At 36.9% G+C, this 144,179-nt stretch overlaps 2 protein-coding genes and 2 pseudogenes across 2 annotated transcripts in view; 1 reads left to right on the top strand and 3 right to left on the bottom strand.

The window, feature by feature from the left end:
* LOC127218210 (odorant-binding protein) overlaps nucleotides 1–1,538 on the bottom strand; it is a 4,334-nt gene extending 2,796 nt beyond the window's left edge. Inside the window, exons 1-3 of the mRNA XM_051179239.1 lie at nucleotides 1,476–1,538; nucleotides 943–1,082; nucleotides 1–28 (exon numbers count right to left, since the gene is read on the bottom strand). The exon at nucleotides 1–28 is cut by the window's left edge and continues 43 nt beyond it. Of these exons, the coding sequence (XP_051035196.1) occupies nucleotides 1–28; nucleotides 943–1,082; nucleotides 1,476–1,538 (231 nt within the window). The remainder of the gene's footprint in view (nucleotides 29–942; nucleotides 1,083–1,475) is intronic.
* A 38,859-nt stretch (nucleotides 1,539–40,397) lies between these two features.
* Nucleotides 40,398–47,019, bottom strand: LOC127218209 (odorant-binding protein). Its single transcript, XM_051179237.1, has 6 exons — nucleotides 46,957–47,019; nucleotides 46,424–46,563; nucleotides 45,439–45,509; nucleotides 43,825–43,935; nucleotides 43,031–43,132; nucleotides 40,398–40,507 (listed from the first exon to the last, which is right to left on the bottom strand). The coding sequence occupies exons 1-6, from the start codon at nucleotides 47,017–47,019 to the stop codon at nucleotides 40,398–40,400; spliced, it is 597 nt and encodes a 198-aa protein (XP_051035194.1).
* A 23,327-nt stretch (nucleotides 47,020–70,346) lies between these two features.
* On the top strand, nucleotides 70,347–133,198 carry LOC127218208 (inhibitor of Bruton tyrosine kinase-like; annotated as a pseudogene).
* Nucleotides 133,199–133,882: 684 nt separating this feature from the next.
* On the bottom strand, nucleotides 133,883–134,265 carry LOC127218203 (60S ribosomal protein L36a-like; annotated as a pseudogene).
* Nucleotides 134,266–144,179: the final 9,914 nt, after the last annotated feature.

The raw sequence follows: 144,179 nt of genomic DNA, 5'->3' as shown, positions 1-144,179 counted from the left end.
TTTGGTCTTTGAGCATTGGTTATTTGCACTAAAAATCAAACAGAGAAACCATGGTTTATTCTTTGTAACCCTTGGATTCATATTAAAAACTTTCAAGTGTTAAAATGAATAGGGTCTATGAAGAGTGTGCAGAGCCTGAACCAAAATATACATGCTTACCTCACTTTTCCTAATCCCTGTTTAGAAAATATCATCATGTTATTAATCATAGAGACAATTTTCTTTATTTGCACACATTTTGCCTAATCTAATGCAATGAACGTTCTCATGTATCTCTTATCCAAACGTCACTATTGGATGAGTATGATTTCAAATATTCTAATTCTCTTGTGCTAGACCATTAATAATATATAGATAGTATTTTATGCATTTCCTCTATGTAATTTATTGGTAACCTAACATTTACAATCGTGTCTAAAAGATAGAAATAGTTCTAAGCATTTTTATTTCTTGTAGTGTCTTGCAGTCTTTCATTGAACATAGTCATCCAAATGTCAGACAGAGAAACTTTGAATCCAGAGCTTCAGAGAAAGGGACTCCAACATTATGTTTACCTGATCTGTTTGTGAAAGAATATTTCATGACATCTTTGACTGAATACCAGAAAGTGCATACTCTTGACCCAAATGCTCACTCATTCCTGCTGACTTACTAGAAATCGGAACCTTAGAGTCTCCTGCAACTAATATTAGACCACAAATTCAACCACAGTCTTCTAACTACAAGGATATATAAGAAAATGCTCATGATATTGGAGACATTGTCTAACATCTATGTGGTGTCCAGAGTTGCTCCACCAAGAAATAAAATTAATATATTGCTAAAGAGAAGGCCTTCAATTTCATGACCAGAAACAGAACATGCCCATGTAAACTAAACAACATGAAGGCTGAAGAGTGCATACACAATCTACTCAATTTACAAGGTTGAAACTTTGCTTACTTGACATAAAATGTGACTTCCATTTCACTACAGTCCTCATTACAATAAAGTTCACGAACATAAATTCTCAGAGGTCCTTCTTCCTTTATCTTGTCATCATTGTCAGCAGCAATGGCAATGGTGTCCCATTCTCCTTGAAGCTGAGAAAAGCAACAAAGACAAATAAAGGAAGTCAAAAATCAAGCTATTTGTATATATTCACATCTCTGATCCCAGTCCTTGGAAATACATAAACCAGCTGGAAATATAAATCAATAATATGTTGTATATTAGTTCAGCATTATGTTCCTAGGGATGTAGAATAACTCAACAGGGTAATATGATGAACTTGAGACTTGCAGAACTGCCCATGCTTTGACCTCTTATATTCTACAAATACCGCCCCCTTTTTCCTTATTGTAAATGTTTCATCGACAGATATCTGCGTGAAAGTCTGAAAGTTAATTTCTGGAATATGGAGTTGCATGGGCTAACATCCACAGAAATATGCTATTGAGGAACCTCAGACATATGGACAGACCAACTGAATTTACCTCAGCATAATCATTAGCATGAGCCACACCAAATGCCAAAGCCAGCAGCAGAAAGTTTACCATGGTGGTGCCTGCCTTTATACTCTTCTGCAGAAGCTCAAAAAGTTAATGGTTGGGAAGCAACTGAACTGACAGCCTTTTTATACAGCTTGTCATAGGGAGTTCCATGGAATCAACCAATGGTTATGCTACACACTAAGCTACATCTGTCTCATATTTCCTCTTTGGCTCTGCTGAATGATGCTTGTCCTCATATCATTAAACTAATGTGATCAGCCTTAAGGTCAGGTTGTTGGGGGTAAAATTGAACTTTCCTGTCATAAAGAAAGGGCTACGTTGTTAGATCATTTACATAATGTTTTTTTTTTTTTGTCTCCAGAACTATATTGGTGGGTTAAGGTCACAGTGCATATGCATATGTCCTATATGAAATATTAAGCAATAAGATGAACATTTTAAAATACTTTCCAAATCTAAACATAACACTGTGCTGTTAAAAGAACTTAATACTGTGTCTGAGGCAATATTAACCAGAGTAACCACATTCTTAGGGGATGAGGTGTTAAAACTTTACAGGGATTTCAATAAAGATATTGATATGTCTTTTGCCACTTTTAAGTTTTTTTTCATGGTCTACCAGAGTTCCCAAAAGTTTAACTGTACATATAGTAGGAAAAATGCTACAATCACTTGTGACAGATGCAGGTAGCATTAATTAAAAGGATCCAAAACAAGTGTAAAAATTTACAAAAGTTATAATTTTCAGAAAAACTGTTCAATTTTGAGAAGGGACTCTACATTTAAGCTCAAGCTGAAAATATTGCTTTGTGTTCCTAAATTGGGGAGCCCCCCCAGCCAATTCACTTCTACACACATCAAAACCAAGGCCTGGTCTGTGCTGAGCCATAGGTTCCTGTCATGTATTTTTAGAGACAACCAAGAATAATATCAGGAGTCTGGAGTACTGTTTATCCTCTGTGACTTCCTCTCTAACACATGGAATAAACTGCAATTTGGACTTTGGCAATTAGGGTTGACAACCCATAGTTTTCTAACTACACCATTAAAGGCATTAGTTGGCCTTCATAGTATTATCTTTCAATTACACCCTATTATTATCTCTATTTTTTTTTTATTTTTGGAATTACAATATATTTTCATCATTTTTCCACTTTCCTTTTCCCCTTCTCAACCTTTCAATGTGCTCACCCCTACATTTCTTTCAATTGTTTGGACTGATTTTCACTAAATCTTGATACATGCATGTGAGTTTCAAGGTCTCAATTGAGTCCTAAACTTTTGTCTGCAGATTTGGTGTTAGAAATAACAAGAGATATAAAAAGCCATATTTGTCATCTGAGGGCCTCATTATTGCACTTAGTAGGATATTTTAACATGCCTGCCATTTACCTGCAAATGTCATGATTACATTTTTTTCTTTGCCTTGAAATATTATTACATTGTGTGTATATACATACCACTGTTTCCTTATCTATTAGACAGATGTACAACATATTGGTTGTTACCATTTTCTACCCGCTGTGAATGGAGTAGCATTGAACATGAATTAAAGTGTCTGTGAAATAAAATATCAAGTCATATAGGCATATTCCAAAGAGCTGTATAACTGAGTCACAATGCACACATTTAGTTTTAGAAAACTAAGAATCCCAGTTTATGCACCCTCTCCACAAATGCTAGGGGTCTTAGCTGGCGTCATTGTGTGGCTTCTTGGAAATTTCCCTAGCATCAGATTTCTCGCTAGAACTCTAATGTCTTGCTATATGGAGATTTCCCTTTCTCTGCTGTTCTACTCCAACCCTTCCTTCCTTGTATTCAGATCAGTGACTACCCCAACCATTATCATAGAACCTTCATCCTGTAACTGGTTGAAGCAGATGTAAACATCAGGCTCAGCTAAGGGAATCCAGTCAGAGAGGGGGAGGAGTGATTACATGAGCCAGGGGGAGTAAAAATCATGATGAGGGATACCCACAGAGACTGTTAACCTGAATTTGAGTAATTACAGGAGCTCATGGATCTAGATCAAGATCTGGGTCAGACTGAACTGCATATGGGTAACAGTTTTGAAGACTGGTCTGCTGGTGTGCCTCCTGGCACAGGGACCATGATATATCCCTAGTGAATTCTCTGTATTTTTTGAAACCCATTCCATATGGTGGGATGGTTTATTCAACCTTGAGCTGGGGAAGAAATGGTTGGGGTGGTTGTTCCTGCCTAAACTAAATGTGCCAGGTTTTATTGACACAGCATGAGGCCTCAACCTATCTGAGGAATGGATTTTGGTGAATTGGGAGGCAAGTGGTAAGGAGTAGAGGGAGGAAGAGCACTGTTTATTATGGAACATGAATAAAAAATAAAATACATTACAAAATAACTATTTTCCACAATGTTTTCCAGAATTACTATACATGTCTGTGATTCAAAATAAATAAAATAAAATAAAATAAAAATTAAACATGCCTCTGGGCCCATTGTTCAAACTTTCAGTCACTCTCCCTCTCTCTCTCTCTCTCTCTCTCTCTCTCTCTCTCTCTATCTCTCTCTCTCTCTCTCTCTGTGTGTGTGTTTTTGTGTTTGAATGTGTGTGTGTGTGTGTTTGTATCTGTGCTTTCAGGTTGCTGTGTGTGAGAGGTATTGTGGATATCACATCTTGCATGTCTGCTTATACTGGGTAAAAATTAGCAATTTCCTTTCTGCTGGAATTGATAGAAGGGGACATAGCTCATGGAATTGCAATATTCATTTCTGGACTAGGGACCACTCACAGGTTAGGGTAAGGAAGAACTTTAGACAGCCTTATTCTTTACTTATCAGGCCATTAGAGCCCAATCAGGGCATAACAATAGCTCTGATTAAACTCATAGTGTCACAAATAAAAGTAAAATAAATTATACAGTGACAGGCACTTGTTGGGTAGATGGGGAGGAATTGACAAGATTGAGATAAATCAGAAAGCATAATCAGAATATTTTATATATTTGGACATCAAACAAAATTTTAAAGCATACTACCTGAGATATACATGACAAACCAATTTTTTGAAAAAGAAGTTCTTGTGAAGTACAGAATGAAACATGATGTAATGAGACATTCTGTACATTCAGGTCATAGACCTGGACCCCTAAGCCCCATATAGTCTTTCTTCCATGAAATCCTTCTACCCTGTCCCAAGATCCAATCTTCTGTTTAGTGACATTCATGGAATATGTTTGTTCTCAAAACTCTAGAATGTAGAAAAATAACATAGGAAGGGACACTAGTTATCATTATTTCTTCACATTCTTTTGTTTTCTGTTACCAGTCAGTAAGAACAAGTAGACAATCCAATTTATAATCCAATTAGAGACTGATGATATACTTCTTTGTTTGTCGACCTTTTCAAAGCCCGTGGATGCTTCACTGACTTCTCTTGTGCATGAACTCAACTGCTGTGTTTCTTGGCATAATATCCCGGATCAATATGTAAAGAGGTGCTGACCTGAATGATTTATTTCTCTACCCTTTTTCCAATACTTAGTCCTTGGGCACAGATACATTGTAACACATTTGTTATGGTTTCCAATAGAAGTTGTGTTTTATATTTTCAGAAGGAACAAATTGACTTGAACATGATTGCTCCATTTTGTTATTTTCTATAGTCCACTCTGCAGATCATTGCACATTTATATCAACACTTGTCATTTTTTATTAATGATATTAGCGATTCTGTGGTACATTCTGAATATATGTGTTGTTATAAATCAATGTTTTGAAATGTCTTCTCAGAATATACACTCTCTATCAACTATTTCTTCTGCATATCTAAAAGGCCCAAATGTCCAAGTGTTAAAAAAGGAAGTTCATCACTGTCCTTCTACCTTTCTCCTCTACTTCATAAGCCAATGCAAAAATTCAATGTTCATTTTCCTAAAACATTTTTCACCTAACATATCCAAGATTTTAAAGCTACGGGTGATCAGTTCTCCTAAATCTTTTCTAGTCTTGCCCCTTAAATATAGGGACCTCATGTTTACCTGGATGTAGCTCTATGTACTGTGGAAGACAGCTAAGGAGTTTCTGATTGCACCTATTCATTTTTTCCCTAAACAACAAATATGTTTTAAGGAGTGACTTTTTTTACTTGAATGTTAATTTATCAAAATCCTACTGGAAAGAATACCTGCCAGGAATGTGGTCTTGACTGTTTTAAGAAAACAGCTTGTTTTTACTATTGCAAAGTTAATAACCATATTCGGAACCTTCTACATAATGGGAGAGATGTGCTTTTTATCTAAGACACGCTATGTTATAAACATCACCAGAATGAAGCCACCATGATGATACAGAAAATCAATACTCTTCCCTTTTCGGTTGAATGACATGTTACTTCACAACCCATATCAAGCACTGCCTTTGGCATAGGATTGCTGTATCATCAAATTCATTTTTCAACATCCCTTCAGGTTTGTGTGAAATCAGAAGAGATTTATTTTATCATTATCTCCTCCAATCCTCTGTCCTCTTCTCTATAACAGGAAGATGCCTTGGACATTCCCACTCTCATTGCTGCAGTACAAGCATAAGCATTCTCTGTTTACTATTTCACCACTATGTCTCACACTCACACATAACTAAAGGTTAATAAGGGTTTCCTCCCCACCTCTCTGTAAATCCTAAAAGAAAACTGTCATTCATACATGTTTTCTCTAAATAAATTCTTATGTGGAATGTCCAAGTTCTTAAGCTTTAACATCATCAGTTCATCTGAAGTTTATTCAGCTTCCTTTCTTAAATACTTAAATCCATGTTTCAACTGGACATAGTGTCAGTAGTGGAGAAAACAACTGAAATTTTTAATTGCTGTTATTCATTCCACCCACCCAAATATGTTGAGGATTAATACTATTTTTCTTTTGGGATTATCAAGACCCTCCTAGATATCCATTCACAACTATCTCCTTCACATTTTCACTATACAGTGTTTTTCTAAGTTTCCAAATTAATATCTATATTTTGACCCCGTTGTGTTAAAAAAGAGAGAAGAACTCTTCTTAAAATCACTAAAGTTCAAAGTACAAAGTGAATCAACCATGAGAGTCTGACAAGTAAATATACTTAACTGTCAGTTGAGTGACTAATAACCTTAGAGTCCCCAACCTCAACATTTCCCTCCGGCTTTCACTTCCTCTTCAGTCCTAGGCAATTTGCCTCATCTCTTCATGTTCAGGTCAAATCAGGGCAGTTTTTAAATACGTACTTCTTCCTTCATCGTAATCTTCTCTCTGGCTTTAACATGCCAGTAAATTCCCTGTGTCACTGCTTGAGAGCAAGAACATGTACAAGTTTCACTAAGGGTTTGTTTTTCTGAAAGGCTATATAAAACACTAAACAAATTCATTCATTCTAATTCCCTCGGTTCTATCTATGCTCACAAAACAATCACACTAGTTCATCAAATTTTCACAATTTTGAATGTAACGATTAAAACAGATGTCCTAACTAAGAACAGCAAAAGGAGGAGGCTGTAGGATGGTTCAGGAGGGAAGGTAGGGAGTAAAAGAAGTTATTATAATATAATACCTTAAAATTAAAGATATCACAATTATAAATTTATGTCTATTATAAATATAATCTATCTGCTTCTTTAGAAAAGTATGAAATCTATTGTTTTCATTTCTTTCACATTCCCTTCTGTTTATTTTGTATTGATTTTATGAGTGACAATCTTTAAGAACCTATTTTGATCATATATTCAGGATTCAACATAGAGTAGTAACTATGAATCCCATGGTCACAGAGAAAAAATAAACGCACCCAGTATACTTGCTCATGAAACCCTTATCTAAGGACCTTTTTTATTATGAAAGTCTTCTCTCACTCTGATGACTGACATTATCGTAATGTTTGACTACACGGAGAAAACTCCAGGCTATACCTTTCATGGTTATTACAACTTTATATACAGGAAGCTTTTTATCCCATATTTTGCATGTTTTGTTCTTAGCTTCATATATCCAACACTGAAAGCTATGTTCTTCTCCATACTTTCTGATGTTTCTTCTTGTCTTTGTATTTTTGTTTACAGAAGATCAATTTGGTAGTCACTGCAATCATGAGCCAAAGCTTTGATTAAGGAGGCTGTTGGGATTCACTCAATTGAAACTATGTATGTTATGAAATATCTTAAATAATCTTCCACGACGATTAATGAAAAATTAAATAGTCTGCAACAAAGAGGGAAATACAAGTTAATATTGAGATGATTAAAATGAAACATAGTTAAGTTATATATTGTTGTGACTTGAAGGGTATGAAGTTAAGTGCTTTGTTATATTAGAAAGAAAATACCAACTCAAATGTCAAATATTTCACTGTGCTCTTTACCTATCATGTGTTGTTGTCATAATTTTTATTGTTCTCAGTTGTCATTAATTACATAACTTCAGATCCTTTCCTCCCTCCAGTCCCTCAATCCTAGCCTCCACCAAATACCTTATATGTAACCATCAAATCAACTTTATATACTTTACATTGATTATTAGTAATTATATATGTGTGTACAGATGTACCCACATGCACAACTTGATGAGCACCACATTGTGGTTGATTATATACAGTGTTGGCTTACTATTCTGCATTTAACAATCAGTCCCAGTACCAATCTTCCACGGGAAGTGCTAATTCACCTTATCACTGCATTCATTGGTTTCTATGGTCATAGTCTAAAGCTGATATTCTACATATTGTTCCCCTTACATGATAACATATTCATTGATATTGTCGTTTTACCACTTGTTATTTCGATCATTTATAGGAGAGAACGTTTTCCCAACCTGACATTCTGGCTTTAAAATTTTTCCATAACCTCTTCAGAGATGTTCCTTGAACTGTAGACACTGAAGCTGAGATGTAGATTTATGCAATAGAACCTGACACTCATGATCTGTTATTCTCTGCCTTCTGTCCAGGCACAGATTTCTGTGATAGTTTCCATTTGATATAAAGAGAAGATTTTACTTCATGAAGATGTAAGATGTAGAATATAGGAAGAAACTGTGCTGGTCTACCAAACTTGCTGTAGTAGATGCTTTTCTAAAATCCATGAACACACTAACCCTAGGCACCTGAGAAGGTTTCCAGTACCAGGAATTATTTCCCTCCTGTTGAGTATAGCTTGAGCCCTATCAGAAAAGAGTTGGTTGTCCCCAACACTTGAGTGTACCTTCTTGTCCCTTTTAATTTAAATTTTGCCATGCCGATAATTGCCATTTTCATAGTTGTTTCATCTCATTAGGACTGTTTATTTCCCTTTCTTGGCTTCCTAAATAGTATCAGAACGAGAGAAGTGAAATCATAGTACAGAAACTTAGAATCACAGATACACTTAGAATTATCTGGGCTCTGTGTCCTACACATGCAGTAACTGCAGCCAGAGGGTCTCACCCTCAACATCTGAGAGGGAGCCAGTCTCGGAATTGAGAATTCATAGAGTTTTGGCATTCACATTGACACCTAACATATCATTCCAAAGATTTTTGTCATTCGTGTTACTACCTAAATGTTAGTTCTTGTGGGTATTTTAGCAGAGCAAGTGTCTGAACTTCATTCCTATTAATGCCTACTCACATGCATATGCATATGCATATGCATCTGCCTACGTTCATATGCATTGTGTAAGATTTTAGGTAAACATAAAATATAACTACAAGATAGAACTTTAATTTAAATATCATCCCTTGAGGTTTTGTTTAATGTCTTTGTTCTTATTTCACTCCCCCACACCTGTTCCCCCATTGTATTAAATTATCTCTTTCTTCCACATTTGGAAACTCAGCCCTATGATTTTTTTCATCTTTATACAATGTTTATCATGCATTAACTTCCCACTCCTCAGGTCTCCCTGCACTTTCCTGATGTCTTTGTTTCCTCAGTAATATCCATTCACATCTGTAGATTGGCAGCTAGGAATTCCAGATGAGAAAGAAAACGTGATGATTTGGTTGTCTTGTTCTGTGTTACCTCACGCAATATGATCTTGCTTGCTTCATTTCATTTACCTGAAAAGTTCAAGATTACATGTTTTTCATACCTGAATCATATTCCTTAGTAAATGTTTAACACGTTTTCATTAGACATTCCTCAATTGAAGAGTATTAAGGTGGAATCTGTAGCTATTATGAATGGAGCAACAGTAAACATTATCTAGAAAGTGTTCTTGGACTAGAAAATCAATTCTTTGGGGCATGTGACAAGCAGTGATATAGTTGTTTCTTGTTTCTTGTGGTAGGTTTACTGTTAGCTGATTGAGAAGTATCCACACTGGCTTGCAGGGTTTTACACTTTAGCAAACTAAATAAAAGTGAATGGAAATAGCCTTTTCACTTCATCCCCTACCTCTTTCCTACACGTTGTCTTTCAGATCTTTCTTCCTCTGCTTGGGGTAAGAAGTAGACTAAGCAGTGAGTACTTTGTCTTGCATTTCCCAAATGACTAGTGCAGACAGACATGGTTATGAGATGTTTCTGAACAGGTTTTGTCTTTCTTTCATTTTAAAACATATTCTCTTCAGGAAACAGGACCATTTTGAATGGAGGATTTATTTTTGACTATGTATTTTGAGTCCTTCATATATTATGAATATTAATCCTGTCAGCTATAGAGCTGGCAAAATTTTCCTCTCATTCTCTGGGCTTCATCTTCACTCTCTTTATTGTTTCTTTAACTGTACGTTTTTTTTTCTTTTGTAAAGTCCTCCTAATATTTTCTCATCTTAATTCACATCTTACTCAGTTGCCTACACTGAGCATGTACTAGACTTTGTCACATACATTGAGAATTCTTGACTAGTTCATCACTTTTGTGATTTTACCCTTCCATTCTGAACTACGGACCATTGAATAATATTTCTGTAAGGATAGTCATTGTCTTCATTAGTGTACCCCTCGTTAACAACACAAAGTCTCACAGTTTTCCAAAGATAATATAGTCACACGCATATGATAAATACACAAATAGACGATGAAAATTTTTAATTGAAAAAAATTGTAGATCTCTAAAGGGGCCTCTTGGTTGGGTAGTTTTCATGATCTTGGCATAATGACATCAGAAGTATGAGATAAGAGTAAACAGAATAAGAATTTTGTGTGTGTGTATGTGTGTGTGTGTGTGTGTGTGTGTGTGTGTGTGAGAGAGAGAGAGAGAGAGAGAGAGAGAGAGAGAGAGATTGGGGATATTTTTTCTGTGTGCATGTCTGTATATTTATGCATGTGTGTCTGTGTTTGAAACTTTCAATGAACAACTTTATTTAATCAATCTATATTACTAGAGCTTTGTAGGACAGACCACCTATTTTAGAGAGTAAGAAAATAACAGTAGAGTCCTGAAAAAAAAGTATGCAACATTAAGACATTCTATGCTTTCAGATTCAAGGTAATAGTGCATGACTCACAGTCTTTGAAATCCTCCCTGCAAAAAGAACATGTGCAAAAATTTGAGAAACCCATTATATTTGTTTGCATCTAAACTTTTGGAATTATTAGTGGGAGGCTGATTAATTTCAATATTTTATCATGTAGGATGGTGGGTTTTTTTTTTTTTTTTTTTTTTTTTTTTTTTTTTTTTTTTTCTCTGATCAGGTTTGAAATGTTGTTTTTCATCTACCAGTGAGTAATATGAGAGACTCAAATGCCAAGTTACTTATAGATTATTAGTTGATGTATGTATTTATGTTTCTTGAACTTTTTCAAATTAAAAGGAAGAATCACTCACTACTTGTTCTCATCAACTGTGTGATTGTATTTCTTGGTTTGTTACTCAGTCTTAGTACTGTCTTAAGAGAGCATCTTTAATACATTAATGCGGTAACTCGTCCATTGTGATCATATCTTATAAAGCTTCTCTAGATTTCTTCTTTTTTAATATTTTACTTTATTTTTGCATATCAGTCCTCACACTCTTTTCAAGCTCTCTGCTCCTTCTTCGATCCCACCTCCCATCCACTTCTCACAGAGGGTAATGCCTTCTCTAAGATGTCAACTAATTCTGTTTCATCCCCTTGTTGAGGCAGGACCATGGTGATCCCCGCCATGTCTAGGCTGAGTAAGGTGTCTCTCCTAGAAAATGGACTGCACAAAGTCAATCCATGTATAATTCTTAGATCTTGGACACACTATCAGTGGCTTCATATATTTTTTAAGCCACAACAGCATAACCTATATTCAGGGATCCTAGTTCAGTCTTATGACAGTTCCCCCAGTTGACTTGTGCAGTTAGTGGTCTCTTACTAGCTCAGGTCAGCTGACTCTGTGCGTTTCCCCATCGTGGACCTAACTCCTTTGTTCATACAGATTATTTCTCCTTCCTCACTTTGATAGTACTCTGAGCAGTTTGTGCAATGGTTAGTTATATTTCTCTGCATCTGCTTCCTTCTCTTTCAAGAAGAGGAATCTGGATTCTGTGGACTTGTAGATTATAGCCTGGTTATCCTTTGTTTTATGTCTGATATTTACTTATGAGTACATACTATACTTGTCTTTCTAGATATGGGTTACCACATTCTGGATGGCTTTTTCTAGTTCTATCCATTTGCCTTTAAATTTAAAGATGTCATTGATTCTTGGTGCTGAGTATTACGCTATTGTATAATTGTACCTTATTTCTCCATTCTCGGTTGAGGGGCAACTGGGATGTTTCCAAGTTCTGGCTATTATGAATAATACTGCTATGAAGAGAGTGGACTAAAGAGCCTTGCTGTAATTTTGTGCCTCTTTTGCATATATGCCCAACAGTGGTACTGAAGGATAAGGATGTTAAGGTAAATTGACTCTTATTTTCCTGACAAATGGCCATGCTGATTTCCATAGCAGTTGTACAAGTTTGCATTCCACCAGCAAGGGAAGATAATTCATCTTACTCCACATCCTCTCTAGCATAAGCTTGTAACACTGTGTTTTTTTTTTTTTTTAATCTTAGCCATTCTTACTAAGAAGGTATCTTATTTGTATTTTTCTTTGATTTTCTTTTGTGTGTGTGTGTTACAGCAATCATTTATTTTTTTAAGTTGAATGTTTTTATTATTTATTTTTTATTTTACATGTCGATCCCAGTTCCCTCTCCCTCCCTGCCTTCTTCCCTCTTATTCTCTCTGCCCTCTCACCTGCACCCAGACCACCCTCCCATCCCCCCACTCCAATTCGACATGTAGGTCAATTCTATCCAGGTGGGGTCATGTAAATCTGTCAAGTCATTTGATGTAGGGACTAGGACTTCTCTCCTTTCTCTATGTTAAGGCCGCATCCCTCCATGGGGTTTGTGTCCACAAAGTCCTTTTGCGCACAAGGAATACATCCTGGTCCCACTGTCTGAGGTCTCTTAGACTGCTAAGTCCTTCTATCTGAGACCCGTATTCAGGGGGGGGGGACATTGGTCAGTCCCATTCTTGATTCCCAGCTATCAGCCTGGGGCTCAGTTAGCTCCTCGTTGTTCAGGTAAGCTGGTTCTATGTGTCTCTGCAACCTGGTCTCCCCCTCTCCCTCTGCATCTGGATTCTAGTTTGACTCAGTGTTTAGTTATGGGTGTTTGCTTATTTAACTCCCCCACTACTGTTCCCCTATTTTATTAAATGACCTCTTTCTTCCAAATTTGGAAACTCAGCCCTATGATTTTTTTCATCTTTATACAATGTTTATCATGCATTAACTTCCCATTCCTCAGGTCCCCCCTGCACTTTCCTGATGTCTTTGTTTACTCACTAGTATCCATTCACATCTGTAGATTTGCAGCTAAGAGTTCCAGATGAGAATGAAAACATGATGTTTTGGGCGTCTTGGTCTGTGGTACCTAACTCAATATGATCTTGCTTGCTTCATTTCATTTACCTGAAAACTTCAATATTACATTTTTATTCATAACTGAATCACATTCCTTAGTAAATGTTTAACTCATTTTCATTATCTATTCCTCAGTTGAAGAGTACTAAGTACTTTCAAGAAGAGGAATTTTGCTTCTGTGGGCTTGTAGATTATAGCCTGGTTATCCTTTGTTTTACGTCTGATATTTACTTATGAGTACATACTATACTTGTCTTTCTAGATATGGGTTACCTCACTCAGGAAGGCTTTTTCTAGTTCTACCCATTTCCTTGCAAATTTAAAGATGTCTTTTTTTCTTAATGCTGAGTAGTATGCTATTGTGTAAATGTACCACATTTTCTTTCTCCATTCTTCAGTTGAGGAGCAACTGGGTTGTTGCCAAGTTCTGGCTATTATGAATATTACTGCTATCAAGAGAGTGGACCAAATGGCCTTGTGATATTATTGTGTCTCTTTGGCATATATAGCCAACAGTGGTATTAAAGGATGTTGAGGTAAATTGACTCTTATTTTCCTGACAAATGGCCATGCTGATTTCCATAGCAGTTGTACAAGTTTGCATTCCACCAGCAAGGGAAGATTATTCATCTTACTCCACATCCACTCTAGCATAAGCTGTTATCACTGTTTTTCATCTTAGCCATTCTGACTAGGGTAAGAAGCTATCTTTGATTTGTATTTCCATAATGAGTGAAGATGTTGAACATTTGCTTAAGTATCTTTTGACCATTTGAGATTATCCTGTTTAGAATTCTCTGCTTCCCTCTTTATCCCATTTTTCAATTTGAATTATTTGATCATTTGGTTTATAGTTTCTTGAATTCTTTTATACATTGGAGATCAGCTCTCTGTCAGATGTGGGGTTGGTGAAGAACTTTTCCCTTTGTGTAGGCTTCTGTTTTGTCTTGTTGACCATGTCTTTTGTTTACATAAGCTTCTCAATGTCAGGACTTCCCATTTATTCATTTTTGCTCCTATTGCCTGTGTTACTGCTGTCATATTTAGGAAATGGTAGCCTATATCACTGTGTTTAAGGGTATTTCCAAATTTCTCACCTATGATGTTCCGTGTTGGTGTGTATATATATATATATATATATATATATATATATATATATATATATATTGAGTTCTTTGATCTGTTTGAACTTGAATTTTGTGCATGGCAAATGGTATGCATTTATTTGCACTCTGCGTGTCAACATCTAGTTATACTTGCACCATTTGTTGAAGAAGCTTTCTTTATTCCATTTTATATTTTTAGTTTCTTTGTCAAAAATCAGGTATTCATACGTGTGTGTGTTATAATCAGGATCTTCTATTTTATTCTTTTGGTCAACCCGTTTGTTTTTTGCCAATACCATGCTCTTTTCTTTACCGTAGTTCTATAACAGAGTTTGAAATCAGGGTTGGTGATGCCTCCAGATGTTCCTTTATGGTACATGCTTGTTTTGGCTAACCTTGGATTTTTGTTTTTCCATATATAATTTACTACCCTATTTTTAGTATTTGTGATGAATTTTGCTAGGATTTTTATGGGTAATACATTGAATCTGTAGTTTGCTTTTGGTAGGATTATCATTTTTACCATTGAAATGCTACCTATCAATGATCATGTGAGATCTTACCATTTTCTGATTTCCTCTTCAATTCATTCTTCAAAGTTTCTCTTATTTATTTCTCATCCCAAATGTCATTTGTATATAGGTGCAGTACGGATTTTCTTTTTGCATTAATCTTGTATCCTTCTAAATTACTGGAGGAGTTTATCAGCTGTGTTTCCCAGGAAACATTTCTGAGTGCAGCTCAGAAAATAGTGAAAGTTTGATTTCTTCCTTACCAATTTTTATCTGCTTGGTCTCCTTTAGATATTATATTTTAAAACATACTCTCTTCAGCCATAAGGACCATTTTGAATGAATATTTACTTACTATGTATTTTGAGTCCTAAAGCTGGCCAAGATTTCCTCTCATTTTCTGGGCTTTCATTCACTCTCTTTATTGTTTCTTTAACTGCACCATTTTACTTATTTACTTTTTCTCCACATAATTTCTCATTTTAATTCACATCTTACTTGTCTGGCTACCCTGAGTCTGTACTAGATTTTCCCATACACTGGGGGTTTTGATGAATTGCTCACTTCAGTTATTTTACGATTCCATTCTGAAATATGTATGGGCCATTGAATGGTATTTCTGTATGGTGAGATATTGCCTTCACTTGGATACTTACTGGTGAACACCACAGTGTCCAACAGTTTTCCAAAGATATCTATAGTCACATGAATAGAGTGAATTTACAGAACAGAAATAAAAAATTAAATTGAAAGAAAAGAATGTTTGGATCTCCAAAGGGGGCTGTAGTGAGATATTCACCTTGTCCGCACCTGTAGCATAGACCAAGCCCATTGGGGTGGAGACAGGGCCAGATGTGACCTGGGGTAAATAAATCTGAGGAGGGGGCTCAGAGAGCTCTCTTGCTTGCAGCACGCGGTCAGGAGTACATCCGGAGGCATCCTTGGGACCAGGAACCTGCTGATATTCATCTGTCTATGTTGTGAGTTTTTCACCCTGAATAAACACCTATTCAGCCTATTTGTTTCTTCTGATCCTTATTAAACATAAATAGGGGGCCTCTTGTTTGGGTTAGTTTTCATGATCTTTGGAATAATGATATAAGAAGTGAGAGAGAAGAATAAACAGAATAAGAATAGTGACAAGAATAGTGTTGTGTATGTGTCTTTGTGAATGCCTCTGTGTGCATGTCTCTGTGTGTTTGTGCATGTGTGTCTATGTTTGAAACTTGCAAAGAACAATTTTCTTTAATCATTATGTGTTACTTGGACTTTGTAGGACAGACCACCTATTTTAGGAAATAAGAAAAAAAATGGTGGATGTCATGAATAAAGCATATAACATTGAGGCATTCTATTCTTTCAGTGTCGAGGAAATGATATATTATTCATACAGAGTTCATGAAATTCTTCACCCTGCCTAAAGATCATTCCCTTGTTTGTAACACTCTTGATATTGGTGTGTGTCTAATATTTCAGAATTCTTAGTGGAAGATTGATTAATTTCCATAATTGAACATGCAGAATAATTTTCAGCATTTTGTTTCTGATTATCTTTGAAAGGCTGGTTTCTATCTACCAGTTAGTAAAATGAGGAACTCAAATGCCATGTTACCACTGTCAGAAAAATTTATGGAAGAAAAATTGTTGATAGATGCATTTTATGTATTTTGACCTTTATAAAAGGAAAAAAAAGGAGAATCACTATTTACTTGCTCACTAGAAATGTGCAGGTGTTTTTTTGTTATTTATGTATTTATTAGTTTACATATCAATCTCAGTTCCCCTTCCTTCTCTTTCTCTCCACACCTGCCTCCCACCCTTTCCTCTCACTCCCCGACCCCCATCAACATCTCATAAGTGGCAAGGACTCCTTAGGAGAGTCAACAAAATCTCATAGGAAGTTGTGGTATGACCAAACTCCATTGTACTGTGTCAAGGCTGAACAAGTTTCCACTCTAAGGATTTGCTTCTAAAAAGCTAGTTTATGCACCTTGAATTAGACCTGGTCCCACTGCCAATTAATCCAGCTGCATAGCTGTCACCCATATTTAAAGTGTCTAGTTTGCTTCCATGAAGTTCCCCATAGTGCTCCAATAAACTTGGGTCAGCTCTCTCTGTGGTTTTCTCTATCATGCAGTTGACCTCCCTTATTTTTATGATTTCTTCCTCCCTCTCTTCAACAGAACCACAGGAGTGCAGCTCAGTCATTGGCTGAGAGTCACTACATCTGCTTCCATCAGTTACTGGATATAGGTTCTATCTTTGAATATTAGGGTAGTCACTAATCTGATTAAAGTGGAAGAACCATTCAGACACACTCTCCACTATTACTAGGAGTATTAGCAGGAGTTGCCCTTGTGAATTCCAGAGAAATTCTCTAACACCAAGTTTCTCCCTAACCGACTAATGACCCCCTCTATCAAGATATATCTTTCATTACTGTCCTCCTCTATCCCTTTTCCAAACTGATCTTCATGATCTCTCTTGTTCCCATCCCCATTTCCTTCCCTTAAATCTCCCCTCCCAGTTTACCCAGGACTCCTTAACTGTTTTCCCTTTCTGGGTCTTCCATATGTGCCCCTTTTATCATCCCCCTCTTTACCTAACTTCTCTGGGGTTGTGGATTCTATCCTGGTGATCCTTTGCGATACATACATTATCCACTTATGAGTGAATACATACTGTGTTTGTCTTTTTGGGTCTGGGTTACCTCACTCAGGATAATTTCTTCTAGTTCCACCTATCTTACTGTAAATTTCAAGATGTCATTGTTTTTACCAATGAGTAATACTGCATTGTATAAATGTATCACATTCTCTTTATCCCTTCTTTGTTTGATGGACATCTAGATTAATTCCAAGTCCTGGCTATTTAAAATAATGCTGTTATAGACATGATAGAACAAATGTCCTTGTGGTGTGATTGTGCTTCCATTAGGTACATGACAAAGAGGGATATTTCTGGGTCTTGATGTAAATTGATTCCCAATTTTCTGAGAAGCCACCATACTGATTTCCAAAGTGGCTGTCCAAGTTTGCATTCCCACTAGCGTTGGAGGAGTGTTCCCCAGACTCCACATCATCCCACACATAGGAATCATTAATGTTTTTGATCTTAGCCATTCTGGTAAGCATAAAATTGTATCTCAGAGTTGTTTTGAGTTTCATTTCCCTGATGGTTCAGGATGTTGAGCAATTCTGTAAATACCTTTTGGACATGTGAATTTCTTCTGTCTACAATTTTCTGTTTTGATTTGTGCCCCATTTTTTATCTGGATTATTGATATTTTGATGTCTAGTTTCTTGAATTCTATATATGTTTACGAGATCAGCCTTCAGACAGATACAGGGCTGATAAAGATTTTTTTTTCCCATTCTGGTGAATGCCTTTTTTTTTCTTATTGATCATATCCTTAGCCTTACAGAAGCTTCTCAATTTCAGGAGGTCACACTTATTCAATGTTGATCTCATAGTCTGTTCTACTGTTGCTATAATTAGGAAGCAGTCTCCTGTGCCAATGTGTTCAAGACTACTTCGCACTTTATCGTCAGTCAAGTTCAGTGTACCTGGATTTATGTTGAGGTCTTTGGTCTATTTGAACTACAGTTTTGTGCATAGGATAAATATGGATTTATGTACATACTTCTACATGTCAACATCCAGTTTTATTAGCTCCATTAGATGAAGATGTTTCTTGTTTCCATTGTACAATTATGGTTTTTATATACAAAATCAGGTGTTTATACTTGTGTGGATTAGTATTAGGGTCTTCAATTTGATTCCATTGATCGACATGCCTGTTTATATAACAATATCAAGCTGTTTTGATTATTCTAGCTCTACTCCAGAGTATCATGGACTAATAAGTATCAGGAATAGCAGGTGTACTTAACTGATGCTTAATCAGGGAGAAATAAATTACAACAGAGACAAATGAACACTAGTAGGTTCCTGATCCCAAGGATGCCTCAGAATGCCCTCTGTGCCAATCCAGCAAGCAAGAGAGTGCTCTGGGTCACCTTCCCCAGACCTAGTTCCTCCAGGTCATGTCTATCCCTGTACCTACTCCCCACTGGGCATTGTCAATGCCAGAGGTGCAGACTGAGTGAATTTCTTACTACAATTCCCATTTTACACTAAAGAAAACATTTAGGCTTGATACAAAACTATATACAATTCAGTGAATAAGAAGCTATGATTTAAGCAAAGGATAATCAAGAACATACACATTTTAAACCTACATATCTAGTCCTAGGGTGAAGGCATAATGGAGTTTACAATAGAATTGCCTGTGCCGGAAAGATTAAGTCTAGTACTTAATATATCTAACTAAGAAGAGAGAATAATAATTGTGATAGTCTAATCTTCAACATTATCAACGACCTGAGAAGTAAGATAACAATACTAGGGTAGGCAGGAAATGCAGATTGGCAACTACAAAACCGTGCATCGGGGACAGAAACAGCCAATATCATTCTGTAAATATATTTCTCTCATTGGTTAATGAATAAAGCCCTGTTGGTCAAAAGGAAAGCAAGATAGGTAAGACTAGAGACAAGGAGGATTCTGGAAGTTGTAGTATGAGATTCAAGATGTGTTGACTTGAGAAGATGGTCCGGCCCCTCTCTCCAGTAAGATAAGACCATGTGAAAACACTTACATTAATAGAAATGGGTTGATTAATATGAATGGGTTAATATTTAAGACATAGTTAGCCAATAAGAAACACTGGTAACTAGCCAACAGTATTGAATCTAATACAGAGTATCTGTGTGTTATGTGAGACAGATGCGGCTCTGGGAGCAGGCTGACAGAAAAACTCCTTCTAAAAGTAGAATTTGAAGTCAGGATGGTGATGCCTCCAGAAGTTCCCTTATTTTACAGGATTAGTTTGGCTAACCAATGTATTTCTTGTCTGTATACTCATGCTTAATAATGTCATAAGAACGTAGGAGGTTTTTACTTAGGACAAGTATCTGTAAAAGAAATGAGTGGTATAAGAAGTGACAGAAATTCTATAGTATCAATAAAAGAATAGTTCCCAATGATTATTGCTTCAAATAACAACTTAAAGATAGCATAGGACCAGATATAATCTTCATCAGGGATCTTACTGTATACGTAGGTAGATAGTAGATGATAGATAGATAGATAGATAGATAGATAGATAGATAGATAGATACTCAAGGTATAAATGTGGTAACATTTTGTTTATCATCTATTAAAGCTTGCCTGAAGATAAGAGTGCAAACCTAGTCACAGCCATAGAGGCCAGGCAGTGTTGGAACACACCTTTAAAACTAGCAGCCATAATAGTTAGCAATAAACGCCAGGCAATGGTGTCACACAACTTTAATCCCAGCACTCAGCATATAGAGGCAGATAGATCTCTGTGAGTTCAAGCCTGCTCTGGGCTACATGAGTATGGATCAGGCTTAAACAGAAACAGAGATCTCAACTTTCATCCCAGGACATTGGATGACATGCTTTTAATTCTAGCAGTAGAGAGGAATATAATACTGGAGGAGATATTGCCATGTAAAATATGAAAAAAAAAAAACAGAGAGAGAAGGAGAAAACCCAGTGTCAAAAAAAAGAAAGAAAAAAAAAGAAAGAAAGAAAAAAGAAAAGAAATTACAGAAGATACCAGAAAATGGAAAGATCTTCCATGCTCTTGGATAGGTAGGATAAACTTAGTAAAAATGGCAATCTTGCCAAAAGCAATCTACAGATTCAATGCATTCCCCATTAAAATCCCACCATAATTCTTCATTGACTTTGAAAGGATAACAATCAAATCTATATGCAAAAACAAAACACCAGGATAGCCAAAACAACCCTATATAATAAAAGAACTGCAGGAGGCATCACCATCCCTGACTTTAAGCTCTATTACAGAGCTATTGTCCTGAAAACAGCCTGGTATTGGCACAAAAAATAGACAGGTAGACCAATGGAATCTAATTGAAAATCCTGATATTAACCCACACATCTATGAACACCTGATTTTCCACAAAACAGCTAAAATTATACAACGGGGGGAGGACAGCATCTTCAACAAATGGTGCTGGCACAATTGGATGATGGTGTGCAGAAGACTTCAGATAGACCCATGTCTGTCACCATGCACAAAACTCAAGTCCAAATGGATCAAAGACCTCAACATCAATCCAGCCACATTGAACCTCTTAGAAGAGAAAGTAGGAGGTACCCTTGAACAAATTGGCATAGGAGACGGCTTCCTGAACATAACTCCAGGGGCACAGAACTGAGAGCAACAATTAATAAATGGGACCTCTTCAAACTTAGAAGCTTCTGTAAGGCAAAGTACACAGTGGACATGACCAAAAGGCAGTCCACAGACTGGGAAAAGATTTTCACCAATCCTATGTCCAATAAAGGGCTGATCTCAAAATATACAAAGAACTCAAGAAACTAGTCAACAAAACACCAAATAACCCTATTAAAAATGGGGTATAGAACTGAAGAAAGAATTCTCAGTAGAGGAAATCAAAAAGGCTGAAAGACACTTAGGAAAGTGCTCAACATCAATAGCTATCAGGGAAATGCAAATCAAAACAACTTTGAGGTACCATTTTACTCCTGCCACAATGGCTAAAATTAGAAACACCATTTGTAAGACCCTCAGAATGAGGAGTCTCTCAATTTCGGTCGGTATCCCCAAGAACTCAATGTCCAGTCCAGTTGCTGCAACACATAAGAGGCTTTAATGTACAGGAAATGTTTGGCCAAAGGGGCTCCTCCAGCATGCAGGCTAGAGAGAAGCCCCATCCCCTGGGGCACAGGTATTTTTAAAGGCAAACCCACAAGCTTGGGGAGGGGGTGGGATCCTCTGTCCATTGAGTACATGACTCTTTGAGGCCTGATGGTCTCACTATTAGGATCAACAGAACTTAAGGCCTCAAGGTGTGCTAATTAATTTTGTCTGGGCAAACAGGAGTTGCAGCTATCTCTTTGTTTCCTAAGGACACTATTCACCACCTGCTGACTCACAGGAAAGGAGGAGCAGTGAGAATTCTTGGTATCTTGCTCTCAGGGCCTTGTGAGGGGAAGTTAGCAAATTCTGAGGGGAAGTTAGCAAATTCTAAGGAACAGATCTGGGTTAGCTTTCCAGGTCAGACTGTCCTTCAATTTCTTTAACTTTAATTTTTGTCTTTCACAATGACAACTCATGCTGGAGATGATTTGCAGAAAGGGGAACACTCCTCCACTGCTGGTGGGAGTGCAAACTCGTACAGCCATTTTGCAGATCAGTATGGTGGTTCCTCAGGAAAATGGGAATGAGTTTACCACAGGACCCAACAAGCCCCCTCTTAGGCATATACTCAAAGGATCCACATCCATGCAACAAAGATATCTGTTCAACTGTGTTCATAGCAGCCCTATTTGTAATAGCAAGAACCTGGAAGCAACCTAGATGCCCCTCAATTGAAGAATAGATAATGAAGATTTGGCACATCTACACAATGGAATACTACTCTGCAGAAAAAAAATAATGGTATCTTGAAATTCCAAGGCAAGTGGCTGGCACTTGAAGAAACCATCCTGAATGAGGTAACCCAGTCACAAAAAGAGGAACATAGTATGTATTCACTCATATATGGATTTTAGACCTAGAGCAAAGGATCACACCACCAGAGGACTAGGATTCAAGGTGTATTCTTAGAGATTCATATAAACTCCTTCATGGAACCAGGAAGGGACAAGTCCCCCAGAGCACAGTGGAAGTGGGGGGGGCAGTCAAAGAAGAGAGAAGTAGGAGAAAGAGAGGGGGAGGAGAGGAAAACCTGTGCCACTAGGAAGATTGAGTCGGGGTAGGAATAGAAGACAGGGGAGAGAGAGGAAGAGAGAGAGAGAGAGAATATAAAAGATGGAGCCAATATTGGTTTAAAGAGAAAATTGAACCCAAACAAGGTCTAGAGTCCTACAAGACTGCCACCAACTAACAATTTGAGCTTCCGTGGAAAGGCTACCTTAAATACCCTTCCTGGATAATGAGTTCAACAACTAATTTATCCATGCAGCCCTCATAAATACCTGTTGGAAACAGAAGCAAACACTGATACATAAGCACTGAGTGGAACTAGAACCCAGATGCAGATGGAGAAGACAAGACCAGGCTGCAGAAACACATAGAGACAGCTTACCTAAACAAGGAGGAGCTAACAGCCCCCACACTGATAGCTGTAAAGTCAGTATGGGACTGACTCAGGACCCCTGAATACGGGTCTCAGCCAGAAGGACTAAGCAGTCTAAGGGACCTCAGACAGTGGAACCAGGATGTATCCCTGGTGCAAAAAAGGACCTTGGGAACACATCCCCATGGAGGAATAACTGCCTTAACCTAGAGACAGGAGAGAAGCCCTAGACCCTATTACAAATGACCTGTCAGATCTACATGACCTGGACTGAATGGCATTCCCCTACATATGGAATTGGGGTGGGGGGATGGGAAGGGAGGGTGGTTAGGGTGCATGTGAGAGGGCAGAGAGGGTAAAAGGTAGTGTGGGAGGGAGGGAGGAAGGGACAGAGGGAGGTAGGGAGAGAGGGAGAGGGTAACTGGGATTGACAGGTAAAATAATAAATTAAAAAAACAATTTATTACTACATACATTATTAGATTATAGTAATTATAATTATAATATAATTATTATTATGTAATATATCATATAAATAAAAACTAATTATATGTATACATAAATGATTTAACCATGCTTGAATAAACTGTCTAGAAAGTTGTTTTGATAATCAAAAAAAAAAAACAGAAAAAATAAAGTAACATAAATAGAGTAATAAAAAAAGCCACATAAAATGGAATTCATACAGAGTCTGGATACTGTATGTTATGTTCTCTTTGAACTGTTTGACTGCTGAGGAAGGAGTGAACAGCTGTGAACAGACATTTTATTGTAATTGATACTGGATTAATCCAATTTATGTATTTTAAAAGGCCTTGACTTCACATTTTAAGTCTTTACATTTCCTTTCAATTTTGGCAAATATTAATGGACTAAATACTGTCAATACTCCTTTCTTTCATTTTTAAATTTAACTTTGAAACAAGCTCTTTTTCTTTTCATGCCAATCTCAGTTACCTCTCTCTCCCTTCCTCCCCTGCCTCCACTAATCCCCTACCTAATCCCCTTTCTTCCCCTCAGGGAGGAAAGGCCTTCCAAGAGAGATCTTCAAACCAGAATAGGACTTCCCCCATGTGTTAATGCTGAGAGTGAATCCCTCTATTTGGAATGGGCTCCCATAGTACTTGTGTGCTCTAGGGATAAATGTTGATCCATTACCAGGGGATCCATAGGCAGTCCAGTCCTCCTAACTGGCACCCAAGTTTAGGGGGTCTTGGTCGGTCCTATGCTGGGTTCTCAGCTATCAGACTTGGGTCCATGAACTCCCCCTTGTTCAGGTCAGCAGTTTCTGTAGATTTCTCCAGCTTTGTCTTCCTATCAAAAACAAAAACAGAGAGAGAAGGAGAAATTTTTCAGTAATAAGGAGAGGAGGCAGAGTGTTGGACTAAGAGTGAAAGTGGGAGATCATATTTTTAATTTCCAATTAATTTGCTAGGACGCAGGCAGATAGCCAAACTGCTAGTTATCTTACTGTAAGTATAAGCTGAATTCCAAGCCACAGTAGTTTGTAAATTAACTCTTTCCTGTTCTGGGAAAACATTCTTTTGAAACTTATTATAGCAGGCAGCTATGAGCACATCCTTTTAGGGTTTCCAAATTAGTATTGCAGTGGAGGTAGAACTTGGTAATTTACCTGGGGAGTGCAATTCTATAGTCAAAGAGCAATGGGTTTTCTTAGATACTGACTTGTTTCAAAGTCAGAAAAGGAAGGGACAATTAAAACTAAAAAGTTATCATTAGATTATTAGAGGATTGCCTCTCCTTATGTTCAGTCTCCAGGGAAACTGTCACACTCTGGAAAACTCCCAAGAACAAAAACTATCTCCCTAAAATACAATGATTACTCACCCTCATTTCTCTGATAATCACTAGTCAGCTGGATGGCAGCTGCAGATTCCTGGCCACCAATAGGGGATTGTCTCTTCTTTTTATTTTTTATTCTTTCTCTTTTTTTACTGGATGAAGGGTCTGTGCTGAAAATCAAAGTAGACATCAACCCGATTACAGAGGAAGGCTAGTTCAGGCACCCTCTTCACTATTGCTTAGTGTCTGATCTGGTACCATACTTGTTGGTTCCTGGGAATTTCCTTAATGTAAGGTTTCTCAGTAACTCCATAATCACTCCTGGTATCCAGATATGTCTTTCCTTGTTTTCTCTCTCTGTCCTTGCCCCAACTCATCCAACCAGTTCCTCATGCTCTAAGTAGGTGAGGATTCAGAGAAAGTAAGTAAACAGATGGCTGAACCTTGAGGTTGGGGAATACTTGCAAAGACTAAAGTAGCTTTAAACTCTGACCTTTAATTAACAAAACAACACCCTGTGAAAATAACCTTGTGAATTTTTTTCATTTATTATCTTTTCTTATTTTACATACATATCTGAGTTCCCTCTCCCTGCTTCCTGTCCCATGCCACCTGATCTCCCTCCTCTCCTATTTCTCACCCATTCCACCTGGAGGGTGACGGCTTCCAGAAGGGATGATCAAATCTGTCAAGTCATTTGCAGTACCTAGTACCTCCCTCCAGTCTGTAGGCTAAGGTTATATAATTCCATGGGGAATGTGTTCCCAAAGTCTTTTCATGCACCATGGATATATCCTGGTTCCACTGTCAGAGGTCCCCAGGACTGCCCAGGCTTTCTAAGTAAGACCCACATTCAGGGGATCTGGGATGTTTCTATGCTGGTTTCCCTGCTATCAGTCTGGGTGTCCATGAAATCCCCCTTGTTCAGGTCAGCTGTCTTTGTGGGTCTGTAGCCTATCATTTTTTAAAGTGATTCCAGTAACATTATTCATAAATATACCTAGAGTTCTTGTTAACTACCTTTTTTTTAATGGGCTGCACTTGACTATACAACATTTACAAATGTTATTGAAGAGTGAAATTAAGTGTGATGCCATCTCTTAGAATACAAGGATAAGTTTTAGTATAAAATAAAACATTGACAGTAAAATGAAGTAGAGTTGGTATATAACCTTACTTTTTCTTTTATTTATTTATTTATTTATTTATTTTTAATTTACATGTCAATCCCAGTTCCCTCTCCCCCTTCCCTCCCTCCCTTCCTATTACCCTCTCTGCCCCTCACATGCATCTGGACCTCCCTCCCCTCCCATCCCCCCACCGCAATTCCACATGTAGGGCAATGCCATCCAGGTGCCATACATTCCATTTGTTGTAAAGAAACAATATTTTTCAGGAGACTGTTCTACCTTCACGTATCTCTTGTTATAAATATAAGATTGAGAATATAGGGAGGGATTGTACTGGTCTAGCAAAGTTTCAGTAGTAGATGCCTTTCTAAAACCCACAACCCCATTAACTATGGGCAGCTGGTAGGGTTTCCAGTACTAGGAATGATTTCCCTCCTGTTGAGTGGTCCTTGAGTGCTGTAAGACAACTGTGGGTTGCTAAAACACTGGAGTGTCACTTCTTATACCATTTTGTTTGACTTCTAATGTGTTTAATTTTCATTTTCACAGATATTTCATCTGTTTAGGGCTGCATGTTTTTCTGTCTTGGCATCCTAAATAATATTTTCTGAAATAAGTAGAGTGATGTGTCAAGAAAGAAAATACACGATCATAGATCCAGTTAGAATTATGCGAGTCCTGTGTCATAACAGTGCAGGAAATTTGGCCATAGGGACCCACCCAAAACTCTGAGAGGCAGCCAAGCTCAGAATAGAGAATTTATATTGTAATAATATTGTCAACCTCACAAACATTCTACAGAACTTGTCTCATTCATGATATTACCAATTTTTAGTCAATAATTTATGAGGGGAGCCCATCAGCCCAAGAGGCTTAGCTTATTTTAAGATACAAATTTTTATGCACATGACCCAACTGGGAGATTTAAGAGAGACCACCTAAGCCCAAGACCCCACCTACAACAATTGGAAGAAAAAAGACAGAGAATCACAGGCCCTTCCTGTACTCACTTGAGGAAATGACTGTTGGATGACATATAAGAACACAGTCAACAACATAAACAATAATATGACACCACCAAAACAATAATATGACACCACCAGAGACAAGAGATCTATACCAGCTAGAACTGAACATCCCAATAGAGACTAAGCAGAAGGAAATGACATTAAAAATAACTTAGTGTAGATGACATAGGTCTTTAGATAGGAAATGAAAACTCCCATAAAATGGAGGAAAAGAGAAACAAAAACTTGGGAGAAATAGAGAAAAAAAACTAACAAAAACTGAAAGAAATAAAAACAAACCTTAAAGAAAACAAAAAGCAAAAAAATATATATATATCAAACATGTGAAATGAAATAATGGCAATAAAGGAAGCACAATCTGAGGAATAGCCAACAGATTGCAAGAGATGCAAGAACGGATCTCATGGATCTCAGGTGTTGAAAATATGGGATAGGATATTGATTCACAGACCAAGGATAAATCTAACAAATACTTAACAAAAATTATTCAGGAAATCTGGGAAACCATGAAAAATCCAAACCTAAGATTAATACAAATAGAAGAAGTCCAGCTCAAAGGCTATGAAAACATATTCAACAAAATCATAGAAGAAAACTTTCCCAAAATAAAGGACATGACAATGAAGTAAAAGAAGATTGCAGAACACAAATAGACTGGATCAAAAAAAAATGATGATACCTAGCCACATAATAATCAAAACACAAAATATGCAAAGAAAGAGTACTAAGAGCTGCTAAGGAAAAGGTCCAAGTAACATATATAAGTGCAGACCTATCAGAATTATACCTGATTTCTCAATGTAAACTCTGAAATACACAAGGTCTTCAATAGATTTTTCTATAGAAACTAAAAGAACATGGATGCCAGCACCCATGACTATAACAAGCAAAGATCTAAATAACTATAGATGGAGAAAACAATATACGCTATGATAAAATCTGCTTTGAAGAATACATATCGCCATATCCTGCCCTATAGAAATCACTGGAAGAAAAACTCCAACCAAAAGAAGGTAGTTACACCCACAAAACTTAGGCAACAGAAAGTCCCAAATTACCAAAAGTCAAAATAGAGAAAGACACACAAAATACCACCACCAACAACAAATACAAAAACAACAAGAATCAACAATCAATAGTCATTAATATTTATTAATATCAATCCACCTATAAAAAGGCACAGGATAATAGAAAGGATAACAAAGACAAAAATCCATTCTTCTGCTACATACAAGAAACACACCTCAACTTCAAACATAGACATTTCCTCACAGTAAATGGTTGGGAAAAGACTTTCCAATCATATGGACATAACAAACAAACTGGCGTATCTATCCTAATACCTAACAAATTATACTTCAAACTAAAATTAATCAAAACAAAATTTTAAAAAAAGCTGTATTTGTCACAGGATAAAGTCTCAATTCTGAACATCTGTGCCCCAACTACAAGGGAAACCACATTTGTAAAAGAAAAATTACTAAAATTAAAAACACATCAAACCTCACACACTTATCATGAGAGATTTGAAAACCCCAATATCACCACCACTGGACAGGTGATGGGAGATGCATATATATATATATATATATATATATATATATGTTTCTCATACTGGTTAATGAATAAAGTACTGTTGGCCAATAGGAAACAAGATAGGAGGGACTAGGAGACAAGGAGGAAAGAGGAAGTAGTAAGGAGGAGTCAAGATGGAGAGTCTGGAGAGAATAGAACTGCCAGCCACCTCTCGCTGGTAAGACCATGTGGAAATATATAGAAATAAGTTAATACTTGAGACAGAGCTAGCCGATAAGAAATTAGTACCTGGTCAACAGCATAATATCAAATACAGAGTCTCAGTGCGTTATTTAGGGCTGGAACGGTGGCCAGACAAGACCAGTGGCAGGTGGAAAACCTTACTCCTTACAGACAGGACTGACAGAAAATTGACAGAGAAACAAATGAACTAATAGAAGTTTTGACTCAATTGGATTTAACAGACATCTATGGAACATTCCCCCCAAACACAAAAGAATGTACCTTCTTCTTAACACCCGATAGAGTTTTCTCTAAAATGAACTACATACTCAGCAACCAAACAAATGTTAACATATACAAAAAAAAAAAAAAATTGAACTAACCCCCTGCATCATATAGGATCACCATGGTTTAAGTTAGAATTCATCAACAATACAAATTGCACAAAGCCTACAAACTCATTGAAATTGAACAATGATCAATTGTGTTATCCCTGAGTCAAGGAAGAAATAAATAAATTCAAGACTTCACAGAATTTAAGGAAAACAAATGAACAACAAACCCAAACTTATAGAATACTTTGAAAGCAGTGCTAAGAGGAAAGTTTATAGCACTAAGTGCCTACTAAAGAAACTGGATAACTCCAACACTAATGACTTGACATCACACAAGAAAATTCCAGAAGAAAAAGAAGCAAACCACCCAGGAAGAGTAGATGGCCAGCAAATAATCAAATTACAGCCTAAAATTAATAAAATACAAGAACATATGAAACAAAGAGGTGGTTCTTCAAGAAAATTAACAATATTGAAAAACCTTTATCCAAACAAACCAAAAGGCAGAGAAAGGAGATGCAATTAAAAAAGAAAAAGAAAAAAGAAAGAAAGAAAGAAATGAAAAGCAGGACATAACAACAGAAAATGAGAAATCCAAACAAGCAATAGGTCATACTTCAAATCTTGTACTTCAAAAATTTGAAAAGGTAAAGTAAATGGACAGTTTTCTGAATAGGTACCACATACCAAAACTAAATCAAGAATAGAAAAACAATTTAAATAAACCTATATGCCTTATGAATATAGAAACAGTAATCAAAAGTCTCTTAACTGGGGAGGAAAAAAATAAAACCACAGGGCAAGATGGTTTCAGCACAAAATTCTACCAGAAATTCAAAGAAAAGTTCATACTAATACTCCTCAAATTGTTCTGCACAATAGAAACAGCAAAATCATTGCCAAAGTTTTTACAATCATCTTGGTACTCAAGCAAACAAACACACAATTAAGGGAGAGACCTATAGATCAATATCTACCATGAGAACTGATGCAAAAAAAAATGATCAATTAAATACTGGCATATCGAATCCAAGAACACATCAGAGAAATCACCAACCATTACAAATAGGCTTCATCCCAGGGATGCAGGGATAGTTCAACATATCAAAATCCATCAATGTAATCAATCATATAAACAAACTGAAAAAGAAAACTTATATGATAATCAAACTAGACATTGAAAAGCTTTTGACAATATCAAACCTCCCTTCGTGATGAAGGTCTTGGAAAGATCAGAAATAACAGTACATACCTAAACACGATAAAAGCAATATACAGCAAACCCACAGACAACTTCAAACTAAATGATGAGAACATCAATGCAATTGCTCTAAATTCAGGGACAAGAAAAGTCTGTGCAATCTTTCCATATCTCTTCAATATTGTTCTCGAACTTATAGCTAGAGAATAAGACAACAAAAGGAGATCATGGGGAAACAATTTGGAGAGGAAGAGGTCAAACTTTCACAATATGCAGACAATATGACAAGTGACCCAAAAATTATATCAGGGACCTCCTACAGCTAATAAAAAATTCAGTAAAGGAAAGGATACAAGATTAACTCAAAAGAATAAGCAGCCCTACTGTATACAGATAATAAATGGGATGGGAAAGAAATCAAAGAAAAAAAATCACCCTTCACAATAGCCACAAACAACATAAAATATCTTGGATTAACTCTAACCTAACAAATGGAAGACCTTTATAAGACCTTTATAACAAGAACTAATAAAACAAATCAGAGAGAACATGGAAATATATTCCATGCTCTTGGATAGGTAGGATCAGCATAGTAAAAACATCAATCTTACCAAAATCAATATACATATTCAATGCAACCCACATCAAAATCCCAGAACAATTCTTTACAGACATTGAAATAACAATACTCAACTTCATATGGAGTAATAAAAACTGAGTATAGAGAAGACAATAATGTAAAATAAGGGAGTTTTCAGAGGCATCACCATCCCTGACTTCAAGCTCTACTATAGAATACAGCTTAGTATTGACACAAAAACAGACAAGTGGACCAACTGAATCAAAATGAAGTCCTGATATTAATCCACACACCTGCTAGACATATACACTGGAAAAAAATAAAGTGTATTTAACAATGGTGCTGGCATATCTGGATGCTGATATATAGAAGATGGCAGATAGATCCATATCTAATACAATGCACAAACTTAAGTTCAAATGGATTAATTTCCTCAGCATAAATCCAGACATACTGAACCTCTTTGAAGAGAAAGTGGAAGGTACCCTTGAATGCATTGGCATAGGACACCACTTCCTGAACCAAACATAACACCAGTAACACAAAGAGATGGACAATTAATAAGTGGAACCTCCTGAAACTGAGATGCTTCTATAAGGCAAAGGACATAGTCAAGAAGCCAAAACAGCAGTCTACTGAATTGGAAAATATTTTCACCAACCCCACATCTGATAGAGGGCAGATCTAAAAATTACACAATGGTGTCTCAAGAAAGAGGACACCAAAACACCAAACACCCAATTAAATGGTATATAGACTAAACAGAGAATTCTCAACAGAGTTTGGCAATGGCCAAAAGACATTTAAGGAACTTCTCTACATTCTTAGTGATCAGGGAAAAACAAATCAAAACAACTCTAAGGTACAATTTTACTACTGTCAGAATGTCTAAAATCAAAAATACCAATGACAGTTTATGCTGGAGAAGATGTGGAGAAAGGGGAACACTACTCCAATGCTGGTGGGAGTGGAAAATTATACAGCCACATTCAAAATCAGTATGGCATTTTAACATAAAATTGGGGATCCACTCCTAGGCATATACACAAAAGGTGCATGTTCAAACCACAAGGACAACTGCTTAACCATGTTAATAGAAGCATTATTTGTAATAGACAGAATCTGGAACAAACTAGGTGCCCCTCAACTGAAGAATGGAAAAAGAAAATGTGGTACATATACAAAATGAAACGCTACTCTGCTGTAAAACAACAACAACAAACCAAATAAACACAAACAAAAAATGGTACCTTGTAATTTGCAGGCAAAGAGATACAACCTGGGAAACATCCAGAGTGAGGTAACCCGGACACAGAAAGACAAATATGACATGTACTGTCTCATAAACTTATATTAGACATTAAGCAAATCATAACCAGCCTAACAACCACAAACCCAGAGATATCAAAGAACAAGGAGTACCCAAAGAAAGATATATATGGACCAGATGAGAAAGGGAAAGGAATAAAATCAGTGTCTTTGGCTTTGGCTTCTGCCACAGGCAAAAGCAAGTTGACTCATTAGTTCAGACTGAAGTTGAATCAGAACATTTATTTTATCAATTCATTTGTACTTCTTCTTACTCTTCCTAATGGCAGGAATACTCCATGGACATTAACTGCATATTTATTAAACTAAGAGCATATACACAAACTAAATGCAAGAGAAAGGAGGGGAGGAAGTGTTTGGATTATAAGTATCAATAAATAATAAAATATACAAAAAGAAAAACTTCTGTTTCCTGACAAGCTTTTTGGGAACACAGAAATGGTCCTTTATTGATTTTTTTCTGTCTCTGTGTTTCACAAAATATAGATAGTAGCTCACCAAGTATTCACAGCTTTATTTTTTATTTCTTTAATTTAATTTTTTGTATTTATTTATTATTTTACTTGTCGATCCCAGTTCGCTCTCCTTTTCTCCCTCCCTCCTTTTATCCTCTCTGCCCCCTCACATGCACCCTGACCATCCTCCCCTCCCATCCCCCCATCCTAATTCCACATGTAGGGGAATGCCACCCAGGTGGGGCCATGTAGGTCTGTCAGGTCATTTTAAGTAGGGACTAGGACTTCTCTCCTGTCTCTATGTTAAGGCAGTATCCCTCCATGGGGGATGTGTTCCCAAGGTCCTTTTGTGCACCAGGAATACATCCTAGTTCCACTGTCTGAGGTCCCTTAGACTACTCAGTCCTTCTGGCTGAGACCCATGTTCAGGGGGGCTTGAGTCAGTCCCATGCTGGCTTCCCAGCTATCAGTCTGGGGGTCCATTAGCTCCTCCTTGCTCAGGTAAGCTGTCTCTATGTGTTTCTGCCACCTGGTCTTGTCCTCCCCTTTTAAATTAAGATAAAGCCTGTATTATGTCACTTCATCTGCTTACTTGAAAATTAGAAATCATATATAGTTCCATTTCTTTCAAATTGTCAAATATATTAATTCTGTTTTTTTTACTAATTATAACAGCAAAAAACCTTAAGGACTTAACTTATATCTCGACTGAAGATTCAACTAGCAATAGTAACAGACCAGTGAGGGAAAATACCCAAAGTATTGAAACCTGAGATACTTTAATTTCTTATTATTACATCTTCCCTCAATCCCCTTTTCACAGACTGGCCACCATCCCCCATATCCACCACCCCCATGCCCCCCACCCCCAGCCCTGGCACCATATACTATTTGTAAGGAGTACGGTTTTTCCACCCGCTGCCTGGTCTTGTCCTGCCTCCGCGCCAGCCCCAATTAACACAAAGAGACTCTGTATTTGATATTATGCTGTTGGCCAGGTGCTAGTTTCTTATTGGCTAGCTCTGTCTTAATTATTAACCCATTTCTATGTATTTCCACGTGGTCTTACCGAGAGCGGAGGAATGGCGGTTCTATTCTCTCCAGGTCCTCCATCTTGACTCCTCCTCACTACTTCCTCTTTCCTCCTTGTCTCCTAGTCCCTCCTATCTTCCTTTCCTATTGGCCAACAGTGCTTTATTCACTAACCAGTATGAGAAACATTTACAGAATGGCATCTCCCATCAACTATTCCTCTACTTTTTGTCTTCAGATATAAAATAGCATACCCTTGATATCAGCCACCCAAGGAAAATCAAGCTGCAGTAAAAAGAGACACCAACTCCTTCAGCAAGGTTGGATGAGGCAATCCTATGGGACAAATTTATCCCAAAATTAAGCAAGAGAGTTAGAGACAACCCCTACAACCCCTGCTTTCACTACTAGGATTCCAACCTGAAGACCAAGTTACACAACTAGAACATATATTCACAAGGCACAGGATGGTCACATGCAGGGTGCCTGGTTCTCAGTTCAGCCTCTTTAATTCCTAGAGCCAAGATTTGGTTTTTCCTTGGGTTTTCATGTGGCGTTCTTTGCTTCTGCAATCTTTCTGTCTCCCATCTTTGCAGCATTGCTTAACCTCTGCTTACGCGTTGCCTGTGGATATCTGTATCTGTTTTCATAGTTTCTGGGTGAAGATTCACTGATAACAGGTGAACTGTGCAACAATTGTTTTTGGCTGATGTGGCCTGCATCTCAGTGTTTGGAGTCCTTTGTGATAGGGGCCAGGGCCCAACATCAGGGCCAGGGACTAGATAGGACAGCCTGAGTCTGGGGCAGAGACCCAGGGAACACAAAACAGAGATGTCTGTAGTTCTTTCTCAAGCAAGTCTCTTAGATTGTGTGGTCTGCTCTTTAGTGGTAGAAGTACACTGGGGTTGAGGGAAAGGCCCAGCATCTAGACCAGGGATGGCCTGGATTAGTGTGGCACCTGATATTCCTATCTAAGGATACACTAAATCCTCAGATCCTCCTTACAATCTGACAGCTTCAGGAAGTGCATTCCAAGGAAAAATATAACTTCATGGAGATAAAGAAGCCATGCCACTGTCCTTATTTTGCATGTTTTGCTGTTAGCTGTGTGCTTTCCCATGCTTTATTCAACATGCTGCTCTATATCATCTTCTATTTCTGCTTGTCTATGAATTATTTTTTCACAAAAAATACTGGCAGACTTTATACCCAAGAGGCATGAAAGTTATGGAATTAATTGAAATAAAGCTTTATCTGTTCCCTCCTCCATCAGCTCTAACTTATATTCCCCATAATTCCTCTCATACACCTACCCACGATCAAGTTTGGAACCTCTATTTCTTTGGTCATTGTGCTTGATGTGTACATGGTTTCAGGTGTAATATTCCTCACTGGATAACTAATATTGGGTAATCATTGGTAGAGGCTAGTTCTCCTTCTAGACATTGTTAGATACCTGTATGTAGTTTGTATCTATATAGAAAAAAAGCTAGAATAAGGACAATATCAATGGACATGTTAACGTGGAAAAGACAACAGTATCCAACATCACTCTGTAGATACAAACTACAGGTAACTAACTAGTTTTTTTTTCTATATAGTTATTCCTAGGAGACATTTGTTCATACCCATCAGGCTTATTTTTTAGCTCTTAGAACCTTGATACACTGCTTTTTTGCTGTTTTCCTTGAGATATTGGTTTAGGAGCTGTGGTGAAGTTGTATTCTTTGGTGCTAGGCAAGGCCTGCCAAAATATTCTTAATGATGTAATAGTGCCTCTTCTAGTACCTGTTATGCAACAATTACCTACTAAATTTTTATGTCCTGATTACAAATAGGAAATTTTCAGAATGTTCTAAATGGTATTTTGTTAATCAAAACTTCCATGGAAGATTTAAATAGCATGGAAATATGGCAGTGTTTTCAGGATGGAATGCACAGATAAAGTGTTTCAGTAGGGATGCTGTTAATTTAATTCTATCAGCAAAAGCATAACAAGTGAAATTGAAATTTACCACAGACACAGAATTTTAGACAAGCAAAGATAACTGACTGTATTGTCTGTTCTTTTACCCAAGGCATACACATTTAATTAATCCTCATCAACATTGTGATTAAGTGGCATGCATTTGGAGAGCAAAGTATATCCTCCTGTGGAATTTCTCAGGAGCCATCCAGATGCTTTTCCAGACTTGTTCACTCAGTGTAATGAAGCTTCTCAAATATCTTAGGTTAGCCATAAACAAGGGACCAGGGATAATCCTGTTTCCATTTTCCCAGCACAAGATTGACAAGTGCATAGGCCACATCCAGTGCATTATGTAGAAGAAGGCAGTTAACTTAGATCCACAGGCTTACCCTGAAAATGCATTATTGAATAAGGTATCTCCAATGAAACTAAAATGATGACAATAAATTTCAGAGAGGATATCTATATATAGCACAGTTTGGTGTGCATTTCATCAAACACCATGGTCACCAGGGTAATGATTCACAGGAAGCAAGAATGTAGTTTGGTTCACAATGACTAAGTAAACATTTTTGGTCTGAACTCAAGTCCTGTACCTATATTTAAGCACCACACAATTTGGTGAAAACTTGCCTGGTGTTTATTAACTCAATATCACGAATACAATAAAAATAGAGAATCAAATGTGGCTACATCAAAACTCTTTATAAAGTACATGTGACACCTTCCATTAAGATGGGTTATATAGATTGACTACATGTGATCAAGATAGGTTGTACAGACTGGTTGAGAAAAGCAAGTTCACAATAAGGATCTAGGAGAAGCTCTGTTCTGCTCTCTGTCACACAGATATCACACAGATAGCACAAAATTCACCGAAGCCTTCTGGGTTGATAACAGGTTATGCATTACTACCTTTAAGGAACAGCCCTGTGTGGTTAACATCCAAGGTTCCCTCATACTATTCTTTAAGCACAAAGACTTCACTTCCTTCTACACTGTTAAACCTTGTAATCATAATTTTCATGCTGCCACTTACAGTGTTGCAGGATTAGACAGTAGAGATTTTTGTTTGACTAGTACCAACAAATATCTTTTCTGAAACTGAAAATATAACCCCATCTGTTTTGTAAGTAATTTTGCCTTCGATATTGTTTGGATTCTTAGTATGTTAATGTAATATAGATATCATTGACAACAAAGCAATGTATCATTATATTCATTTAAGCTAACTAATAAAAAATGACTGAAACATAAGATTTATTTACAATTGTTCACATGGAAAAATATTTTGTGACATGGAAATTCTGAAGAAATGTATATGGTTTGTGGGTAAGAGATTTCATCATCACTCAGTTATCTTCTATTTTTGGCTTCTCCTCATATTTAGAAAATATCACTCAAATGTGCAGAAAACATATTCAACAAAATAATATGACAAAAATTCCCAAAACAAAGAAAGACATGCCAAAAAAAGTACAGAATCTTACAGAACACCATAAGAGCGGCCCACAAAAGTTGTCCACTCCCCACATAATAATCAAAAAGCAAACATAGATCAAAAAGGAAGAACATTAAGAGCAAAAAAAGAAAAAAGCCAAGTAACATACAAAGGCAAACTCATAAGAATTCCATCTGACTTCACCAAGGAAATTCTGTAGGACAAAAGTTCCCGGAGAGATATTCTCTCCACACTATAAGACCACAGATGCCAGCCCAAACTAGTATACCCAGCAAATCTACAAGTCATTCTAGGTTGAGAAAAACAGATATATCATCACAAAACCAGAATGAAACAACACATGTCCACGAATACAGTCCTAGACAAAGTTCTGGAGAAAAATTTCAACCCAAGAAAGTTGATTACACCCATAGGCAATATATACTCACACTTTACCAACAGCCAAAAGAATAACGGGGAAAATCCACACACAATGTCACCACCAAATCAAATAAAAAACAAACAAGAATTAACATTCAATGGTCAATATTATCACTCAATATTAATGGTCTTAACTCGTCTGTAAAAAGACACAGGCTAACAGAATGGATACAAAGACAGAATCCATCCTTCTCCTGCACACAAGAAACTAACCTCAACTTCAAACAACAAGGGTAACAGAATTAAGGGTTGGGAAAAGATTTTCCAATCAAGTGGCCCCAAAATGCTATTATCTAGCAAATTAGACTTTAAACTAAAATCAATCAAAAGAGATGAAGAAGGTCATTTCTTATTCATCACATGAGAGAGGAATCAAGATGAAATCTCAATTCTGAACATCTATGACTCAAATACAAGGACACTCAGATTTGTAAAAGAAATATTACTAAAATTCAAATCAAACATAAAACATCACACGTTTTTAGTGGAGATTTTAACACCCCAGTCTCAGCACATACAGAATCAGCAGACAGAAACTTGACAAGGAAACAGAGGAGGTAACAGAAGTTATACCAAATTGGGTTTAACAGACAATTATAGATCATTCCATCCAAACACAAAAGAATATACCTTCTTCTCAGGACCACATGGAACTCTCTCTATAACAGACCACATGCACGGCAAGATAGCAAACCTCAATTGAAATAACACTCTGTATCTTATTAGACCACCATGCTTTAAAGATAGAATTCAACAGCAACACAAATTGCAGAAACCCTACAAAATCATGGAAACTTAACAATGAGCAATTGCAGCATTCCTGGGTCAATGAAGAAATAAGGAAAGAACTTAAAGACTTCCTAGAATTCAAAGAGAATGAAATAACAACTTATCCAAACTTATAGGACACATTGAAAGCAGTACTAAGAGGAAAGTTCATAGCACTAAGTGCCCACATGAAAAAACTGGGAAGTAGTCACACTAGAAAACTAAATGCACAACTGAACGCTCTAGAACAAAATGAAGTAAAATCATCTTGGAGGGGTAGATGCCAGGAAATAATAAATCAAGGGCTAAAACAATGAAGTAGAAACAAAGAAAACAATAAAAGGGATCAATGTAGCAAAGCGTTAGTACTTCGAAAAAATCAACAAGATGGATAAATGTTTATACAAACTAACCAAGAAGAAGAGAGAAAACATGGAAATTAAGAAGATCAGAAATGAAAAGGGGGACATAACAACAGACATTGAGGTAATCCATACTTTGAATACCTACCTTTACTCCACAAAATTTGAAAATTCAAGGGAAATGGAAAACTTTCTGAATAGATATTACTTACCAAAATTAAATCAAGAACAGATAAGCAATTTAAATATGCCTATAAAATCTAGTTAAATAAAAGCAGTCATCAAAAGTCTCCCAACCAAAAAAAAGTAAATACAAAAAACAAACAAATAAAAAAACTGAGCCCAGGGTCAGATAGTTTCAGTGCAGAAGTCTTCCTGAAATTCAAAGAATAGCTAATACCAGCACTACTCAAAGTATTCTACACAATAAGAAGCAGAAAGGTCGTTGCCAAATCTTTTTATGAGGCTACAATTGCTTTGTTACCCAAAAAAACACAAAGACACAACTAGGAAAGAGAACTACAGACCAATATCCTTCATGAACTTTGACACAAAAATACTCAATAAAATACTGACAAGTCAAACTCAAGAACACGTCAGAGAAATCATACAAAATGATAAATTTGGCTTTATCCTATGGATGCAGGTATGCATCAATATATGAAAATCCATCAATGTAATGCACCATATATAGGACTAGGATGTAAGAAGACTCCTGATAGGCTAGTCCACCAGGACTGGCACTCCCATGGTTGCGCAGGCCCCAGGCCTCAGGAGGCTCCGAGCAGGACCCTCCATGATATCTTTCTAAGGGGCTTTATTTTGGTATATAGAAAGGACGTTGAGTTTGGAAAGATGATTCTTTCCTTGTAGTGTCACTGAAGGACTCTTCTATATGTGTTCTGGTAAAATTTTGGCGTGTATTAGGTATAATATAATGTCATCTGAAAATATGAATAATTTAAATGTATCTTTTCTTTGGTGTGTGATTATAATTTCCTTTAATTCCTGTATTGCTCAGTTTAATACATCCAAGACAGAATTGGAAAGTACGGGGAATAGTGGGCACCTTGTCTTCTTCATGATATTAGAGGGTTTCTTTTAAGGTTTTCTACATATAAAATGGTTTTTCAGGAAGTTTGTCATAGAAGGCTTTAAATATTTTGAAGTATGTTGCCTCAATTGCTTCTATTACTGGGAGTTTTATCTTGGAAGCATCATGCTTCTATTACTGGGAGTTTTATCTTGGAAGCATCATGTATATTGTCACAGACATTTTCTTCATCTAATGAGTTTATCATGTAAATGCTTGCCTTAATTATATTTTATTATTCATTATATTTATAGAATTCTGTGTTGAACCAAGTCTATATTACTGGAATAAAGCCACCTTAATTATTGTGGATTGTCTCATTGATATTGGGATGTATTCATTTTTCTAGTATTGTAATAAGGGTATTTTGTCACTATAATCACCAGTTATGTTTTTCTCTGAGCACCACAAATGCAAGTTGGAGTATGTGGGTGTGGGTTTGTGTTCCTCTTTTAGGGATTAAATTATTACTGATTAATCATGACCTATTTGGAAGTTATCCTTCATACTCTCCATTGAAAATAAGATGTTGAGAGAGAATGGATGGAATTCTTCTTTGAAGGACTTGTGGCAAGTCTGATGTTGCCTTTTAAGCATCATCCATGTTGACTTTGATAGCAGTGAAGAGCTTTATACTTCCACCAACAAGAACCAAGTGCAGTCCTTTCACTGCATCCCCACTAACTTGGGGTAAAATTTCTGTAATGATGTTTATCATGCTGAGAGAAGTAAGTCAAAAATCTCTAAATAATTTCCAATTCTTTTGCCCTGTTGGCTAAAGATGTTGAACACTTTTAAGTGTTTCTCAGACATTTGTTTCACTTTTTGAGAACATGTTTTAGTTCTATAATCTATGTTTTGAAATTGAGTCATTTGTTTTCTTGTTGTTTATTTTGCTGGGGAAGCAGGAAGAGAAATATCCCTGTGCATGTTAACATACAAATAAACAAATATATATATATATTTGTATTAGACTTGAGGTCACTATGTGACTATACTAGACATGAGGTCACTATGTGAATGGTGTGCTTTAGAACCTCCATGCCATTTGAACACTCAGCAGCTGAGACAGCAATTTGCAATAGTAAAAGAAGTAGTCAAATCACTTTTACCTTTGAAATGGGACCACTTATTTCTATGTGAAAAGCAAAGAGCCAGCACTAAACAGGAATAAATTTAAGAAACACTAGTGGACACAACTGGGTTATAAATATCTGTGTCAATAAATTTTCTCTCAACACACTCACTCACACACACAAACACACACACACACAGACACACACACACATGCACAGTTGCAAACACATATATTAAAATGAATATGTATATTCATGTGGAACTAGGAAATTGGATGAAGAGTTTGATGGCACAGAAATAAAATCAGTTAGTTAAGAAATGAGTGTGAAAACGATGTAAATGTACATTGATTATATAAATTTTTCAAACAAGCATTAGGTAAGTATTTATCGTTAAGGAACATTATACTACAAGGAACACACAGAAAGGTTATATAACAGATTTTATACTAAAATATGTTGTCATAATTTCATTCATGTCTGTAACTTATATGCTGAATGATCTTGGCTTCTTTTATATCTTTAGACTTCAGAAGAATGGATGTATTAACACTGCCTGATTTCTTTTTCTTTCATTCTTATTGATTTGCTTGCTGAAATCATTTGAAAAAGATAATCTCCTTGATGAACTTTTGTAAACAGATTTCTTCCTCCCTTTTCAATATTGTGAAATAGGTAGGAAGACACAAAGAGTTTGTTATGTGAATCCTTTTAGGGTGTTAAGACCATTCAACTGCAAATCACAATATACAATTCAAAGGATATATGAAGCACAATACAAAATTCACTCCTGCACTGTTCTCAACTACGGCTCTCCAGTAATTGTGACATTTCAATTATTACAATAATTTTAGTAATATAGATATCATTTGTTACACCAAGTGATTATTTTTATTATATTAATGAGTATTCATGTGCTTTTTAAAATGAGATCCATTTTATGAGGTATTTATTGCTTCTTGAAATACTTTATTTAATCAATCAAGAAATTAAGTACAGCAAATAGATATTTTGGGAAAGGACAGGTAAGCAAGATATTTGATGTGTGGTATCCTGACTTTACAGGAGAGAGGACAATTCATATAGAATTAAATAGTGATTTATTTGTGATGCTGATTCCATGACCAAGAGGATATGATGCATAATTGCCATCCTGTTCTCACCTGTGCACACATGAAAGCAAAATATTAATACATGGTTGAACAGACAGGAAAGACATAATCCTTAAGAGTACATGAATATAATATTAAACATCATAATATAGAGTATAAAGAAAAGATTATTCAAAAACAGGTCCTTTCCTGAAAATCAACAATACCTTTTACTGTGGAATATATAGGAGCACAGTCTAGAGTGAATAATGATAATCTCTGTCCCCACACAAAAATATAGATTGAGAGGATTCACAGAATGTACACAAAATATCAACATGCTTGTACCATATCTGTGACAAACAATATTCCATAATCATAAGTTAAGTAAGATTTTAAAAAAACACAAGAAATATTTTCATGGAATATTTCTAAATATAAAATATTAGCAATTCTAAATAAAAGTCCTCAAAATTCTATTAAAAATAAAAATATTATAACCAATTGTAATCCCCATAACATTTTCAGCTTTAAAAGACAAAAAAAGTTCCATCTTGATTTTGTCTACTTTTGAGTTCATTTTATATTTTCTCAAGCATTATTTTTCATTTTTATGTTAGAAAACAAATCTATTCAAATATCTATATGATTAGGCATGGACTCTGTTTATACTTACCTACAGAAGGTCTTTACTTAGGACAAGTATCTAAAAAAACAACATGAGTAGGGTTATGATTGACAAACAGTATTAATATAGGACTATAGGTAAAGTTTACCCAATCATTATTGCTAGAAATAACAACTGAATGATAATATGACTAGATATAATCTGAATCAGGGGATTTACTAAATACATGGAAAGATAGATGGATGATAGATACATAGATAGATAGACACAGTACGTATATGTACCTACATAGATTTATAGATATACATCCATATACATATATGTGTGTATACACACACACATATGTATGTATATATATATATATATATATATATATATATATATATATATATGTATCCAATAGCAAAAAATTGTTCATTGATTTTACCTGTAGCAAGAACATTGTGGATGTTTTCTTCTGGAATGTTGTTTTCATGAGCTAATTTCACAAGTTTTTCATGTTGTTCAGGTGTCAAATGTTCACTTTTTCCTATTGCATGAATGACAATATCGGAGACATGGTCAATAGAATTCAGAAGAATTTACATTGCATCCTTAGTGTGCCACGGTGATGTGCAATGGAAAGTTCCAACTTTTTCCAAATTCACCTAACCTAGGTGGGTCAATACAGTCAGGTATAATTTCCCCAAAGTTTCATGGACACATTGATGAAGTCTAACTTGTGGTATGACATCACTTTCCAGCGTTTCATGATGCATCCCACAATACAAATTACTTCTCTACAAAATTTATTCATCTGAATCCTATCCACATTCTAAAACCCTAACACTAAAGAGTCATGAATGCAAATCAGTATAACCTTCACAACTCTCCTCAGTCTATATGGCAAATTTCATGTTTTAATTTAGTGCACACTTGATGAAATTATTCTAAAATGGTTTGGACTTTGGGAAAGTAATATTTGCTCCATTCTTTCCAGTGAGGAAACATGAATGTAAATTCTACCATTGGACTCCCCCATTGTCCCTAGTCTTCAATGACCAGGCTACCCAAATGAAAATGTAATGTAAGAGCTGCTCCACACAACAAACAGATGGTCATTTATTACACAGGATTTTTTGAAATCTAATGACACTTATTTGGAGGGGGTTGAATCTGACTTCATCCTCTAGCAGAGTGCTACTTTTGCTACTATTTCAGAGAATCCACTACCATTCTTACCAACAACAACAATCAATTTTGTTTCTTGGCCGGCTCTATCCACATTCTTGCTGGTAAAGACTATGTTCTCTGGTGTTGCATACACAGGTTGAAATGTATTGTCACCTTCAACTGTAATAAGGGAAATATTTCAAAACTCAGTGTCACCAATTGTTCTATTTCATTTGCTAAACATTAACATTGACCCTGACTTTAGTAATCATCTTTTATCCCTTATCATATGATACATGTGTGCTGTGATATTCCTGCATTCCTTCATTTGGCATATCCTATCATAGTACTGTGACCAATCATTTCTTCTCTTCAAATCTGATAGTGAATCCTATGAACAGATACTTTCCTTTTTCTCTGAATTCCTTGTGTTAAGACTTTGGAACCACTCTGTTTGGTTTTCCTTCCCCTAGCAAGCAGATCCCAAAGGCCACTTGTCTGTTTCCTCAAAGTATAAAACTCTGGTGTCATACCATGGTTATACACAGTGAGCGAAAGAAAACATGTGCAAAAATAGACTGTACAAATTTGTAATATACACAAAAGTTATCATCTTGTGATCTTATTTATGAATACTTGTTAGTTAGGATAAACATTTTGAGTTTGACAGACATTCATACTATATGCCTGTATCTGTCTGTCTGCCTGTGTATGCCCATGTGTGGATGAGTATATTTGTGCTGTGTGTATGTTGTTGTTGTTGGTGGTGGAGGTGTGTGAGTGTGTGTGTGAGTGTGTGTGTGAGTGTGTGTGTGAGTGTGTGTGTGTGTGTGTGTGTGTGTGTGTGTGTGTGTGCGTGCATGTGGCATTTCCACTCACTGACAATTATTGAATGGTAAAAGTGAGTCACATCAAAAGGGTTTATAGTGTGTGGTCATTTTGTATTTCATTACTGCATTTTAATATCCATGTTAATTTAGGAGAACATGAGACTTGGCAGACGAATGTGCCCTCTGTTCATTTGAATCATACCAAATGTCCAACTGCATATACTTCAGTTCAATAGTGTGGTTATTATTTTATCAGTTCTTACAAAATTGAAGTACTCTTCCCGAAAATTCTTAAACAGATTTTCAACTAACTGCTTTTCAAAACTGAAATTTGTCATCTGATAATCTAAATGTAATCTCTACAATATATGAGAGAAACAATATTTGAAATGGAACTGTTCATTTAATTTAGCATAAATTAAGGATAACAGACATTATCAGTAATATAAGTGCTTGAGATCATGAGGGAATAAGATTGCAAAGATGTCCAGGTCACTGAGCCCTATCAGTGAGTGGCAGACCTATCCAGTAGCAAACTGAGACACTGTATTACAGGGAAAAATACTGAAAATTAACTGGAAATATATTTTCACAATGGGATACTATTTGGAGACATTTTCCTAGAATTATTCACAATTTTCAGTAATAGTGTTCTTCCCCATGTAAACTTCAGATGGCCTAGAATGCAATCTGATGTTGAAGCATTTCTCAGTGCTTTGGAAGGATGGATATCTTTCCAAGTAGCAAAAAATGTTCTATATCTGTGTACACAATTGTGTCTGAAGTATCAGCATTAATGTGCACACCAACATTGTTGTTGTTTGTAGAGGAAGCTCTCAGATCCTGTACTTACACTGGGTTCGGTAGGTGCCATCTGCTTGCTTGTATCCAGTGACTTTGGTCTTTGAGCATTGGTTATTTGCACTAAAAATCAAACAGAGAAACCATGGTTTATTCTTTGTAACCCTTGGATTCATATTAAAAACTTTCAAGTGTTAAAATGAATAGGGTCTATGAAGAGTGTGCAGAGCCTGAACCAAAATATACATGCTTACCTCACTTTTCCTAATCCCTGTTTAGAAAATATCATCATGTTATTAATCATAGAGACAATTTTCTTTATTTGCACACATTTTGCCTAATCTAATGCAATGAACGTTCTCATGTATCTCTTATCCAAACATCACTATTGGATGAGTATGATTTCAAATATTCTAATTCTCTTGTGCTAGACCATTAATAATATATAGATAGTATTTTATGCATTTCCTCTATGTAATTTATTGGTAACCTAACATTTACAATCGTGTCTAAAAGATAGAAATAGTTCTAAGCATTTTTATTTCTTGTAGTGTCTTGCAGTCTTTCATTGAACATAGTCATCCAAATGTCAGACAGAGAAACTTTGAATCCAGAGCTTCAGAGAAAGGGACTCCAACATTATGTTTACCTGATCTGTTTGTGAAAGAATATTTCATGACATCTTTGACTGAATACCAGAAAGTGCATACTCTTGACCCAAATGCTCACTCATTCCTGCTGACTTACTAGAAATCGGAACCTTAGAGTCTCCTGCAACTAATATTAGACCACAAATTCAACCACAGTCTTCTAACTACAAGGATATATAAGAAAATGCTCATGATATTGGAGACATTGTCTAACATCTATGTGGTGTCCAGAGTTGCTCCACCAAGAAATAAAATTAATATATTGCTAAAGAGAAGGCCTTCAATTTCATGACCAGAAACAGAACATGCCCATGTAAACTAAACAACATGAAGGCTGAAGAGTGCATACACAATCTACTCAATTTACAAGGTTGAAACTTTGCTTACTTGACATAAAATGTGACTTCCATTTCACTACAGTCCTCATTACAATAAAGTTCACGAACATAAATTCTCAGAGGTCCTTCTTCCTTTATCTTGTCATCATTGTCAGCAGCAATGGCAATGGTGTCCCATTCTCCTTGAAGCTGAGAAAAGCAACAAAGACAAATAAAGGAAGTCAAAAATCAAGCTATTTGTATATATTCACATCTCTGATCCCAGTCCTTGGAAATACATAAACCAGCTGGAAATATAAATCAATAATATGTTGTATATTAGTTCAGCATTATGTTCCTAGGGATGTAGAATAACTCAACAGGGTAATATGATGAACTTGAGACTTGCAGAACTGCCCATGCTTTGACCTCTTATATTCTACAAATACCGCCCCCTTTTTCCTTATTGTAAATGTTTCATCGACAGATATCTGCGTGAAAGTCTGAAAGTTAATTTCTGGAATATGGAGTTGCATGGGCTAACATCCACAGAAATATGCTATTGAGGAACCTCAGACATATGGACAGACCAACTGAATTTACCTCAGCATAATCATTAGCATGAGCCACACCAAATGCCAAAGCCAGCAGCAGAAAGTTTACCATGGTGGTGCCTGCCTTTATACTCTTCTGCAGAAGCTCAAAAAGTTAATGGTTGGGAAGCAACTGAACTGACAGCCTTTTTATACAGCTTGTCATAGGGAGTTCCATGGAATCAACCAATGGTTATGCTACACACTAAGCTACATCTGTCTCATATTTCCTCTTTGGCTCTGCTGAATGATGCTTGTCCTCATATCATTAAACTAATGTGATCAGCCTTAAGGTCAGGTTGTTGGGGGTAAAATTGAACTTTCCTGTCATAAAGAAAGGGCTACGTTGTTAGATCATTTACATAATGTTTTTTTTTTTTTGTCTCCAGAACTATATTGGTGGGTTAAGGTCACAGTGCATATGCATATGTCCTATATGAAATATTAAGCAATAAGATGAACATTTTAAAATACTTTCCAAATCTAAACATAACACTGTGCTGTTAAAAGAACTTAATACTGTGTCTGAGGCAATATTAACCAGAGTAACCACATTCTTAGGGGATGAGGTGTTAAAACTTTACAGGGATTTCAATAAAGATATTGATATGTCTTTTGCCACTTTTAAGTTTTTTTTCATGGTCTACCAGAGTTCCCAAAAGTTTAACTGTACATATAGTAGGAAAAATGCTACAATCACTTGTGACAGATGCAGGTAGCATTAATTAAAAGGATCCAAAACAAGTGTAAAAATTTACAAAAGTTATAATTTTCAGAAAAACTGTTCAATTTTGAGAAGGGACTCTACATTTAAGCTCAAGCTGAAAATATTGCTTTGTGTTCCTAAATTGGGGAGCCCCCCCCCAGCCAATTCACTTCTACACACATCAAAACCAAGGCCTGGTCTGTGCTGAGCCATAGGTTCCTGTCATGTATTTTTAGAGACAACCAAGAATAATATCAGGAGTCTGGAGTACTGTTTATCCTCTGTGACTTCCTCTCTAACACATGGAATAAACTGCAATTTGGACTTTGGCAATTAGGGTTGACAACCCATAGTTTTCTAACTACACCATTAAAGGCATTAGTTGGCCTTCATAGTATTATCTTTCAATTACACCCTATTATTATCTCTATTTTTTTTTATTTTTGGAATTACAATATATTTTCATCATTTTTCCACTTTCCTTTTCCCCTTCTCAACCTTTCAATGTGCTCACCCCTACATTTCTTTCAATTGTTTGGACTGATTTTCACTAAATCTTGATACATGCATGTGAGTTTCAAGGTCTCAATTGAGTCCTAAACTTTTGTCTGCAGATTTGGTGTTAGAAATAACAAGAGATATAAAAAGCCATATTTGTCATCTGAGGGCCTCATTATTGCACTTAGTAGGATATTTTAACATGCCTGCCATTTACCTGCAAATGTCATGATTACATTTTTTCTTTGCCTTGAAATATTATTACATTGTGTGTATATACATACCACTGTTTCCTTATCTATTAGACAGATGTACAACATATTGGTTGTTACCATTTTCTACCCGCTGTGAATGGAGTAGCATTGAACATGAATTAAAGTGTCTGTGAAATAAAATATCAAGTCATATAGGCATATTCCAAAGAGCTGTATAACTGAGTCACAATGCACACATTTAGTTTTAGAAAACTAAGAATCCCAGTTTATGCACCCTCTCCACAAATGCTAGGGGTCTTAGCTGGCGTCATTGTGTGGCTTCTTGGAAATTTCCCTAGCATCAGATTTCTCGCTAGAACTCTAATGTCTTGCTATATGGAGATTTCCCTTTCTCTGCTGTTCTACTCCAACCCTTCCTTCCTTGTATTCAGATCAGTGACTACCCCAACCATTATCATAGAACCTTCATCCTGTAACTGGTTGAAGCAGATGTAAACATCAGGCTCAGCTAAGGGAATCCAGTCAGAGAGGGGGAGGAGTGATTACATGAGCCAGGGGAGTAAAAATCATGATGAGGGATACCCACAGAGACTGTTAACCTGAATTTGAGTAATTACAGGAGCTCATGGATCTAGATCAAGATCTGGGTCAGACTGAACTGCATATGGGTAACAGTTTTGAAGACTGGTCTGCTGGTGTGCCTCCTGGCACAGGGACCATGATATATCCCTAGTGAATTCTCTGTATTTTTTGAAACCCATTCCATATGGTGGGATGGTTTATTCAACCTTGAGCTGGGGAAGAAATGGTTGGGGTGGTTGTTCCTGCCTAAACTAAATGTGCCAGGCTTTATTGACACAGCATGAGGCCTCAACCTATCTGAGGAATGGATTTTGGTGAATTGGGAGGCAAGTGGTAAGGAGTAGAGGGAGGAAGAGCACTGTTTATTATGGAACATGAATAAAAAAATAAAATACATTACAAAATAACTATTTTCCACAATGTTTTCCAGAATTACTATACATGTCTGTGATTCAAAATAAATAAAATAAAATAAAATAAAAATTAAACATGCCTCTGGGCCCATTGTTCAAACTTTCAGTCACTCTCCCTCTCTCTCTCTCTTTCTCTCTCTCTCTCTCTATCTCTCTCTCTCTCTCTCTCTGTGTGTGTGTTTTTGTGTTTGAATGTGTATGTGTGTGTGTGTGTGTTTGTATCTGTGCTTTCAGGTTGCTGTGTGTGAGAGGTATTGTGGATATCACATCTTGCATGTCTGCTTATACTGGGTAAAAATTAGCAATTTCCTTTCTGCTGGAATTGATAGAAGGGGACATAGCTCATGGAATTGCAATATTCATTTCTGGACTAGGGACCACTCACAGGTTAGGGTAAGGAAGAACTTTAGACAGCCTTATTCTTTACTTATCAGGCCATTAGAGCCCAATCAGGGCATAACAATAGCTCTGATTAAACTCATAGTGTCACAAATAAAAGTAAAATAAATTATACAGTGACAGGCACTTGTTGGGTAGATGGGGAGGAATTGACAAGATTGAGATAAATCAGAAAGCATAATCAGAATATTTTATATATTTGGACATCAAACAAAATTTTAAAGCATACTACCTGAGATATACATGACAAACCAATTTTTTGAAAAAGAAGTTCTTGTGAAGTACAGAATGAAACATGATGTAATGAGACATTCTGTACATTCAGGTCATAGACCTGGACCCCTAAGCCCCATATAGTCTTTCTTCCATGAAATCCTTCTACCCTGTCCCAAGATCCAATCTTCTGTTTAGTGACATTCATGGAATATGTTTGTTCTCAAAACTCTAGAATGTAGAAAAATAACATAGGAAGGGACACTAGTTATCATTATTTCTTCACATTCTTTTGTTTTCTGTTACCAGTCAGTAAGAACAAGTAGACAATCCAATTTATAATCCAATTAGAGACTGATGATATACTTCTTTGTTTGTCGACCTTTTCAAAGCCCGTGGATGCTTCACTGACTTCTCTTGTGCATGAACTCAACTGCTGTGTTTCTTGGCATAATATCCTGGATCAATATGAAAAGAGGTGCTGACCTGAATGATTTATTTCTCTACCCTTTTTCCAATACTTAGTCCTTGGGCACAGATACATTGTAACACATTTGTTATGGTTTCCAATAGAAGTTGTGTTTTATATTTTCAGAAGGAACAAATTGACTTGAACATGATTGCTCCATTTTGTTATTTTCTATAGTCCACTCTGCAGATCATTGCACATTTATATCAACACTTGTCATTTTTTATTAATGATATTAGCGATTCTGTGGTACATTCTGAATATATGTGTTGTTATAAATCAATGTTTTGAAATGTCTTCTCAGAATATACACTCTCTATCAACTATTTCTTCTGCATATCTAAAAGGCCCAAATGTCCAAGTGTTAAAAAAAGGAAGTTCATCACTGTCCTTCTACCTTTCTCCTCTACTTCATAAGCCAATGCAAAAATTCAATGTTCATTTTCCTAAAACATTTTTCACCTAACATATCCAAGATTTTAAAGCTACGGGTGATCAGTTCTCCTAAATCTTTTCTAGTCTTGCCCCTTAAATATAGGGACCTCATGTTTACCTGGATGTAGCTCTATGTACTGTGGAAGACAGCTAAGGAGTTTCTGATTGCACCTATTCATTTTTTCCCTAAACAACAAATATGTTTTAAGGAGTGACTTTTTTTACTTGAATGTTAATTTATCAAAATCCTACTGGAAAGAATACCTGCCAGGAATGTGGTCTTGACTGTTTTAAGAAAACAGCTTGTTTTTACTATTGCAAAGTTAATAACCATATTCGGAACCTTCTACATAATGGGAGAGATGTGCTTTTTATCTAAGACACGCTATGTTATAAACATCACCAGAATGAAGCCACCATGATGATACAGAAAATCAATACTCTTCCCTTTTCGGTTGAATGACATGTTACTTCACAACCCATATCAAGCACTGCCTTTGGCATAGGATTGCTGTATCATCAAATTCATTTTTCAACATCCCTTCAGGTTTGTGTGAAATCAGAAGAGATTTATTTTATCATTATCTCCTCCAATCCTCTGTCCTCTTCTCTATAACAGGAAGATGCCTTGGACATTCCCACTCTCATTGCTGCAGTACAAGCATAAGCATTCTCTGTTTACTATTTCACCACTATGTCTCACACTCACACATAACTAAAGGTTAATAAGGGTTTCCTCCCCACCTCTCTGTAAATCCTAAAAGAAAACTGTCATTCATACATGTTTTCTCTAAATAAATTCTTATGTGGAATGTCCAAGTTCTTAAGCTTTAACATCATCAGTTCATCTGAAGTTTATTCAGCTTCCTTTCTTAAATACTTAAATCCATGTTTCAACTGGACATAGTGTCAGTAGTGGAGAAAACAACTGAAATTTTTAATTGCTGTTATTCATTCCACCCACCCAAATATGTTGAGGATTAATACTATTTTTCTTTTGGGATTATCAAGACCCTCCTAGATATCCATTCACAACTATCTCCTTCACATTTTCACTATACAGTGTTTTTCTAAGTTTCCAAATTAATATCTATATTTTGACCCCGTTGTGTTAAAAAAGAGAGAAGAACTCTTCTTAAAATCACTAAAGTTCAAAGTACAAAGTGAATCAACCATGAGAGTCTGACAAGTAAATATACTTAACTGTCAGTTGAGTGACTAATAACCTTAGAGTCCCCAACCTCAACATTTCCCTCCGGCTTTCACTTCCTCTTCAGTCCTAGGCAATTTGCCTCATCTCTTCATGTTCAGGTCAAATCAGGGCAGTTTTTAAATACGTACTTCTTCCTTCATCGTAATCTTCTCTCTGGCTTTAACATGCCAGTAAATTCCCTGTGTCACTGCTTGAGAGCAAGCACATGTACAAGTTTCACTAAGGGTTTGTTTTTCTGAAAGGCTATATAAAACACTAAACAAATTCATTCATTCTAATTCCCTCGGTTCTATCTATGCTCACAAAACAATCACACTAGTTCATCAAATTTTCACAATTTTGAATGTAACGATTAAAACAGATGTCCTAACTAAGAACAGCAAAAGGAGGAGGCTGTAGGATGGTTCAGGAGGGAAGGTAGGGAGTAAAAGAAGTTATTATAATATAATACCTTAAAATTAAAGATATCACAATTATAAATTTATGTCTATTATAAATATAATCTATCTGCTTCTTTAGAAAAGTATGAAATCTATTGTTTTCATTTCTTTCACATTCCCTTCTGTTTATTTTGTATTGATTTTATGAGTGACAATCTTTAAGAACCTATTTTGATCATATATTCAGGATTCAACATAGAGTAGTAACTATGAATCCCATGGTCACAGAGAAAAAATAAACGCACCCAGTATACTTGCTCATGAAACCCTTATCTAAGGACCTTTTTTATTATGAAAGTCTTCTCTCACTCTGATGACTGACATTATCGTAATGTTTGACTACACGGAGAAAACTCCAGGCTATACCTTTCATGGTTATTACAACTTTATATACAGGAAGCTTTTTATCCCATATTTTGCATGTTTTGTTCTTAGCTTCATATATCCAACACTGAAAGCTATGTTCTTCTCCATACTTTCTGATGTTTCTTCTTGTCTTTGTATTTTTGTTTACAGAAGATCAATTTGGTAGTCACTGCAATCATGAGCCAAAGCTTTGATTAAGGAGGCTGTTGGGATTCACTCAATTGAAACTATGTATGTTATGAAATATCTTAAATAATCTTCACGACGATTAATGAAAAATTAAATAGTCTGCAACAAAGAGGGAAATACAAGTTAATATTGAGATGATTAAAATGAAACATAGTTAAGTTATATATTGTTGTGACTTGAAGGGTATGAAGTTAAGTGCTTTGTTATATTAGAAAGAAAATACCAACTCAAATGTCAAATATTTCACTGTGCTCTTTACCTATCATGTGTTGTTGTCATAATTTTTATTGTTCTCAGTTGTCATTAATTACATAACTTCAGATCCTTTCCTCCCTCCAGTCCCTCAATCCTAGCCTCCACCAAATACCTTATATGTAACCATCAAATCAACTTTATATACTTTACATTGATTATTAGTAATTATATATGTGTGTACAGATGTACCCACATGCACAACTTGATGAGCACCACATTGTGGTTGATTATATACAGTGTTGGCTTACTATTCTGCATTTAACAATCAGTCCCAGTACCAATCTTCCACGGGAAGTGCTAATTCACCTTATCACTGCATTCATTGGTTTCTATGGTCATAGTCTAAAGCTGATATTCTACATATTGTTCCCCTTACATGATAACATATTCATTGATATTGTCGTTTTACCACTTGTTATTTCGATCATTTATAGGAGAGAACGTTTTCCCAACCTGACATTCTGGCTTTAAAATTTTTCCATAACCTCTTCAGAGATGTTCCTTGAACTGTAGACACTGAAGCTGAGATGTAGATTTATGCAATAGAACCTGACACTCATGATCTGTTATTCTCTGCCTTCTGTCCAGGCACAGATTTCTGTGATAGTTTCCATTTGATATAAAGAGAAGATTTTACTTCATGAAGATGTAAGATGTAGAATATAGGAAGGAACTGTGCTGGTCTACCAAACTTGCTGTAGTAGATGCTTTTCTAAAATCCATGAACACACTAACCCTAGGCACCTGAGAAGGTTTCCAGTACCAGGAATTATTTCCCTCCTGTTGAGTATAGCTTGAGCCCTATCAGAAAAGAGTTGGTTGTCCCCAACACTTGAGTGTACCTTCTTGTCCCTTTTAATTTAAATTTTGCCATGCCGATAATTGCCATTTTCATAGTTGTTTCATCTCATTAGGACTGTTTATTTCCCTTTCTTGGCTTCCTAAATAGTATCAGAACGAGAGAAGTGAAATCATAGTACAGAAACTTAGAATCACAGATACACTTAGAATTATCTGGGCTCTGTGTCCTACACATGCAGTAACTGCAGCCAGAGGGTCTCACCCTCAACATCTGAGAGGGAGCCAGTCTCGGAATTGAGAATTCATAGAGTTTTGGCATTCACATTGACACCTAACATATCATTCCAAAGATTTTTGTCATTCGTGTTACTACCTAAATGTTAGTTCTTGTGGGTATTTTAGCAGAGCAAGTGTCTGAACTTCATTCCTATTAATGCCTACTCACATGCATATGCATATGCATATGCATCTGCCTACGTTCATATGCATTGTGTAAGATTTTAGGTAAACATAAAATATAACTACAAGATAGAACTTTAATTTAAATATCATCCCTTGAGGTTTTGTTTAATGTCTTTGTTCTTATTTCACTCCCCCACACCTGTTCCCCCATTGTATTAAATTATCTCTTTCTTCCACATTTGGAAACTCAGCCCTATGATTTTTTTCATCTTTATACAATGTTTATCATGCATTAACTTCCCACTCCTCAGGTCTCCCTGCACTTTCCTGATGTCTTTGTTTCCTCAGTAATATCCATTCACATCTGTAGATTGGCAGCTAGGAATTCCAGATGAGAAAGAAAACGTGATGATTTGGTTGTCTTGTTCTGTGTTACCTCACGCAATATGATCTTGCTTGCTTCATTTCATTTACCTGAAAAGTTCAAGATTACATGTTTTTCATACCTGAATCATATTCCTTAGTAAATGTTTAACACGTTTTCATTAGACATTCCTCAATTGAAGAGTATTAAGGTGGAATCTGTAGCTATTATGAATGGAGCAACAGTAAACATTATCTAGAAAGTGTTCTTGGACTAGAAAATCAATTCTTTGGGGCATGTGACAAGCAGTGATATAGTTGTTTCTTGTTTCTTGTGGTAGGTTTACTGTTAGCTGATTGAGAAGTATCCACACTGGCTTGCAGGGTTTTACACTTTAGCAAACTAAATAAAAGTGAATGGAAATAGCCTTTTCACTTCATCCCCTACCTCTTTCCTACACGTTGTCTTTCAGATCTTTCTTCCTCTGCTTGGGGTAAGAAGTAGACTAAGCAGTGAGTACTTTGTCTTGCATTTCCCAAATGACTAGTGCAGACAGACATGTTTATGAGATGTTTCTGAACAGGTTTTGTCTTTCTTTCATTTTAAAACATATTCTCTTCAGGAAACAGGACCATTTTGAATGGAGGATTTATTTTTGACTATGTATTTTGAGTCCTTCATATATTATGAATATTAATCCTGTCAGCTATAGAGCTGGCAAAATTTTCCTCTCATTCTCTGGGCTTCATCTTCACTCTCTTTATTGTTTCTTTAACTGTACGTTTTTTTTTTTCTTTTGTAAAGTCCTCCTAATAATTTCTCATCTTAATTCACATCTTACTCAGTTGCCTACACTGAGCATGTACTAGACTTTGTCACATACATTGAGAATTCTTGACTAGTTCATCACTTTTGTGATTTTACCCTTCCATTCTGAACTACGGACCATTGAATAATATTTCTGTAAGGATAGTCATTGTCTTCATTAGTGTACCCCTCGTTAACAACACAAAGTCTCACAGTTTTCCAAAGATAATATAGTCACACGCATATGATAAATACACAAATAGACGATGAAAATTTTTAATTGAAAAAAATTGTAGATCTCTAAAGGGGCCTCTTGGTTGGGTAGTTTTCATGATCTTGGCATAATGACATCAGAAGTGTGAGATAAGAGTAAACCTAATAATAATTGTGTGTGTGTGTGTGTGAGAGAGAGAGAGAGAGAGAGAGAGAGAGAGAGAGAGAAGGAGAAAAAGAGAGAAAGAAAGGAAGACTGAGAGAGACTTTTTCTGCGTGCATGTCTGTGTGTTTATGCATATAAGTCTGTGTTTGAAACTTTCAATGAACAACTTTAATCAATCTATATTACTGGAGATTTGTAGGACAGACCATCTAATTTAGAGAATAAGAAAATAAAAATAGAGTCGTGAAAAAAGTATGCAACATTAAGACATTCTATGCTTTCAGATTCAAGGTAATAGTTCATGACTCACAGTCTTTGAAAACACTGCACAGTGTACAAAAACATATCCAAAAATTTGTGAAACGCATGATATTTGTTCTCATCTAAACTTTTGTTATTATTAGTGGGAGGCTGATTAATTTCAATATTTTATCATGTTGCAGAGTATTTTATTTTGTCTGCCATCATCTTTGAAATGTTGGTTTCCATCTACCACTGAGTAATAATGAGAGACTCAATACCAAGTTACTTATAGATTATTAGTTGATGTATGTATTTAGGATTCTTGAAGTTTTTCATAGTAAAAGGAAGAATTACTCACTACTTGTACTCAACTGTATGAATTTATTTCTTGGGTTGGTACTCAGACTTAGTACTGTCTTAAGAAGGCCTTTTTAATGCATTAATGCGGTAACTCAGGGGTAAGTTCCCTAAAAAAAAAAAAAAAAAAAAAAAACAAGCAAACAAACAAAAAAATTAAGCCTCTCTCCACAGTTCTAATTATTTCAATCCAATGTGATACTATCTAATAAAGCTTATCTAGATTTCTTCTTTTTTAAATTATTTATTTTTGTATATCAATACTCACACTCTTCTCAACTCTCCCCTCCTTCTTCCATCCCACCTCCCATCGACTTCTCACAGAGGGTAGTGCCTTCTCTAAGATGTCAACTAAGTCTGTTTCATCACCCTGTTGAGGCAGGAGCATTGTGACCTCGCCATTTCTAGGCTGAGCAAGATGTCTCTCCATAAGAAGGGGCTCCTCAAAGTCAGTTTATGCGTTTAACTTAGATCTTAACCCCACTGCTAGTGGCTTCATATACTTCCCAAGCCACAATACTGTTGTCTACATTCAGGGTTCTTCATTCAGTCCTATGACAGTTTCCAAATTTGACTTGTAGTGTCAGTGATCTTTTACTAGCTCAGGTAATCTGATTCTGTGTGTTTCCCTATTATGATCCTAACTCCTTTGTTCACACATATTCTTTCTCCTTCCTTATTTTGATTGTACTCTTGGAAGTCTGTGCAATGGTTAGTTATATTTCTTTGCATCTGCTTCCTTCTCTTTCAAGAAGAGGAATCTGGCTTCTGTGGGCTTAGAGATTATAGCCTGGTTATCATTGTTTTATTCTGGTATTTACTTGTGAGTACATACTATAGTTGTCTTTCTGGATATGGGTTACCTCACTCAGAATGGCTTTTTCTAGTTCCATCCATTTGCCTGCAAATTTAAAGATGTCATTGATTCTTAGTGCTGAGTAGTACGCTATTGTATAAATGTACCACATTTTTTTTCTCCATTCTTCTGTTGAGGGGCAACTGGGTTGTTTCCAAGTTCTGGTTATTATGAATGGTACTGCTATGAAGAGAGTGGTCCAAATAGCCTTGCAGTGATTTTGTGCCTCTTTTGCGTATATGCACAACAGTGGTACTGAAGGATGTTGAGGTAAATTGACTCCTATTTTCCTGACAAATGGCCATGCTGATTTCCATATCAGTTGTACAGCTTTACAATCCTTCAGCAAGGGAAGATTATACATCTTACTCCACATCTTCTCTAGCATAAGCTGGTATCACTGTTTTTTTTTTTTTTTATCTTAGCCATTCTGACAATGTAAGAAGGTATCTTTGATTTGTATTTTACTTTGATGTTTTTTTGCGTGTGTGTGAGTTACAGCAATCATTTCTTTTTTTAAGTTAAAAATTTATTTATTTTTATTTTTTTATTTTCCATGTTGATCCCAGTTCCTTCTCCCTCCCTCACTCACATTTACCCTCTCTGCCCCCTCACATGCACACTAACCACCCTCCCATCCCATTCTTCCACACCCATTCTACATGTAGGGCAATGCCATCCAGGTGGGGTCATGTAAATCTATGAAATCATTTGAAGTAGGGACTAGGACTTCACTCCTGTCTCTAAGTTAAGGCAGTATTCCTCCATGGAGGATGTGTCCAAAAGGTCCATTTGTGCACCAGGAATACATCCTGGTTCCACTGTTTGAGGCCCCTTAGACTACTCAGTCTTCTGACTGAGTCCAATATTCACGGGCTCCTGGGTCAGTCCCATGCTGGATTCCCAGCAATCAGTCTGGGCTCTCGTTAGCTCCTTCTTGTTCAGGTCAGGTGTCTCTATGTGTTTCTGCAACCTGGTCTCCTCCTCTCCCTCTGCATCTGAATTCTAGTTTGACTCAGTGTTTAGTATTTTAGTTATGGGTGTTTGCTTCTGTTTCCAATAGGTAATAGATGAGGGTTCCATGATGGTGGATAAGTTAGTTGTTGATCTCACTATTCGGGGAGAGCATTTACAGCAGTCTTTACACATTTGCTCAAATTGTTAGTTGGCAGCAGTCTTGTAGATCTCTAAACCTTTCTTTAGGTTCAGTTTTCTTTTCAAACCAATAATGGTTCCGTTTTTGTGTTCATTCTATCTCTCTCTCTCTTTATCTCTCTCTATCTCCCCTGTCTTCTATTCCTCCCATGACTCAATCTTCTTAGTTGCACATTATTTCCTCTCCTCCCCTTCTCTGTCTTCTACTTCTCTCTCCATTCACTGCCCCCCCTGACTTCCCATGTGCTCTGGAGGACATGAGCCTTCCCCCTTTTGTGAGGGAATTTATATGAATATCTTAGAACACACCTTGTATCCTAGTTCCTCTGGTGGTGTAAATTATAGGGTGTTGAGCGAGTACATACCATGTAACACTTTTTGTGACTGGGATACCTCATTCAGGATAGTTTCTTCAAGTGCCTTCTACTTGCCTGCGAATTTCAAGATTCCATTATTTTTTTTTCTGCAGAGTAGTATTTCTTTGTGTAGATGTGGCACATCTTCTTTATCCATTACTAAGTTGAGGGACATCTTGGTTGCTTCCAGGTTCTTGCTATTACAAATAATGCTGCTATGGACATACTTGAGCACATGTCTTTGTTGCATGGATATGGATCATTTGAGTATATGCCTAAGAGAGGGATTGCCAGGTCCTGTGGTAATCTTATTCCCATTTTCCTGAGGAACCACCATACTGATCTCCAAAATGGCTATACGAGCTTACACTCACACCAGCAGTAGAGGAGTGTTCCACTCCACAGTTTTCATTGGTATTTCTAATTTTAGCCATTCTAGTAGGAGTAAGATCATACTCAAAGTTGTTTTGATTTGCATTTCCCTGAAAGTAAGGGGGTTGAGCACTTTCTTAAGTATCTTTCAGCCTTTTAGATTTCCTCTATTGAGAATTCTTTCTTCAGTTCTATACCTCATTTTTTAATTGTGTTATTTGGTGTTTTGTTGAATAGTTCTTGAGTTCTTTTAATTAATTAACTTATTTATTTATTATAACCAAGTCCATTTAAATGAAAACATTTATAGACAATATTTGGGAATTTGGGCATCGTTCTTTCCAAACTACTTCCTGCTGGTAAGAGGCGCTGTCATGGGGGATTCTAAGAAGATGCAGAAATCTTGGCTGTAGTCTGCAAGGCTACTTTGTTCAGCTGTTTTCAATGTAGGATCACTTGAAACTCTGTTTCAGGAGGTCTGGCGTTATCAAACCACATTAGCCTGGAAGGAATCAACAGCTTTTCATTTTCTCTGGACAAACAAATTAAAATCCATTTCCCCAGTAAATTGTCCTTGAACGTAAATTTTTGAGTCAGAGAATTTTTTTATTATATTATTTTACATGTCAATCCCAGTTCCCTCTCCCTTCCCCCCTACTTCCCTCCCTCCCTCTCTCCCTTTTACCTTCTCTGCCCTCTCACATGTACCCTACCCACACTCCCCTCCCATCCCCACCCCAATTCCATATGTAGGGGAATGCCTTCCAGTAGGGGTCATGTAGATCTGACAGGTCATGTGAAGTAGGGACTAGGGCTTCTCTCCTGTCTCCACGATAAGGCAGTATCCCTCCATGGGGGATGTGTTCGCAAGGTCTTTTGTGTACCATGGATACATTCTGGCTCCACTGTCTCAGGTCCCTTAGACTGCTCAGTACTTCTGGCTGAGACTCATATTCAGGGCGGCCTGAGTCAGTCCCATGCTGGCTACCCAGCTATCAGTCCAAGGGCCCCTTAGCTCCTCCTTGCTTAGGTAAGCTGTCTCTATGTGTTTCTGCAGCCTGGCCTTGTCCTCTCCATCTTCATCTGGGTTCTAGTTCGACTCAGTGTTTATGTATGGGTGTTTGTTCCTGTTTCCAACAGGCATTAGATGAGGGCTCCATCAATAAGTTAGTTGTTGATCTCACTACCTGGGAAGGGCATTTATGGTAGCCTTTCCAGGGAAACTCAAATTGTTAGTTGGTGGCAGTCTTGTAGTTCTCTAGCCTTTCTTTGTGTTCAATTTTCTCTTCAAACCAATATTGGTTCCCTCTTTTATTCTCTCTCTCTCTTTATCTCTCTCTCTCTCTCTCTCTCTCTCTCATGTCTTCTATTCCTAACTGGTCTCAATATTCCTGGTCGCAAGTGTTTTCCTTTCCTCTCCCTCATTTTCTCCTACTTCTCTCTCCATTTGCTGCCCCCCCCACTTCCATATGCTCTGGGGGACTTGTCCCTTCCTGGTTCTGTGAGAGACTTCATATGAATCTCTTAGAATACACCTTGTATCCTAGTTCCTTGGATCTAGGTCTAAAATCCATATATGAATGAGTACATACTATGTTCCTCTTTTTGTGACTGGGTTACCTCATTCAGGATGGTTTCTTCAAGTACCATCCACTTGCCTGCGAATTTCAAGATACCATTATTTTTTTCTGCAGAGTAGTATTCCATTGTGTAGATGTGCCACATCTACATTATCCATTCTTTAATTGAAGGGCATCTAGGTAGCTTCCAGTTTCTTGCTATTACAAATAGTGCTGCTATGAACATATTTGAACAGATGTCTTTGTTGCATGGATGTGGTTCCTTTGGGTATATGCCAAAGAGGGGGATTGCCAGGTCCTGTGGTAAACTAATTCCCATATTCCTGAGGAACCGCCATACTGATCTCCAAAATGGCTGTACGAGTTTGCACTCCCACCAGCAGTGGAGGAGTGTTCCCATTTCTCCACATACTCTCCAACATGAGTCATCATTGGTGTTTCTAATTTTAGCCATTCTGGCAGGAGTAAGATTGTATCTCATAGTTGTTTTGATTTGCATTTCCCTGATAGCTAAGGATGTTGAGCACCTTATTATGTGTCTTTCAGCCTTTTTGATTTCCTCTATTGAGAATTATTTCTTCAGTTCTGTACCCCATTTTTCAATAGGGTTATTTGGTGTTTTGTTGACTAGTTTCTTGAGTTCCTTGTATATTTTGGAGATCATCCCTTTGTTGGATATAGGATTGGTGAAAATCTTTTCCCAGTCTGTGTGCTGCCATTTGGTCTTGTCCACTGTGTCCTTTGCCTTAGAGAAGCTTCTAAGTTTGAAGAGTTCTGTAACATGTATGGTTTTCTACCCGCCGCCCGGTCTGGTCCTGCTGCCGCGCCAGCCCCAAATAATACACAGAGACTCTGTATTTGATATTATCCTGTTGGCCAGTTACTAGTTTCTTATCGGCTAGCTCTGCCTTAATTATTAACCCATTTCTGCTGATCTATGTATTTCTCTTACCGGGGAGCCGGCGGCATACTGCTTTCTCCAGACTCTCCATCTTGGCTCCTTCCTACTACTTTCTCTTTCCTCCTTGTCTCCTAGTCCCTCCTATCTTCCTTTCCTATTGGCCTACAGTGCTTTATTATTAACCAGTATGAGAAACATATACAGAATGACATCTCCCATCAATTAATTGTTGCTCTCAGTTCTGTGCCCCTGGAGTTATGTTCAGGAAACCATCTCCTATACCAATTTGTTCAAGGGTACCTCCTGCTTTATTTTCTAAGAGGTTCAATGTGGCTGGATTGATGTTGAGGTCTTTGATCCATTTGGACTTGAGTTTTGTGCATGGTGACAGACATGGGTCTATCTGCAGTATACTACACACCCTCATCCAATTGTGCCAGCACCATTTGTTGAAGATGATGTCTTTGCCCCATTTTATAATTTTAGCTGTTTTGTTGAAAATCAGGTGTTCATAGGTGTGTTGGTTAATATCAGGATTTTCAATTTGATGTCATTGGTCTGCATGTCTATTTTTATGGCAATACTAGACTCTGTTTTCAGAACTATAGCTCTGTAATAGAGCTTAAAGTCAGGAATTGTGATGCCTCCTGAAGTTCTTTTATTGTTTTTTTTTTTTACACATGTGCCCATTTAACAAAACAGGCCGCATATCCTAAAAGGGAAATTAAATGCTAAATGAATATAAATGTTTCTTTTTTATTTATAATTGTTTTATTTAATTTTATATAACAAAGTCCAATTAAATGAAAACAAACAGTTATACACAATATTTGGGAATATTTATTTTCTTACTATGTATTTTGAGTCTTTCATGTATTATATTAATCCTGTCAGCTGTTGAGTTGGCAAAGATTTCCTCTAATTCTCTGGGCTTTGTCTTCACTCTCTTTAACTGTATCTTTTTTTTCTGGAAAATCCTCTACATAATTTTACATCTTAATTCACATCCTACTTGTGTGCCTATACTGAGCCTGTACTAGACTTTGTCCCATACATTGGGGGATCTTGATGTGTTGCTCACTTCAGTGATTTTAGCCTTCCATTCTGAAATACGGGTCAGTGAATAGAATTTCCATGGGGGGAGACATTGCCTTCACTAGCTTACCCACTGGTGAACACTCCAGATTCCCACAGTTTTCCAAACATATCTATAGTCACCTGAATAGGAGGAATTTACAGAACAGACAAGAAAAAAATAAATCAAAATAAAAATGTGTGGATCTCTAAAGAAGGCCCTTTGTTTTGAGTACTTTTCATGATCTTGGAAAAATAATATAAAAAGTGTGAGATAAGAATAAGTGGAATAAAAATAGTGGTTTGTGTGTGTGTGTGGGGGGTCCATATGTATTCCTCTATGTACATGTCTCTGTGTTTGTACATGTGTATCTGTATTTGAAACATGCAAAGAAGAATTTTCTTTTATCAATATGTGTTACTGGGGCTTTATAGGATAGACCACCTATTTTAGGAAAAGAGAAAATAATGGTGGATGTCATGAATAAAGTATAGAGCATTGACACATTCTATTTTTTCAGTTTCAAGAAAATGACATTAGTCATATAGAGTCCATGAAATCTCTCCACCCTGCCTAAAGATCATTCCCTAAAGTTTGTGACACTCTTGATATTGATATGTGTCTAATATTCCCAAATTCTTAGTGGAATGATGATTAATTTCCATATTTGAACATGCAGAATAGTTTTCAGCATTTTGTCTCTGATGGTCCTTGAAAGGCTGATTTCCATCTAAAGTTAGTAATAATGAAGAGCTAAAATGCCATGTTACCACTGGCAGAAAAATTGATGGAAGAAAATAAGTTGAAAGATGCATTTTATGTTTCTTGACCTATTTAAAAGGGGATAAAAGAATGAAATACTCTTTACTTACTCACCAGAAATATGCAGCTGTTTTTATTTATTTATTTGTTTGTTTATTTATTTATTACATTTTACATATTAATCCCAGTTCCCCTTCCTTCTCTTTCTTCTCACACCTACCTCCCACACTTTCCACGCACCCGGCATCAACACCTCATAAGTGGCAAGGCCTCCTTGTGAAAGTCATCAAAGTCTCATATGAGGTTGTGGTATGACCAAGCTCCATTGCACTGTGTCAAGGCTGAGTAAGTTTCCACTCTAGGGATTTGCTTCCAAAAAGCCAGTTTATGCACCTTGGATTAGACCTGGCCCACTGCCAACTGATCCAGCCTCAAAGCTGTCACCCATATTCAAAGGGTCTAGTTTGGTCCCATGAAGTTCGTCAGCTCTCCAATGATAGCCTATGTGCTCCAATAATCTTGGGTCAGCTCTCTCTGTGGTTTTCTCTATCATGTAATTGACCTCCCTTATTTGTATGATTCCTTCCTTCCTTTCTTCAGCTGAACTCCAGGAGTGTATCCCAGTGATGGGTGAGGGTCACTGCATCTGCTTCCATCAGTTTACTGGATATAGGTTCTATCTTTGAATATTAGGGTAGTCACTAATCTGATTACTGTGGAAAGACAATTCAGACACACTCTACTATTTCTAGGAGTAACAGCAGGGGTCTTCCTTGTGGATTCCTGAGAAATTCTTAACAATAAGTTTCTCCCAAACTGACTAATGACCCCCTCTATCAAGATATATCTTTCATTGCTGTCCTCCTCTATCCCTTTTCCAAACTGATCTTCCTGATCTCTCTTGTTCCCGTCCACATTTCCCTCCCTTCTATCCCCCCTCCCAGTTTACCAAGGACTCCTTAACAGTTTTCCCTTTCTGGGGCCCTCCATATGTGCCCCTCTTATCTATCATTCCCCTATTTACCAAGCTTCTCTGGGGTTGTGGATTGTATCCTGGTGATCCTTTGTGATACATACATTATCCACTTATGAGTGAATACATACTGTGTTTGTCTTTTTGGGTCTGGGTTACCTCACTCAGGATGGTTTCTTCTAGTTCTACCTAACTGACTGTAAATTTCAAGATGTCATTTTTACCAACGAGTAATTATGCATTGTGTAAATGTACCACATTCTCCTTATCCATTCATCATTTGATGGACATTTAGATTTTTTCCAAGTCCTGCTTATTAAAAATAATGCTGCTATACACATGATAGAACAAATGTCCTTGTGGTGTGATTGTGCACCCATTAAGTACATGCCAAAGATATTTCTGGGTCTTGAGGTAAATTGATTCCCAATTTTCTGTGAAGCCACCATACTGATTTCCAAAGTGGCTGTCCAAGTTTGAATTCCCACTAACATTGGAGGAGTGTTCCCCTGACTTCACATCATCCCAAGAGTAAGAGTCATTAATGTTTTTGATCTTAGCCATTCTGATAGGCATAAAATTGTATCTCAGAGTTGTTTTGAGTTTCATTTCCCAGATGGCTCAGGACGTTGAGCAATTCCTTAAATGTTTTTGAACATTTGAATTTTTTCTGTTATCATTTTCTGTTTTGATTTGTACCACATTTTTAAACTGATTATTGATATTTTGATGTTTAGTTTCTTGAATTCTATATTGTTTTATGAGATCAGCCCTCAGTCAGGTACAGGGTTGATGATGATTTTTCCCCATTCTGTAGCCTGCCCTTTTTTCTTACTGATTATATCGTTATCCTTACAGAAGCTTGTCAGTTCAGGAGGTCACATTTATTCATTGTTGATCTCAGAGTTTGTGCTACTGTTGCTATAATTAGGAAGTGGTCTCCTGTGCCAATGTGTTCAAGGCTAATTCCCATTTTATCTTCAGTCAAGTTCAGTGTACCTGGATTTAGGTTGAGGTAGTTGGTCTACTTGTATATGGTAGATATAAATCTATGTGCATGCTTGTATATGTTGACATCCAGTTTTGTTAGCCCCATTAGTTGAGGATGTATTTTTTTCATTCCATTGTATAATTATGGCTTTTATGTAAAAAAAATCAGGTGTTTATAGTTGAGTGGATTAGTATCAGCGTCTTCACTTTGATTCCATTGATCTACATGTCTGTTAGTATAACAATATCAAGCTGTTTTGATTATTGTAGCTCTAGAGTAGAGTATCGTGGACTAATAAGTATCAGGAATAAAAGATATGATTAATAGATGTTTATTCAGGGATAAATAACTACAAAACAGACAGATGAATGCCAGCAGGTGCCTGGTCCCAAGGATGCCTTAGAATGCCCTCTGTGCAATCCAACAAGAAAGAGAGAGCTCTGGGGTTCCTTTCCCTAACCTACTTCCTCCAGGACATGTCAGTACCTGTCCCTACGCCACAATGGGCAAGGTCAATTTTAGAGGTGCAGACTGAGTGAATATCTCACTAGAATTCCCTTTTTAATCTAAAGAAAAGGTTTGAGCTTGATACAAAACTATATACAAATCAGTAAATTAAAATTGTGCTCTAAGAAAAGGATAATCAAGAACATACACATTTGAAACCTATATATCTAGTCCTATGGTGAAGGCATAATGGAGTTAACAATACAGTTTTCCTGAAATGGAAAGCTTAGTCTAGTAATTAATATATCTAGCTAGGAAGAGAGAATAATAATTGTGATAGTCTAATCTTAAACATCAAAGACCTTAGAAGTAAGGTAACAATACTATGGAAGTCAGGAAGTGCAGATGGGAAACTTCCAAACAGTGCATTGAGCACAGAAATAACCAATATTATTCTGTAAATATGTTTCTCTCATTGGTTCATGAATAAAGCCCTGTTGGCCAACAGGAAAACAAGATAGGTAGGACTAGCAGACAAGGATAATTCTGGGAGATGTAGTAGGTGATACAAGATGTTTGGACTTCAGATCTCCAGTAAGATAAGACCAATGGAAAAACTTAGATTAATAGAAATGGGTTCATACTTAAGACAGAGCTAGCCAATAAGAAACACTGGCAACTGGCCAACAGTATTTAATCTAATACAGAGTCTCTGTGTGTTATGTGGGGCAGATGCAGCTCTGGGACCAGGCTGGCAGAAAAACTCCCTGTAACAGTAGAGTTTGAAGTCAGGATGATGATGCCTCCAGAAGTTCCCTTATTTTACAGGATTGTTTTGGCTAACCAATGTATTTCTTGGCTTATACTCATGCTTAGTAGTGTCATAAGAGGGTAGAAGGTTTTTACTTAGGACAAGTATCTGTAAAAGCAAGTGAGTAGTATAAAGTTTGACAGAAATTTTATTATAGGAATATAAGAATAGCTCCCCAATGATTATTGCTTCAAATATCAACTTAAAGATATTGTAGGGCTAGATAAAATCTTAATCAGGGATCTTACTGAGTAGGGAGGTAGATAGATAGATAGATAGATAGATAGATAGATAGATAGACAGATAGAAAATAGATACTAAAGGTATAAATGTGGTGACTTTTTTTATGAACTAACAAAGCTTGCCTGAAGATCAGGGTGCAAACCAAGGCACAGCCGTAGACGCCAGGCAGTGTTGGTACACACCTTTATTCCTAGCAGCCATAGTCGTAAAGGCCAGGAAATGATGGCACAAACTTTTAATCTGAGAACACATGAGACAGAGGCAGATGGAACTCTGTGAGTTCAAGGCTGCTCTGGGCTCCATGAGTGTAGATCAGGCTAAATAGAAACAGAGATCACAACTTTCAACCCAACACATTGGAAGACATGCATTTTATCTAGGAGTAGAGTGGAATATAACTCTGAAAGAGGTATTTCCATTTAAAGTATGAAAAAAGCTTTAAAAATGATTTTAAAAACAAAAGAAAAAAGTTAAGCTTGGTTTCTTGGTAGCAGCATTTTCTCCAAAGGACTCTATTTGCTAGTGGCAAACAGTCTCTCTCTTTTAAGAGTGACTTCCTGACTTAGCATTAGTGGCAAAACACCATGCCTCTTTTTAAAAAATATTACTTACTGATCTCAGTTCCCCTCCCCCCAACCCTCACTCCCTTTCTCCAACCCTCTCAGGCCCCTCTCTACCCTACGCTCCCATCCCTCCCTCCACATGTAGGGGTCATCTAAATCTGTCAAGTCATTTGGAGGAGGGACTAGGACTTCTCTCCTGTCACTAGGTTAAGGGAGTATCCCTCTATGATGGATTTGTTCCCAAAGTCCTTTTGTGTACCAGGAATACATCCTGGTTCCACTCTCTGAGATCCCTTAAGACTGCTCAGGCCTTCTTGTTGAGAATCTTGTTCAGACGGTCTGAGTCAGTCCTAGGCTCTATTCCCAGCTATCAGTCTGGGGGTCAATTAGCTTCTCCTTGTTCAGGTCAGCTGTCTCCATGTGTTTTTGCAGCCTGGTCTTGTCCTCCCTCTCTGAATCTGGATTACAATTGGGTTCAGTGTTTAGTCGTGGGTGTTTGCTTCTTTTCCTATCAGCTACTAGATGAGGGTCCCATGATGGTGGATAAGTTAGTTGTTGATCTCATTATCAGAGAAGGGCATTTATGGTAGCCCTTCTGTTGCTCACATTGTTAGGTGTGGTCAAACTTGTAGGTTTCTGGACATTTCTCTAGGTTCAGCTTTCTCTTCACATCTATAATGGCTGTCCCTTTTATGGTCTCTCTGTCTGTCTGTCTCTATCTCTCTGTCTCTCTCTCTTTTCATCTCTTCTCTTCTCTTGCCTATTCCTCCCCTGACTCAATCTTCCTAGTGCCACATGCTGTCCTTTCCTCCCCTTCTCTTTCTCATAGTTCCCTATTCACTCACTGCCACCCCCAACTCACCATGTGCTCTGGAGATCTTGTGCTTTTTCCCCTTCTGTGAGGGACCTTATATGAATCTCTTAGAATCCTTCTTGTAGCCTTTGTTTTCTGGCTGTGTGAATTATAGGCTGGGGATTCTTTCATCTAGGTCTCAAATCCATATATAAGCAAGTACATACCATGTGACTGGGTTACTTCATTCAGGATGGTTTCTTCAAGTTCCATCCACTTGGCTATGAATTTCAAGATCCCACTATTTTTGTTCCGAAGAGTAGTATTCCATTTTGTAAATATGCCACATCTTATTTATCCAATCTTTAGTTGAGGGACATCTAGGTTGCTTCCAGGTTCTTGCTATTACAAATAATGCTGCTTTGAACAAATTTGAGCACATGTCTTTGTTGCAATGATATGGATCATTTTGGTATATGCCTAAGAGGGGGATTGTGGGGTTCTATGGTAGACTGATTCCCATTTTCCTAATCAACCACCACACTGATCTCCAAAATTGCCCATCACTGGGCTTCTGCTATAGGTGAGTCTGGGACCAGTTCGGGTTGAATCCCACCCACACCTTTCCCTGGGAACTTCTTGCATTGGCCCTGAATCTGGGTTCCCCCAGTGTCCTGTCCTCAGGGGGAGCACTCCTATTGTTCTGATATATACACCCCCATGAATAGCCTGCGCTCCCTGCACCCTGTGCCCTACCCTGCTCACTGTCCCACTGATCTGGTTGAGCACTGAAACAGAAGGCAGATCCAACAAATCCTGCCACTTTCAGGGCACTTCCTGGAGCTGCTCTGAGCACACTAGACCTGCCTATCCATGAGGGGACCACCCTGCATCCTGCCTTCCTGATGTCTGAAACCTACTGCCAGTCCTCTGCTGGAGTTCCAAGCCCCTACCAGAGATCCGTTTATTGCCGTGGAACCATCCTGAGTCCCTGCTTGCTGGATCTTTGACACCCATCACTGGGCCTCTGCTTGAGCTTGATCTTTGACCTCCATTGCTGGGCACCTACCTGCCTGAGGAGAGACCTCCTAGAGAGCTTGGACCACCCAGAGCTACAGACATTGAATATGACACACACAAGCCCAACACGGCAGTACAATAGAGAGAGTGAGAGTCCCCACCTGCACCTACTGGAAGAAGCTATGGGAAGAAGGTAATACAATAGCAAGCAATGGAAAGACAAGCATGATGCCACCAGAATCTAGTGACTCTACACCAACTAGACCTGAACACCGCAAAGCAGATGTAGCAGAAGAGAATGACTTAGAAAATATCTTCATAAAAATGATAAGAGACGGGCTTTTCGGGCATCTCCGCCAAGGTGCAGAGGCTCCCAGTGTGCCCCACTCTTGTGCTCTTCCTTTTCTGTGCTCACAGCCTTCTAGAAAAAGGCCACTCTGGGACTATGCGTTCCAGAATACAGTGAGGGTGGGGGTGGGGTACTCTATGCTTGAAGTTTGCATTTGCCAGCCGGCCTAGATCCTTGGAGCTGTTGTCCCAGCTCTGACCTGGTTGGATGTATTGAGTCACCAAAGACCTCCTGACAGCTTCAGCACCAGTTTCCACCTCTTCCTAAGCCACCTGGTGACCCCAAGACTGATTGGGGAATGATTCTGAGCAATGTCTTACTGCTGATGACCTTACAGGGACCAGCTGACCACAGGACATCGAGACATGTGTGCCCCCATTAGAGGCTGGATTTGAGTGGAGGGACACATGCCAGAGCCTCTTTCTGCTGTGCCCATTTTATCGTCTCGAAAGCCACTGAACTCCAGCGGCTCCACATTGACATGCCGAGGCCAGCTGATGGGAGCCTGGGTGCCCCCCCCCCGATCCCAGTCTTCAGAGCAGGCCCACTGGAGTCAGCCAGGGTGTGGCCCACGGGGACAGGCAAGTCAGTTACTCCTCTCAGCAGACAAGACCACAGACAGATGCTACACTTGGAAAAAGCAGCCTTTACTTCACCCCGCAAAGGAGTTGATTATAGATTTTCTGGCACTGCTCTCTAATTGTCTCATGATTGCATTCTTGAGGGATGTGAACTGGGCGAAAACGGCTCCAAACAGCATTCCTCAGCGCCGGAACCAGATTAGTGCTATTTGTTAATTAACTTACTTAAATCTGAGTGCTTTTGCATAACCGATATTGTGATTCGCCCACGTGGCAGACTGAAAGACTCATAAAGTGTATTCTTTATCTGAAAAAAAAAAATGATAGAGGCCCTCAAAGATAATGTGAGAAATTTTTATATAATTTTAAAACAATCTTATTCTACATTCCAATCCAAGTTCCCTCTCCCTCACATCCTCCCATTCTCTCATACCCCCAGTCCTCACCCAGATGAACTTGCCAAGGAGAGTTAGGCCTCTGATGGGGGGCCATCAAAGTCTGTGAAATCTTTTGGGGCAGGACCTCGGCTGGCCACACTTATATAGGTGACAGAGTATCACCGCATAAGGTTGGACTCCAAAAGCCTATTTGTGCAATAGGGATAAATACTAGCCCCAATGCCAGAGGCCCTTTAAATGCTCAAGATCCCCAACTGCAGTCAGCATGGCTTTTTTTCGAGGCCCAGCTTCCAAACAATCAAGAAGCTTCATGGTGGTAATATGTACCTAGAAACTCCACAGAATTGTGACAATAAGCATGGCTTCCACATGTATTTTCACATGAAGCTATTCTAAGAAAGCCAAGGCATAGAGTGTATCCTGGTCTACTTTAATCTTAGCCATGCTGTTTAGCAGATAAAAGACAGAGATATACAGTTAAGATAGATTCATAGAGAAAAGAAAAACCTCTAAATGATATATAGTGTGTTTAAAATATACATAGGCTTAGGATAGAAAAAAAAGGATAGGAAAGTCTTTACAAAAGAAATAAAGTAGCTGGGTGTGGTGTCACATGCCTTTAATCCCAGCACTCAAGAGGCTAATACACTTGGATCTCTGTGATTTCAAGGCCAGCCTAGTCTACAGAGTGAATTCCATGACAGGCAAAAATACATAGAAAACCATGTCTTAAAAAAAACAGAAAAAATAAAAGTAAAGTAATAGAAATAGAATAATAAAAAAGCCACACGAAGATGGAAAATATACAGAGTCTGGATACTGTATGTTATGTTATCTTTGAATTATTTGCTAAGGTAGGAGAAACAGCCGGTAACAGATATTTGAATGTAATTGATACTAGATTAATCCAATTTATATATTTTTAAAATGTGTTTACTTCAAAATATAAATCTTTAAATTTCCTTTAAATTTTGGCCTATATTAATAGACTAAATATTGTATATATTCTTTTCTTTTACTTTTTAAGTTTAAATTAGAAACAAGCTCTCTTTTTCCCATGCCAACCCAGTTACCTCTCTCTCCCTTCCTCCCCTATCTCCACTGAACCCCTATCTCATCCCCTTACTTCACCCTAGGGAGGGTAGGACTTCCAAAAGAGATCTTCAAAATCTGTGTCATCATTTGGAGCAGGGCATATGCTCTCCCTCATGTGTCAATACTGAGAGAATGGGCTCCCAAAATCCATCTGTGATCTAGGGATAAATGCTGACTCAATACCAGGTGATCCATAGAGAGCCCAGTCCTCCTAACTGGCACCCAAGTTCAGAGGGTCTATGTTGGTCCTATGCTGGTTTCCCAGCTGTCAGACTTGGGTCCATGAACTCCCCCTTGTTCAGGTCAGCAGTTTCTGTAGGTTTCCCCAGCCTTGTCTTCCTCTCAGAAAGAAAAATAGTGAGAGAAGGAGAAATTCTTGAGTAATAAGGAGAGGAAGCAGAGTGTTGGAATAAGAGTGAAAGTGGGAGATCATATTTTGAATTTCCAATTAATTTGCTAGGATGCAGGCAGATAGTCAAACTGCTTGTTATCTTACTGTAAGTGTAAGCTGAATTCCAAGCCACAGTAGTTTGTAAATTAACTCTTTCCTGTCCTGGGGATATGTTCTTTTGAAACTTCTCATTATAGCAGGAAGGTATGAGCACATTCTTTTAGAGTTTCCAGATTAGTATTGCAGTGGAGGTGGAACCTGGTAGTTTACATGGGGAGAGGATTCTATACTCAAAGTGCAATGTGTTTTCTTTAGATCCTGACTGACTTCTTTTAAAGAGAAATTATAGTCAGAAAAGGAACGAACAATTAAAACTAAAAAGTTATCATTAGATCATTAGAGGATTGTCTCTCCTTATGTTCAGTCCTCATGGAAACTGTCCCACTATGGACAACTCCCAAGAACAAAAACTATCTCTCTAAAATACAGTGATTACTCACCCTCATTTCTCTGATAATCACTAGTCAGCTGGATGGCAGCTACAGATGAGTGAGAGCCTTTCCTGGCCACCAATAGAGGATTGTCTCTTCTTTTTACTTTTTATTCTTTCTCTTTTTTCCTGGATGAAGATTCTATGCTCAAAACTATCTCTTCACTATTGCTTAGAGTCTGATGTGTTGTCATCCTTGTGGATTCCTGAGAATTTCCTCAGTGTAAGGTTTCTCAGTAACTCCATAATTACTCCTGGTATCCAGATATGTCTTTCCTTGATTTCATTCTCTATCCTTGCCCAAACTCATCCAACCAGTTCCTCATGTTCTAAGTAGGTGAGAATTCAGAGAAAGTAAGTAAACAGATGGCTGAACCTTGAGGTTGGGGAATACTTGCAGACTAAAGTAGCTTTAAACTGTGACCTTGAATTAGCAAAAGAACACCCTGTGAAAATAACCTTGTGATTTTTTAAAAAATTTATTATCTTTTCTTATTTTACATATAAATCCAACTTCCCTAACCCTGCTTACTGTCTCATGCTTTCTGAACACCCTCCTGTCCCATTTCTCACCCATTCCACCTGGAGGGTGATGGCTCCCAGAAAGGATGATCAAAATCTGTGAAGTCATTTGCAGTAAGAACCTTCCTCTAGTCTCTAGGCTAAGGGAGTATACTTCTGTAAGGATGGAAAAATTTAGCCTAATTTTCCCTAGACTCTGCTCCCTAGCAGTGAGAACGCAAATGGTCATTCTTGACTGTTTATGACAGGGTGGTTTTACGGACAGCACCCGTGAGTGAATGAGAACAGAAAATGAGCCGTGCCACATTACCCAGGAGCCCCAGTGAAAGCAGACTTCCATGGCAAAGCGTGGGCTTGCATAGTTCAAATTGATTGGTCCACACTGGATGCTATGAGATGATTGGTTTGTAATGTGCAGGCTTTTGTTGTAACCCTATAAAAGCTGTCTCAACCCTGTACCAAGGGTTCCCAGTCTCCACACTCCACGTGGAGTATGGCAGCGTGGGCCCCAGTGCACTGGAATATAAAAGACCTCATGCTTTTGCATCAAGACCACTTCTCGTGAGTGATTTGGGGGGGGGCGCCTTTCCTGAGGGCATGAGGGTTCATGCCCTCCGTGAGTCTTTTACTTCCATGGGGAATTTTCTCCCAAACTCTTTTCAAGCACCAGGGATATATCCTGGTTCCACTATAGGAGGTCCCCTAGACTTCCCAGGTCTTCTAAGTAAGACTCACATTAAGAAGATCTGGATTGTTCCTATGCTGGTTTCCCAGCTATCAGTCTGGGGGTCCATGAGCTCCCCCTTGTTCAGGTCAGCTGTATTTTGGGGTCTGTAGCCTCATCTTGACCCCTTTTCTTATCACTACTCCCTCTCTGAAACTGGTTTCCGAGAGTTCGGCTCAGTGTTCAGCTTGGTTGACTGCTTCTGTTACCAACAGCTACTACATGAATGTTCTAGAATGGCATACAAATTAGTTATCAATCTCATTAAAAGACAAGGGAATTTAAGGTAGCCGCTCCACTGTTTCTAAGATTGTTAGTTGGGGTTGGATTACCTTGTGTATTTTTGTCTAAGGCTAACCAAATGCTGTCAGCAGGCACAACCAGTTTGCTTTGAATTTGCTCTGAAATCTAATGTTAATTTCTCTGTGTAAAAGGCTTGTAATACTATGTATTTCTGAGCAATGTAAACATTCTGGAATTGTTTCTGTTTATCAGTGTTACACAACTTAAGCAGAAAATCATAATCTAAAATCCACAGTTATATGTGCCTGACAAATATAAAACACACTGCCAAATGTCTGTGGAAAGAACCCCATAGCTGTTCTTATCAGGGAGGCATAGCACTGGTACCCAAGAAAATTACAGTAACAACCAGTCATCCAGTCAATAAACACATTTCTTTGCCAAGGTTGTGTCTCCAATAATGCATAGTGAGTTGGTTTTTCCAAGAAGAATTCTCCAACAATATCTACAAGGTTGTTTTGGTAAATATTGTTTATTAATGCTGTATAGTCCCATGGAAATCCTCCCATTTGAAGTTCCTTTTTTCTATTTATACTCAAAAAACACTAATAGCAATTCATCACATTTTCACAATTTTGAATGTGACAACAATTAATTTTAAAGTAAGTCCTGAATAATGACAGAGAAAAGAGAGGACTATGGGATGGTTCAGGAGAGAAGGTAGGGAGAAAATGATGGGATTATAATAGAGTATCTAAACATTAAAAACTAAAGATTTCACAGATGTAAATTAATGCCATATATATATATATATATATATATATATATATATAATCTTCTATGTGCTTATTTTGAACAATCAGCAATCCATTTTTTTATTTCTTTCATATTACCTTGAGATTTATTTATATTAATCTTATGAGGAGCTTTAGGGACCTATTTTGCTCTTGTATTCAGGATTCAACCAAGAATAGTAACTATGAATGCCATAGTCACAGAGTAATAATACCCAGGATATTTACACATGAGACCCTTATCTAAGGATATATTGTATTCTGAAAGCTTCCTCTCACTCTCACACAATTGTGCTAAGCTTTGGCTAGAAGGCGAAATCCCAGGCAATAACTTTCATTCTAAGTAAAACTTTATGCACATGAAACCATTTGTCCTTTATTTTGCATGTTTTTTTTTTCTTATTTTCACTCACCCTACACTGGAAACAACGTACTTCTCCATAATTTCTTCTCTTTTCTCTTGTCTCTGTTTTCCTTCATACGACCTTAGTTTGGCAAACACTACCATCATGAGCCATAAAATTGAGGCCTGAGGCTGTTGGGAATTACTCAATTGAAACTATGTGATTACAGAAATATCTGAAACAATCTTCAAGACATATAATGAAAAATAAATATTAACAGTTTCTCAACAAAGAGAAAAATAGCATAGTTAACATTGAGAAAACTCAAATGAATCATAGTCCAGTAGCATACAGTTCTGACTATAAAATGCATGAAGTTCAGTGTTCTCTTATATTAAAAGGAATATTCCAACTCAAATGTCAAATATTTAACTGTGCTCTTTACATATCATGTACTGTTTTCATAACTTTATTGTTTTCACTTGTCATCAATTACATAATTCCCTTCTCCTTTTCCTCCCTCCATAACTTCCCAATTGTCCTCCCTTAAATGTCTCATATGTATGATTCAACTCAACATTATACCCATTACTTTGAATTATACTGCTACATGTAGATGGAGGTATACACACACAAACTGATGAGTACCATTTTCTTCAAGTATACATTGTGTCAGGGCTTACAATTCTTTGTTGAACAAAAAATCATAGTGCCACTCTTTGGGGATGAGGTTGATATTCCTTCTTCCCATACTCATTAGGTTTTTGAGGTCATTGTCCAGTGCTGGACATAAATTTCTCCTTCCATGTTAACATTTCCACTGTTACTGACATTTTTACCAACATGCTAACTCTATAATTTCTGGAAGAGACAAGTTACACAACAGAATCCTGGTATTCTACCTTTTAGTATCTTTCTATTCCCCATTTAGAGATGTTTCCTGGTCCCTAGAAGAAGAAGATGATGAGATACAGATATATCTATTGGTACCTGATACCCACCATCTGTTGTTTTCTACCTTTTGTCCAGTTCTGGATATTTTCTGTGATAGATTCCATTTATTGTAAAGAAACGATATTTTTCAGGAGAGTGTTTTACCTGCACTTATCTCTGTTTATAAAGATAAGATTTAGAATATAGGGAGGGATTGTACTGGTCTAGCAAAGTTTCAGTAGTAGATGCCTTCTAAAACCCAAAACCCCATTAACCCCGGGCAACTGATAAGGTTTCCAGTACTAGGAGTGATTTCCCTCCTGTTGAGTGGCCCTTGAGTGCTATAAGACAACTGTGGGTTGCTAAGAACACTTGAGTGTCACATCTTGTACCATTTTGCTTAATTTCTAATGCTTCTAATTGTCATTCTTCTGGTTAGGGATGTTTATTTTACTATCTTGGCAACCTAAATAATAATTTCTGGAACAAGTGGAGTGACCTGACAAAAAAGAAAATATACAATCATAGATCCAGTTGGGATTATGTGAGTCCTGTGTCATAACAGTGCAGGAACTTTAGCAGTATGGACATACCCACAACTCTGAGAGGCAGCCAAACTCAATATAGAGTATATTGCTTTGGTAATAATATTGTCACCCTCACAAACATTCATCAGGTATTTTTTCATTCATGATATTACCTATATGTTAAACAATAATTTATTAGTGGAGTCTATCAGCCCAAGAGGCTTAGCTTATTTTAATATACAAATTTCTATGCACATGACACCACTGGGAGAGTAAGAGGGACCACCTAAGCCTTAGACCCCACCTATACCAACTGGAGGAAAAATGACATGGTGAATCACAGGCCCCTCATGCACCCACTGGAGAAAAAATTGTTGTACAACAGTATAAAAACACAGTCAACAACATAAACAGTGATATGACGCAAACAGAATCAAGGAGTTCTTCACCAGTTAGAACTGAACATCCCAATACAGGCTAAGCAGAATAAAATAACCTTAAAAATAACTTAGTGAAGATGATATAGGCCTTTCAAAAGGAAATTAAAACTCCCACAAAGAAAAGGAGGAAAAGAGGAACAAAAACATGGAAGAAATAGAGGAAAAAGCTAACAAAAAAAAAGCAAAAAGCAAACATGTGAATGACATCCAAACAACTCTAGACATGAAAATTGAAAAAAAAGGGCAATAAAGAACACAAAAACTGAGCAATAACAAACAGAATGCAAGAGATGGAAGAGCAAGTCTCAGGTGTTGAAAATATAGTAGAGGAAATTGACTTACAGACCAAGGTTTAATTGAACAAATACTTAACAATAATCTGGCAAACCATGAAAAGTTCAAACCTAAGAATAATACAAAGAAGTCCAGATCAAAGACTCTGAAAACACATTCAACAAATTCATAGAAGAAAACTTTCCCAACCTAGAGGATATGCCAATGAACTAAAAGAAGATTACAGTAACAGCTAATAGACTAGACCAAACCAAACCAAAAAAAAAAAAAAAAAAAAAAAGTTCCCTGGCCACATAATAATCATAACAACAAATATGCAAATGAAGAAAGAATATTAAGAGCTGCAAAGGAAAAGGTCCAAGTAACATGTTATAAAGGCAAACCTATCAGAATTATACCTCATTTCTCAATGGAAATCTGAAACACACAAGGTCTTCAATAGATTTTCCATAGACACTAAGATGCCATGAATGCCTGCACACAAGACTATAACCATCAAAGTTATAAATCACTATAGATGGAGAAACCAAGACATTTTATGACAAAATCATCTTTAAACAATACATATACACACATTCAGCCCTATAGAAATTACTGGAAGGAATATTCCAACCCAAGGAAGGGGGTTACATCCACAAAATTTAGGCAACATATAATCACACATTACCAAAACCCAAAATAGAGGAAGACACAAAATATACCAGCAACAACAACAAATACAAAACAACAAGAATCAACAATCAATGATCATTAATATTGCTTAATAACAATGATCTCAATCCACCTATAAAAAGACACAGGATAATAGAATTGATAACAAAGACAAAAGTCCATTCTTCTGCTACATACAAGACACATTCCTCAACTTCAAAAACAGACATCTCCTCACAGTAAAATATTGAAAAAAGACTTTCAAATCATATGGACATAAGAAACAAACTGGTTTAACTCTCCTAATATCTGACAAATTACACTTCAAACTAAAATTAATCAAAGCACATTTAAAAAAAAAAAAGGTCCTATTTTTCCACAGAATGAAGTCTCAAGTCTGAATATCTATGCCCCGAATACAAGGGAAACCACTTCTGTAAAAGAAACATTACTAAAATTAAAACACATAAAACCTCACACATTTATAGTGAGAGATTTGAAAACCTCAATATCACCACTGGAAACGACTGACAGAAAACTGATAGAGAAACAAAGAAAGTAATAGATGTTTTGACTCAATTGGATGTAACAGATATCTATGAAACATTCTCCCCCAACACAAAAGAATGTACCTTCTCCTCAGCACCCTGTAGAGTTTTCTCAAAAATCAACTACATACTCAGTAACAAACCAAATGTTAACACACACACACACACACACACACACACACACACAATTGAATTAAACCCCATGTATCTTATTGGACCACTATGATATTAGTTAGAATTCATCATTGCAGAAAGACCACAAAATCATTGAAATTGAATAATGCTCAATTGTGTTACCACTGGGTCAAGGAAGAAATAAAGAAATAAATTCAACACATCTCAAAATTCAAACTTACAGGATACTTTGAAAGCAGTGCTAAGAAGAAAGTTCATAGCACTAAGTGCCTACTAAAGAAACTGGAGAATTCCAACACTAGTGACTTGACAACACACAAGAATGTTCCAGAAGAAAAAGAAGCAAACCACCCAGGAAGAGCAGATAGTCAGCAAATAATGAAATTGAAGACTGAAATTAATAAAATACAAAAAACATATGAAACAAAGTGTTGGTTCTTCAAGAAAATTAGCAATATTGGAAAACCTTTATCCAAACAAACCAAAAGGCAGAGAAAGGATATGGAAATTAAAAAAAAAAAAAAACAGAAATGAAAACCAGGACATAACAACAGACAATGAAAAATCCAAACATTCAACAGGTCGTACTTCAAATCTTCTACTTCAAAAAAAAAAAAAAAAATGGAAATTTAAGAAAATGGACAATTTTCTGAATAGGTATCATATATCAAAACTAAATCAAGAACAGAGAAACAATTCAAATAGACCTATATGCCTTAAAAATATAGAAGCAGTAATCGAAAGTCTCTAAACAGGGGAGGAAAAAAAGCCCATAAATTCAAAGAAAAGTTCATACCAATACTCCTCAAATTGTTTTGCACAATAGAAACAGCAAAGTCATTTCCAAACTTTATACAAGGCTACAATTATCTTGGTACTCAAGCCAAACAAGCACACAAATAAGGGAGGGAACTATAGAGCAATGTCCATCATGAGCACTGATGCAAAAATGATCAATAAAATACTGGAACATCGAATCCAAGAACACATCAGAGAAATCACCCACCATCACCAATAGGCTTCATCCCAGGGATGCAGGGATGGTTCAACATACCAAAATCCATCGATGTAATCCATCATATAAACAAACTGAAAAAGAAAACTTATATGATCATCTAACTAGACATTGAAAAAGCCTTTGACAGTATCCAACCTCCTTTCATGATGAAGGTCTTAGAGAGATGAGAAATAACAGTACATACCTAAATATGATAAAAAGCATTATACAGCAAACCCAGAGCCAACTACAATGGTGAGAAACTCAATGCAATTCCTCTGAAATCAGGAACAAGAGTGTCCACTCTTCCCACAGCTGTTCAATTTTGTTCTGAACAAAATAGCTAGAGAACAAGACAACAAAAGGAGATCATGGGGAAACAACTTGGAAAGGAAGAAGTCAAACTTTCACAATATGCAGACAATACAATAGTTTACACAAGTGAGCAAAAATTTATACCAGGAACCTCCTACAGCTAATAAACACCTTCAGTAAATGACAGGATATAAGATTAACTCAAAAGAATAAGTAGCCCTATTAAATACAGATAATAAACAGGCTGAGAAAGAAATCAGAGAAAAATCACCCTTCACAATAGCCACAAACATGAAATATCTTGGAGTAACTCTAACCAAACAAGTGAAAGGCCTGTATGACAATAACTTCAAATCTACTTGCTAATATATGGATTTATAGACATTGAGCAATGGATCACCAGCCTAAAATAGACACTGACAGAGAAAGTAGGATACAAGGATGATTCTAACAGATTCAAGTAAGGTCTCCCACAGAAGGGGAAAGGGACAAGTTCTCCTGAACATATGGTGAATGGGGGGGGCAGTGAGTGGAGAGGGAACTAGGAGGAACAAAATGGGAGAAAAGGAAAGCAGGTGGGACTAGCAAGATTAAGTCAAGGGAGGAATAGGCATGAGAAGAGAAAGAGAGAGAGAGAGGAAGAGAGAGACAGACAGACAGACACAGAGAGACACACACACAGATACAGAAAGAGAGAGAGACCATAAAAGGGAGAGCCATCATAAGTTTAAAGAAATATCTGCATCTATAGAAATGCACAGAGACCTACAAGACAGACCACAAATATCAATGTGAGCAACAGTGGAAAGGCTAGTATAAATGCCCTTCCCTGATAATGAGATCTACAACTAAGTTATCCACCATCATAGAGTGCTCATCTAATAGCTGATGGAAACAGAAGCAAACACCCACAACTAAACACTGAGCCGAACTGGAATCCAAAACGGAGGGAGGGAGGACAAGACCAGGCAACAGAAACAGGTAAAGACAGCTGACCTGAACAAGGAGGAACAAGTGGGCCCCCAGACTGACAGCTGGGAATCCAGCATGGGACTGACTCAGACCCCCTGGACATGGTTCTCATCTAGAAGGCCTGGGCAATCTAAGGGACCTCAGATAGTGGAACCAAGATGTATCCCTGGTATACAAAAGGAATTTGGGGTCACATCCCTCATGGAGGGATACTCCCTTAACCTAGAGACAGGAGAGAAGTCCTAGTCCCTACTCCAAATGACTTGACAGGTGTAGATAACCACTCCTGGAAGTCATTACCCTACATGTGTAGTGGGTGGGGGGAATGGTAGGAGAGGGGAGTAAGGAGCATGAGAGGGTGGGAGAGAGGAAAATATGGAGGGAGGAGTAGGGAGCAGGGTCGATAAATAAAATAAAATAAAATTCTAAAAATAACAAAAAAAAAAAAAAAGATATTAAGGAAGACAAGAGAACATGGAAAGATCTCCCATGCTCTTGGATAGATAGGATCAGCATAGTAAAAAATGGCAATCGTACCAAAATCAATCTAAATATTCAATTGAATCCCCACTAAAATCCCTGCACAATTCTTCACAGACCTTGAAATAACAACATAAACTTCATAAGTAGTAATAAAAAAACTAAGTTTAGAGAAAATAATCATGTTAATTAAGGGAGCTTTCATTGGCATCACGATCCCTGACTTTAAGCTCTACCACACAAAACAGCATAGTATTGACACAAAAATATAAAAGTTGACCAACTGAATCAAATTGAAGTCCTGATATTTATCCACACACCTATGAACTCCTGACTTTTGCCCAGAAGCTAAACATATACATTGTAAAAAATAAAACATATTTGACAATGGTGCTGGCATAACTGGACGCTGATATATAGAAGATGGCAAATAGATCCATATCTAATACCATGCACAAAAGTTAAGTTCAGATGGATCAAATACCTCAACATAAATCCAGCCACACTGAACCTCTTTGAAGAGAAAGTGGAAGGTACCCTTGGATGCATAGGCACAGGACACCAATTCCTGAACCAAGCATAACAGCAGTAGCACAGACAGTGAGATGAACAATAAATAAATGGGACCTCCTTAAACTGAGAAGCTTCTATAAGGCAAAGGATATGGTCAACATGACAAAACAGCAGACTACTGAATGGGAAAAGAACTTCACCACCCCCACATCAAATAGAGGGCTGATGTGAAAGCTGCACAACGGTGTCTCAAGAAAGTAGACACCAAATAACACAATAAAATGGGGGTATAGATTAAACAGAGAATTCTCAAGAGAGTTTGGCAATGAACAAAACGCCTTTAACAGACTGTTCAACATCCTTAGTGATCAGGGAAAAGCAAATCAAAACAACTCTGATGTACAATTTTACTCGTGTCAGAATGTCTAAAATCAAAACACCAATGACAGTTTATTCTGAAGAGGATGTAGAGAAAGGAAAACATTCCTCCGTTTCTTATGGGAGTGGAAACTTGTACAGCCATGTTTGAAATCAGTTTGGCCATTTAACAGAAAATTGGGGATTGATCTACTTGAAGACCAAGCAATACCACTCCTAGACATATACACAAAAGATACATTTTTCAAACCACAAGGACAACTGTTCAACCATCTTCATAGTAGCATTATTTGTAATAACCAGAACCTAGAAACAACATAGATGCCCTTCAACTGAAGAATGGATAATGAAAATGTGATTCATATACACAATGGAGGACTACTCTGCAATAAAAACAAACAAACAAACGAACAACCAAAAAAAAAAAAAAACAGAAAAACAATATATTGAAATTTGAAGGGATAGGACCTGAGAAACCATCGAGAGTGAGGTAATCCAGACACAAAAATAAAATATCACATGTACTGTCCCATAAGTGTATATTAGACATTAAGAAAATCATAACCAGCCTAACATCCACAACCCCACAGAAATCAAAAAACAAAGAGGACTCTCAGAGAGACACATATTGGCCAGCTGAGAAATAGAAAGGCACAAAAAACAGTGCCTTTGGCTTTCGCTTCTGCAACAGGTAAAACCAAAATGACTCATTCTTTCAGATTGAAGTGTTTGAAATCCTTTGTGATAGGGAGCAGATCCCAACAGCAGGGCCAGGGACTAGCTGGGACAGCCTGAGTCTGGGGCAGAGACCCAGGGAACAGAAAACAGAGATGTCTGTACTTCTGTCTCAAGCAAGTCCCTTGGATTGTGTGGCCTGCTCTTGAGTGGCAGAAGTACACTGGGGTTGAGAGAAAGGCCCAGCATCTAGACCAAGGATTACCTGGATTAGTGTGGCACCTGATATTCCTAAGGAATATAAGAAAATGCTCATGGAATTGGGGATATTGTCCAACCTCTATGTGGTATCCACAGCAGATCCATCAAGAAATAATATTAGCGAATTGCTAAAGATTAGGCCTTCAATTTCATGAACAGAAACAGAACATGCCCCTGTAAACATAACAACATGAAGGCTGAAGATTTCATACATAGTCTACTCAATATACACGGTTGGCAGTTTGCTTACTTGACATAAAATGTGACTCCCATTTCAATACACTCCTCATTACAGGAAAGTTCATGAACGTAGAGTCTCAGAGGTCCTTCTTCCTTTATCTTGGCATCATTGCAGCAACTATAGCAATGATGTACCGTTTTCCTTGAAGCTGAGAAAAAGCAAAAAAGACAAGTAAAGGAAGGCAAAAATCAGGCTATTTGTATATATTCACATCTCTGATCCTATTCCTTATAAATATGTAAAATAGCTAGAAGTATCAATTAATAATTTGTTGTTTATTAATTTAACATTATGGTCCTAGGGATGTAGAATAACTCAACAGGGTAATATGATGACTCAATCAGTATAGAACATTTTGTACCTGAGACTTTTCAGAACTGTTCATGTTTTGATCTCTTATGCTCTACAAATACCATGCAATGTTTCCTTATTACATTTGTTTCATTGACAGACATCTGACTGGAAAAGTGTACCTGCGTGAAAGTCTGCAAATTAATTTCTTGAATATGGACTTGAATGCATTAACTGAATCATGCATCACATCGATAAAAATATGCTATTGAGGAACCTCAGACATATACACAGACAAAATAAATTTACCTCAGCATAATCATTAGCATGAGCCAGACCAAATGCCAAAGCAAGCAGGAGAAAGTTTACCATGGTGTTGCCTGTCTTTGCTCTTCTGCAGAAGCTCAAAGAGTTTAGTGGTTGTGAGAGAACTGAACTGACAAAGCTTTTTATACAGCCTGTTACAGGGAGTTTCATGGAATTAATCAGTGGTTATGCTCCACACTATGCTACATCGGATTTATACTTCCTCTTTGGCCCTGCTGAATGATGTTTTGTCCTCATATCCATAATGTGATTAGCCTTAAGGTCAAGTTGTGGGGGTTAAAATAGAGCTTTCCTGTCAGAATGAAAGGGATACATTGTTAGAGAATTTACATAATGAGTTTTGTTTCGGGGACTATATTGGTGAGTAAAGGTCACAGTGCATATGCATATGCCCCATATGAATTATTAAGCAACATGATGAGCATTTTTAAATTCTTTCCAAATCTAAACAAAATATTGTGCTGTAAAAAGAAGTTAATACTGTGTCTGAGGTAATATTAGCTAGAGTACCTCATTCTTACATGATAAGAGGTTAAAACTTAATGGGGAATTCCTATAAGAATATTGATATGTCTTCTGCTACTTTTTGGATTTTTCCATGTGTTGACTATTTTATTCTTCTAGTACATTGTATTCAAATACCATGGCACAGGTCTACCTGACTTCCCATAAAGTTTAACTGCACATAAAGTAGGAAAAATGCTACAATCACTTGTAATAAATGCAGGTATCATTCATTAAAAGGATCCAAATCATGTGTAAAAATCTACAAAAATCATAATGTTCAGAAAAACTGTTTGAATGTAAGAAGGGTCTCTACACTCAAGCTCAAGCTGAAAATAATGCTTTGTGTTCCTAAATCAAGGATTCTTACCAACCAATTAACTTCCTTACACATCAAAACCTGGCCTGTTCTGTGCTGAGACATAGGTAAATAACACCTATTTTTAGGGACAACCAAGAATAATATTAGGAGTCTGCAGTACTCTTTATCCTCTGTGGCTTCCTCTCTAATACATGGGATAACCTTCAATTTGCACTTTAGCAATTTGTCTTGAAAACTAACTACCCCAATATATGGCATTAGTTGGCCTTCTCTTTTACTTTTTAGATTACAACATAATTTCATCATTTTCCACTTACCTTTTATCTCTCTCAAAATTCCAATATGCTCAACCCTTCATTTCTTCAATTTTCTGGATTCTTTTATCACTAAATGGTAAGTTTTTTTCCTTATCCAGAAACATTTAATCTCTTAAGACACAAGTAAACACAGACACATGGTAAAATAAAAATAAATTTTAAAAAGCCCCAAACTACATTGTCTCTTCTCACAATATTGCACATTTTCACCATAATTTAGCCATGGCTACAAAACATCGGAAAGTTTTTTTTTTTTAATTTAATATATTTTTTTTTATTTTACATGTGAATTCCAGTTACTTCTCCCTCCCTTCTCCCTTTTACACTCTCTCCTCTCTCACATGCACCCTGATCACCCTCTCCTCCCATACCCCACCCCAATTCCACATGTAGGACAATGCCGTCTAGGTGGGGTCATGTAAATCTGTCAAGTCATTTGAAGTAGGGACTAGGACTTCTCTCCTGTCTCTAGGTTAAGGGAGTATCCCTCCATGGGAGATGTGTCCACCAGGTCCTTTTGTGCACCAGGAATACATCCTGATTCCACTGTCTAAGGTTCCTTAGACTGCTCAGTCCTTCCGGCTGAGACCCATATTCAAGTGGTCTGAGTCAGTCCCATGGTGGATTACCAGCTATCAGTCTGATGGCCCGTTAGGTCCTCCTTGTTCAGGTGAGCTGTCTTTATGTGTTTCTGCAACCTGGTCTTGTTCTCTCCCTCTGCATCTAGATTCTAGTTTGACTCAGTGTTTAGTTATGGGTGTTTTCTTCTGTTTCCCAGTAAGGTCTCAAGTGAGTCCTAAACTTTTGTCTGAGGATTAGGTGTTACAAATAACAGCAGATACATAAAGCCATATCTGTCTTCAGAAGGCCTGGTAACTGCACTCAGTAAGATGTTTTTTTTGTTTGTTTGTTTGTTTTTTTTTGTTTGTTTGTTTTTTTTCATGCCTGCCATTACCTGCAAATGTCATGATTTCCTTTTTCTTTGCCTTGGAATATTATTACATAGTGTTTATATATCACTGTTTCTTATCCATTAGACAGCTGTAGAACATTTAGTTTGTTTACATTTTCTACCTGCAGTGAATTGAGTAGCAATGAACATAAGTAAAATTTGTCTGTGAAATAAAATATCAGGTCATATAGGCATATTCCAAGGAGATGTACAACTGTGTCACAATGCACACATTTGTTTTTACAAAACTAAGAATTCCAGTTTATGCACACAATCCACTAATCCTAGGGGTCTTAGCTGGGGTCATTGTTGTGGCTTCTTGGAAATTTCCGCAGCATCAGATTTCTCCCTAGCCCTCTAATTTCTTGCTGTATGGAGATTTCCCTTTCTTTGTTCTTCTACCCCAGCAGTTCCTTCCCTGTATTCAGATTAGTGACTACCCCAATCATTACGATAGAATCTTCTTTCTGTAACTGGTAGAAGCATATGGAGAAATCCAAATCCAAACATCAGGCTGAGCTACAGGAATCCCGTCAGAGAGAGGGAGGAGGGGTTATGTGAGCCAGGGGAGTAAACATCATGATGAGGGATACACATAGAAACTGTTAACCTGAACTTGAGTAATTGCAGGAGCTAATGGATATAGACCAACTGCAGGAGATTCTGCGTGGGACTGAACAAGGCCCTCTTCAAGTGAGTGACAGTTTTGCAGCCTGATCTATTGGTGGGACTCCTGAAAGAGGGACCATGATCTATACCTAGTGAATGCTCTGGATTTTTGAATCCCATTCCATATGTTGGGGTGTTTTACTCAACCATGATGCTGGGGAAGAAGTGGGTAGGGGTTTGTTCCTGCCTAAAATTAATGTGCCAGGCTTTGTTGACATTGCATGGCATGGCAGGCCTTATACTATGAGAGGAGTGGATGACGGTGAATAGGGAAGGAAGTGATCAGGAGTGGAGGGAGAAAGCTCTGTTTAATATTTAAAATTAATTAGAAATAAATTAACATCAAAAATAAATATTCTCCACACTGTTTTCCAGAGTTTTTATATATGATTGAGGTTCCAACAAAACATGTCTCTGGGCTCATTTTTCAATCTCTCAGTCTCTCTCACTCTCTCTGCATCTCTCTCTGTGTGTGTGTGTGTTTGTGTGTGTATGTGTGTGTTTGTGTGTGTATTCGTGCTATATGAGTATTGTGTGAGTGGGTATTCTGGATATCTGGACATCTTGCATGTCTGCTTATACTATTCATAAAATAGCAAATTCGGTTCTGCTGGAATTAATGAATAGGATATGGCTCATGTAAATGTAATCTTCATTTCTGGACTAGGGGCCACTAACAGGAAGGAAGAACTTTGGACATCCTTATCCTTTACTTGTGAGGCCATTATGGCCCAATCAGGTCATAACAATAGCCCTTATTAAGCTCATAGTGTCACAAATAAAAGTAAAATTAATTATACAGTGACAGGTACTTGTTGGGTAGATGGGCAGGAATTGACAAGACTGAGATGAAATCAGAGAGCATAATCAGAATATTTTTATATTTGGGACATGACCATCAAACAAAATTTTAAAGCACATTACTGGAGATGTACATGACAAACCAACTTTTTGAAAAATGACAAAAATGTTCTTGTGAAGTACAGAATAAAACTTGAAGTTGAGACATTCTGTACATTCGGGTCATAGACCTGGACCCCTAAGCCCTATATAGTCTTTTTTCCATGAAATCCTCCCACCCTGTCCCAAGATCCAATCTTCTGTTTAATGACTTGCATGGAATATATTTGTTTTCAAATCTTTTGAAATTAGAAAAATAACAGAGGAAGGGGCACTAGTTATCATTATTTCTTCACATGTTTCTGTTTTGTGTTTCCAGTCAGTCAGAATAAGTGGACAATCCACTTTATAATCCAATTAGAGATTGATGATATACTTCTTTGTTAGTCGACCTTTTCAAAGCCCATGGATGCTTCACTGACTTTTGTTCTACAAGAACTCAGCTGCTGAATTTCTTGGCATGATATCCCGGATCAATATGAAAAGAGGTGTGACCTGAATGACTTATTTGTCTCAACCCTTTTGCCAATACTCACTTCTTGGGCACAGATACATTGTAATACATTTTTTATGGTTTCCAATAGAAATAGTATTTTATAATTTCAGAAGGAACAAAGTGATTTGAACATGATTGCTACATTTTGTTATTTTCTGTAGTTCATACTGCAGATATTGGACATTTATATTAGCAGTGTTTATTTTTATTAATATTAGCAATCCTGTTATACATTCTGAATACATATATTGATATAAATCAATAAATTAAATTATCTTCTCAGAATATAAATTTTTATCAACTATTCCTCTGCATATCTGTAATTCACAAATATCTAAGTTTTAAAAAAGGAAGTTTGCCACTGTCCTTCTACCTCTCCCCTCTACTTCATAAGCCAATGCCGAAATTCAATGTTTCTCCTGAAACATTTTTTATCTAACATATATCCAAGTTTATTAAGGTACAAGTGATAAGTTCTCCAAAGTCTTTTCTAGCCTTGCCCCTTAAATATAGGGATCTCATGTTTTCCTGGATGTAGTTCTATGTACTGTGGAAGATGACTAAGAAGTTTCTGATTGCACATATTCATTAGTTTCCTAAGCAACAAATACGTAGTAAGGAGTGACTTTATTATTTGATGGTTTTTTTTTAATCAACATCCTACTGCAAATAATACCAGCCAGAAATATGTTCCTTGACTGTTTTAAGAAAACAGTTTGTTTTTATGATTGCTAAGTTAATACCCATGTTTGGAACCTTCTATATTGTGAAAGACTTATGCTAGGTAACTAATACACACTATGGTTTAAATATCACCAGAATGAAGCAACCATGATGATTCAGAAATTAAACACTCTTTCATTTTCAGTTGAAAGACAAGTCATCACAGAGTACCCCACCTCAAGCACTGCCTTTGGCTCATGGTTATTCTTATCATCAAATTCATTTATCAACATCCCTTCAGGTTTGTGTCAAATCAGAAGAGTTTTAATTCATCATTTTCTCCACCCATTCTCTGCCCTCTTCTCTATGACAGGAATATGCCCTGGATATTCCCACTGTCATTGTTGCAGTACAAGCATAAGCATTCTCTGTTTACTATTTCACAACTATGTCTCACAGTCCAGAATAAGTAAAGGTTAATAGGTTTTCCTCTCCTCCCCACATCTTTGTAAAATCTAGAAGATAATTGTCATTCATACATGTTTTCTCTAAATAAATTCTTATGCCCAATATCCAAGTTCTTAAACTTTAACATCATCAGTTCATCTTTAATGTATTTAGCTTCCATTTTTAAATACATAAATCCATGTTTCAAATGGACATAGTGTAATTATTGGAGAAAACAACTGAAACTTTTAAGTGCTGTTATTCATTTCCCCAAAAAATATGTTTACGATTAACACTATTTTTCTTTTGGGATTACCGACATCCTCCTAGATATCCATTCACAACTTTCTCCTTCACATTTTCATCATACAGTGTATTTATAAGTTTCCAAATTAATGCTTATATTTTGACTCCATTGTCTTAAAAAAGAAAAAAGAACTCTTCTTAAATCACACTAGTTTCAAGTACAAAGTGAATCAACCATGAGAGTCTGACAAGTAAATATTCTTTATTGTCAGTTGAATGACTAATAAACTTAGAGCCCCAACCTCAACATTTCCCTGTGGTTTTGGCTTCCTCTTCAGTCCTAGGCAATGTGCCTCATCTGTTCATGTTGAGGTCAAATCAGGACTGTTTTTAAATATGTCCTTCTTCCTTCATATTAGTCTTCACTTCTGGCGTTAATGTGCCAGTAAATTCCCTGTGTAATAGCTTGAGTATAAACATGCACAAGATTATCTAAGGATTTGATTTTCTGAAAGGCTTTATGGAACACTAAACAAATTCATTCATTCTATTTCCCTTGTGTCTATATACTCACAAAACAATCATAGTAGTTCATCAAAATTTCACAATTTTGAATGTAACAACCATTAGTAAAGATGTCCTGGTTATGGACAGCAAAAGGAGGAAACTATGGGATGGTTCAGGAGAGAAGATAGGGAATAAAAGAAGTGATTATAATATAATTTCTTAAAATTAAAGATAGCAAACTTATAAATTGATGTGTACCATAAATATAATCTATATGCTTCTTTAGAAAACTATAAAATCTATTTTTTTCATTTCTCTCCTTGAGTTTATTTTATATTAATTTTATGAGAGACAAGCTTTGAGAACCTATATTGATATTGTATTCAGGATTCAACCAAGAGTAATACCTATGAATCCCATGGTCACAGAGAAAAAATAAACACACCCAGTATAATTATTCATGAAACCCTTATCTAAGGACATACTGTATTCTGAGAGCCTTCTCTCATTCTGATGGCAGATATTATACTAAGGCTTGGCTACAAGGAGAAAATTCCAGGCAATACCTGTCATGGCTATTACAACTTCATATACATGGAGCTTTTTATCCTTTATTTTGCAATTTTTGTTCTTAGCTTCATACATCGAACACTGCATACTTTCTTATGTTTCTACTTGTCTCTACATTTCATTCACACAAGAACAATTTGGTAGTCACTACATTAATCCATAGCTTTGAATAAGGACACTTTTGGGAGTCACTCAATTGAAACTATGTATGTTATGAAATATCTTCACAATGTTTAATGAAAAATTAAATAGTCCTCAACAAACAGAAAAATACATAGTTAATATTGAGATGATTCCAATGAACCATAGTCAAGTTACAAACAGTTGTGACTTTAAGGGTATGAATTTAAGTGCACTGTTATGTTAGAAAGGAAATTCCAACTCAAATGACAAATATTTAACTGTGCTCTTTACTTATCATGTGCTATTGTCATAATTTTTATTGTTCTCAGTTGTCATCAATTACATAATTTCCCATCTTCTTTCCTCCTCCAAGCCCCTCCAACCTACCATCCCCCAAATATCTTATATGTACCCATAAAATCAACTTTATAGCCTTTACATTAATTATTAGTGATACTGTACATGTGTTCAGATGCACCCACATGCACAACTTGATGAGTGCCATATTGTGGTTGATTATATAGAGTTTCATGGCTTACTATTCTGCATTTAACAACTAGTCACAGTGCCAATCTTCCCTATACTCATTGGTTTTTGTGGTCATCATCTAAAGCTGATATTCTACATAATGTTCCTTTACATAAAAACATACCCATTGATATTGTCATATCTCCACCTTGTTATTGAAACATTTATTGGAAAGAAAATGTCAAAGTCTGATATTTTGCCTTTCAAATTCCTTCCATACCATCTTCAGAGATGCCCCAGGTTTATAGACGCAGATGGTGAGGTGTAGATTCATGCAATAAAAACTGACCCCCATGATCTATTATTCTCTACCTTCTGCCTAGTCACAGATTTCTGTGATAGTTTCCATTTGCTATAAAGAAAAGCTTTTACTTCATCAAGAGTTTCTACTCACACTAGTCTGTGGGTATAAAGGTAAGATGTAGACTACAGGAAGGAATTATGCTCATCTAGCAAATTTGCTGTAGTGGATGCTTTTCTAAACTCCATGAACCTACTAACCCTAGGCACCTGACAAGGTTTCCAGTACCATGAGTTATTTATCTCCTGTTGAGTATAGCTTGAGCCCTATCAGGCAAAAGTTGGCTGTCCTCACACGTGAGTGTACCTTCTTATACCTTTTAATTTAAATCTTGCCATGCTGATAATGACCATTTTCATAGTTGATTCATCTGATTAGGACTGTTTATTTCCCTCTCTTGGCATCCTGAATAGAATTTTCTGGAATGAGGGAAGTGAAAAAACAGGAAAGAGATTTAGAATTACAGATCAAGTTAGAATTATCTGAGCCCTGTGTCCTATACATGCAGTAACTTCAGCCAGAGGGTCCAACCCTCATACTGAAGACACTTAGGCTCAGAATTGAGAATTCCTAGAGTTTTGGCAGTCACATTGACACCTAACATATCATTCCAAAGGATGTTTGTCAATCCTTTTACTACCTATTTGATAGTTCTTGTGGGTATTTTATCAGACTAAGTGTCTTAACTTCTTTCCTACCAATGCCTACTCACATGCATATACATATGCCTATGTTCACATGTATTATGTAATATTTTAGGTAAACATAAAATATAAATACAAGATAAAAATTAAATTTAATTTAAATAATGATCCCTTGAGATTTTGTTTAATGTCTTTGTTCTTATTTCAATCCCCACACCTGTTCCCCTATTGTATTAAATTATCTCTTTCTTCCATATTTGGAAACTCAGCCCTATGATTTGTTTTCATCTTTATACAATGTTTATCATGCATTAACTTCCCACGCCTCATGTTTCCCCTGCACTTTCCAGATGTCTTTCTTTCCTCAATAATATCCATTCACATCTGTAGATTGGCAGCTGGGAACTCAAGATGAGAAAGAAAACGTGATGATTTGGGTGTCTTGTTCTGTGTTGCCTCACTCAATATGACTTTGCTTGCTTCATTTCATTTACCTGAAAAGTTCAAGATTACATTTTTTTCATAACTGAATCATATTCCTTAGTAAATATTTAACACATTTTCATTTTCCATTCCTCAGTAGAAGAGTATTAACGTGGTATCTGTAGCTATTGTGAATGGAGCAACAGTATACATGATCTAGAAAGTGTCCTTGGAATAGGAAATCAATTCTTTGGGGCATGTGACAAGCAGTGGTATAGTTTTTTTGTATGGTAGGTTTACTGTTAGCTGATTGAGAAGTATCCAAACTGGCTTGCACAGTTTTACAATTTATCAAACTCAACTAAAGTCAATGAAAATAGCCTTTTCACTTCATCCCCTACCACTTTTCTTACTTGTTGTCTTTTGGATCTTTCATCTTCTGCTTGGGGTAAGAAGTAGTCTAACCAGTGCATTGAGTTGCATTTCCCAAATTTCTAGTGCAGATAGACATGTTTATGAAAGGTTTCTGAGCAGTTTTTCTTTTTCTTTTGTTTTAAATCATGCTTTCACCAAGTACAAGGAACATTTTGAAAGGAGGACTTATTTTTGGACTATGTATTTTGAGTTTTCATATATTATGAATATTAATCCTGTCAGCTGTAGGGATGGCAAAGATTTCCTCTCATTCTCTGGGCTTCCTCTTCATTCACTCTATTGTTTCTTTAACTGTACCTTTTTTTGTAAAATACTCCTCATAATTCTCATCTTAATTCACATCTTAGTTGTTTGCCTACAGTGAGCCTGTACTAGATGTTGTCCCATCCATTCGGAGTTTTTGAAGAGATAATCATTTCTGTGATTTTTCCCGTTCATTTTCAACTATGGACCATTGAATGATATTTCTGTGGAGGGAGACATTGCCTTCACTAAGGTTACCTATGGTATAGATATGAATACTTTGTTTTGGAATGGATTTTCATTTATTAATACAATTTAAGGTCAATTTTGTGATATGTATATTTCTCCTCTTGTTTGGGCATTGTGTTTATATAGCTCATTTAAATATAATGTATAATTTAGTACAGATTTTAGATAGCTACCCATAATAGTCAAAACTTATAAAGTTAGTTAGGATTTCTAGATATACAGACATGTATTTAAGATGAATAGGTATTCTTCAAACCTTTCAAAGACCCACAGAATATGGCATTTAAAATGGTTTAGGTTTTTCTTGACAGTAAGATATAAATGCTCCTGGCAACACCACCTGCATCAGAAAGGAGGATGAAGATGGACATTAAAGAAACACGTTATGGAGTTTGCCTCCAATATGGCAAGATTAGCCATTTGGACAAGACACTGCTCTTGTCTGGACTGTTTGACTTTGTGCTATATAAACTGGACATGCAGGACCCACAGAAAAATGACTGCTGATTCAAGATAGACATTAATACAGAGTTCCTGCTTCATGGAAGAGTCTACCAGACATTCTGCAGGACACAGAGAAAAACTGCCAATACAAGAAGACAGTTTAAAGTTTCCTACTTTGCTGAAGAGTCTGCCAGACACATTATGGCCTATGGGCTGAAGATGAAAGATTATAGAAGAACTTCGTGGGACCAGGCAGTGAGTTGTCTCTGTCATTTCTAGAGTTTATATATTATCCTTCTGTGCTCTTTGAAGGAGTTGAAAACAGATAGTTATGGTTATAGTTTTCCTTAGGATTAAAGATAAGGTTTATATAGGACTTTAGACTCAATAAGATAGACTAGATGATGGAGTATTTCTTAAATCTTGCTAAATGTTAATTGACTAAATAGTGTTAACTGTGATTCTTATTTGATAACTGTTATGTGATATATTTTGCTATATTAAGGTAAAAACCCTTCTTTTTATTTTAGACAGAAAAGAGGAGATGATGGGAGATGTCATTCTGTATATGTTTCTCATACTGGTTAATGAATAAATCACTGTTGGCCAATAGGAAAGCTAGATAGGCAGAACTAGGAGACAGGAGGAAAGAAGAAGTAAGGAGAGTCAAGATGGAGAGTCTGGAGAAAGCAGTATGCCGGCTGGCTCCCCCATAAGAGAAATACATAGATCATCAGAAATGGGTTAATACTTAAGACAGAGCTAGCCGATAAGAAACTAATACCAGGCCAACAAAATTATATCTAATACAGAGTCTCAGTGTGTTAATTGGGGCAGGCGCGGCGGCAGGACAAGAGTGGCGGTGGGCAGAAAAACCGTACTCATTACAGTTACCACTGGTGAACACCACAGCATCCCACAGTTTTCCAAAGATGTCTATAGTCACATGGATAGGATAAATATACAGAACAGAGAATAAAAAATTTAAATTGAAAAAAGTGTAGATCTCTATAGATGTCCTCTTGGTTGGGAAGTTTTCATGACTTAGCATAATTACATTAGTAGTGTGAGATAAAAGTAAACAGTATAAGAATTGTGTGTGTGTGTGTGTGTGAATATGAGAGAGAGAGCAAGAGATTTTGTCTGTGTGCATGTCTCTGTGTATTTATGCATGTGTGTCTGTGTTTGACTATTTGTTTGGTTGTGAGCCTAGCCTTTAACAGCTGAGCCTTCTCTCCAGCCCTGTGTTTGAAACCTTTATAGAACAACTTTATTTAATCAATATATATTACTGGGGCTTTGTAGGACAAACCACCTATTTTAGAGAATAAGAAAATAACACTAGAATCCTGAAAATATGTATGCTTCATTAAGACATTCTATGCTTTCAGATTCAAAGAAATGCCACATGACTTACTTAGAGACTATGAAATCTCTCCATACTTCCCAAAAAACATATCATAAAATTTGTGAATTCCATGATATTTGTTTGTATCTGAACTTTTAGAATTATTGTGGGAGGCTGATTAATTTCAATATTTTCTCATGTAGCATAGTGTTTTATTTTGTCTCTGATAGTCTTTGAAATGTTGGTTTCCATATATCAATGAGTAATAATGAGAGATTTAAAAGCCAAATTATTATTAGATTATTAGTTGATGCATGTATTTATGGTTCTTGAACTTTTTCAATGTAAGAAGAAACACTCACTACATGTTCTCAACAACTGTGCAGATGTATTTCATGGCTAGATAATCAGACTTGGTACTGTCTTAAGAGGGCATTTACCATAAAGAATTATGCATCTCTCCACCATTCAAATTTTTAAAGTACAATGTGCTCATATCTAATAAAGATTCTCTAGATTTCTTCTTTTTAATAGTATTAATATATCTTTTGCATATCAATCCTCACACTTTTCACAAGCTCTCCCATCCTTCCTCCATCCCTCATCCAATTCACTTCTCAAAGACGGTATGGCCATCTAGGATGTCCACTAAGTCTGTCCTTGTTGATGAAGTACCACTGTGACCCCACCATGTTTAGGCTGAGCAAGGTGTCTCACCATAGAGAATACGCTCCTCAAAGTCAGTTCATGCATTATACTTAGATCTTAGACCCACTGCCAGTGGCTTCATTTACTTCCCAAGCCACAACACTGTCACCTACATTCAGGGGTCCTAGTTCAGTCCTATGACATTTCCCATGGTTGATTTGTGGAGTCAGTGATCTCTTAATAGCTCAGATCAGCTGATTCTGAGTGATTCCCCTTCATGGACCTAACTCTTTTGTTTATATTATTTCTCCTTCCTCACTTTGATTGTACTCCTGGATATCTGGACAATAGTTAGTTATATTTCTCTGCATCTGCTTCCTTTTCTTTCATGAAGAAGGATCTGGCATATGTCAGTTTGTAGATTATAGCCTGGTTATCTTTTGTTTTATGACTAGTATTTACTTATAAATACATACTATACTTGTCTTTCTGGAAATGGGTTACCTCACTCAGGATGGCTTTTTTCTAGTTCTATCCATTTGCCTGCAAATTTAAATATGTCATTTTTTTCTTAGTGTTGAGTAGTACGCTCTTATTTTCCTGACAAATGGCCATGCTGATTTCCATAGCAATTGTACAAGTTTGCATTCCACCAGCAAAGGAAGATTATTCATGTAATCCACATCCTCTAAAGCATAAGTTTTTATCATTGTTTTTTATCTTAGCCATTCTGACTGGGTAAGAATGTATCTTTGATTTGTATTTTTCTAATGAGTGAAGATGTTGAGCATTTGCTTAAATGTCTTTTGACCATTTGAGATTCTCCTGTTTAGAATTCTCTGCTTACATCTGTACACAATTTTTCAATTTAGATTATTTGGTAATATGGTGTCTGGATTCTTGAGATCCCTTATACATTGGAGATCAGCCCTCTGCCAGAAGTGGGGTTTGTGAATATCTTTTCCCATTATGTAGGCTTCTGTTTTGTCTTGTTGACCATGTCTTTAGCTTACAGACATTTCTCAATTTCAATAGGTCCCATTTGTTCATTGTTGCTCCTATTGACTGTGTTACTGCTATCATGTTTAGGAAGTGGTATCCTGTATCAAGGTGTTCAAGGGTACTTCCAAATATCTCATCTATGCTGTTCTGTGTTGATATATATATCATCTGTTTGAATTGAATTTTGTGCATGGAAAATGGTATGAATCTATTTGCACTCTTCATGTCAACATCTAGTTTACTAGCACCATTTGTTGAAGATGGTTTCTTTATTCCATTTTGTGTTTTTAGTTTCTTTGTCAAAAATCATGTGTTCATTGGTGTGTGGGTTATAATCAGGATATTCTATTTGATTCCCTTGGTCAATCTATCCATTTTTTGACAATACCATGCTCTTTTCTTTACTGTAGCTCCATTAATAGAGTTTGAAATCAGGGTTGTTGTTGCCTCCAGATGTTCCTTTAGGTACAGTGTTGTTTGGCTAACCTGGGTTTTTTTTTCCACATGAAATTTACTACTATATTTTAAGGCCTGTGAAGAATTGTGCTAGGATTTTAATGGGTAATACATTGAATCTGTAGGTTTCTTTTGGTAGGATTATCATTTTAACTATGGAAATGTTACCTATCCATGATCATATGAGATCTTTTCATTTTCTGATTTCCTCTTCAATTCATTCTTCAAAGACTTAAAGTTCTTGTCATATAGGACATTTACTTGTTTGGTTAAAGTTATCCTGAGATATTTCAGGATGTTTTTGGCTACTGTGAAAGGGAAAGTTTCTCTGATTTCTTTCTCATCCCATTTTTCATTTGTATATAGGTGGGATACTGATTTTTTCCCATTAATCTTAGATCCCTCTAATTTACTGAAGGAGTTTATCAGCTGTAAGAGTTCTCCGGGAGAATTTTTTGGTGTCACTTCTGTATACTATCATATCATCAGAAAATAGTGAAAGTTTGACTTCTTCTTTACCAATTTGTATCTGCTTGATCTCCTTTAGAGAGTGTATTTTAAAACATACTCTCTTCAAGTATAAGTACCATATTGAATGGAATATTTATTTATTTTCTCACTATGTATTTTGAGTCATTCATAATTTATGAATATTAATCTGGTAAGCTGTAGAACTGGTAATGATTCCCTCTCATTCTCTGTGCTTTCTCTTCACTCTCTTCATTGCTTCTTTGACTGTACCATTTTTTTGTAAAGTCTGCCACATAATTTCTCATCTTAATTCATATCTTATTTGTTTACACTGAGCCTGTACCAGACTTTGCCCTATATATTGGGAGTTCTCCATGAATTGCTCATTTTGGTAATTTCATGCTTCCATTCTGAATATGGTCTATTGAATGGTATTTTTATAGGGGGGAGACATTACCTTCACTGGCATATCCACTGAGGAACACACCAGAGTCCCACAGTTTTCCAAAGATATCTATAGTTACATGAATAGAATAAATTTACAGAACAGACAGGAAAGAAATTTTAAATAGAAAAAAAAGTGTGGATCTATAAAGGGGGCCTTTTGTTCAGAGTATATATCATGATGTTGGAATAAAGATATAAAAAGTGTGAGATAAGAATATAGTGCTTGTGTGTGTGTGTGTGTGTGTTCGTGTGTGCCTCTGTGTGCATGTCTTGTGTATTTGTGCATGTTTGTCTGTGTTTGAAACTTGCAAAGATCAATTTTCTCTAATCAATATGTGTTAATGGGGCTGTGTTAGACAGACCACCTGTGTTAGGAAATGAGAAAATAATGGTGGATGTCATGAATAAAGTATACAACATTGAGACATTCTATTCTTTCATTTTCAAGGAAATGGCATATTACTCACATAGATCATGAAATTTCTCCACCCTACCTAAAGATCATTCTCTAAAGTCTGTGATATTTTGTATGTCTAATATTCTAGAATTCTTAGTGGAAGAGTATTTAATTTCCATATTTGAACATGCAGAATAGTTTTCAGTTTTTGTCTCTGATGGTCTTTGAAAGGCTGATTTCCATCTACCAGTTAGTAATAATGAGGAATTCAAATGCCATGTAACCACTGGTAGAATAATTGATGGAAGGAAAATAGTTGATAGATGGATTTTATGTTTTCTGACCTTTAAATTACTATTTACTTGCTCACAAGAAATGTGCAGGTATTTATTTTATTTATTTATTTTTACATATCAATTCCAGTTCCCCTCCCCTGCCTCCCACCCCTTCCACCCAACCTCATCAACACCTAATAAGTGTCAAGAACTCCTTGGGAAAGTCATCAATGTCTCATATGAGGTTGTGGTATGACCAAGCTCCATTGCACTGTGTCAAGGCTGAGTAAGTTTCCACTCTAGGGATTGGCTTCCAAAAAGCCAGTTTATGCTCCCTGGATGAGACATGATCCCACTGACAATTGATCCAGCTGCATAGCTGTCACCCACATTTACAGGACCTAGTTTGGTCCCATGAAGTTCGTCAGCTCTCCAATGATAACCTATGTGCTCCAATAATCTTGGGTCAGCTCCCTCCCTCCTCCCTCCCTCCCTCTCTCCCTTTTACCCTCTCTGCCCTCTCACATGTACCCTAACCACCCTCCCCTCCCATCCCCCACCACAATTCCATATGTAGGGCAATGCCATCCAGTTGGGGTCTGACAGGTCATTTGAAGTAGGGACTAGGGCTTCTCTCCTGTCTCTAGATTAAGGCAGATAACCCTCCATGGGGGATGTGTTCGCAAGGTCCTTTTGTGCACCAGGGATACATCCTGGTTCCACTGTCTGAGGCTGAGCCATCTCTTCAACCCCTTGTACCACCATTTTTTACTGGATTATTGATACTTTGCTGTCTAGTTTCTTGAATTCTATATATGTTTATGAGATAATCCCTCAGTCAGATACTGTGTTGATGAAGATTTTTTCCCCATTCTGTAGGTTGCCCTTTTTTCATACTGATTATATCCTTATATCCTTAGCCTTACAGAAGCTTCTCAGTTACAGGAAGTCACATTTATTCATTGTTGATCTCAGAGTCTGGGCTTGTGTTGCTATAATTAGGAAGTTGTCTCCTGTGCCAATGTATTCAAGGCTACTTCCCACTTTATCTTTAGTCAAGTTCAGTGTACGTGGATTTAGGTTGAGGTCTTTGGTCTACTTGGACTAAAGTTTTGTGCGTAGGGTACATATGGATCTATCTGCATGCTTCTACATGTCAACATTCAGTTTTTTAGACCCATTAGATGAAGATTTTTTATTCCATTTTACAATTATGGCTTTTATGTAAAAAAAAAAAATCAGGGGTTTATAGTTGTGTGGATTAGTATCAGGGTCTTCAATTTGATTCAATTAATCCACATGTCTGTTTGTATAACAATATCAAGCTGCTTTGATTATTGTAGCTCTACAGTAGACAATCATGGATTAATAAGTATTAGGTATAACAGATATTTTGAATAGATACTTATTCTGGTAGAAATAACTTAAAACAGAGACAGATTTATGCCAGTAGTTTCCTGGGCACAAGAATGCCTCAGAATGCCCTCTGTGCCAATCCAGCAAGCAAGAGAGAGTGGTTTAATAAGGATCAGGATAAACAAATAGGCCAAATAGATGTTTATTCAGGTTGAAATAACTTACAACTTAGACAGATGAACACCAGCAGGTTACACTGGATGCACTCCACTCAGTGTCCAACCATAAAGAGAGCATTCCCTGGCTCCTCCTCAGACCTAGTTTCACAGGTCACTTCTGCCCCTGGCTCCACTCCACAATGGGCGTGTTCAGTGCCACAGAAGCAACAAAGTCATTATCTCACTACAAAGAACTATGCTCTAAGAAAAGGACAATCAAAAACATGAAAAACCTTCCTAGGGTGATGGTTTAATGGAGTTTACCATAGAGTTGTCCTAAGCTTAAGTCTAGTACTTAATATATCTAACCAGGAAGAGAGAAAAATAATTGTGATAGCATAATCTTCAACATCATCTAAGACATGAGAAGTAAGGTAACAATACTTGGGTAGGCAGGAAGTGTGGATGGGAAACTTCCAGACAGTGCATCAAGGACAGAAACAGCGGATATGATTCTGTAAATATGTTTCTCTCTTTGGTTAATGAATAAAGTCCTGTTGGCCAATAGGGAAGCAAAATAGGTAGTACTAGCAGACAAGGATTTTGGGAGTTGTAGTAGGAGATTCAAGATGTATGGACTTGAGGAGAAGGTCCAGACACTCTGGATAAGACCACATGGAAACACTTAGATTAATAGAAATTGGTTAATACTTAAGACAGAGCTAGCCAATAAGAAAAACTGGTATCTGGCCAACAGTATTGTATCTAATACAGAGTCTCTGTGTGTTATTTGGGGTAGATGCAGCTCTGGGATCAAACTGGCAGAAAAACTCCCTGTAACAGTAGAGTTTGAAGTCAAGATGGTGATGCCTCCAGAAGTTCCCTTATTTTACAGGATTGTTTTGGGAAACTATTGTATTTCTTGGCTGTATACTCATGCTTGGTAATGTCATAAGAGGGTAGAAGGTTTTTACTTAGGACAAGTATCTGTAAAAGAAAGTGAATGGTATAAAGAGTTACAGAAATGTTATTATAGCAATATAAGAATAACATCCCAATGATTATTGCTTTATATAATAATTTAAAGATAGCATAGGACTAGATATAATCTTAATCAGGGATCTTACTGAGTAGCTAGTTGGTAGGTAGATAGATAGATAGATAGATAGATAGATAGATAGATAGATAGATACTCAAGGTGTAAATATGGTGACATTTATTTATGAACTAATAAAGCTTGGCTGAAAATCAGAGTGCAAACCTAGCCACAGCCATAGAGGCCAAGCACTGTTGGTACACACCTTTAATCCCAGAAGCCATAATAGTTAGCCACAAACACCAGGTAATGATGGCACAAACTTTTAATCCCAGCACTCATGAGAAAGAGGCAGATGAATCTATGTGAGTTCAAGGCTGCTCTGGGCTCCCTGAGTGTAGATCAGGCTAAAAGAGAAACTTTCAACCCAGCACATTGGAAGACATGCCTTTTATCTAGCAGTAGAGTAGAATATAACACTGAAAGAGATATTTCCATGTATGAAAAAAAAGCTTTAAAGAGGATTTTAAAAACAAAAGAACAATGTCAAGCTTGGTTTCTTGGTAGCAGCATTTTCTCTGACAGACTCTATTTGCTAGTGGCAAACAGAGGCTCTTTCCTTTAAGAGAGGCTTCCTGACTTAGCATTACTGGCAAAACACCATGGCTCTTTTATTAAATTTTTATTTAAATTTAAATCAATATTATTCTATATTCCAATCCCAGTCCCCTCTCCCTCCCATCCTCTCATTCCCTTTATACCACCCCCCTTGTACTTGCAAAGGAGAGTGTGGCCTTTGATGGGGGACCATCAAAGTCTGTGAAATCATTTGGGAAAGGACCTAGGCCTTCCAAAACTTATGTAGATGACAGAGTATCACTTCATAGGAGGTGGACTCCAAAAGCCTATTCATGCACCAGGAAAATTACTGGTTCCAATGCCAGAGGCTCTATAGACTGACTAGGTCTCCCAACTGCAGTCAGTGTGGCTCTTTTAAGAGGCCTGGCTCCCAAATAATTAAATAGTGTTTAAAAGTAGCTTCATGGTGATTGAATGTACCTAGAAACTCCACAAGGTTGTGGCAATAAGCACGGCTCCCACAAGTATTGTGACATAATGCTATACTAAGAAAGCAAAAGTATACAGTGGAGCCAGCTCTGCTTTAATTTTAGCCATGCTATTTAGCAGATAAAAGATAGAGATATACAGTAAAGACAGATTCAGAGGGAAAAAGAAAAACCTCTAAATTGAATATAGTGTGTTTAAAAATATGCATAGCTTGGGATAGAAAAGAAAAGAAATAGGAAAGACTTTACAAATGAAATGGAGTAGCATGGTATAGTGGCACATGCCAACATGCAGGAGACAAAAGAGACTTGGATCTCTGTTATTTCAAGGCCTGGTGGTATCCAGAGTGAATTTCATGACAGGCAAAAATACAGAGAACCCTGTCTCAAAAAAAAGCAGAAAAAATAAAAGTAAAGTAACAGAAATAGAGCAATAAAAAAGCCACATAAAGATTTAAAATATACAGAGTCTGGATACCGTATGTTATGTTATCTTTGAATTGTTTGACTGCTGAGGAAGGAGAAACAGCTGGTAACAGATATTTGAATGTAATCAATACTAGATTAATCCAATTTATATATATTTAAAATGCCTGGACTTCAAAATTTAAGTCTTTAAATTTCTTTTAAATTTTGGCATATTTTAATGGAATAAAAATTGTAAATGTTATTTTCTTTAATTTTTTTAAATTTAAATTAGAAACAAGCTCTCTTTTTCACATGCCAATGCCAGTTACCTCTCCCTCCCTTCCTCCCCTATCACCACTGATTCCCTATCTCATACTCTTACTTCACCTCCTGGAAGGTAGGACTTCCAAGGGAGATTTTCAAAATCTGCCTTATGATTTGGAGCATATGCCCTCCCCCATGTGTCAATGCTGAAAGAGAATCCCTCTATTTGGAATTGGCTCCCAAAGTCTATCTCTGATCTAGAGATAAATGATGACTCACTACCAGGGGATCCATAGACAGCCCAGGCTCCTAACTGGCACCAACATTGAGGGTGTCTGTGTTGGTCCTATGCTGGTTTCCCAGCTATCAGACTTGGGTCCATGATATCCCCTTTGTTCAGGTCAGTAGTTTCTGTAGGTTTCTCCAGCATTGTCTACTACTCAGAAAGAAAAACAGAGAGAGAAGGAGAAATTCTTGAGTAATAAGGAGAGGAGGCAGAATGTTGGGATAAGAGTGAAAGTGGGAGATCATATTTTGAATTTCCAATTCATTTGCTAGGATGCAGGCAGATAGCCAAACTGCTTGTTATCATAGTGCAACTATAAGCTGGATTCCAAGCCACAGCAGTTTGTAAATTAACTCTTTCCTCTCCTGGGAAAACATTCTGTTGAAACTTTTCATTATAGCAGGCAGCTGTGAGAGCATTCTTTTCGTGTTTCCAAATTAGTATTGCAGTGGAGGTGGAACCAGGTAGTTTACCTGGGGAGTGCCATTCTATAATCAAAGAGCAATATGCTTTCTTTAGATCCTGGCTGACTTGTTTTAAAGAGAAATTATAGTCATAGTCAGAAAAGGAACAAACAATGAAAACTACAAAGTTATCATTAGATCATTGCCTCTCCTTATGTTCCATCCCCAAAGAAACTGTCACACTCTGGACAACTCCAAAGGAAAAAAAAACTATTTCTCTAAAATACAGTTACACTCACTCTCATTTCTCTGACAATCACTAGTCAGCTGGATTGCAGCTACAGATGAGTGGGAGCCTTTCCTAGGCACCAATAGGGGATTTGTCTCTCCTTTTTATTTTTCATTTTTTCTCTTTTTTTTTTTTAGGGGTGAAGGTTCTATGCTGAAAATCAAAATAGATATTAACCCAATTACAGAGGAAGGCTGGTTCAGCCACCCTCTTAACGGGAATCTCAGTAACTCCATAATGGCTCCTGGCATCCAGATATGTCTTTCTTTTGTTTTCTATCTCTGTCCTTGCCCAAACTCATTCAACCAGTTCTTCATGTCCTAAGTTGGCAAGGATTCAGAGAAAGTAAGTAAACAGATGGCTGAACCTTGAGGTTGGGGAATACTTGCAGACTAAAGTAGCTTTAAACTCTGGCCTTGAATTAGCAAAAGAACCTGGAAAATAACCTTGTGGATTTTTTTTCATTTATTATCTTTTTTATTTTACACATAAATTCGAGGTCCATCTCCCTGCCTCTTATCCATGCCCCCTGAACTCCCACCTCTCCCATTTCTCACCCGCTCCACATAGAGGATGATGGCTTCCAGAAAGGATGAACAAAATCTGTCAAGTCATTTGCAATAGAGTCTAGAACCTCCCTCCAGTCTCTAGGCTAAGGGAGTATATTTCCATGGGGAATGTGCTCCCATAGTCTTTTCATGCACCAGGGATATATCCTGGTTCTACTGTCAGAGGTTCTCTAGACTGGCAGGTCTAAGTAAGACCCACATTCAGGGGATCTGGGTTGTTCCTATGCTGATTTCCCAGCTATCAGTCTGGAGGTCCATGAGCTCCCCTTTGTTCAGGTAGCTGTCTTTGTGGTTCTGTAGCCTTGTCTTGACCCCTTTTCTTATCACTACTCCCTCTCTGGAAAACTTTTTATTGTTTTCACTTGTCATCAATTATGTAATTCCCTTCTCCTTTTCCTCCCTCCATAACCTCCCACTTGGCCTCCCTTACATTTCTCATATGTACAGATCAATTCAACATTATAGCCTTTACATTGACTATTACTGGCACATACATATGTATACAAATGTATATTCAAAGACAAACACACACACACACACACACACACACACACACACACACACACACCCTGATGAGTACCATTTTCTTTTTTGAGGATATATTGATTCAGTGCATACTATTCTGTGTTGAACAAACAATCATAGTGCCACTCATCAGGGATGAGTTGATATTTATTCTTCCCACACTCATTAATTTTTGAGGTCATTGTCCAGTGCTGGACATAAATTTCGCTCCTTCCATGTTAACATTTCCGTTTTTACCTTCATTTTCTTTTTTCTTTTTTTTTTAACCTTCATTTTCTACATCATGCTAACTGTACAATTTCTAGCAGAGACAAGTCGCATAGCACAATTCTTGGTATTCTGCCTCTTCAGAGATGATTCTTGGTCCCTAAAAAAAGATATTGAGATACAGATATATCTATTGGTATCTGGTCCCCACCATCTGTTGTTGTCTACCTTGTGTCTAGTTCAGGATATTTTCTGTGCTAGATTCTATTTGTTGTAAAGAAATGATATTTTTCAGGAGTGTTCTACCTGTACTTATCTCTGGTTATAAAGGTAAGATTTAGAATATAGGTAGGGATTGTACTGGTCTACCAAAGTTTTAGAAGTAGATGCCTTTCTAAAATCCACAACCCTATTAACCCTGGGAAACTGATAAGGATTGATTTTAATCCTTTGAGTGGTTCTTGAGTTATACAAGTCAACTGTGTTTTGCCAACAACACTTGTGTGTCACTTCTTATACCATTTTGCTTAACTTCTAATGCTTCTAATTGTCATTATTCACAGATGTTTCATCTAGTTAGGGCTGTTCGTGTTTCTATCTCGGCATCCTAAATAATAAAATATTCTCTGTAACAAGGGAAGTGATGTGACAAGGAAGAAAATATAGGATCATCAATAAAGTTAGAATTATGTGTATCCTGTGAAGTAACAGTGCATCAAATTTAGCCATAGGGACCCACCCACAACTCTGAGAGGCAGCCAAGCTCAGAATAGGAAATTTATATTGTTTTGGCAGTAATATTCTCAACATCATAAGCATTCAACAGATGTTTTCTCTTTCATGATATCACCTATTTTTTAGTCAATACTTTATGAGGAGAGTCTACATATCCACATATCCAGCCCTATAGAAATTACTGAAAGGAAAATTCCAACCCATAGATGGTAGTTACACCTACAAAACCTAGGCAAAAGATAAGTCCTACATTACCAAAACTCAAAATAGTAAAAGACACAAAATAAAACACCAACAACAACAAATATAAAACAACAAACATAAACCATCAATGGTCATTAGTATTTATTAATATCAATGGTCTCAATACACCTATAAAAATACGCAGGCTAATAGAATTGATAACAGAGACAAAAATCCATTCTTCTGCTACATACAAAAATCATACCTCAACTTCAAAAACAGACGTTCCCTCAGAGTAAATGGTTGGGAAAAGACTTTCCAATCATATGCACCTAAGAACCAAACTGGTGTAACTGTCCTAATATGTAACGAATAAGAATTTCTACTAAAATTAATTAAAGCAGATTTTAAAAAACAAGTCATATTTATCACAGATTGAAGACCCAATTCTAATATCTATGCCCCAAATACAAGGGAAACCACACTTATAAAAGAAAAATTACTAAAATTAAAACACATAAAACCTCACACACTTATAATGAGAGATTTGAAAACCCCAACATCACCACTGAACACGACTGACACACAGAAAAGGAACTACTAGAAGTTTTGACTCAATTGGAATCAAAAGATATCTATGGAACCCCCCCCCCAAACACAAAAAGAACGTACCTTCTTCTCAGTAAACAAGTGAAAGACCTGTGTGAAAAGACCTTCAACTCTTGAAGGAAAGAAATTAAATAAGACAAGAGAACATGGAAAGATCATCAATGCTCTTGTAAAGATAGGAACAGAATAGTAAAAACGACAATCTTATCCAAATCAATCTACATATTCAATGCAACCCCCATCAAAATCCCAGCACAATTCTTCACAGACCTTGAAAGAACAATACTCAACTTCATATTGAGTAATAAAAAACCGAGTATAGAGACAACAACCATGTACAATAAGGGAGATTACAGAGGCATCACCATCCCTGACATCAAGCTCTACTATAGAAAACAGCTTAATATTGGCACAAAAACAGAGAAGTGGACAGACTGAATCAAACTGATGTCCTGATATTAATTCACACACCTATGAACTCCTGATTTTTTACACAGAAGTTCTTGGATGTGTGGATTAAGACATATACAATGAAAAAAAACAAAGCAAGTTAATAATGGTCCTAGCATAACTGGATGCTGATATACAGAAGATTACAGATAGATCCATATCTAATACCATACACAAAACATAAGTTCAATCGGATCAAATACCTCAACATAAATCAAGCCACACTGAACCTTTTTGAAGAGAAAGTAGAAGGTACCCTCGAATGCATTGGCACAGGAGACCACTTCCTGAAGCGAACATAGTAGCACAGACACTGAGAAGGACAATTAATAAATGGGACGTCCTGAAATTGAGAAGCTTCTGTAAGGCAAAGGACATAGTCAACAAGACAAAACAGCAGCCTACTGAATGGGAAAAGATCTTCACCAACCCCACATCTGATAGAGAGATGATCTGGAAAATGCACAATTGTGTCTCATGAAAGTAGACAACAAAACACCAAATAACACAATTAAATGGAGTACAGATTAAACAGAGAAATCTCAACAGTGTTATTGCAATGAACAAAAGGGACTTAACAGACTGCTCAACATCCTTAGCGCTCAGGGAAATGCAAATCAAAACAAATCTGAAATACCATTTTACACCTGCTAGAATGGCTAAAATCAAAACCACCAATGACAGTCAATGCTGGAGAGCATGTGGAGAAAGGGGAACACTCCTCCATTACTTGTGTGAGGGGAAACTTGCACAACTATGTTCGAAGTCAGTATGTCATTTTATCAAAAAATCAGGGATCAATCTACCTCAAGATCCAGAAATACCACTCCTATGCATTTTCAAACCACAATGTTCATAGAAGCATTATGTGTAATAGCTGTAAACTGGAAACAACCTAGATGCCCCTCAACTGAAGAATGGATAAAGAAATTGTGGTACATATGCACGATAGAGGACAACTCAGCATTTAAAAGCAAATAAACAAACAAACAAAAAAAACGATATATTGAAATTTTCAGGTAAATGGATAGGACCTGAGAAACCATCCAGAGTGAAGTAACCCAGACACAGAAAGGCAAATATCATATGCACTGTCTCATAAGCGTACATTAGACATTAAGCAAATCATAACCAGCCTACTATCGACAACCCCAGAGAAAACAAAAATTAAAGAAGACCCTCAAAGAGACATGTATTCGCCAGCTGAGAAATTAAAAGGAACAAAATTAGTGCCTTTGGCTTTAGCTTCTGCAACTGGTAAAATGAAAATTACTCATTCTTTCAGATTGAAGTTGAATAAGAACATTTCCTTTATCAATTCATTTGTACTTATTCTTACTCTTCCTAATGACAGGAACACTCCATGGACATTCCCTGTCTATTTATTAAACTAAGAGCATAGGCACAAACTAAATGCAAGAGGAAGGAAGGAGGGGAGGAAGTGTTTGGATTGTAAATATAAATAAGTAATAAAAATATACAAAAAGAACAATTTTTGCTTTCTGACAAGCTTTTTGGGGACATTGAAATAGTTCTTCATTACGTTTTTTGTGTCTCTGTGCATCACAACATATAGATAGTAGCACACCAAATATTCCCAGCTTTTAAATTAAGATAAAGGCTGTATTATATCACTTCATCTGCTTACTTGAAAATTACAAATCATATGTGGTTCCATTTCTTTTAAATTTTCACATATATTAATTCCATTTTATATTAATCATAACAGCAAGGAAACCTAAGGGCTTACTTATATCACATTTGGAGGATTCACCTAACAACAGTAACTATGAAGTGAGGGAAAATACCCAAAATATTGAAACCTGAGGTACTTTTAGTTTCTTATATATACTTCTTACCCTCAAACCCATTTTTCCCAGACTGTCCACCACCACCTATTCCCCCACCCACCACTATGGCACCATCCACTATTGCTCCAATTTTTATCTTCAGATACAGACCAGCATAACCTGGATATCAGCGAGCCAAGGAAAATCAAGCTACACTGAAAACAGATACCCACTCCTTCTGCAAGTTTGGATGAGGCAACCCTATGGGGCAAATGTGTCCCAAAACTAGGCAAGAGAGTTAGAGACAACCCCTACAACTCTTACTCTCACTACTAAGATTCCAACCTGAAGACCAAGTTACACAACTAGAACTTATATACACAGGGCCTAGGATGGTCCCATGCAGGTTCCCTGATTTTCAGTTCAGCCATTTTAACCCCTAGAGCCTAGGTTTGGTTTTCCTTGGGTTTTCATGTGGTGTTCTTAGCTCCTACAATCTCCCTGTCACCATCTTTGCAGCATTGCCCAAGCTCTGCATGGCATTGCCTGTGGACCTCCCTGTGCTTCCATAGTTGCTGGGTGAAGATTCACTGATAACAGGTAGGCTATGCACCAATAGTTTCTGCCGTGTGTGGCCTGCATCTCATTGTTTGAAGTCCTTTGCAATTGGAGACAGGGCCCAGCAACAGGGTCAGGGACTAACTGGGACAGCCTGAGTGTGGGGCGGAGACCCAGGGAACAGAAAGCAGAGATGTCTGTAGTTCTTTCTCAAGCATGTTTCTCATGGTGGGTATGGGCTGCTCTTGAGTGGAAGAAGTACACTGGAGTTGAGGGAAGTGCCCAGCATCTATACCAGGGATGACCTGGATTAGTGTGGCACCTGATATTCTTATCTAAGGATACATTACATCCTCAGAGCCTCCTTTCAATCTGATGGCTTCAAGGAGCGCATTCCAAGGAAAAATATAATTCCATGGACATAAAGAAGCCATACCACTGTCATTATTTTGCATGTTTTGCTGTTAGGTTTGTACTTCCCCATGCTTTATTCAGCATGCTGCTTTATATCTTCTTCTATTTCTGCTAGTCTATGTATATTAATTTTTAAAAAATAATACTGTCAGACATTATACCCAAGAGGCATGAATATTATGTTGTTAATTAAAATAAATCTGTATCTGTTCCCCCCTCCAGCAGCTACAACTTATATTCCCTGTAAGTCCTCTCATACACCTATCCACGATCAAGTTTGGAACCTCTATTTCTTGGTCATTGCCATCTATGTGTACATCCCTTTGTGTGTGTGTGTATGTGTGTGTGTGTACTGCCTGAGTACATTTTTTGCTTGATGTGTACATAGTTTCATGTCTAATATTCCTTGTTAGACAACGAATATTGTGTAATCATTGGTAGAGGCTAGTACTCCTTCTAGACATTGTTAGTTACCTGTAGTTTGTATCTACAGAGTGATGCTTAATACTGTTGTCTTTTCATGTTAACATGTCCATTGATAATGTCCTTGTTCTTGTTTATTTTCTATATAGCTATTCCTAGGAGAAATTGTTTCATACCCATCATGCTTATTTTCTAACTCTTAGAACCTTGCTACACTGCCCTTTTGCTGTGTTCCTTAGGATATTGGTTCAGGAGCTGTGGTGAAGTTGTATTCTTTGGTGCTAGGCAAGAACTGCCAAAATATTTTCAATGATGCAATAATGCCTCTTGGAATACCTGGTATTCAACAATTATCTCCTGAATGTTTATGTCCTGATTGCACATTGAAAATTTTCACAATATTCTAAAGGGTAATTTGTTAATCATGACTTCCAGGAAAGGATTATATAGAATGGTAATTTGGCAGCGTTTTCAGGTTGGAATGCATAGATAAAGAATTTCAGTAGGGATGCTATTAGTTTACTTTTGTCAACAAAAGCAAAGCAAGCAAAATTGAAATTTGTCACAGACACTGAGTTTTAGACAAGCAAGGTTAAATGACTGTATTGTCTTTTATTTTACACAAGGCTTACCCATTTTATTAATCCTCGTCAACCTTTTGGTTAAGTGGCATGCATTTGGTGAGCAAAGTTCATCCCCTGTGGCATTTCTCAGGAGCCATCCAGCTGCTTTTCCAGACATGTTCATTCAGTGTAACAAAGCTTCTCAAATATCTTAGTTTAGCCATAAACAAGGGCCCAGTGATCATCCTGTTTCCATTTACCCAGCACAAGGTTGACAAGTGCATAGGCCACATCCAGTGCATTATGTAGAAGAAGGCAGTGAACTTAGATCTAAAGGCTTACACTGAAAATGCATAATAGAATAAAGTATTTCCAATGAAACTAAAATGACAAAAATTCTGAGACAGGATCTCTATACATAGCACAGTTCTGTGTGCATTTCAGTAAACACTATGGTCACCAGGGTAATGATCCACAGGAAGCAAGAAGGTATTTTGGTTCAAAATTACTATGTAAACTTTGTCTGAACCCAAGTAATTTTCTGTACCTATATTTTAACACCACACAATTTGGTGAAAACTTGCCTGGTGTTTATTAACTCAATTTCATGTACACAATAAAGCATAAAGTAAGCCTAAATAAAGGATCAAATGTGGCTACATCAAAACTCTTTATAAAGTACATGTGACACCTTCCATAAAGATGGGTTATATAGATTGACTACATGTGATACCTATCTTGATGGCAAGATAGTTTGTATAGACTGGTTGAGAAACACAAGCTCACAATAAGGATCTAGGAGAAGCTCTAGTCTGCTCTCTGTCACACAGATAGCACAAAAGTCACTGAAGCATTCTGGGTTGATAACAGGTTATAAATTACTATCTTTGAAGGAACAACCCTGTGTGGTTAACATCCCCAGATTCCCTCATACTTTTCTTTGAGCACAAAGACCTAGACCTTGAAATCATGATTTCCATGTTGCTACTTACAATGTTGCAGGATTAGAGAAGTGAACCTCACCACAGAGATTTTAGATTGACTTGTACTAAGAAATAAAGTTTCTGAAACTGCAAAAATATAACCACATCTGTATTGTAAATAATTTTGCTTTCTATATAGTTTGTATTCTTAGTATTTATATAACGTAGATATTATCGATGACTAAGAAATACTTCATTACATTCACTTAATCTACCTAATAAAACATGACTGAAACAAAATTTATTTTATAATTGTTAATATCGAAAAATATTTTGTGACATGGAAAATTCTGAAGAAATGTTTATGGTTTGTGATTAAGAGATTGCATCATCACTCAATTCTAAATTCAGGATTGTCTTCAAATGTAAAAAATCATCACTTATATGATTCACGTAAGAATATTTCTAGATGGAGGAGTCCTCCTTCTGATACCCTGCTCAGAGCCTCCTGAGGACTGGGGAATGCATATTTGGGATTCCGTCTTGGAAGACAAGCCCATCCACAGTCTGCCAGAATCCTGGTACCACTTCAACTCACAGAAGGAGGTAAGCATGAACATTTTTCTGGCCCACCTTCTGAGGCCCTGCACGAATCCTCCTGGGGACTAGGACCAACACACACACAGAGGAACCCATCCAGGTTAATGGACCTAAACATATCCTTCCAGTGTCCGAGCCTCACCTCCACCCCCTGGAAGAGGAGAGACATCAGAGTACTGGACATGCTTGCACCCACTGGAAGAGAACCTTTGTCTTGTACCCAGCTGTAGAGGAAGAGATCCCACCAATGCCTACTGGAAGAAAGATGGCTAGAGGACAGTTTTAGAATACAGTCAACAACAGAAAGATCAATAATTTGCCACCAGAGTCTAGGGATTCCAGACCCACAAGACCAGAACATCCCAACACAGATGAAGCAGAAGAAAACAACCCTAAAAAACTTTATGGTGAAGATATAACTCAAAGAGCTAATGAGACAATCCCTTAAAGAAATAGAAGAAAACAACTAAATAAAAATCAAGAAATGGAGTAAAAGATAAAACAAAAATTGCAAGAAACAATTCAAAACAAGCAAGGCTTGAAATATGAAAAAGAAAGATAGTACACAATACACCCTAAGGGGATGCTGCGAATTGAAAAGTTAGGTAAATGATCAAGAATGACAGATGCAAGCATAACAAACAGAAAACTAGACATGGAATGGAGAATCTTAGATGTTGAATGTACCATAAGAGAAATAGATTCATTGAGCAAAAAAAAAAAATCTTAAGTCCAACAAATCATTCACACAAATCATCCAGGAAATATGGGACACCAAGAGAACACCAACCCTAAGAATAACAGGTATAGAAGAAGGTAAAGAAATCCAACTCAAAGTGACAGAAAGCATATTCAACAAAATCATAGAACAAAAGAAAGACATGCCAATAAAAATACAGAAGCTTCCAGAACACCAATTAGAGAGGCCCACAAAAAAAGTCCACATCCCACATAATAATCAAAACAGCAAACATACAGAAAAAAAGAAAGAATATTATGAGCAGCAAAAGAAAAAGGCCAAGTAACATATAAAGTTAAACCTATCAGCATTACACCTGACTTCACCATGGAAACACTGAACGGCTGAAGGTACTAGATAGTCTGCCAACACTAAGAGACAATAGATGCCAGCCTAAACTATTATACTCAGCAAAGCTACAAATCATTCTAGGTTGAGAAAAACAGATTTATATATTGACAAAACCAGACTAAAACAATGCATATCAATGAATCCAGACCTACAGGAAGCTCTGGAGGAAAATTTCAACACAAAAAAATTGAATGCAACCATAGGCAATAGATAAACACACTTTACCAACAGCCAAAAGAATAATGAGGAAAATCCACACACAAGCCCAACAACAATAACAAATCCAAAACAAACAATATTTAACAATCACTGGTCGTTACTATCACTTAATATTGATGGTCTTAACTCGGCTGTAAAAGGACACAGGCTAACAGAAAGGATATGAAGGCAGAATCCATCCCTCTTCTACATAAAAGAAACTAACCTCAACTTCAAACAAATATGGTAACACAAAGTTAAGGGTTGGAAAAAGATTTTCCAATCAAGTGGACCCAAAGAAATAGATTGTAGCAATCCTATTATCTAACAAATTAGACTTTAAACTAAAATCAATCAAAAGAGATGAAGAAGGTCATATCTTTTTCATCACAGGAAAAGGAATCAAGATGTAGTCTCAATTCTGAACATCTATGCCCCAAATACCAGAACACTCACATTCATAAAAGAAATATTACTAAAATTCAAATCACACATTTTTAGTGGGAGATTTCAACACTCCAGTCTCAGCACTTACAGGACCACCAGAGAGAAACTTACCAAAGAAACAGAGTAATTAACGAAAGTTATGATCCAATTGAGTTTATAGACAATTATAGAACATTTCATCCAAAAACAAAAGAATATACCTCTTCTCAGCACCATATGGAACAATCTCTAAAATAGACCACATACTTGAAAACATAACAAACCTCAATAGAGACAAAAAATTGGAATAATATCCTATATCTTATGAGACCACCATGCTTTAAAGTTAGAATTCAACAACAACAGAAATTGCAGAAACCTTACAAACTCAAGGAAATTTAACCATGTGTAATTGCAGCATTCCTGGGTCAAGGAAGAAATAAAAAAAAAAAAAGAAGAAATTAAAGACCTCCTAGAATTTAAAGAGAATGAAGACACAACATACCCAAACTTATGGGACACTTTGAAAGCAGTGCTAAGAGGAAAGTTTAGAGCACTAAGTGCATACATGAAGAAACTGGAGAATAGTCACACTTCAAAATTAAAATCACAACTGAACACTCTAGAACAAAATGAAGCAAAATCACCTAGGAGGGGTAGATGCCAGGAAATAATTAAATTGAAGGCTGAAATCTGTAACGAGTACTGTTTTTCTGCCCGCCGCTGGTCTTGTCCCGCTGCCACGCCAGCCCCAAATAACACAGAGACTCTGTATTTGATATTATACTGTTAGCCAGTTACTACTTTCTTATCGGCTAGCTCTGTCTTAAGAATTAACACATTTGTGTTAATCTATGTATGTCCACATGTTCTTCTTACCGGGAGCCGGCTGCTGCATACAGCTCTCTCCAGACTCTCCATCTTCTTTCCTCCTTACCACTTCCTATTTCCTCCTTGTCTCCTAGTCCCTCCTATCTTCCTTTCCTATTGGCCAACAGTGCTTTATTATTAACCAGTATGAGAAACATATATACATAATGGCATCTCCCATCAGAAATCAATAAAGTAGAAATAAAGACAAGAATACAAGGAATCAAAGAGTTAGCTTTTCCTGAAAATCAACAATGTAGACAAAACTTTAGACAAACTCACCAAAAATTTTGCAGAGAGAGAACATGCAAATTAACAAGATCAGAAATGAAAAGGTGAATATAACAACAGATACTGATGTAATGCAGAGAATCTTCAGGTCATACTTTGAAAACCTACCTGTACTCAACAAAATTTAAAAATTAATGGAAATGGAAAATTTTCTGGATAGATATCACTTACCAAAAATAAATCAAGAACAGATAAGCAATTTAAATAGGCCTATAAACCCTTGAGAAATAAAAGCAGTCATCAAAGTCTCCCAACCAAAATAAATAAATAAGTAAATAAAATAAAAGCCCAGGGCCAGGTGGTTTCAGTGCAGACTTCTACTACCTGAAATTCAAAGAACAACTAATGTCAATAAATACTCCTCAAAGTTTTCCACACAAGAGAAAGTGAAGGGTCATTGCCAAATCTTTTTATGAGGCTACAATTTCCCTGTTACCCAAGGAACAAAAAGACACAACTAAGAAAGAGAACTAAAGAGAACTACAGATCAATATCGCTCATGAATATTGGTGAAAAGATAACAAAATTCTGGCAAATCAAATGCATGAACACATCAGAGGAATCATCCACCATGATCAATTCAGCTTCATGCAACGTATGCAGGTATGGTTCAACATATGAAAATATATCAATGTAATGCACCATAGGTATGAGTATGATGCAAGAAGACTCATGATGGGCCAGTCTGCTGGGACAGGCTCTACCATGAGTATACAGGTCCCAGGCCTCAGGAGTCTCTGAGCAGGACCCTCCGTGATATCTTACCAAGGGTGCTTTGTTTTGGTATATAAAAAGGATGTTGACTTGGAAAACTGATTCTTTCCTTGTTGTGTCACTGAAATTGTTTACTACATGTGTTCTGGTAAAATTTTGGTGTGTCTTAGGTATAATATCTTGTCATCTGAAAATAGGAATAATTTTAATGTATCTTTCCTTAGGTGTGTGATATTAATTTCCTTCACTTCCTGTATTGCTCAGTTTAATGCATCCAAGACAGCATTGTAAAAGACTGGGGATATTGGGCTCCTTGTCTTCTTCATGATTTTAGAGAGTTTCTTTGCAGGTGGTCTACATATAGGACAGTTTGGCAGGATGTTTGTCAGAGAAATCTTTTAATATTTTGAAGAATGTTGCCTCAGTTCCTACACACTGGGAATTTTATCTTGGAAGCATTATGTATATTGTCACAGACTTTTCCTAATCTAATGAGTTTATCATGTACTTTGTTGCCTTGATTACATTTTATTATCTGTTATATTTATAGAATTCTATGCGTTGAATGAAGTCTATATTACTGGAATAAAGCCACCTTAATCATTGTGGATTGTCTTATTGATATTGGGATGTATTCACTTTTCTAGTATTGTATTAAGGATTTTTGTCAATATAATCACCAGTGATGTTTATCCCTCTCTGTGTATGCACACCGAAGTGCAGAAGGAGTATGTAGGTGTGGGTGTGTGTTGCTTGATAGGGATTCAATTATTACTGGCTAATTGTAACATATTTGGAAGCGATCCTTCATAATCTACATTGAAAATAAGATGTTGAGAGAAGATAGATGGAATTCTTCTTTGAAGGTGTTGTGGTAAGACTGATGTTTCCTTTTTAGGATCATTCCTGTTGATTTTGATAGCAGCTGAATCACTTTATACTTCCACCAAGAAGAACCAAATGCAGTCCTTCCCCTGCATCCCCACTAACTTGGGGTAAAATGTCTTTTTTTTTTTTTTTTTTTTTTTTTGTTTATCTCATTTATTTATTTATTTATTTATATAACCAAGTCCATTTAAATGAAAACAAACATTTATAGACAATATTTGGGAATTGGAGCATTGTTCTTTCCAAACTACTTGTTGCTGGTAAGGGGTGCTTTCATGGGGGATTCGAAGAAGATTCATAAATCCTGGCTGTAGTCTGTAAGGCTGCTTTGTCCAGCTGTTTTGAATGGAGGATCACCTCCTACTCTGTTTCAGGCGGTCTGGCTTGATCAAACCACATTAATCTGGAAGCAATCCACAGCTTTTCATTTTCTGTGGGAAAAAAAAAAAGAAATCCTTTTCCCCAGTAACTTGTCCTTGATCTTAAATTTTGGAATGAAAGCATTTTTTTAATTTAATTTATTATTTTACATGCCGATCCCAGTTGCCTCTCCCTCCCTTCCTCCCTCCCTTTCACCCTCTCTGCCCTCTCACATGCACCATAACCACCCTCCCCTCACATCCCCCCACCCCAATTCCATATGTAGGGGAATGCCATCCAGTCCTTTCCCTGAATCCTCACTAACTTGGGGTAAAATTACTTTAATGAAGTTTATCATGCTGAGAGAATTAAACAAAAATATCTAGTTTCCAATTCTTTTGCCCTGCTGGCTAAGGATGTTGAACAATTTTAAATGTTTCACAGCCATTTCTGTTTCACTTTCTGAGGACATGCTTTATAGTTCTATAATCTATGTTTATGAATGGAGTAATTTGTTTTCTTGTTTATTTTGCTCAGGAAGCAGGGAAAGAATAATCTCTGTGCACTGTTAACCTACAAAACTGATGCCTTGCAGGGGCGCAAGGCTGTTATGAGAATGTATCTGCAAAACAAAAAAAAAATACATTGTGCAATTTGATGAATGAAGATTCTAGATTATATGTGGCCTTCAGGAGAGTACAACCAGCTAAACTGATATTTAATCATATCTCTAGGAGTCTTGATTAAGAAATTACCATTATTAATATACTTAGAAAGTATACTAGTGGATGAAAACACTATTGGTATTTGTATATATTTATGAAAGCAAGCATGGCTTAATTTCTATAGCTCAGGACATAAATTCAACTAATCAATTTTGAGTTACCTCTCAAATTGTATATATATGATAAATGAGGTCACTATGTGAATGGTGTGCTTTAGAACTTTCAAGCCATTTGAACACTCAGCATCTTAGATAGCAACTTGTCATATCAGTTTACCTTTGAAATAAGGCCACTTATATGTACGTGAAAAGCAAAGAGTCAGCACTAAACATGAATACACATGAATACATTTGAGAAACACTAGTGGACACAACTGGGTTATAAATATCTGTGTCAATTACTTGTCTCTCAACACACACACACTCACACACACACACTCACATATGCACAAATACTTGCAAACATATATATTAAAATAAATATGTATATTCATTTAGAACTGGGAAATTGGAAGAAGAATTTGAGTGCACAAAAACAAAATTAGTTACTTTGAAAATGAGGGTAAAAATGATGTAAATTTACATTGAATATATAGATTTTTCAAAAAAGCATTAGTCAAGTATCTTTTTCTAAGGGAACATTATTTTACAAGGCATACACACAGAAATGTTAAATAGAAGATTTTAGACTTCAAAAGAATGGATGTATTAACACTGTCTGTATCTCTTCTTTTTCCTTCATCCAATCCCTCAAAGAAGATTGTATCTGCCTTTTCTGTTATCATAGCTACCTATATTCTAAAGAATCTTTGGAATACACCCAGAAAATTTTAATATGCTCATCTAATATTGTAGGGCTTGGTGTCTATGGAACATCATTCTCATGAATTTATTTTTCAATCGTGAATGGTTCACATGTACACTGTTTAAGCATATCCTGACTGATTTGCTTACTGAAATCATTTAACAAAAGATAATCTCCTCAGATGGACTTTTGAAAACAGATTTCTTCCTCCATTTTCAATATTGTGGAACAGGTAAGAAGACCCAAAGAGTCTGTTACGTGAATTCTTTTAGTGTGTTATAACCATTCAACTGTATATCACAATTTACAGTTTAACGTATGTATGAAGCACAATAAAAAATTCACTTCTGCGGTGTTCTCGCTCAGCCAGGTCTCTATAGTAATTGTGTGACATTTCAAATATTACAATAGTTTTTAGTAATATTAATATCTTTGTTACACCAGAGTGATTATTTTAATTATCTTAGTGAATATTCATGTGCTCTTTGAATGAGATCCCTTTCATAAGGTATGTATTGCTTCTTGCAATAATTTATTTAATAATTCAAGAAAGTAAGTACAGCAAATAGATCATGTTTTAGAGAAAGGACAGGTAAGCCACGAATTTGATGTGTGGTATCCTGACTTCACAGGAGAGGGGACAATTCACAGAGAAGGAAATGGTGATTTATTTGAGATGCTGATTCCATAACCAAGAGGATATGACTCATATTTGCCATCCTGTTTTCACCTGTGCTCCCATGAAAGCCAAAATTAAAACATGGTTGAACAGATAGGAAAGACTTCATCCTTTAGAGTGCATGAATATAAAATTAAATGGCATAATATAGAGTATACAGGAATGATTATACAAAAACGGTTCTTTTCCAGAGAATCACCGGTACCTTTACTGTGGATTATATAGGAGAACAATCTACAGTGAATAATGACTCTTTCTGTCCCCACATGAAAATATGGATTGAGAGGATTCACAGAATATATTAGAAATATCAACACTCTTGTACCATATATGTGACAAATAATATTTCAGAATCATAAGTAAAATAGGATTTTTCAAATAACAAGAAATATTTTGATGGAATATTCCTAAATATAAAATATTAGCAATTCTAAATAAAAGTCCTTCGTATTGTTTTATAAATAAAAATATTATATCCTCAATTTTAATCCCCATAACTTTTTCAGCTTTAAAAGACACAAAAGTTCTGTCTTGATTTTGCCTGATTTTGAGTTCATTTTATAATTGTCAAGACTTATTTTTAAATTTTATATAAGTACACAAATCTATTCAAATATTAATATGGTTAGAGATGGCTTCTCTTTATACTTACATACAGATGGTCTTATTTAGAACAAGTATCTGAAAAATAACATGAGTAGTGTCAGGATTGACAAGGAGTGTTATTATAAGAATATAGGAAAAGTTCCCCCACTCATTATTGCTGGAAATGACAACTGAAGGATAATATGAGTGGTTATGATCTGAATCAGGGCTATTACTAACTAGATAGATGATAGGCAGCTAGGTAGGTAGGTAGATAGATAGATAGATGGATGGATTGATAGATGTGTATGCATATGCGTTTAATTATACATATAGATCCATATATATATATATATATATATATTTTTTTTTCAATGACTTTACCTGTAGCAAGAACATTGTGAATGTTTCCTTCTGGAATCTTGTTTTCATGAGCATATTTCACAAGTTTTTCTTGTTGTTCAGGTGTCAAGTGTTGACTTTTTCCTGTATTGCAAGAATGACAATTTCAGAGACATGGTCAGTACAAGTCTGTAGAATTTATATTGATTCCTTAGTGTCCCAATGTGATGTTCAATGGAAAGTTCCAACTTTATCCAAATTCACCACTCTTAGATGTGTCAATACAGTCAAATATAATTTCCCCAAAGATCCATGGACACATTGATGAACTCTACCTTGTGGTATAACATCACTTTCTAGTGTTTCACACTAAAGAGTCATGAATGCATGTCAGTGGAACCTGAACAACTCTCCTGAGTCTATATGGTAAATTTCATGTTTTAATTTAGTGCACACTTGATCAAATAATGCTCAAAATGGTCGGAACTTTGGGAAAATAAAATTTGCTCGATTCTTTCTAGTGAAGAATAATGAATATAAACTCTCCATTAGCCTCCCCCATGGCTCCTAGTCTTCCATGACCATGCTACCCCAATGACAATATAATGTAAGAGCTAGTCCACACAACAAACAGATGGTCATTATTACACAGGATTTTAAAAATCTCATGACACTAATTTTGAGGGGTATGAATCTGACTTCATCCTCATTAGCAGAGAATCCACTACCATTCTTACAAACAACAAAAATGAAGTTTGTTTCTTGGCCAGCTCTATCCACATTCTTGTTAGTAAAGACTATGTTCTCTGGTGTTACATATACAGGTTGAAATTTATTGTCACCTTTAACTCTAATAAATGCAATATTTCAACACTCAGTGTCACTAATTGTTTACTTCATTTGATAAACGTTAACATTGACCCTGACTCTAACAATCATCTTTTATCCCTTATATGACACATGTGTGCAATGATATTCCTGTAGTCCTTCATTTTGCATATCCCATCATAGTACTTCTCTTCAAATAAGATAATGAATCCTAAATTCAAATACTTTCCCTTTTCTCTGAATTCCTTCTATCAAGACTTTGAAACCACTCTCTTGGGTTTTCCTTCCCCTACCAACCAGATCTTAAAGGCCACTTTTCAGCTTCCTCAAAATATAAAACTCTGGTGTCATACCATGGATATACACGGTTAGTGAAAGAAAACATGAGCAAAAATATACAGCACTAATTAGTAATATACACAAATGTTATTATCTTGTAAGATTATTGCTGAATACTGTCCAACACTTTGAGTTTGACAGACATTCATATTGTATGCATGTAACTGTCCATCTGTCCGTGTATGTCTCTCTCTGTGTGTGTGTGTGTGTGTGCATGCATGTGTTATATCCACTCACTGACAATTATTAAATGATAAATGTTGTTCCCATGAAAAGGGATTATAGGGTGTGGTCATTTTATATTTCAGGACTGAATTTTGATATCTATGTAAATTAAGAAGAGCATATGATTTGCCACAAAAATGTTATGAAGAGTGGGCCAAATAGCCTTGTGGTGTTACTGTGACTCTTTTGAGTATATGTTCAACAGTGGTACTGAAGGATGTTGAGGTAAATTGACTTTTATTCTCCTGACAAATAGACATACTGATTCCATACCAGCTGTACTAGTTTGCAATCCACCAGCAAGGGAAGATTATTCATCTTACTGTGCTATAAGCTGTTATCACTGTTTTTTTGTTTTGTTTTGTTTTGTTTTGTTTTTTTAATCTTAGCCATTCTGAATGGGGTAAGCGTGTATCATTGATTTGTATTTCTCTAAGGAGTAAAGATTTTGAGCATTTGCTTAATTGTCTTTTGACCATTTGAGATTTTCCTGATTAGAATTCTCTCCTTACATCTGCATCCCATTTTTCAATTTGGATTATTTGGTCATTAGGTGTCTAGTTTCTTGAGTTCTTTGTATATTTTGGAGATTAGCCCTCTGTCAGATGTCAGGTTTGTGAAGACATTTTCCCATTGTGTAGGCTTCCGTTTTGACTTGTTGACGATGTCCTTTACTTTACACAAGTTTCTCAATTTTAAGATGTCCCATTTACTCATTGTTGCTCTTATTGCCTGTGTATTGGTGTCATATTTAGGAAGTAGTATCCTGTACCAAGGTGTTCAATGGTACTTCCAAATTTCTCCTCTATGCTCTTCTGTGTTGGTAAATATATATTGAGGGCTTTAATCTATTTGAACTTGAATTTTGTGCATGACAAATGGTATGGGTCTATTTGCACTCTTCATGTCGACATATATTTATACTAGCACCATTTGTTGAAGAAGCTTTCTTTTTTCCATTTTGTATTTTTAGCTTCTTTGTCAAAATTCAGGTGTTCATAGGTGTGTGAGTTAGCATCAGGATTTTCTATTTGACTTCATTGGTCAACCTGTCCATTTTTTTGCCAATACCAAGCTGTTTTAATTACTGTAGCTCTATAATGAATCTTGAAGTCAGTGATGGTGATACCTCCAGATGTTCCTTTACAATAAAGAGTTGTTTTTACTAACCTGGGATTTTTTTTTTCCATACGAAATTTAATACTATACTTTTAAGTGCCGTGAAGAATTGTGTAGGATTTTGATAGGTAATACATTGAATCTATAGATTTCTTTTGGTAGTATTATCATTTTTACTATGGAACTACTACTTATTCTTGAACATGTGAGATCTTACCATTTTCTGATTTCCCCTTCAATTTATTCTTCAAAGACTTAAAGTTATTCTCATACAGGTTATTTACTTTTTTTGGTTAGAGTTACCCTGAGATATTTTCTGCTGTTTCTGGCTATTGTGAAGGGGAATGATTCTCTGATTTCTTTATCATTCCATTTGTCTATAGGTGGGCTCTGAGCTTCTGATATTTTCCATTAATCCTGTATCCCTCTAAATTACTGAAGGAGTTTATCAGCTTTTGGAGTTCCCCCAGGGAATTTTTTGATATATATATATATATATATATATATATATATATATATATATATATATCTCAAAAAATATATATATCATATATCATATATATCATATATCATATCAAAATATATATCATATAATCAGAAAATAGTGAAAGTTTGACCTCTCTCTTTACAATTTTTATCTACTTGATGTCCTTCAGAGAGTATATTTTAAAACATACTATTTTCAGGTACAAGGACCATTTTGAATGGAGTGTTTATTTCCTGATTCTGTATTTTGAGTCCTTCATGTACTATGACTATTAATGCTATCAGCTGTAGAGCTAGCAAAGATTTCCTCTCATACTTGGGCTTCCTCTTCACTCTACTATTTCGTTAACTATAAAATTTTTGTGTGTTTTATGTGTGAAATCCTCCTCATAACTTCTCATCTTAATTCACGTCTTACCTGTTTGCCTACACTGAGCCTGTACTAGACATTGTCCCATACATTGGGAGTTCCGGATGAGTTGTATACTTTTATGATTTTACCATTCCATTCTGAACTGTAGGTCATGGAATGATATATCTGTAGGAGAAGACATTGCCTTCTCAATGGTACCCACTAATGAACCCCCTAGATCCCCACAGTTTTCCAAAGATATCTATAGTCACATGCATAGGATAAATTTACAGAACAGACAAGAAAAAAATTTAATTGAAAAAAAATGTTGATATCTAAAGGGGGCCACCTGTTTGGGGTAGTTATCATGATCTTGGCATAATGACATAAGAAGTGTGAGATAAGAGTAAACTGACTAAGAATAGGGATTGTGTGTGTATATGTTCCTTTATTTGTGCCTCTGTGTGCATGTCTCTGTGTGTTTGTCATGTATGTGTTTGAAACTTACAAAGGGCATTTTTATTTAATCAATATGGGTTACTGTGATGTTTTAGGACAGAACTCCTATTTTAGGAAATAAAAATAATTGTAAACTTCTGCATAAAGTATGCAATATTGAGACATTCCATGCTTTCAGATTCAAGGAAATGGCATATGACTCAGATAGAGTCCATGAAATCTCTCCACCATGCTCAAAGACCATATCCTGAGGATTGTGACACTCTTGATATTGGTATGTCTCCACTATTCCAGAATTCTTATTGAAAGTGATTAATATCCGTATTTAGCATGCAGGATAGTTTTCAGCATTTTGTCTCTGATGGTCTTTGAATGGTTGACTTCCATCTACCAATGAGTTGTAAGGAGGAAATCCAATGCCATATTACACTTGGCAGAAAACAGAGGGAAGAAAAAAATGTTGATGTATGCATTTTATGTTTGTTGGGTTTTTTAATTTTTTTAATTTATTTTATATAACAAAGTCCATTTAAATGGAAACAAACATTTATAGACAATATTTGGGAATTGGGGCATTGTTCTTTCCAAACTACTTGTTGCTGGTAAGGGGCACTTTCATGGGGGATTCGAAGAAGATTCATAAATCCTGGCTGCAGTCTGTAAGGCTGCTTTGTCCAGCTGTTTTGAATGGAGGATCACCTCCTACTCTGTTTCAGGTGGTCTGGCTTGATCAAACCACATTAGTCTGGAAGGAATCCACATCTTTTCATTTTCTGTGGAAACAAAAACAGAAATCCTTTTCCCCAGTAATTTGTCCTTGAACTTAAATTTTGGAGTCAAAGCATTTTTTTTAATATAATTTATTATTTTACATGTCGATTCCACTTCCCTTTCTCCCTCCTTCCCTCCCTCCCTCCTTCCCTCCCTTATACCCTCTCTGCCCTCTCACATGCATTCTAACCACTCTCCCAACCTACCCCCACCCAAATTCCATATGTAGGGGAATGCCATCCTGTTGAGGTCATGTCGATCTGACAGGTCATGTGAAGTAGGGACTAGGACTTCTTTCCTGTATCTAGATTAAGGCAGTTATCCCTCCATGGGGGATATGTTCATAAAGTCCTTTTGTGTACCAGAGATATATCCTGGCCCCACTGTCTGAAGTTCCTTAGACTGCTCAGTCCTTCTGGCTGAAACCCATATTCAGGGGGGCCTGATATCAGTCTAGTGGCCGTTAGCTCCTCCTTGTTCAGGTAAGCTGTCTGTATGTGTTTCTGCTGCCTGGTCTTGTCCTCTCCATCTGCATCTGGGTTCCAGTTCAACTCACTGTTTATGTATGGGTGTTTAATCCTGTTTACAACAGGCATTATTTGAGGGCTGCATGGATAAGTTAGTTGTTGATCTCATACTCCAGGAAGGGCATTTATGATAACCTTTCCAAGGAATCTCAAATTGTTAGTTGGGAGCAGTCTTTTAGTTCTCTAGACCTTTCTTTGTGTTCAATTTTATCTTCAAACCAATATTACCTCACTCTTTTATGTTCTTTCTCTCTCATTCTCTCTGTCACTGTATCTCCCTCTCTCTCTCCTGTCTTTTATTCTAATCCAGGCTCAATCTTCCTGGTCAAACATGTTTTCCTATACTCCCCCTCGTTTTCACCTGCTTCTCTCTCCATTCGCTGCCCCCCACTTCCCCTGAGCTCTGGGGGACATATCCCTTCCCAGTTCAGTGGGGGACTTTGTATGAATCTCTAAGAATACACCTTGTATCCTAGTTCATCTGTTGGTGTGAATTATAGGCTGGTGATCCTTGGATCTAGGTCTAAAATCCATATATGAGTCAGTACATACTGTGTTCCTCTTTTTGTGACTGGGTTACCTCATTCAGGATGGTTTCTTCAAGTGCCATCCTCTTGCCTGCAAATTTCAACATACCATTATTTTTTTTCTGCAGAGTAGTATTCCATTGTGTAGATGTGCCACATCTTCACTAACCATTCTTCAATTGAGGGACATCTAGGTTGCTTCCAGGTTCTTGCTATTACAAATAGTGCTGCTATGAACATAGTTGAACAGGTGCCTTTGTTGCATGGATGTGAATTCTTTGGGTATATGCCTAAGAGGGGGATTGCCGGGCCCTGAGGAACTGCCATACTGATCTCCAAAAGGGCTGTATGAGTTTGCATTCCCACCAGCAGTGGAGGAGTGTTCCCTTCCGCCACATACTCTCCAACAAGAGTCATCATTGTTGTTTCTAATTTTTAGCCATTCTGGAATGCTGGAAATAGAAAAACTGGGCAAAAGGTCAAGAACTATACACACAAGCATAACCAACAAAATTCAAGAGTTGGAAGAGAGAATCTCAAGCGCAGAAGATAAACTAGAAGAAATGGATTCGTCGAAAATCATAAATCCAAAAAATCCTTAACACAAAACATCCAGGAAATGTGGGACACCGAGAAAAGGCCAAACCTAAGAATAATAGCCACAGAGGAAGGTAAGCAAGCCAAGCTCAAAGGTGCCGAAAACATATTCAACAAAATCATCGAGGAAAACTTTCCCAATCTGAAGAAGGACATGCCCATGAAAGCACAAGAAACATACCGAACACCAAATATGCTGGACCAAAGAAAAAAGACCACTAGACATATAATAATCAAAACACTTAGAATACAGAATAAAGAATGAATATTAAGAGCAACAAAAGAAAGTGGATAGGTAACATATAAAGGCAGACCTATAAAAATTACACCTGAATTCTACATGGAAACCCTCAAGGCCATAAGGTCCTGAGTAGATGTTCTATAAGTATTACGAGAACTAGGATACACAGCAAAACTCTCAATCACTATAGATGGAGAGAACAAGATATTTAATGACAGAACCAGATTTTCCCAATACGTATATACAAATCCATCCATGCAGAAAGTATTGGAAGGAAAACTCCAACCTAAGGAAGGTAACTATGCCCACAAAAATGTAGGCAACAGATAATCTAACTACACCAGAAACCAAGGGTAAAGCAGAACAAGTATATGAAAATACCACTGACAACAACAAACCTAAAACAAAAAGGCATCAACAATCAATGGTCCTTACTCACCCGCAACATTAATGGTCTTAACTCACCTATAAAAAGACACAGGCTAACAGAATGGATAAGAAGAAAGAATCCATCCTTCTGCTACATACAAGAAACACATCTAAGCTTCAAAGATAGACATTACCTCAGGGTAAAGGGTTTGGAAAAGATTTTCCAATCAAATGGAAATAAGAAGCAAGCAGTCGTAGCTATCCTAATATCTAACAAGTTAGACTTCAAACCAAAATTAATCAAAACAGATGAAGATGGTCATTTCATATTCATTGCAGGATAAATCCATGAACACAAACTCTCAGTTCTGAACATCTATGCCCCAAATAAAAAGGCACCCACATTCATAAAAGAAATGCTACTAAAATTCAAAGCTCATATAAAACCTCACACACTTAGAGTTGGAGAATTCAATACACCACTCTCAACACTAGGCAGGACCACCAATTAGAAATTCACCATAGAAAAAAAAAAGAACTAACAGTAGTTATGTCTCATCTGGGGTTAACAGACATCTATAGAACAGTCCATCCAAAGACAAAAGAATATACCTTCTTCTCTGCTCCACATGGAACCTTCTCTAAAATCGGCCACATACTAGGTGACATTACAAACCTCAACAGATACAAGAGAATAGGAATAGTCCCCTGTACCTTATCAGACCACCATGCTTTAAAATTGGAATTCAAAAACAACACAAATAGCAGGAAACATGTAAACTCATGGAAACTGAACAATGTGCAATTGCACCACACCTGTGTCAACGAAGAAATAAAAAAGAAATTAAGGACTTTCTAATATTCAACGAGAATGAGGACACAACCCATAAGTTCTACGAGGGAAGTTCATTGCACTAAGTGCCCATATGAAGAAAACAGTGGACAATCAGATTAGAGAATTAACAGCACAACTGAAAGCCTTAGAACAAAAAGAAGCAAACTCCCTTGTAGGAGTAGATGCCAGGAAATAATCAACTTGAGGTCTGAAATCAACAAAATAGAAACCAGGAAAACAATACAAAAAAAAATCAATGCAACAAAGAGTTGGTTTTATGAGAAAATCAACAAGATAGACAAACCTTTATCCAAACTAACGAAAAAGCAGAGAGAGAACATGCAAATTAACAAAATAAGAAACGAAAAGGGAACGTAACAACGGACACAGAGGAAATCCAGACAATTTTCAAGTCATACTTTTACTTTGTATTACACAAAAATTGAAAATTCAAAGGAAATGGACAAATTTCTGGATAACTATCACTTACCAAAATTAAATCAAGAACAGAAAAACAACTTAAATAGACCTATAACCCGCAATGAAATAGAAGCGGTCATCGAAAGCCTCCCAACCAAAAAAAGTCGAGCGCCAGATGGATTCAGTTCAGAATTCTACCAGACATTCAAGGAAGACCTAATACCAATATTCCTCAAACTGTTCCACAAAATAGAAGCAGAAGGTTCACTGCCAAACTCTTTTTATGAGGCCACAATAACCTTTGTACCCAAGCCTCCAAAAGACAACACTAAGAAAGAAAACTACAGACCAATACCCCTGATGAACATCGATGCAAAAACACTCAAGAAAATACTGGCAAACCGAATTCAAGAATACATCAGAGAAATCATCCACTATGACCAAGTAGGCTTCATCCCTGGATTACAGGGATGGTTTAACATATGAAAATCTATCAACGTGATCCACCATATAAACAATCTGAAAAAGAAAATCCATATGATTATCTCCCTAGGTGCTGAAAAAGCCTTAGACAAAAATTCAACACCCTTTCAGATAAAGGTCTTGGAAAGATCAGGCATAACAGGAACATACCTAAACATAATAAGAGCAACATACAGCAAAACAACTGTCAACATCAAACTGAATGGAGAGAAACATAAGCCAATTCCTCTAAAATCAGGAACAAGACAAGGCTGCCCTCTCCCTCCATATCTCTTCAATATTGTACTGAAAGTTCTAGCTAAAGATATAAGATAACAAAAGTAGATCAAGGGGATCCAAATTGGAAAGGAAGAAGTCAAATTGTCTCTATTTGCAGATGATATGATAGTTTATATAAGCGACCCAATAAAGTCTACCAGGGAACTCCTACAGCTGATAAACACCTTCAGCAATCTAGCAGGATACAAGATAAACTCAAAAAAATAATCAGTAGCCCCACTTTTTTCAAATGACAAAGAGACAGAGAAAGAAATCAGAGAAACATCACCCTTTACAATAGCCACAAGCAACATAAAGTATCTTGTGGTAACACTTACCAAACAAGAACAGACCTATATAATAAGAACTTTGTGGCTCTAAAGAAAGAAATTAAAGAAGATACCAGAAAATGGAAAGATCTCCCATGCTCTTGGTTAGGTAGGATAAACATAGTAAAAATGGCAATCATGCCAAAAGCAATCTACAGTTTCAATGCAATCCCCATTAAAATCCCACCACAATTTTTCACTGACCTTGAAAGGAGAATAATCAACTTTATATGCAAAAACAAAAGACCAAGGATAGCCAACACAACCCTATACAATAAAAAGAACTTCAGGAGGCATCACCTTCCCCTGACTTTAAGCCCTACTACAAAGCTATAGTTCTGAAAACAGCCTGGTATTAGCCAACTCATGGTTTCAAACCAAGAATACTTGTGAACTAAATGCCAGAAGACTGTAAGTATTCCTCAGATTCTCATATGAATAACATGAATTGCCATTTGGATGATAACCAGAAGGCAGCATATGAGGTTTACAAAGGCAACCAAGGTCATGTAATTATTGAAAGGCAGAAAAGCAAACACAAATCTTCCGAAAAGGGAAAAGGTGTTAGAGAAGACGATTCTGTAAGGATGTTGCAAAGAAATTTAGCCTCAGTAACTTGAGTAGCAGGTTAGATGGAGTCAGAGTTGAAAATGAAAAAAAATTATTTTGAAGAAAACTTGTAATAAACTGAAGCTGAGTCAGAAAAAGAAATGTTCATTTGTGTATGATATTACCATGAAGGCCATGGTTGGAAAGGAATTCCTCTGCCATAAATGTGTGCTCTGTGCAAGACTCAAGTATTTCCACAGTATGCCGAGCAGATCATGGATTGAGGGCTCTAGTTTTGCAGCTCTGGAGATGCCAATACAGTCTTAGATTCTGAAAGTTCTTTTGGATACCTCTATACTGATGAGGCTGTGGTGGTAAAAAAAGATTCTCAAAGTGTGTATTTTATGTGTAGTGTTCTTGTAGTGGCCGATAAGCTTCTCATAACTAGATTAATGGAGGTTTGTGAAGGAGCATTAACTGGAAAACTTACCCTTAAGAATGCTGCTATGCTGCTGAAGTTTGCAGACATGTACAATGCTGAACAGTTAAGACTGTCTTGTTTCAGTTGAATATGGTGGCCTTACTTGAAGCAAGGTCTCTTGATGTTTTAAGTGAGGATGTTTTGAAGGATATTTCCATATTTTATAGAAAAATTATTCCAGCAATGGAGAAAAGAGTCATATACACAGTATCAAGATTGACCAGATATTAACTCCATGCAAGTAGATAATGGAGATTTCTTTTTCTAAGAAGAAATAAATATGGAACCAAATTACTATGAAACTATGTTCAAGAAGGAAAAAAACAAGAGCTAAAAAGAAGCCACAGAAGCGCTCTGACAGTTCTGGAGGATACAACCTTTCAGATATCATCCAGAGTTCACCATCTGCAGGGTTATTAAAGTCTGGTAAGACCAATTCTGTGGAGCCTCTTCCAGAACTGTTGACCTCAGTCTCTGAAGGAAGCTATGCAGGAGTGGGTAGTCCCAGAGACTTACAGTCGCTTGATTTTACAGCAGGGTTCCATTTGGATAAGGGGAAAGCTAAACCATATGTGAATGGTACACCTCTTCCATGTGCTAGGGAAGATTTTGAACCATGGGAAAAATCACCATCATCTAAATCTGCTCCCCAGTTCATTCCCAGGAACAGAGTCTCTTCCAGTTGGGTTGCTGACTCTTTGAGTCCTGCGAGTCCTCTGGTCGTGGATTTTAGAACAATCATTGAAACAGAAGAAAGTAGACAAAAATATGGAGCATCTCAAAAAGAAACACTGGAAAAAATATTTCTCATGGAGTCAAACTTTCTCAGGGCAACGCAAACTGATTACATTGTGTAGTGAGATATTCACTTTGTCCACACCTGTGGCATAAACCACACCCATTGAGGGGTGGAGACAGGGGCAGATATTGCCTGGTGGAACTAAGTCTGAGGAGGGGGCTCTGAGAGCTCTCTTGCTTACAGCACGGGGACCGGAGAACATCCGGAGGCATTCTTGGGACCAGGAACCTGCTGGTGCTCTTCTGTCTATGTTGTAAGTTATTTCTCCCTGAACAAACATCTATTCAGCCTATTTGTTTCTCCTGATCCTTATTAAACATCAATACCATTGACCACCAAAGAAAATAATTCAGGAACAAACAGCATGGAACAAGTTCTAACATCTCCTTCGAAGTCCCCCAAGCCGGCTAATGCATGGTCTTCCCTGCACTCTCCTTCATCAAAGTCATTACAGGATTTCTTACTAGGAGAAAATAAAGCTGTTACTGGCCATGGTTCAGTAGAACCAAGAAAGTTGGAACTGAAAATTCTCAGGCCCTCAATATTGTAAGATGTTCAACTTATGGAACTCCAAAACTAGAAAGCAATCACGTTTCTGAATTTCCATTACTAGAGAGTCCCAATCTCTGCCTGTCTTCCTCACTGGCTGCTTCTACTTCAGGCACTCCTGTAACTCTTGTATCTATTGTAAAAGAGCAGCAGCAAGAAGCTGCACTTATCAGAAGTCGGGAGAAACCCTTGGCTCTCATTCAGGTTGAGAGCATGCGATAAGAGCTGCTGGTTTTCTATGAGGCATTTGGCAACCCTGATGAGTTTGTTGTCATTGAGAGGACGCCACAGGAGCCTCTAGCAGTGCCCATGTGGAACAAGCATGGCTGCTAGCTTGCTGCACAGATGACGCTGCTCCCGCGGTTGTGGTTGCTACACCAACAGGAAGAAACCATATGCACTGTCCTTCTTACATATTTGCTGCCACCTTATTCTAGTCAGAATAAAAGTGGATATGATTTCTCCCTATAGTTTATAATGTTTGTATGACTAATGATAAATTTTTAAAAATTGTGATTATAGTAACTTTTATGTGACAATGGATCAGGAAATATGTTAGGCTAAGGTTTTGTTGGTTGGATTGTTTCTTCTAAGTTGCCTTACAATTGAAAATATGGGTGAAGTATAAAGTTTACGAATGATTCATTAAGACTTTTTTTTCCATTTGAGAATATGGAGTAATTTAAAAGAGTTTACTATATGTGTTTTTAGAAAAGACACTGATGAGATTAAGGTAGGAGCCTCATTCATGACTTCTGATCCACTAATGTACAGAATGTGCTCTTTGCCACAGTAGAGTATCTACTGTTGCCTTTTCATTGGGCTGTTAATGTTTTAGGCCTCTTTAAAGTTGGACCTGGTAAAATGCTGTGTTCTTCCTAACAGTTCTAGACAGATTAGTCAAAAATCATAGTGTCTGTGGGAGATTTAGATTCATGAATTATTAGCAACAGAGGTCATATGAATGACTAATTGTGAAAGAATCAGTTTCTTTTTTTTCTGATAGTTTCAGTTTATTTCTTCCCAAAAGACCAACCACAATCAAATGAGGTGAGTTTCTTTTATTGTCTTCATAACAAGATCAGCTTAGAACTGGATCACTTGGCCCTTTCTCTTCTTATCACCTCCCAGTTCAAAATGCTTGCATCTCTTAATAGCCAGCATCCACTTAGATCTGCAGTTAGGCTCAACACACTCAAGCTTCAGCACAATCTTCTTTGTAGTTTTAGCCTTTTTTCGGAAAATGGGCTTAGTCTGCCCACCATATCCACTCTGTTTCCTGTCATAATGCCGCTTTCCCTGGGCATACAAAGAGTCCTTGCCCTTCTTGTTCTACGTCACTTTATGGGGCTGGTGCTTGCCACATTTCTTGCAGAACGTCCGGCGGATCTTAGGAATATTCACCATGTTGGCGGGACCGATATCGGCACAGAAAAAAAGCAAGAATCAGTTTCTTAAAGTGTTAAGATTTTATAAAACAGACATATGATTACTAAATAGTTTGTCTGAGCGGTTGTTTATAGCTACTTTTTAGTACTATGTAATCAGAAATTCTGTGAGCCTAGCTTATATGTGTATATGCGAATTTTGATTTCTTCATAGTATGCTGTTTGGCTTGTTTTTGAATGTTTAAAATGAAAAGGAAAACAATGATAAAATCTGTGCTTCGGTATGTGAATAAAATGAGAATGTCAATGCCCAAGTTCTGGGAAAGAATCCCTGAGAATATGTAAGCAGTTCATTGCTCAAATTCAGTTGATGGGAAATTAACTGAAGCTAACTCAGTGTTTCAGTTCAATTCCACCCACAAGCAGCAGATGTGTAAGCAAACATGCAATAACAAGTAATATTGAAAAAAAAGAAAAAAGAAAAAGCCTTTGAAAAAAATCTAACACCCTTTCCTGATAAAGGTCTTAGAGAGATCAGGGATAACAGGGACACACATAAACATAACAAAAGCAATATACAGAAATCCCACAGCCAACATTAAACTAAATGGTGAGAAATTCAATGCAATTCCTCTAAAACAGGAACAACACAAGGCTGTCCAATCTTTCCATATCTCTTAAATATTTTACCTGAAGTTCTGGCTAGAGCAATAAGACAACAAAAAGAGATCAAGGGGTTACAAACTGGAAAGGGAGAAATCAAACATTCACAATTTGCAGATAATATAATACTTTACACAAGTAACCCAAAATATTATACCAGGGAACTCCTACAGCTAATAAACATCTTCAGTAAATGGCAGGATACAAGATAAATTCAAAAGAAAAACTAGCCCTAGTATACACAGATGATAAAGGGGCTAAGAAAGTAATCAGAGAACAGTCACCATTCACAATCGGCACAAACAACATAAAATACCCAGGGGCAACTCTAACCAAAAAAGTGAAAGACCTGTATGACAAGATCTTCAAGTCTTCAAGGAAAGAAATTGAAGAAGACAAGAGAACATGAAAAGATAAAATATATTGGGGTAACTCTAACCAAACAAGTGAAAGACTTGTATGTTGAGACCTTCATGTCTTTAAGGAAAGAAATTAAATAAGACAAGAGAATATGGAAAGATCTTCCATGCTCTTGTAAAGACAGGATCAGCATTGGAAAACGGCAATCCTACCAAAATCGATCTACATATTTAAAGCAACCACCATGAAAATCCCAGCAAAATTCTTCACAGAACTTGAAAGAACAATACTCAACTTCATATGGAGTAATAAAAATCTGAGTATAGAGAAAAAAATCATGTACAATAAGGGAGCTTTCGGAGGCATCACAATCCCTGACTTCATGCTCTACTATAAAAAAACAGCTTAACATTGGCACAAAAACAGAGAAGTGGACCAACTGAATCAAACTCAAGATGTAATATTAATCCACAAACATATGAACTCTTGATTTTTGATACAGAAGCTAAACTTATACAGTGGAAAAATAAAGCATAATTAATAATGGTGCTGGCTTAACTGGACGCTGATATACAGAAGATTGTAGAGAGATCCATATCTAATACAATGCACAAAACTTAAATTCAAATGGATCAAATACCTTAAACATAAATCAAGCCACACCGAACCTTTTTGAAGAGAAAGTAGAAGGTACCCTTGAATGCATTGGCACAGGAGGCGAACATAACACCGGTATCACAGACACTGAGATGGACAATTAATAAATGGGACATCCTGAAACTGAGAAGCTTCTTTAAGGCAAAGGACATAGTCAGCAAGACAAAACAGCAGCCTACTGAATGGGAAAAGATCTTCACCAACCCCACATCTGATAGAGGGATGATCTGGAAAATGCACAATGGTGTTTCATGAAAGTAGACACCAAAACACCAAATAACCCAATTAATTTTGGGTATAGATTAAATAGATACTTCTCAGCATAGGTATGGCAATAACCAAAAGGCATGTAATGAACTGCTCAACACCCTTAGCGACCATGGAAATGCAAATCAAAACAACTCTGAGATACCATCTTACTCCTGTCAGAATGGCTAAAATCAAAAACACCAATGACAGTTTATGCTGGAGAGGATGTGGAGAAAGAGGAACACTCCTCCATTGCTGGTGGGAGTGCAAACTTGTACAGCCACTTTTGATAACAGTGTGGCATTTTATCAGAAAATTGGAGATCGATCTACCTCAAGTACCAGCAATACCACTCCTAGGCATATACACAAAAGATGCATATTCAAATCACAAAGACAACTGTTCAACCATGTTCATAGAAACATTGTTTGTAATAGCTGTAACCTTGAAACAGCTTGGATGCCCCTACACTGAAGAATGGATAAAGAAAATGTGTACATATACACAATGGAGGACTATCCTGCAGTTAAAAACAAACAAACAAAACAATTCATTCATGTTTCTTCTTACTCTTCTGAATCACAAGAACACTCCGTGGACATTTCCTGTGTATTTATTGAGCTAAGAACACAAGCACAAAATAAAATGCAAGAGGAAGTCGGGGAGGAAGTGGTTGGATTTTAAGTATACATAAACGATACAAATATACAAAGTGAAAAACTTCCGTTTTCTGACAAGCTTTTTGGGAACACTGAACTAGTCCTTCATTGATTTTTTTGTGTCTCTGTGCATCACAAAACATAGATAATAGTTCACCAAGTAGTCACAGCTTTAAGTTAAGATAATTGTTGTATTATATCACTTAATCTGCTACTTGAAAATTAAAAACCAAATGTGGTTCCATTTCTTTCAAATTTTCACATATATTAATTCCATTTTATACTAATCATAACAGCAAGGAACCCTAAGGGCTTACTTTTATCTCATTTTCAGGATTCACCTAACAACAGTAACTATGAATACTAAGACCAGTCAGGGAAAATACCCGAAATATTAAAAATTGAGATACTTTTAGTTTTTTATATATACTTCTTCCCCTCAATCCACTCTTCCCAGACTGTCCACCACCAGCCATCCTCCAACCTACTGCCCTGGCGCCATCCACTATTGCTCCATTTTTTATCTTCAGATATAGATCATCATTCCCTGGAAATCAGCCAGGCAAGGAAAATCAAGCTGCACTAAAAGGAGACACAACTCCTTCAGCAAGGTTAGATGAGGCAATCCTATGGGGCAAAGGTGTCTCAAAATTAGGCAAGAGAGTTAGAGACAACCCCTATAACCCCTGCTCTCACTGCGAGGATTCTAACCTGAAGACCAAGTTACACAACTAGAACATATATGCCCAGAGCCTAGGATGGTCCCATGCAGGTTCCCTGGTTTTCAGTTCAGCCTCTTTAACCCCTAGAGCCTTGAGTTTTCATGTGGTGTTCTTGGCTCCTACAATCGCCCTGTCCCCATCTTTGCGGCATTGCCCAAGCGATGCCTAGCATTGCCTGTTGATCTCTGTATCTGTTGCCATAGTTGCTGGGTGAAGATTGACTGATAACTGGTGGGCTATACACCAATTGTTTCTGGATGGTGTGGCTTTCTTCTGAGTGTTTGAAGTCCTTTGTGATTGGTCACAGGGCCCAGAAGCAGGGCCAGGAACTGGCTGGGACAGCCTGATTCTGGGGCAGAGCCCAAGGGAACATAAACCAGATATGAATGCAATTCTGTGTCAAGCAAGTCTCTCATAGTTGGTGTGGCCTGCTCTTGAGTGGCAGAAGTCCACTGGTGTTTAGAGAAGGGCCCAGCATCTAGAACAGGGATGACCTGGAATAGTGTGGCACCTGATATTCTTATCTAAGGATGCATTGCATCCTCAGAGCTTCCTTTCAATCTGATGGCTTCAGGCAGTGCATTCCAAGGAAAAACATAACATCATGGACATAAGAAGCCATGCCACTGTCCTTATTTTGCATGTTTTGCTGTTAGGTTTGTACTTTCCCATGCTTTATCCAACATGCTGTTCCATATCTTCTTCTATTTATGCTTTTCTGTGTTTTAATTTTTCACAAAAACTACTGGTAGACATTACACCCAAGGTGCATACAAGTTGGAAGAGAGTGCGGTATGGAGATAATTAAAATTTCACATGAAAATATCTTATAGAATACTGAAAATATGCTATCAAAATAATAATGACCAATTTAAGCAAATATAGTTTATAAAGAAAATAATAAAAGTGAATCTTTGAAAAGTAACACATTTTCCTGTAGGAAAATGAAATGAGTCTAGTGTTGTTTTACATTGTAAGTAGTATTTCAACACAAGTGTTACTTATTGAATTATGTCCTTAACATACCATGAAATACTTTAATGCACTTTTATGTTGTTATTTGAAATAAAAATTTATCTATTCCTTCCTTTAGCAGCTCCAACATATATTCCCTATAAGTCCTCTTGTATACCTACCCACGATCAAATTTAGAACCTCTATTTCTTTGGTCATTGCCATCTATATGGACATACCTTTGTGTGTGTTTGTGTGTTTGTGTGTGTGTGTGTGTGTGTGTGTGTGTGTGTGTATGTGTGTGTGTGTGTGTGTGTACTACCTGAGTACATTTTTGTTCTTGATGTGTACATGGCTTCAATTCTAATATTCCTCATTGGAGAACTAATATTGGGTAATGACTGGTACAGGATAGTTCTCCTTATGTTATCCATTGTTGTTTACCTGTAGGTTGTTTTGTATCTACAGAGGGATTCTGCCCACTGTTCTCATTCCATATGAGCATGTTCATTGATATTGTTTTTGTTCTAGTGGTTTTTTAAAAATATATATATAGCTATACCTAGGAGACATTGTTTTACAGCCATCACGCTTATTTTCTAGCTCTAAGAAACTTTCTATGCCCCTTTTTTGCACTGTTCCTTGAGATATTAGTGCAGGAGCTGTGCTGTAGTTGTATTCATTGGTGCTAAGCAGGTACTGCCAAAATATTCTCAATGACGCAATAATGTCTCTTCTAATACCTGGTAACCAACAATTACCTACTAAATTTTTATGTTCTGATTTCAGATAGGAAATTTTCACAATGTTCTAAAGGGTAATTTGTTAATCAAAACTACCAGGGAAGAATTAAATAGCATGGTAATTTGTCAATGTTTTCAGGTTGGACTGCATAGATAACGTGTTTCAGTAGGGATGCTTTTAATTTACTTTTGTCAACAAAAGCATAACAAGCAAAATTGAAATTTACCACAGACACTGAGTTTTATACAAGCAAATTTAACTGACTGTACTGTCTCTTCTTTTACCTAAGGCATACACATTTAATTAATCCTTGTCAACATTGTGGTTAAGTGACATGCATTTGGAGAGCAACGTTCATCCTCCTGTGGCATTTCTCAGGAGCCCTTCAGATGATTTTCCAGACATGTTCATTCAGTGTAATGAAGCTTCTCAAATATCTTAGTTTAGCCATAAACAAGGGCCCAGGGATCATGCTGTTTAATTTTCCCAGCCCAAGATTGACAAGTGTATAGGCCACATACACTGTATTATGTAGAAGAGGGCAGTGAACTTAGATCTAAAGGCTTACTGTGAAAATGCATTATTAAATAAGATATCTCCAATGAAACTAAAATGATAAAAAAACTTTTGAGACAGGATCTCCATATATAGCACATTTTTTGTGCATTTCAGTAAACACTATGGTCACCAGGGTTATGATCCACAGAAAGCAAGAAGGTAGTTTGGTTCAAAATGACTAAGTAAACTTTGTTTTTCTGAACCCAAGTAATTTCCTGTACCTATATTTAAGCACCACACAGTTTCCTGAAAACTTGCCTGGTGTTTATTAACTCAATGCCAGGAACACAATAAAGCACAAAGTAAGCTAAAATAAAGGATCAAATACATCTACATCAAACAATTTATAAAGTACATGTGACACCTTCCATAATGATGGGTGCTATAGATTGACTACATGTGATACCTTCCATCAAGATAGGTTGTATAGACTGGTTGAGAAAAGCAAGCTCACAATAAGGATCTAGGAGAAGCTCTAGTCTGCTCTCTGTCACACAGATAGCACAAAAGTCATTGAAGCCTTCTGGGTTGATAACATGTTATGAATTACTATCTTTGATGGAACAACCCTGTGTGGTTAACATCCCAGATTCTTTCGTACTTTTCTTTGAGCACAAGGACCTCCCATTCTCCACTGTTAGGCCTTGAAATCATAATTTCCATGCCGCCACTTACAATGTTGCAGGATTAGAGAAGTGAACCTCACCATAGAGAGTTTAGTTTGACTAGTACAAACAAATAACTATTCTGAATCTGCAAAAATATAAACCCATAATTTTGAAATGTTGTTTATATTTGTTGTTGCTACTGCTGTGTGTGTGTGTGTGTTTGTGTGTTTGTGTGTTTGTGTGTGTGTGTGTGTGTGTGTGTGTGTGTGTGTGTGTGTGTGCTAGAGGAGGACAATTTGCGGAAGTCAATTTCTCATTCTACCCTGTGGGTCCTGACTCACATAAAATTTTCTTATTTGGGATTAAGCACCGTTATCTAACTGAGCCATCTTGCTAGCCCAGGTTGATTATTTCTCATTTGGAACTCAATCTAGAACATTCTTATAACTCAGAAAAAAAGACCATTAAAAAACATCAAGAAAAGGAGAAGACTGGCCTGGAAATCAAATGTATTTCTCTCTCTCTCTCTCTCTCTCTCTCTCTCTCTCTCTCTCTCTCTCCCTACCTGTATCTTTCTCTATTTGGTTGAGACTTCTGTTGTCTCTGTCTTCTAGTCTGGTCTGGACAGAGGACTTGACCAAAACTGACTTCAGACTACAATCCTTCTGTAACAGCCATACAAATCCCAGAAGACATGCCCCGCCATGCCAAAAACATAAATATGTTTCTATAATGACTATTGTAGAGAGCAGAGTCTATGGAAAAATAATCATTAAAGAAACAGAGAAAATGGAAAAAAATAAAACCCCAACTGTTTTGTAGTATTTTGACATAATGTAATACTATCAACAACAAAGAAATACCTCGTTACATTCATTTAAACTACCAAATAAAACATGACTGAAACATAAAAATTATTTATAATTGTTAATATGGAAAAATCTTTTGTGACATGGAAAATTCTGAAGAAATGTTTATGGTTTGTGATTAAGAGATTGCTTCATCACTCAGTTCTAAATTCAAGCATCTCTTCAAATTGGGAAAACCATCACTTACATGATTCATATAAGAATATTTCTAGATGGAAGAGTCCACCTTCTGCTGCCCTGCTCAGAGCCTCCTGTGAACTGGGGAATGCACACATGGGATTCCATCCCAGAAGACAAGCCCATCCACAGTCTGCCAGAAACCTAGTACCACCTCAACTCACAGGAGGAAGTAAGCATGAACCTGTTCCTAGCCACCTTCTGAGACCCTGCATGGATCCTCCTGAGGACTAGGAACTCCACACACACAGGTGAACCCGTGAAGGTAAATAGACCTAAACAGAGACTTCCAATGCCCTAGTCTCACCTATACTGACTGGAAGAGGACAGCCATCAGAGTATTGGACATGCTTGCACCCACCGCAAGAGAACCTAGTCTTGTACATAATAGAAGAGGAAGAGACCCCACCAAGACCCACTGTAAAAAGGGATGACTAGTGGAAAGTGTTAGAATAAGTCAACAACAGAAAAACCAATAAGTAGCCACCAGAGTCTAAGGGCACCACACCCACAAGACCTGAACATCCCAACACAGATGAAGCAGAAGAAAAGAACCCTAAAAAAAACTTTATGATGATGAAAGATAACTCAAAGACATAATGAGAAAATCCCTTAAAAAATGGAAGAAGATAACAAAATAAAATTCAAGAAATGGAGTAAAAGATAAACCAAAAGATTGCAAGAAACAATTCAAAATTTGCAAGGCTTGAAAGCTGGAAAACAGAAAATCAAACAATACTGTCTAAGGGGATGCTGGGAATAGAAAGCAAGGTAAACGATCACGAAATACAGATGCAAGCATAACAAACAGAAAACACATGGAACAGGGAATATCAAACATTGAAGATACAATAGGAGAAACAGATTCATTGAGCAAAGAAAATTCTAAGTCCAACAAATCCTAAACTCAAAACTCCCAGGAAATGTGGGACACCATGAAAACACCAAACCTAAGAATAATAGGTATAGAAGAAAGTAAAGAAATCCAAAACAAAGGGGAAGAAAACATATTCAACAACATCATAGAACAAAACTTCTCAATGCAAAGAAAGATATGCCAATAAAAGCACAGAAGCTTACAGAACACCAAATAGAGTGGGCCACAAAAAGTCCACATCCCACATAATAATCACAACAGCAAACATACAGAAATAAGAAAGAATATTAAGAGCAGCAAAAGAAAAAGACTAAGTAATATATAAAGGTAAACCTATCAGAATTACACCTGACTTCACAATGGAAATTGTGAAGGGCAGATGTTCCTGGATAGTCTCCCAACCCTAAGAGACCACAATTTCTAGCCCAACCTACTATACCCAGCAAAGATAAATCATTCTAGGTTGAGAAAAACAGATATATCATGACAAAACCAGATTGAAACAATACATATCAATGAATCTAGCCCTACAGAAATTTCTGGAGAAAAATTTCAACCCAAGGAATTTAACTACACCCATAGGCAATAGATAAACACACTTTACAAACAGCCAAAAGAATAACGAGCAAAATCCACACACAATCACAACAACAAGAGCAAATCCAAAGCAAGCAAGTATTAGCAATCAATGGTCATTATTATTACTCAATATTAATGGTCATAACTTGCCTGAAAAAAGACACATGCTAACAGAATGGAGAAGAAGACAGAATCCATCCTTCTGCTCCATACAAGAAACTAAATTCAACTTCAAACAAATATGTTAACACAGAGTAAAGAGTTTGGAAAAGATTTTCCAATCAACCCAAAAAGCAAGCCATTATAGTAATTTAATATCTAACAAATTAGACTTTAAACTAAAATCAATAAAAAGAGATGAAGAAGGTAATTTTGTATTCATCACAGGAGAAAGGAATCAAGATGAAATCTCAATTCTGAACATCTATGCCCCAAATACCAGTACATTCACATTTGTAAAAGAAATATTACTAAAATTCAAATCACACATAAAACCACACACACTAGTAGGAGATATCTATACTCTAGTCTCACCACTTACAGGATAACCAGACAGAAACTTGCCAAAGAAATGAGGAACTAACAGAAGTTATGACCCAACTGGGTTTAAAAGACAATTATAGAACATTCCATCCAAACACAAAAGAATGTACCTTCCTCTCAGCACCACATGGAATCTTCTCTAAAATAGACCACATACTCTGCAACATAGAAGACCTCAATAGGGACAAAATATTGGAATAACTCCCCTGTATCTTATGAGACCACCATGCTTTAAAGTTAGAATTCTACAACACAAATTGCAGAAATACTACAAACTCATGGAAATTTAACAATGTGCAATTGCAGTATTCCTCGATCACAGAAAAAATAAAGAAATTAAAGACTTCCTAGAATTCAATGAGAATGATGACGCAATATATACAAACTTATGGGACACTTTGAAAGCAGTGCTAAGAGGGAAGTTCATAACACTAAATGCCCACATGAAGTCACTACAAAATTAAAAGCACAAAAAATGAAGCAAAGTCAACCTGGAGGAGCAGATGCCAGGAAATAATCAAACTGAGGGATGAAATCAATAAAGTAGAAACAAAGAAAACAATACAAAGAACCATTGTAGCAAAGAGTTACCTCTTTGAGAGAATCAACAAGGCAGACAAACCTTTATACAAACTCACCAAAAAGCAGAGATAAAACATGCAAATTAACAAGATCAGAAATGAAAAGGAGGACATGGCAAGAGACACTGAGGTA

Source organism: Phodopus roborovskii, unplaced genomic scaffold, assembly GCF_943737965.1.
Source record: "Phodopus roborovskii unplaced genomic scaffold, PHOROB, whole genome shotgun sequence".
Classification (NCBI taxonomy): domain Eukaryota; kingdom Metazoa; phylum Chordata; class Mammalia; order Rodentia; family Cricetidae; genus Phodopus; species Phodopus roborovskii.
This window is presented reverse-complemented; position numbering and strand designations above follow the sequence as displayed.

What these genes read in the sequence shown, in the direction of transcription:
- LOC127218209 (XM_051179237.1), bottom strand. Translation starts at nt 47,019, where the DNA reads ATGGTAAACTTTCTGCTGCTGGCTTTGGCATTTGGTGTGGCTCATGCT. An exon ending in ATGCTAATGATTATGCTGAG is followed by an intron (nt 46,564 to 46,956) that starts GTAAATTCAGTT and finishes TGCTTTTCTCAG; the next exon opens with CTTCAAGGAGAATGGGACAC. An exon ending in CCACAATGTTCTTGCTACAG is followed by an intron (nt 40,508 to 43,030) that starts GTAAAATCAATG and finishes ACATCATTACAG; the next exon opens with AAATTTTACCCCAAGTTAGT.